The sequence below is a fragment of the Triturus cristatus genome, chromosome 5_2, assembly GCF_964204655.1.
Source record: "Triturus cristatus chromosome 5_2, aTriCri1.1, whole genome shotgun sequence".
NCBI classification, from domain to species: domain Eukaryota; kingdom Metazoa; phylum Chordata; class Amphibia; order Caudata; family Salamandridae; genus Triturus; species Triturus cristatus.
Genome location: NC_140588.1, coordinates 295,119,210 through 295,263,388, shown reverse-complemented (window position 1 = coordinate 295,263,388; position 144,179 = coordinate 295,119,210).

The following is a 144,179-nucleotide window of genomic DNA, read 5'->3' as shown; positions in this document are numbered from 1 at the left end:
AGATTTAGGAACTTTGTCAAGCGACACTATGCAGCTCCGCCCATGGTCCTGCAGCACCTTGCACAGGTGTGTGGCAACACGCGTAGGTGCACACACATGCATTCTGAGTCCGAGTGAATGCAAACATGTCCACTGTTGTACTGGCTTATGGAACCAATCCGCAAAACACACAAGATGATGGACGGAATGTTGCACATTGGCAAAACATTTACCCCCAGTCACAGATCTGGGTTTAATCCATCGTTATTTTTCTCACCACGCCACCCCAGCTCAGACATGGCCATATGCAAATCAATCTAGACCCTGTGCCTCATGGGAACAGTCCAGCCCGAACTGCCAAGCCATGTCTTCCCTGGACCGGAATCAAGCATCCTAGGACCGGTTTCGGGGTTTCACACCTCTTCAGCCAGGATAGCTTGACTCCAGTGGCGTAATGAGCACAGGACCCACGTCTGGGCATACCCTTCCCACATAGGGCGAACAGCAAAACACACAAGATGATGGACGGAATGTTGCACATTGGCAAAACATTCACCCCCAGTCACAGATCTGGGTTTAATCCATCGTTATTTTGCTCACCACGCCACCCCAGCTCAGACATGGCCATATGCAAATCAGTCTAGACCCTGTGCCTCATGGGAACAGTCCAGCCCAAACTGCCAAGCCATGTCTTCCCTGAACCAGAGTCAAGCAACCTAGGACCGGTTTCAGGGTTTCACCCCTCTTAGGGAGGACCTGGCTTGGCAGTTCGGGCTGGACTGTTCCCATGAGGCACAGGGTCAAGACTGATTTGCATATGGCTGGGTTCAAACTGGAACGGCATGGTGAGCAAAAAAACGATGGATTTAGGCCCAGATCTCTGTACTGGGGTGAATGTATGACATTGTTCTGCATTCTGTCCATCAACTGTTGTTTTTGCAGTTGTCATCCCGAGTGGGAAGGGCATGCCCAGACGTGTGTCCCGTGCTCTCCATGCCCCTGGAATCAAGCTATCCTGGCTGAAGAGGGGTGAAACCCCGAAACCGGTCCTAGGATGCTTGTTTCCAGTCCAGGGAGGACCTGGCTTGGCAGTTCGGGCTGGACTGTTCCCATGAGGCACAGGGTCAAGACTGATTTGCATATGGCTGGGTTCAAACTGGAACGGCATGGTGAGCAAAAAACGATGGATTTAGGCCCAGATCTTTGTACTGGGGTGAATGTATGACATTGTTCTGCATTCTGTCCATCAACTGTTGTTTTTGCATTATGGAACCAATCCTCCAGGATGCAACACAGTGTTGGGACCTGTGCTATGGGTGTCAATTAGTTGTGGCTGCAGGAAGGGAGTTACTCGTCCATGAATGCGAGCGCTGCTTCATATCCGATCAGTTCCAGAAGTACATCGTTCTCGAATTCAAGGAACACGAGGGAGAGCCAATCCATTGACTGGTCCGGACAGTTGTGCTCTGACCACGCAGTTTCACCAATCCGCAACACAGCCCAATAGGGGAGCGCCTCGATGTGGTCACTGCACACGATGACTTGTGCAATCTCCCATCAACTGCTGCCTGCACAGACAACACATATCAAGGCATCCCATGTCCGGGTGTCCTGGTTGCACTCCTGTTCGTGGACCAACAGGGGCACACACACAAGTCGTAATCCAGCTCAGCTACCGTTGTGTTGGATAGGCAGACCTCCATGGGCCACTCGAATGTGCATGATCTACAGTGAAACCATGGCTGGACGCATGTGACGTATTCCAGCCAGAAACTCAGACGGTAACTGATTTGCGAAACTGCCATTGGCAGAGCTCCCAACAGATGCAGCATTCATGCACGGTACAGTTCCACGTGACTGGGGTTGTGAATGTGCCTGGGGTAGCCTGCCATTGCGTTTGTTGGTCTCGTACCACCGGCACTCCTCAGGCAGTCTGGGGACGATATGCCACGGCTCAGAGTAATGAGTCATATGTGTGTTCAACGTTTGGACATATGGGTTGTCTTTTATGCTGATGTGTTGGGCACATGCCATGCAGGTGTGTCTCGAGCAAGAACGAGTGTGTGTGGGATGTGGACAAGTCGCTCTTGCATTAGCGCAGTTCGTGGTGTGGGAGTCGGCAGAGTCTGGTATGATATCTCACTCAGGGGGTGCCGGGCACATTGGAGACCAAGGTCGGAGGTTCGGATGTCCTTCCGCCTTGTGTATTCAGACAAAGGAGCTTTCATGCCTAATTTTGGTCTGGCTACTGCTTGCATTTCTGAGATGTGATATGGCCTTCGCACTGAAATTGTTGCAAGGCCTTAGATTTTGGGTACACCAATTGGAGACACACGCAACAGTTGGCGTGTATGTGCCAAGGGAACGATTGTCCTTACGCTCCTTGTTCAAGCTCTCTCTCTCTCTCTTTCCCTCTCTCTCTGTCCTTTGATGGGTGCCTGACACACCTTCTTATCTAGGATATTGTCTTATAGGCTGTCACTTGCAGATTGTCCAGGGATGACCCGCCATGACTCTAGGATATAGTTGTTTGGTGTGGAAATTTATTGTGATGTTTGTTTTGGACTATCAATGGTGGATGTGTGAGTCTGCTTTTTCTGTACTCACATGGATGTTAGTTGTTGTGATTCTGCGGCATTAGGCGAATGGTTTTGTGCATGTTTTGTGACGTTGATGTGCATTCTCTTGGTTCGGGGGAGGTGTGGGGTGCCCGGGTTGTGGCCCGGGGGGTAGTGCGGGGGTGGGTGGCGGTGGGTGTTGTTGCCCTCTCAGGGCTTCGGGATGCATGGTGTAGACTTCAAGCCATCTGTTGTTCTTCATGTGTGGCTGTGGTCTGGGCTCCCTTTTCTGGTGCAGGTTGTAGTCCGACTTTGCACCAGGTCAGAGCAGGTGTTAATTTCCTACTGCTAACGCGCCATATCGCTTGTTTTGTGTTCACATCGCCGATCTGGCTGGTCGTTGAGAATGTTGGGGTGTGGTATTGTCGCGGCTTTTTGCTCGGGAACGCCTACTCTGCATTTCATTAGCGATAGTTGCCGGGGTCATCCATGGCGATGTTTTTTGCGACTGCTATCGCAGGTCAACTGGCTATATGGGCTGTTAGCACCAGCTTGTGAATGGGGCGATAAATTTATCGCGACTTTGGGTGTGATAAAGTGCCGATAACTTGGCGATAGTTCCTTGAGAATATGCCCCTGTGTGTATTATTTCAGTTACGCTATTGTGTTTGAGTTACCAAGCATTTGTTGGGATTTGGGAGAGTGCTCTGGTAACCACGCAACAAGTAGTTAACGTCTTCGTTGTGCGCAGGTGTCCTTGGGTACAAGTTGAGGAAACTGTTTGTGCGCATGATTCAAGCGTTTCATTTAGTGTCTGCGTAAGGAGTATTAAGGGAAGGAATTCCTTTGGAGAATATCTCGTTTGGTCATGTCTATACCTGAGACACATTTCCTGGTTGAAGCGCAATACAAGATACGCGTCTGAGAGAAATATTCAGTGGAGTTTTGATGCGCATGACTTTTTTCGATCTGGGTTCCATAGGGGCGCATTCTTAGTTCTTTAGTGAGAATTTCGTATTCTGAGCGATTTGTAGTCAGGAATATATATAGGCTTGTTCGACACTGAGAATACCCTTTGACTTCCCAGTTAGATTTCTTATGAATTGACGAGTTTTAGCGGACAAAGTGTATTTTACTAATACGAACGCCATGTTTTAGGGTGAATAGTGCATTCATATTAAACCATACTTACCACAGCTGCATCTCTGCTGTTTGGACCCTTGGTACATATACACCCTGAAGAATGCCTGAAGAAAAAGAGAGCAGCCAGTTAAATGACAGGTTACAATTAAGCTAAGAACATAGCTTAAACAGAAGAGAGGCAATAGCTACTAAATAATTGGGTAAGCGATTACAAAGACAAAATTGTAAAGAATTAAGGTACTGTATAAAATTAAACAACTGTTATAATCAAGGTTTTATCCATGCAGTTCAACACCCTCAAACGATATGCAATAACCATTGAAGAGAACCAGAAGGAAGTGTAGCTGTCTCTTCTTGTCGCCTACTCCTTTGCCCCCATTGGTTTCTTCAGCCTAATTGCATTTAAAAGGCATTTGGCTGGGAAAGTGATTAGGGGAGTTGGGAATTAGCGTCACTCTGCTTCCGTGCAAGTCAATTTGGTACTGATCTGACAGAGTGAAGTGCCCATGTTGTTTTTTGCACCTGAGCAGAGGCTTAGATGTGAAAAGATTGGGAGAAGTATTAGAAGGAATACAAAAGGAAATAATAGCGGTCAGAGAAGAAAATAGTGAGTTAAGACAAGGTCTCCGAAACTTAAGAAGAGAAACCTCTGCATTAGCAATTAAGATGAATAGGTTAGTCACAGAACATAAACCTAAATTTCCTACATCCTCAGAAGAATTATTTAGTGACACAACAACTTCCCTGGCCAAGGTTGCCACCCAAGTAATTCACTCGTTGTCACCAGTAATTCCTTTGGCACCACCAGAAAGATTTGCTGGGGACCCCCAAAAGGAACAGATATTTTGGACACAATGTACTTTACATTTTATGTGTAGGCCTGCATTCTTTCCCGATGCACGATCACGAGTGGCGTTCATATTATCATACGTGAGTGGAGATCCAGCGGCATGGTCTATGCCTTTGGTTTCAAGAAAAATCGAATGCTTTATGACCCAGATTAGTTCAAGAAAGAGTTCCACAGGATTTTTGATCGTCGACGAGTTTCTCAAGCTACAGACAACAAATTGATTGAACTCAGACAAGGGAATCGAGAATTAATAGCATACCTGGCTCAATTTAATAAACTGGTAGTAGAAACTAACTGGCCAGAGGACAAACGTGCTGCAGTATTTTATCAGGGGCTAAGAGAGGAGTTAAAAGATGCTCTTGCTCAAGTACCTAATCGGCCAACTGAAATTTCGGCTCTTAACAATTTAGTGTTGGAAATTGACTTCCGACAAAATGAGAGAAAAGGAGAGAAGAGAAGAGAATTTCATCCTAGCATTCCACAATACGATCATGCAAAATCTGAAGTAGCTAGAGCAGTAGAAGGCCAGCATGGAACCAAGCCTATGCAGAATGGAACGATATGAGGTCCACTTTCAAAGGAGGAGAAGGAAAAAACGCATATTGAATAAGCAGTGTCTAAATTGTGGAGTAGGAGGACATTTTGTTTGAAATTGTCCTAAGGAGCCAAAGCAAGTGCAGAACGAATACTGGCAGCACCACCAGTAGGAGGAGTTGGACTGGTGGATGCAAGTTTGGATACAACTCCTAAGGACCATACATTGGCGAATACATTGCAGTCCTCCTTGCCTCACTTGATCATGCACATGACATTGAGGTTCAGCGAAACTTGCTTAAAAGGAATCACGGTGATGGCGGATTCAGGAGCCACTGGCAATTTTTGTGATTTACAGTTTGCCGAGAAGATTCTATACAGGCCCTTAAAAAAGAGAAAAGTGAAGCAGTCAGGGCAGTGGATGGCACCAATTTATCTTCAGGACCCATTGTGAGTCACACAGAGCCAGTGGAGTTGGAGTCTATGGATGGTCTTTGTGAGAGATTACAATTCAACTTGATTGATGCCCCGCAGTTTCAGTTAATTTTGGGATTGCCATGGCTCACTAAGCATAATCCCACTATCAATTGGAGTTCCAGAACTATAACCATGGATTCCTAATTTTGCAAGGAGAATTGCTATCAGAACTCAAAGCAGGCTAGAAGGTTAACCCCCACCACTCACCTTTGTGAAAGTGGAGCGATAGTTTGTGTAATACACACAGTTGAGTTGCCTAGAGAATATACAGAGTACAGTGATGTTTTCAGTGAGAAGAAAGCAGAAAAACGTCCTCCTCACAGGATGTATGACTGTAAAATTGAGTTGGAGCCGGGAGCCAATTTGCCTTTTATCCGCATTTATGACCTGACTGAGAAAGAGAATGCTCATTTAAATGACTACTTACAGAAATAATTAGAAAAGTGATTTATTCGGCCATCCCAATCTCCAGTCTCTTCACCACTTTTCTTTATCCCTACCAAGGCAGGCGAAATGAGAACTTGTATCGACTATAGAGCGATCAATCGAATCACAGTAAAGAATTGATACCCCTTGCTGTTAATATCAGTCCTCTAGGATCAAGTAAGGGTTCAAGAATCTATACAAAGTTGGATCTTCGAGGATCCTATCATCTTGTATGAATCCAGGAAGGAGACGAGTGGAGGACGGCATTCAGGCTCAAATTCGGGCTCTTTGAATAGCAAGTCAAGCCCTATGGTCTCTGCAACGCTTCGGCAGCCTTCCAACACTTTATCAATGATATCTTGAAGGACTATATTGACTAGTGTGCAATTGTGTACATAGATGACATCTTGATATATTCTGATAATGAGGTAGTACATGAGAAACATGTAAAAGGAGTCCTACTAAAATTAAGAGAAAACAGTCTCTTTGTGAAGCTGGAAAAATCCACCTTCGGAGTAACTTCAGTAGAGTTCCTGGGCTTTGTCTTGTCTCCTGAAGGAATAACAATTGTCAAACGCAAGGTGGATGCAGTAATTGAGAGGAAATCTCCGCAATCTGTCAAGGAAGTGCAAAGCTTCCTAGAATTTGCAAACTTCTATAGGAGGTTCATTCAAGAGTTCTCCAAGAAGCTGGTTCCATTTACAAAATTAGGGAGTTCCTTTTGCATGGACCAAAGAGGCAGAAGAAGCGTTTGTGCTTCTGAAGGAGGGTTTTACTACCGCATCTGTGTTGTTGCATCCTGACCTATCGGAGCCATTTTATGCGGAGACCGATGCCTCAAACCTAGCGTTGGGAGGAGTACTATCACAAAGGCATAAGAGAACAGGCCAGCTTCATCCAGTTGCCTTTCGTTCTCGGAAACTGACCCCAGTGGAGGTGAACTACACTAAAGCATAAAAAGCATTACTAGCCATTAAAGACGCCTTCAAGGAATGGAGGCACTATCTGCTTGGGGCAAAACATACCATTACAGTCTACACTGATCATCGAAATCCTAAATTTTTTAAATCAGCAAGAACATTAACCCCTCGTCAACTTCGATGGTCTTTGTACTTTGCCGATTATTAATTTGTGATCACTTATTGACCAGGAACAAGGAATGGCAAAGCAGACACTTTATCAAGAATTGGCACAGAAGATATCTCAGAAAAATTGGAGGATCAAAACATTATAGAAGAAGGAAGAGTTATTGGAGCGATTCTTAAAAGCACCTTGGAAAATTCAATACAGAAAGTCATGAGTGAAAGTGAAATGAAGGAATGGGCAACCCAGCTGTCCAACAGAGAAATTCGAGACAGTTTACCCTTTCAAGAGGGAGCCTTGTATCTACCCACTGTGGATCTGCAGAAGAAGGTGATGGAGGAATGTCATGATCATGTGTTGGCCAGACATAAGGGAATCCAAAAAACAGTTGAATTGATCAAATGAGGATTCTGGTGGCCAAATATGACTAACGACATTTATCAATATGTTGCTACTTGTGAAAATTGTGCCAGAGGGAAGGCTGAGAGACACACTCCTAAGGGGTTGCTACAACCACTACCGAATCCTCCCCATCCTTGGCCTACAGTAACTCTAGATGTGATAGTTGACTTGCCTTTAACCCAAGGTTACAATACTATAATGGTTTGTGTGGATGCATTCACAAAGATGGCACACTTTGTCCCCTTAAAAAGATTACCCACAGGTAAGGAGTTAGCACAAACATTTAGTCAAAACATAGTGCGCATACATGGAATTCCAAAGGTTAGAGTCTCTGACCGAGAGTAAGTTTTTATCACACTTCTGGAAGGCATTCACCAAAAATCTAAATATAGAAACCAGATATACCACTAGTTACCACCCAGAAACTGATGGCCAAACGGAAAGAGCGAACCAAGAGCTTGAACAATATTTGAGGTTAAATTTGTTAGATCAGGAAGGGGATTGGTCAGGTTATCTCTGGGCCTCTGAGTTTGGACATAATAATGCTAAGAACTCCTCCACAGGTTATTCCCCCTTTTTCTTAAGTTCAGGCAGACATCCCCATCTCTCTGTAAATATGCAAGAAGCAGAAGTTCCAGTTGTCACAGACTTGGTTGAGCACCTAACTAACATTCATAGGTCTGCGACAGAACATTTAGAGAAGGCAAAAAAAGATTAAAATCTTCTATGCTGATAAGAAAAGGCGTAAGGAACCAGAATTTCAGGTAGGGGAAAAGGTGTGGTTAAGTTAAAAAACATTGAGATTAAAAGGGAATAGCAAATTCCAAACAAGATTTATTGGGCCCTCTGAAATTGAGAAAAAATGAAGTATTGTAACTTATAGGTTGAAGCTAACTAAAACCTTAAGAATACATCCAAACCTTCAATGTTTCTTTGTTAAAAAAGGTAACTGAAGGATTCAGGAACAAGCTACCCCCACAGCCAATTCAGACTAAGGAGGGAGAAAAATTTGAGATAAAGCAAATCTTAGATTCCAAGGAGAAGAAAGGACAGTTGTACTACATGATTGATTGAAAGGGTTATGGACCTGACGAGAGGTCATGGGAGTTAGCTTCTGACGTTCATGCACCACGATTGGTGAAATCCTTTCATAAGAGGTATCCAAACAGACCAGGTTTGAAAGAGCCACCCTTGCGGTGGGGTACTGTCAGAACTCAGCCAACTGTCACTAAAGAGAGGTTGTCAGTTAATGTGGTCATGCATCAGGCATTACGCAGGGTGAGGAATGGAGTAGCTAGAGTGAGATGCAGCACCTGGAGGAGCCCTAAGTTGGCCACAAGAAGGACAGAAAAGGTCACAGGTTAGCACTCTAGCGTTTTGGGGCTTTGGAAGCCAGAGTTAGAACTTTGGCAGCTGAGCCAATACAATCGCCACACTTCACCTGAGAAACTTGGGGGTAACAGTAGTTTTTGAGATTTGGCTCGCTAGCTAGATAAGGTAGTGTTTCGTTGAGTTTGGTTGTTGCTTGTTTAGAATTGCGGCATGTTCTCGCCTTCGTAAAGTGAAGTACAGAATTCTGTGAATGTAGTATTTTGAGATTCAGAATTAGTTCAACTCAAGTTTATTCCATCTAAGAGTGGAGATTGTGTGCATTATTTGAGTTACGCTATTGCGTTTGAGTTACCAAGCATTTTTTGTGATTTGGGAGAGTGCTCTGGTAACCACGCAACAAGAAGTTAAAGTCGTCGTTGTGCGCAGGTGTCCTTGGGTACAAGTTGAGGAAACTGTTTGTGCGCATGATTCAAGCGTTTCATTTAGTGTCTGCGTAAGGAGTATTAAGGAAAGGAATTCCTTTGGAGAATATCTCGTTTGTGCATGTCTATACCTGAGACACATTTCCTGGTTGAAGCGCAATACAAGATACGCGAGAAATATTCGATCTGGGATCCATAGGCGCGCATTCTTAGTTCTTTATTGAGGACTTCGTATTCTGAGCGATTTGTAATTATGAATAGATATAGGCTTGTTCGCCACTGAGAATACCCCTTAGACTTCCCAGTTAGATTTCTTATGAATTGAGGTGTTTTAGTGGACAAAGTGTATTTTGCTAATACGAACCCCATGTTTTAGGATGAATAGTGCATTCATATTAAACCATACTTACCACAGCTGCATCTCTGCTGTTTGGACCCTTGGTACATATACACCCTGAAGAATACCTGAGGAAAAAGAGAGCATCCAGTTAAATGACAGGTTACAATTGAGCTAAGAACATAGCTTAAACAGAAGAGAAGCAATAGCTACTAAATAATTGGGTAAGCGATTACAAAGACAAAATTGTAAAGAATTAAGGTTCTGTATAAAATTAAACAACTGTTATAATCAAGGTTTTAACCATGCAGTTCAACACCCTCAGACGATATGGAATAACCATTGAGGAGAACCAGAAGGAAAGAGTAGCTGTCTCTTCTTGTCCCCTACCCCTTTCCCCCCATTGGTATCTTCAGCCTAATTGCATTTAAAAGGCGTTTGGCTGGGAAAGTGATTAGGAGAGTTGGGAATTAGCGTCACTCTACTTCCGTGCAAGTCAATTTGGTGCTGACCTGACACACCCCCATTAGATTTTGGTTTCTGGAGTTGTGATAAGGAAATAATAACTTTGTATTTTTCCAAGGAAATTTGGAAAGAAGAGAGTCTATTCTCTCAAATTAAATAGACAGGATAAGAATGGGAAGCATAGAGAAAAGGTAAAATAGAATAGGCGTGATCATCATTTTAATGGAATTCAGATGTCTCCACCAAGAGAGAAATAGCGGATTCCAAGAAGAAAGGAGTTTAACAATACGAGAGAAAGCTTCTACCATATTTAGTTTGAAAGAGGCTGAAATACTAAATACTTAATTTTGTATCTACTTCACAGAAATCCAGTAGATGAAAAAGAATGTTGGGCACAAAAATTGGTAAGAGGGAGAATTTCTGTTTTATCTAAGTTAATCTTATAGCCTGAAACAAGAGAAAATGTAGAGAATTCTTGTAATTAGGAGGACATAGAAACCTCGGGGCTGGAAATAAGAAGTAACATATAATCCGCATAGGCAGCAAGTTTCAAATGAGGATCACCATAAGGAAATCCAGAAATAGAATTGTTATTACGAATAGAAGATGAAAAGGCTTCAAGAGTTGGGATAAAGAGAAGAGGGGAGAGAAGACAGCCCCAGCGAACCCCACGTTTTAGAGGAAAGTAAGGAGACGTAGGGCCGTTAACTAATACCGAGACCATGCAGGGCAGAATAGAGCAAAGAAAGAGGGATTATTTTAGGACCAAAACAATGCCAATTAAGGGTCTTAAATAAAATGGGCCAATCCACCCTATCAAATGCTTTTTCTGCATCTATAAAAATTGCAGCCAAGGAGTAAGAAAGAGAGGGCACCTTATTTAGAACATTAAGAAATACCCGGGAGTTTTCTGAGGTCAGTCTGCCCTTACCAAAGCCACATTATTCTTTACCAATCAAGTGCGACATAGGGGTTCCAACCGTAGAGCAAGTAATTTAGCAAATACCTTATAGTTCACATTAACCAAGGAGATAGGGTGATAATTCTTATGAATCAAACAGATTGTGGCTTCTTGAAAGGTACCTTCTGCTTTACCAGAGACAAAAAAGGACTGAAAAAGTTGCAGAAATTTAGGAAGTAATAGGTTGGAAAAATGTAAATAAAATTCCTCTGTAAAACCATCTGGGCCTAGAGTTTTACCTATTTTGAATACTTTTAAGGCTTTAGATATTTCCTCAAGTGATGGATCAGACTCAAGCGCAGAAATGTTAAGGTGATCACTAGAGGGGGAAGGATTGTTATTGAGATAGGATTGAATAAAGGAAATAGTAGGAGGAGATTCTGGAGTATATACATCTTTGAATTCATCTAAGATGTCCTGATCCTTATACATAAGCTTCCCATCTAAAGAGTGTATGGAGTCAATTAATATTTGATCCTTCTGAGATTTGAGGTAATTAGCTAGAAGCTTACCAACTTTGTTACGACCACCATAGTAGTGAGCGCTACTATGGAGTAGTATAGATGCTGCGTTATCAGTAGTTACTTTATTAAAATCCAACCAACTTTGCGCGTTCCAGCTCTTGCATATTAGAATCAGAAGTGTAAAAATTGTGTTTCAAATATGAGCGAATGTAGAACTATGCTGTTGAAGAGATCACTTCTTCTTTTTAGAAATATAGTCTATAATAAAACCATAAGCTATGGCTTTAAAAGAGTCTCACAATAAATGAGGAGGGAGATTGGGGTCAGTGTTTAACAGAAAAAAGTCTTCAGCAAAAGAGATAAATGAAGAGGAGAAGAGCGGGTCCTGTAGAAGAGAATTGTTGACGCGCCATCAAGAGGACCTGGGTTGCGGAGGGAGCAAATCAAAATCATCAACAACTGGAGCATGATCAGAAATAACAATAGGTTCAATTGAAGAGATAAGATTTTGAGTTAAAGGTTTAGAAAGAAAGATGTAGTCTAATCGAGAAAGGGAGCCATGAGGTGGAGAGACAAAAGAAAAGTCAATAGCATCTGGATGACATAATCTCCATGTATCCATAAAGTGTGACTGAGACAAGGAATTAAGAAACTGTTTATGAGGAATAAAGCAAACTTGGGATTGACGATCAATAAAAGGATCAATGATCTGATTGCAATCACCTCCCAAAATAAAAAATGAAACCTTAAATTGAGTAAATCTTTTTGCAACAGTAGGCCAAAATGAATAGTCCAGTTGAGTTGGGCCATATACATTAAATGCAATTAAATAAATATTATTGATGAGCAATCTTGCTAACAACCACCTCCCCTCAGAATCAGTTTTTTGGGATAAAATGTTACATTTTATGACATAAAATAATTACTCCGTTTCTCTTGGTGCAAGTGGGGGAAACTAAAACGGAACCTACCCAACCCCTTTTCAACTTTAATGCTTCTGACTCCTTGAGATGAGTTTCTTGCAAAAAGACCAAATCTGGGTTATAGGAAGTGAGATGAGAAAAAAATCTATGTCTTTTGATAGGATTAATAAAACCTTAAACATCCCAAGAAACAACTCTGAATGTAAAAAAACAAAAATATACATAGTGCTACACGTTCAACAGCGAAACAGTGAGGAGAGTAAATAAGAAAAGAAGAAAATGGAAAAGAAAAATACTACAGGAATATCCTTAAAAGGGGAAGGAATAAAGGAATAGAATACACCAATAATACATATAGAACTATATGATCAACAGCGAAGTATCGAAGAGCATAGATAGGGGAAGAAGGAGGTGAAGCGGGGAAACATTGCAGTAATATCAGCAAATTAAAAAGAAGAAAAGAACTAGAGATGGAAAGGCAGGAGGGGAAGAAAAAGGACAACAAGAAAAGACAGTAAATGTCAGAACCTGACAACTGCAGTACGTACCTTCACAGGAAAACAGAAAAAATAAGGAGTGGTGACGAACATACGAAGACAGCTCATCCAACAGGGGACAACGCACAACATCGGGATGCCGTATTACACAAATAGGAACAGGAAGCGGGTGTACAGTGAATTCCAAGGAACCTGCAATAGCAATAAGGAATCAATATGATCAAAAAAAGCAGACAAGGACAACAATCTACAGAATAAGCAAAAAGAACTACAAGAGATAACAATTAACCCGTTAACCATGGCGCAAATTCCGCCGCGGTGCGGGAGTTTTAATGAGTGGGCGGGCCGCGTCGGCCAAGGCACGTGCACAGCACTAGCCAGGTAGGGCTCGCGATGGCCATTGGCCGACGCGCGCACCGAACGGGTTGAAGTCAGGTAATAGAGGAAGGACCACAATCTCCATCGAGGATGAAGAGTGAGAGTGAATGAATTTCCTGAGATCTGCGGGATCCTCAAATGAAGAAGTCTTGTTCTGAAAGGTAACCTTAAACAAACAAGGATGGAATAAGCCATAGCGAGCACCAAGAGTACAAAGCACAGGGCATAGATCCAGGATTTCCTTCCTTCGTTGAGCAGTAGACATAGAGACATCTTGAAATATGAACAGTCTTGTGCCAGACCAGAGAAGTTGTTTCTTGAGCTTGGCTGCATGTTAGACTTGTAATAGATCAGTGAATTTCAAAACTAAAAGAATTACTCCACGAGGTTTTGAAGGAGCAGATGAGGAAGAGAGGCGCTGACCCAGTCTGTGCGCATGTTGGATGTTTAATTTGTTCAACGTAGGAAGGTCTAGAAGCTGTGGGAGAAAGGTGGCAAAATAAGTAAAATGGTTGTCTCCTTCAAGGCCTTCAGGAAGGCCATATAAGAGAAGATTATTGCGTTGATTTCTATTTGTAAGGTCCTCAACTAACTTTTTAAGTAGCAAAACCTCTCTCTCCAAATATGTAATTTGGGCAGATGAATCCTGTACATCACTGATCAGTTGTTCCACCAAGGATAGACGAGAGTCCATGGACGACCATTTATTGTCCAGAGTCTGTAGACAAGTATTTGTCTCCTCAATAAAAGGTCTTAGAGCACGTATCTCTTCCAAAACGATATCCAAGGAAACAGGAGACATAGACTTGGGTGGAGAAGGAGGGTCCCGTTTGATCCTTTTATTCGTAGAAGATGGTAACTGTACTTTAGGCGCAGGAATAGGCGACACCGCAGGTCGAGAAGATAAAAGATACAGATTGAGCCATTTCGCCAGAGGGATATGAAAAATTAAGAAAGGTAACAGTATGGGCGAATTTATGATGTTACAACGCATACATTTACAACGCATGCCTTTACAAGGCAGATTTTACATCGCAACATCCTTTACAGCGCATTCTTTTACATCGCATGCCATTACATCGCATTTTCAGAAACTACCTTTACAACGCACTCCATTACATCGCAGTATACCTTTACAACGCATACCATTACAATGCATACCATTATATCGCATTTAAGGTAAGAGTTGGATAGTATAGGGTTAATAATTACTATTCTAACTCCAGTGAGTGCAACAGTAGGGTAAGTGTTGGATAGTGTAGTGGTAAAAATTACTATTCTATCTCCAGTGAGTGCAACAGTAGGGTAAGTGTTGGTTAGTGCAGGGGTAAAAATTACTATTCTAACTCCAGTGAGTGTAACAGTAGGATAAGTGTTGGATAGTTTAAGGGTACCATGCGTTGTAATGGTATGCATTGTAATAACTTGCGATGTATGCCTGCGTTGTAGTGACATGCGTTGTAATGACATGCGTTGTAGTGACATGCGATGTAAGGCTGCGTTGTAATGACATGCGATGTAAAGGATGTTGTGATGTAATGACTGCTATGTAAAGGTAGTGCGATGTAATGACTGTGTTGTAAAGGTTGTTTCCCGTATGGGCAGAGCTAGAGAGGGGTTCGCTCGTGGTGTGTCTCTTGATAGAGTGCAGTAATTTCTTGCTTCTGCCCATGAACCAAGACAGTAAAACCAAGAAAGGCTTGTGAGGTGAAAAACAATAATGAGCATTAAGCACTCAGCAGGCAGCAAAATCTCTCTAAACAGATGTTCCTCCCTCTGGAAAAGTACAGTTTATTTGGAAAGAATGAGAAGGAGACTCATATAAAATGTAAAAATAGGGCCCCTGACTAAGGCAAGCCAATTTCTGAGCAGAAATTCGTAGGAAACAAAAAAAAAACAAAATGGCGGACGCTACGCAGCCAATAAAGTTACCTGGTGAGAATAGGGTCCAGCAAGGAGCTTGTTGAAAAAAGGCAGCAGCTTCACTCGGTGTAGGTGTTCATTTTGTGGAAAACACCCTCTTCAAAGAAAAAACAGCACTGAAACCGCCGTAATTACTTCGGCGATGCCCGCGGCAGCATGGAGCCCCGGAGTGAGGTGGCCATCTTGGGTCACATCGCACACGCCTCCCATAGTTGGTATTTTTAACAGCTGTGTTTATATTCAATTTCTTTATAGATGTTTTGGAAATATGTGGCGCTTAAAATCTCTTGTGAAAGGATTGTAACAAAATCTAGTGTCCTGATGAAAAACACTCAGTCATGTGGCGTTGAAAAACATCTACAACTGACAGGAGAGACTTCTACTGTTTGGCTCAGAATTAAGTAAATTGATAGAATTACATATCAAATATGAAATAATAAGACTGTGAGAGTATTCACTTCAGCCTTATGTGTTTGCACTCCAGCATTCTGTATATTTAATGTGTATATAATTAATTAGTTACTACATGTAAAGAGATGCATTAAAACTGTCGTTGAATTTGGACAGCAACTTTTTAATTCTTAAACAAATAAAATAATTTCAGAATAAGTTAATGATGGAGATGCGCGAGCGCGCAAAACAAGATGGCCGCCCCCTGTTGAGCTACTCGTCGGAACAGCCCGTATTTGACGATTTTGTCACAAATTCCTGTCAGAAACGTGTTTTTAATAGTAGCAGCAGTGCTCTGAGGGTCTTGCCTATCGCTGTGGTGGTTTTTCTGGTCTGCTCAACATCGGAGGCTGTTTCTTCCTCCCTCCTGCTTCTGCTTCGATCTCTTCTTCAAGGTACTGCCAAGCTTTCCTGTCAGGGGGGCGGAGTATTGTTCAGAAAAGTGCCTGGCTTTGGCCTAGCCACTCCCGCAGTCTGTTTTAGCTGCTGCACCAGCCTTTTTTGAAGCATTGTTTCTTCAGGAGTCTCCTTTTCCTTCATATTGCATATATTTAAGTCTTTAATTTTTTATAATAGGAAAATGGTGAATAAAAATGTGCAAACACCTCATAATAAGAGGAAACAACATATTTCTCCTCCTCCGATAAAGTCTAAAATGGTGGAATCTAGTGAACCTTCCTTAACATTAATTCTTGAGGAGATTCAGGCATTGCATTCTAACACTGATACAATAGTGTCAGAGATTAAAAACCTGCACAAAGGTATGGCTAGTATGTCAATGAAGGTTTCAGATAATACAATCAAAATCCAAGAGAATAAAGTTAAAATTGATGCCTTTTCACCGCTTTAGTAAAAATATCTCCTATGTCTGCTCTCATTCTGGATTTGGAAAATCGTAACAGGCAATACAACTTACATATTTTTAATTTAACAGAGGATGTAGAAGGTTCTAATTGCAGATTATATTTGGAGAATTTGATACCTGGACATTTGAACATCAAATTTTGGGAGAAATTTGAAATAGATAAAGCACATAGGATTCTGTCTCATCGTAATCATACTAAGCCGAGACAAATGATTTTCAAGGTTTTAAGTCACCATCATTTGATCTTGATAAGGAAAGCAGCACGTGAAATTCCCTCCTTAATGGTAATAAAAAATTTGATCACTAGGACTTTCCTAAGGATGCTGGTAAGACTCGCAAGGAATTCACGGACATTCGTCCACGGTTAAAAAGTCTTGGATTCAAGTATGGTCTCTTTGATCCTTCAACAATGCGAATTTGGAAAGATAATTTTTCAAAATCCTTCCAGCGACCTGAAGACCTAAGAATATTCCTGGATCAACATTTACAGCATTCTATGGATACGCATGATTCTGCTACTGGAACATTATTATAATATGTGTTTCTGACTAATTTACTGTTTTTCTCCACACAGGGCGCCAATGGCTCGGTCATGCTTGCAAAGTGTGTGTGCGTTTCTAACTTGTTATTAATCTTTCATTGTTGTCTTTTTTATGTTTTTGTTTGTCATTTCTTTTTCCCTTTTTTTTCCTTCTACCCTTTTTTATAGCTACTATTTTTCTTCTTTTTCTTCATCAACTTTTTCTCCTCTTCATAATTCTTTCTTCTTTTCTACTTTACTATGGCTAATGTTCATAACGTTAAAATAATCTCCATAAATGTCAAGGGTTTATGACATCCTGTAAAACGTACAAATTTAGATTATTGTGGAAGCTGTAAGGCAGATATTTGCTTCATACAGGAAACACATATTGAAGACAAAGTTTTAGATTTTATGAAAAATAAGTGGGTTGATTCGGCAGGTAAAAATAATTGTGTGGCTATTCTTTTTGCAATAAGGCTACATTGTCAAATTTTAAGTAAATCCTCTAAGTCATAGCAAAAATTTTAATTCATGATACAGTTATATATTTACTTAATGTGTATGGTCCAACTGCTGATGATCCTAATTTTTGGTCCATTTTAACTACTGAAGTGCTCAAGTTGGGTAACGCTTCACTTATAGTTGTAGGGGATTTTAACCTCATATTTGATCCTTTATTAGATAGATCTTCTCTCACAAACTTTCGAACTCCTAAAGCATTTTTTACTTTTAAATCTTTTTTTAAAACTACAAAATTGGTGGATATCTGGCGATTGCATTTTCCGACAGAAAAAATGTTTACCTTTTTCTCTAACCCACATAACTCACACGCAAGACTTGATTATTTATTAATTTCTAGACAACTAATTAATTCAGTTGTTACTCCTACTGTTGGCAATATTGATATTTCGGATCATGCTTTCATTTCCTAGTTCCACAATTTAACTCAAATTTTAAAGCTCAATCCAGATGGCATATTAATACTAGTATTGTTCTCAATGAACAAAATAAACCAAAAATTTTAAATACACTTCAAGAATACTTCCAACTCAATCCAGAAGACTCGACATCTATGGTGAATAGATGGGATGCTTTCAATGCCTATATCAGGGGAGCCTCCATTTCTCTCATCACAAATTGATATTGTTAATTAATTTCTAAGTTATTATGCTGCCTTATATAATAAACCTAAATTTGATGATCCTTCTTTAATTGATTCTTTTTTATCTAAATGTGGTTTGCCTAAAGTTCCTCAATTAACTAAACATAAACTAGATTTGCCCATTACTGAAGAAGAAATTCTATTAGCCATTAAGGGCCAGAAGTAGGAAGCCAATTTGCGCCCGCAAACGCTGAAATTCGCTGAATTTCAGCGTTTGCAATCGCAAATTAGCAGTGTGCAATGTAGCACACAATGAGCCTCTCGCAAAATAAGGAATGGCATAATTTGCGATTCCCTATTTTGCGATTGCATTTAGGGAATCGCAAATTGTGATTCCTTAAATGCAATGCAAGTAGCACAAATGAAAGTGCAATTTAGCCTTAAGGATAAAGTTCATGGGCAATTTTTATTCCGTATTTTAATAGCATTTAATTTTGGTGATTTATTTATTCGTATGATTATGATATCTGCTCTTTACTCTACTCCTACTGCTCGTTTATTTATTAATGACTACATTTTGAATCATTTTTCTCTTTTTAAGAGGTACCAGACAAGGTTGTCCACTCTCCCCACTTTTATTTCTTCTTGTTATTGAACCTTTGCTTGTTTCCATCAGGAAATGTAATGATATTACTGGTATTAATAGTATTCAAGTTATTATTAAAACATTAGCATTATGCAGATGATGTACTTTTATTTATTAGCAATCCTGCCTCCTCATTCCCTCCTTTATTTGAGATTATTTCATCTTATTCCGAAATTTCTGGTTATACGTTAAGTACTAATAAAAAAGAATATTTTCCTTTAAATATTCATTGTACCCCAGATATGTTTCCCATGAAAGAAATAGTTTGGCAAAGAGATAAATTTAAATACCTTGGCATTTTGTTCTCTTCATCTATAAAAGCACCAATATAATTAAATTGTGAATCTATATTAAGGTACATTAAGGATAAAATATCGAAAAGGTCTTTGCTTCATCTTTCATGGTGGGGAAAAATGGACTCAATAAAAACTACAGCACCGAACTTCTTTTTATTCCCTAGCCATGATTCCTACTCAATTTCCTATGAAGTTTTACAAAGTTGTTGATCAACTCCTTTCTAAGTTACTTTGGAGCAAAAAATCACCTCGTATTGGTTATAAAAAACTAAAAATGCCTAAATGTAATGGAGGATTTGGTTTACCAGACTTTTTTAGTTATCATAAAGCATTTATATTAAAACAAAGCTCTCTTTGGTTTCATCATTCTCATCTGATTAATCCTCCTACATGGCTTTTTATAGAAAGAAGTTTGGTAGATCCGTTTCCATTGTCTACTCTGTTAACCATGTCCAATAAGTAAATATCTCTTCATAAGTCTGTTATTCTAAAGTCCGCTAAACTACTATTAAATGATCTTGACTTAATTTTCCAATCACTCATGTGCATCACTGAAGATATGTCATTATGGTATAATCCACGCCTGAAACATTCTAGAAATGTTAGATTTTGGCATTCATGGATTAAGGCTGGTATTTTTTGTCTCAAAGATATATACAACAATAATACTTTTATATATTTTGATGTTTTACAGACGAAATTTAATCTACCTTCTTCTGACTTCCTCAAATAGGAACTTTTGTGTAATTCTTTATTAGATTAATTTCCTCATAATATACCTTCAAATACTAAATCAGATTTATCAATTTATATACCAACTGTATCCATATTGTCTCATGGTGTTTCATTAATGTATAAGAAGATGATTGCATTTCAAGGTAACAACATTGATGTGATTTCAACATTTTGGAATAATGAACTTTAAACCTCTCTCTCTCAAGATACATGGCAAACAATTTGGCTTAATAATATTTCAGGGTGGTTACCTGTTTCACTTTATCAAACAAATCCCTATATTTTAAATCATTGCTTATGGTCTCCATTAAGATTATTTCAAGCTAAGCTTCTTCCGACTTCAAATTGTTGGCATTACAACTTACATACTGGTTCGTTAAAACATATGCTTTTTGATTGTCCTTCTATTTCTAAATGTTGGGCTGAAGCTTGGGTACTTAATATCCATGAGGATCTTTCATTTAAATTGTTAATTTGTAAATCTGTTGTTCTTTCTAAAAAATTATCTGACTTAGAAGGTAAGCTTTTTATCATCTGCTTTAAAATCCATTACAACATGTTGGAAAGATATTTCGTTATTATCTGTTCATGCTTGTTGGTCGTGGGTTATTTGTACTAGAAGAGGTGCCCATTTATCTTTGAATGGTATTACTCATAATTGTAACTCATCATTTATTTTGGAAACCTATTGATTATTATTTATCTTCTTAAAATATATTGTTCTCTACTTTTTTATTGATATTACAATTCACTTAAGTCTCTCTTTAATAGTAGCTCTACTTTAATGGTTATTAGTAACATATTTATACCTGTTTCTTCTCCCTCCCTTGTAATTTTAATTTTTATTAATATTAATACTATATTATATTGTACCTATTTAAATTTAATTGCTGTTCTTCGTTTCTATACTTTTTATAGTGCTCTTTTTTGTATTGTCACTGTTTATTATAAAATTTAATAAACTATTTTGAACAGAATAAATTCATGATTTTAGACTACTTGAATGGTATGTGCTTAAATGGTACCCAAATCAACAAAGGTATCCTGTCTCTGTATGCACAAATGTATTTAATTGGATGGATATGTATTAATTAAGAATGCCTTTGCATGGGAATTAGTATGTTCCCCATTGATGATAGTGAGTTACAATTGACACCATCACATAAACAGCTGGACACATGCTGCATTTAACAAGTGCAATGCTTAAGTTGGATGTTATTGTCAAAGGATCCCACCGACGAATCCCAAACCTATGCGGGAACAGTTTGCAAATTGCACACTTCAGGCAATTTTTTTACGTCCTGTTGCAACACTTATGGTACACTAGGGTTGCTTACTGGGTCCACTCGGGTGCTGGAGGCACCAGGGTTTATCATAGGAGAGAGATCTTGCGTCAATTTCCTTCCCTCTCAAAAGAAACATGACAAGATGAGGTGATAATTGTCTGCTGCCCCCATTTGCTCCAAGTGATCGAGTTCTTTATAAAACCCCATACATTAATAAATAAATAAATAAATCGGGCAGCCCGGCACTCTTTTGACATGTGGAGCATGTTGTTATGAGCTCAGGCGAGGCAGTGGAGACCAAGATCAAGAGAAAATCTCTGTTGCGATTATCATACAACAGACTACTATGCTGGAGAGACAGCAGGATTTAGAGAGTGGATGTCTTGTAGCTATAAGGCTAGACTACACACAGTGCAGAATGAAGTTGAATGTGTTCAGCTCCGTCTACAATTTAAATTTTAGCTGGGTGTCTGATTGACCTGTCCACCTATCCACAACTTTGTGATGCAAGCTAGCTTTTGGTACTAAAATGTCAGTAAACCTCTGACGTATTAGAAGCTCTGTGTTCTAGCACAGATAATCCACTGGACAAGGGGTTGAATTCATAGTTGCTGCTTTCCTGAGCAAAAGGTCTGTGAGAATCTGCCTCATACTAGAGGAGTCATCTCAAAACCTGAGTGCCCTTGCTGCTGTCCAACCAATCTAAAATGTCTGCTTTGTGCAAAGATCTGTGCCATTTGTTCACGACTCTGCTGGTAAAAAACCCTATGTGCGCTCCCAGAGGCCTGGGTGACAGGAAGCGCTCAAAAAACACTTTGCGAACCAATGTGGGTTGTCTGAGGGGTTCTGCCACCTATGACCTCTGCCCTGGACCTCGATGATGCTCAGTTCCCTCTGCTGGGACTGTCTGTGCCTGGGGGTATCTCCCCTGAGTCAGGATTACCCCTGGCCTTCAACGGAGGTACAAACAACATGCCACTGTCACTCATACTTGCTGCATCTGTTCAGAAAAAAGTAAGACTGCGTTGCATGCCTAAGACAGTCACACATTCTACACATAAGGTGCAGCACAGAATAACATGTCAGTTTTTACTGTGATTCTGGATACTGGTGCTCTGCAATAGGAGAGCAGTTGGCTGATTGAGATTTCTGCATTAGCCAGAGATCATGTTAGGTATAAAGCATTGCATTTTTCTGCAAATTATTATAGGTGTTAACAGTATGGGAGAGCCTATGTTTGAATCTTAAACACTGCAAAATCTTATTTTATTGAAGTGAGGTTTAACAGGGCCCATGTACAAAAGTTTCCAATTTACATGTTCACATTTAAACTTGACATCTCTTTAGACAAGTGAATTTTTGCATGCTTTGGTAGCATACTCAGAAAATGTTTTGCTTGAGCACATTTCTTCGTAAGCATTTTATCAAAACACTGAGCATTATGTTCAAGGATAAAGTACAATGAGCACACTGCCCCTGCGTATTGTTGTTGTCAGTTCTGAGGCAGTTCTGAGTCGGAAATGCAAACAATGAAAAGCTAAGGACCTCGGACACAGCGCTCACACTCTCTGCATTCGACGAAGCAACAGGGGATGATACTCATTCGCCAACCTCGGAGCAAAGTCCTGGAACAACCTCCCCAACACTTACGGACATCACCCTCCCTTCTGGAATTCAGGAAAGGACTCAAGACCTGGCTGTTCAACTGAGCCCCAATCAACAGCCTGGATACCCTCACTGGTGATTAACTGCGCTCTGTAAATCCATGATGATGATGATGGTGAGATACACAGAATGTGAAGCTTCAGGTCCATAATGGACTCAAATAGAGGGAGAGATAAAGCACAAAACATTGTGCTAAAACTTCCAAAGTATTTCATCCACAACTAACAACTACTCCACAGAAGAGGACCTGTATTCTCAAACCCCTCATTCACAGGGTCTATGACTATGATTCAGTCTTACTATCAACCAGTGTCTGTGATCTGTGACTAAGAAAGTGTTTAGAAGAGTCCACTTGCTTGAACACATATCTATTTCCCTGGAATTGCCCCTTTAGCCTCACACGAAAGGCTACAGACGCCACTTTGCCCTTCTGCACCACATCATATTTTACTTCATCTCTAAGAGAGATCTCTGCCTAACCAGAGACTAAGAACCCAAATCAAGGAAGAGCAGGAGGTGATTGTTCCTCATCACCACCACTTTCTTTTTTTATAGCAATGCTCAGGAATCTGTCTCTCATTTCCACTAACTAAAAGCACTGAATCCACAAACCTTTGGCAGCAACTTAAAAATGCCACTCACCATTTTATCCCACTAGTCCCAGCAGTTCGCTCAGCACCCTGGTCATCTCATCTCCATTAGCGGTGTCTCAGTATTAATTTTTGCAAGGAATACCAGTCCCTCTCCTGTCATCCAACATGGTGAAGCCCTCAATAGTGTTGGTCGTAAACGACAGATCTTGCTTAAGCCTTCAGCTATTTTTCGTTCAAGTGTTGAAGTCTGCACACTGATTTCTGCTGTTCCAGCTCTGTACCCTTCACTCTGCCCGACAGACCCCTGGTTTTGCCCTCCATGCAGGGGTGTAATACCAAATGATGCTCTCCCCACACCCCTCCTGCAGAATATGACAGCCGCAGTCCGTGCAGGTAACCACGTTGGGGCGGGCGGGGGGGAGTTGACAGAGTAGGATTTATTTATTTGATTTTCCCTATTCCTTCGTCTGTCGACTTCCCCCCTCGCGCACCGCACCGCCCCACCCCAGCCCACTGCCCCACCACACTTTCCTACACGGACCTCCGCTGGAATATGGTGTGGATCCCTGGACTCTCCCCGATCGCACAGATATCCATTGGCCTTGGCATTGCAGGGGCCTGCATTAGGGCCCAACCATGGACAATCAGAGAAATAGGGTACCTTTCGCTGGCCCTCTGTCTGCCATATGCACTCATTTTGTGAAACTTGTGGTTTGCTTTCTACAAACATTTCCAAGTTTCTTGGTACAGCACAGGGGACAGTTATTTGTCAAGATTGGTTTATTTGTTCTTATGATAGTTGTCTCTGTTGCTAGACATTTCACTTATGTTTGGTTGCTGCCGCAAAAAGATAAGCAACATGGCACAGCGGTTCCACTTCAGAAACAAGAATAATTAATGTTTTGACAACTGACATAAATCATTCTGTGCTGACTGTAGTCAATCAATACAAAAACGTTTTTAACATGTAAAAAATAGGCAACACACACACTAATTACCACTAAATCAATGTGTTAAAATGAAGTAAAAAAATATGCAGTATTTCCAGTCTCCGGCAGATGGGGGTAAAGATTTTTAATTATGCTGACGACATGCAGCAAATTTTTACCCTGGAGAACTCAACTGAATCCAAAGACTTTGTTAGGAACTCTATGATGTATGTCAAGAATTGGATGAACAATAACCAATTAAAATTAAACTCAGAACATACTGAGATAATCATACCCAGTAACAAACTCACACACTGGACACCCTCTTACTGGCTCCCTGAGTTGGGTGCAGCTCCACTTCCCAAACCAGTGATAAAGAGTCTGGGTTTCCATATTGACTCGGATCTTTCTATGAGGGCCCAAATTGGCTCAGTTACATTCACCTGCTTTGTTCAACTCCGCAAGCTGCGTAAGATTAGATGTTTCTTCAGCAAAGAGGCCAGTATCCAAATTGTGATTGTTCTCATTCTATCAAAAATTGATTATGGAAATGCGCTTTATCTTGGCCTTCCACAAAATCAGAAAAATCATCTACAGATGACCCAAAATCATGCAGCGAAAATCATCTATTTAAGGATAGACAATGCCATATTAGCTGCTCAAAGATCTCCACTGGCTTCCAGTGGGGCAGAGATCTATGTTTAAAACTGGATGCATTCTTTTCAGAGCATTTCAGGGAACTGGTCCTAGTTTCATTCCGTCACGAATCAGCAAGTATCTACCCCAGTGTACTTTGAGATCTATGCATCTGAATCTTTTGGCAGTGCCCAAATTCAGACGCAACCGCAATGGAGGGACTCGGTTCTCCTTTCTGGGTCCGAAGCTCTGGAACTCACTACCTATCTCCCTCAGGCTTGAGGTTGATCACGTGCGTTTCAGGAAACAGCTCAAGACATGGCTGTTCACCTTGGCTTATAACTAGATGTCTCCCTGTTTGATCTCTTTCTGTTCAGATTTTCAGCGCCAAGAGACGTGCGCTCCTATAAATACCCATGTAACATTAACATTAACATTAACAAATTCAACAGTGAATTAACAGCGTTACAATTCTGTTTCCTTCTGCTCTGGAAAGCAGGGTGACTTTACTGAGCTTTTAGCTTTTTCTCATTCCATCCCATTGCACGCATTCTGCCAGGTATGCAATGACATGGCTTAAGGGCTTGCTTCAAAACAAGAAACGTTGGGGGCCCCTATGCACCGTGGAGGAGTCAGGGGCCTCAATTACGAACCTGACTATATGGCCTTCACTATAGTTTTGTATGGTGGACATTCTCTTTGCGAGGCCAGTATGGAATACAATGTTGGAACAGAGAAGTGTTGCTTCTCCATGCACCAATGAGAGGTTCTCTAGGCCCTTATCACACATCCAACAATGCAGCTGGAAAAAGTAGTCCTAGCAAGACTTTCTCTCTGACATGCAGTGGTGGTTCCTCCGCTATGGCGGAGGAATGTTGCCCCACTGATTTCAAGCAGTGCTAGAAGCAAAAACAGAAAATGATAATAACTTTCAGTTATTATAATTTTATATTTCCTTTGCGGATGGACGGGGCGGCTCTGCTAATGGAGCAGGGCAGGGGAGGAGTGGTTTGCCCTCTCCTAAGTGTGCAATGACTGTTTGGTCGGCCCACTGGGGCTGCCCAAACCAGTAATTCGCACTTTCCCAATTCTCCATGCAGGCTGCATTACAGCCTGCATGTAGAATATGCCCAGCCATCCAGCCCCTGGCTGAGAGCTGTGTCACGGCGCTCAGACCAATCACAACGCTGCTTTGCAGAGTTGTGATTGGCTTAGGTGAGGGAGTCTGGCTGCCTGCTTCCTGTTCCTGAAGTCGGAGCAGGAGAGCAGGAGCAGAGACGCGGTACCCGGCAGGGGCAAGGTAAGTGTTTTAAAAGAAAAAAAGAATTATTGTGCTCCCTCCCGCAATTGCGACCCCCCGCGTGACCCACCCGCACCCACCCCCCACACCCGCGAGCCATGCCTGCCGCAACTGCTGACATGGCACTCGGTGAATGAGCAAGGCTATAAAATATTGCTTGCAAATGACAAAGTTTCTGTGTGGCCAATTCATCGACTCTACTGGACTTTACTCAGCACTTCAGCATGCAAGGTATTGACCCCACGGTCTGTATCCTGGTCAGGTGCTATCAAAAATAACAAAAGCAGGGAGTGGAGAGGTTTTTAGATAGAATCTACCACCTATTTCTACCAAGTATTTATAAACAATATGAGTCTACCCTATATTCGTTTCAAGTTTTATATTTTATATTATTCGTGATTCCAAAAAGTGAGTGTTGCTGATCCCGGAAATGTCAAGGAAAAGCACTAAGGGCCAGATGTATAAAAGGTTTTTACCCATTCTGTATCTATGGGAAAATATGTTCATACATATGGCTCTAAGTGTTTTTAAAAAATGCCACTCACACAGTAAGAATCCCATAGTGTCATGCTTCATCATAGGGGTCTTCCCGTCCCTCTACGGGACGGGGCGTGCTTCAACCTACGAATACGCGGGAGCACTTGGTTTTATGAAAATAGGCTATGTGTGGTGTGGGTAGTGAGAGTGGTAGGGTGTGTGGAAGATACAAAAATAGGGGCTTTAAAAATGTCCTGGCTAGTGGAAAAAACACATTTTATTCACTTCCCTAGCTGATAATATTAAAAAATTGATTTTGTAGGGGGGTGTGTGTTACGCCCTACTGGGTCGACATGTTTCGTAAGCAGTCCCCACTGCTTTACTCATCAGGACCTAATATGATCCCTACTACACTCAAAAACAATATATTTTATCTGTAATATGTCTATCTTCCAAAAAACAGACTGCAAAAATCGGCTAGTCTGTTTGTAGGAGGTAAAATTGGCCCCTTATAGTAAAAATAACCAATTTGGTATCTGAAATTAGAAAAACACAAAATAAACGACCTGTCTGGTTGTCTTTATAACACATCACCATAACGTGGAATAACGTTTGTATAGTAGAAATCTTGCATATATTTTTCTCATTGGGCACTTCACTGTTACCCTATCATTGCTTGCGAAAGTTCTACCTATTCTTAGGTGACTTTGTGATTGTTCCTTGAAACTTTATACACTTAAAGTAGACAAAACATTGCAAAACCACCACATGAATCGCATACACACATACATGAATTCTCACACTATGCGGTATTGCGGTATTAATGGTGACAGCCTTACACACATACATGAGTTCTCACACAATGCGGTATTGCGGTATTGTTGGTGACTGACACATCCTAAAATGCAGAAAATACGAGAAAAGACTGATCTTATATCATAATAAAAATATATATAATATTATAATTAGACGGCAATACATACACTATTTGGAATGGTGGTCAGGCCCCATGAGCTTGCACCGAGGGGAGGTTTCCTCAATTATAGTCAATGAAACAGGATATTCCCTCTCCTCTAAATACCTCCATGCTGCTCCGTGGGTTGCTGAGGGAGAGTTTTGAATTGGTATTTATCTGGTGCTTAATTGAAGAAAAACCGCAAGCCGGCTTGTGTGGATGCACTAGAGCGGAAGCTGAGGCTAAAATGGCCGCTTACTTTGTGCAATTTCGGAAGTGAGAAGAAGCTCAACTTCCTGTATCAGAGTACTCAATTTGAGATATCTATACAATGTACAGATAAACGGTGAAAAAATAGCGTCTTCTTTAATTCTAATAAAAAGGTGGTAATAATCGTTATCCTGTGACTGAGAGAAAATAGAAAACATGAAGGAGTTTATCTGTGTCAGTTGCGCGTTGGCGTGCCGGTTTTATTAAAAGACTAAATGGCCGCTCTAATTGTGCCGAAAGGTGTGCTCAGAAAGCCCTACTTATTGTACGTGACCCACCCGCACTCACCCCCCACACCCGCAAGCCATGCCTGCTGCAACTGCTGACAAATGACAAAGTTTCTGTGCGCCCAATTCATCAACTCTACTGGACTTTACTCAGCACTTCAGCATGTGAAGTATTGACCCCAAGGTCTGTATCCTGGTCAGAGTCAGGTGCTAGTCAGGTCACAGAACGGTGGATTTAACCTAGATCTCTTGAATGGGGAAATGTTTGATTTATTCAGCATTCTGTCCATCATTTGTTGCCGCAGCACAGTCAGGTCACAGTGACAGAGACAACCAATGGCCCCCATTGGAATTTGTTCAATCTCTGACGTCTGGGAATCAAAACATTATCTCCTCCTGTGAAACCCCACCTGCACAGTTTCTGTGGCAACATTTTTAAGCTAAGCTAGGCTGTCCCTGAAGGGGCTGAGATTCCAAAATCCAAAATTACCTCTTCCACTTTTCATGGGCACAGGGGCATAGCTTTAGGGGGTATTTGAGGCGTGACATCCCCCAAATAAATGCATTTTTGGCTTGGTAGTTGGGACTAGGGCCCTGAGACGGGTTTGCTATTTCTGTGATTTTTTTTTTTTAAAACAAGAATGAAAGACATAAAAGTGACCTTTGATGTAAATGGAGGAGAGAGTGACAGAATTATCCATCTGGTGGCTGAATTCCAAAATGTGAAACCAGATAACCCGGAATCAACATTGACTTCCCTGCTTGTCCACATTCTGTTATCCTAGGCAAATATTTTATTTCACAGGGCCTCCTTTTTCTTTATTATGACATATGAGAGCACTTTTACATACTTGAGTTCAGGATGTGCGCTGTACAAGCACTTCTTATGTTTGATTTACTAGGCTGTAATGTTGCTCCATCTATAATAAGAATCTAGGCCACTTTTAGGTTTACATGACAACTGACTTGCCTAGTAGTTTACTAATGGCATTGTCGTTAGGAGGCGAGTCATGAATGTTTCTAAAAATTCTCACTTTTATTAAATGTCCGTCTATGCAGTGATATAATCTGGTGTACTAAGGTGAAACACTTATGCATGTTAAAGAAATACACTTTGAATTTTGAAGATATTGTATATGACTCTTAGAGCGAAGACTGACCCATGGCTCGACTCTGGCTCCGCTTGCCCTATTACTTTGCTTGTGCATCCTCAGACTCAGACATAGTAAAGGGGGCTGTCAGTCACTTGATTAAATGATTTGTAAAAGGCAAGAATAGAATCATGGAGCTCTGCCACATGTACTGGTTTGACAACTCTAATATCAGGGCTTCTTGTAGCAGAGACGAAGAGGAGTGCACAGAGTGAGAATACATTCAAAATAAGAGAACATAGGGCAAGTACTCCGTACAGTCATGAGTTTCCAGGGAGAACTACCAGGCCCAGGTGGGACGGGCACGTGCATAGCTTCAATGGGGGGTTTTGGGGTGTGACACCCCTCAAATGCATTCTTGGTTGGTGGTTGGATCTGGGGCCCTTAGTCGGGTCTGCTATGTCTGTGTTAGCTTTTCTCATTATTCTCATTTCACTGAGGGGTTTTAACTTGTTCATTTTTTGAGTTGGGATCTTAATTATACATAGGGACCAGTTTGCCAAAAAAGTAGGAAATATGAAACCATAGATGTACTCCTTGAATGGGTGCAAATGTATTACTTTTTAGAACTCATAAACATTGGAAGTAGTAGGCACTTTTATGTTTTCAGGCATACAACTGGCAATCAAACAGCCAAAGGGTGAGGTGATGAATGTTTGCAAAAAGTCTAACCACTGGCTTGATATAGGGTTTGGCAGACGTACTAAAGGCAGACATGCTGGTGGAAGAATTTACATCTACATCCCTGCCTTTATTCTCTCCACCAAATTTAGAGACATCTGTTGGCCAGTGAACATCTCTAAACATTGCCAGCAATTACCGTCATGACAGTTCCTGTTAGTGTAGGAAATGTTTGACTGATGGCTCCATCAAACATGCAACTGGTCGTCAAACTTTTCCAAAGTTTTTATTTTTCAAAAACAAACTCCGAAAGTGGAAGTTTGTTATTGGGAAAAAAAATCTAATGACCCCCACACCAATTTTATTTTTATTTTTGGAACTTATATAGCACTCAGCTACCCAAAAAAGGTCTACCAGCGCTGGACATAGGCAGCAGATGGAAGCCTCGATGGGCAGCTAAGAACTCCATATAACAGAATCCAGACATGGCAGCTAAAAAAGCCATGTCTTCAGATTTTTACTAAAGGTAGGCAGGGAGAGACAACTCCTAGGAGAAACCAGGAGAGAATTCCAGACTTTCGGGCCCAGACGAAACCTGGGCGTTTTGAACAGTGAGAGGTTGGATGATCTAAACTGTCAGGTGGGCACATAGGGTTTCACTAGACCTTAAATGTATAAGGGGGCCAAACCATGTCTGGCCTGGAACATATAGAATAAAGTCTTGAATTAGATACTCTTATCAACCCTAAGCCAGTGCAGTTTGTGAAGCAGCAGAGAAGCTGAAACATGTCTAGGCAGACAGAAAAGTAGGCGGACAGCCGCGTTCTGAATGATCTGAAGATGACGGATTGAGGATTTGTGTGCCCCAGGTACAGTACATTGCCGTTTTCCAATCTGGCTATCACCAGTATCACTGTTCTCTGGATGGCCAGAGGAATTAGCCAGATCTTCTTCTTGAGCCACTTGAGAACAGAAAAACAGGTGACCGTGACCTTGGACACCTGAGACTTCAGGGAGAGGTTGTTGTCAATTATAAAGCAGAGATTCCTGACCTTAGTTGCCGGAGTTGGTAGCGGCCCCAGAGAATCCGGCCAATGATTGACTCCCCAAAGTTCAGGGTTGTTTACCAGAACCAGGACCTCAGCTTTATCACCATTAAGCTTCAGAGCATTTTTGTTCTTTCCGAGGCAAACATTCCTCAGACCCAGATGGAGTAAGGCGGTATTTTGATGCTGATCAGCTGATAATGAGAAGATGATCTGAGTATCATCAGCGTAGGAAAAGAGGGTGATCCCAAACTTCGCAATTACATCTGCCAAGGAGCAAACATAAATGTTGAAAAACATTGGGCTCAGATTAGATCCCTGAGGAACACCAGAGGCCAGAGCTAAAGTCTTAGATCTTATGTTGGCCGAGGAGACCTGGAAGGTGCGATCTTTTAAAAGGGAGGTCACCCACCTCAAGGCCAAACCTTCAATGCCCAAAGCCTCAAGTCAATCTGTCAGAATGGGATACGACACAGTGGCAAATACCGCACTTAAGTCAAGCAGGATGAGAGCGGCCGTACTGCCAGAGTCAAGCTGTTGCCTAAGACATTTTGTGACCCCAAGGAGAGCAGATTCGGTACTGTGACCAGCCCTAAAACCAGACTGTGACAGATGGAGCAACTTGTGGGTCACAACAAATTAAGAGAGTTGAGTATTGACATACCTTTCCAGAATCTTGGAGAAGACAGAAAGAAGGGAAATCGGATGAAAAAACAGGAAGGGTCCGGATCACCCCTTTTTAGCAAGGGAATGGCAAGAGCATGTTTCCAGTTCTGAGGTAGATAACCTTCACTCAGAGAAGTATTGAGGTGTTTAAGAATCAGCGTCTTCTAAAAGTCTGAGTGTAGCAGGAGGAAGAAGATCTAGTGGGTAGCGGACTTGATAGATCCAAGTAGCTTTTGCAATGTCGCAAAGTCCATAGAAGACCATGCCCTGATTTTGGAAGGTTCCTCAGGCTTATTAGCTGAGGGGTTAGCTTCTTGGTATCCATCTGCTGGGGTTGCAGAAGGCACCAGGCTCACTGATTTAGTAGCGCCAACGGCTAGTTGACGGTAAATTGACTCAACTTAGCTTCGAAAAAACATAGCTAACTCATCACCCTGATGTTGGTAAAGAGTACGTTTGTTTCCATGGTTTGGGGGTCATTTTTAATATTTGTACTGTAACTCACCACCAGTATATACCTGGCAGTGATGACTGTAAATAAAAACCCATCTGCTTGCCCTCTATAAATAAGGCATACTACCTCTGCCACTTACTCTATTGGTCATTGTAGGATGTTTTACAACAACAAAGTCAAATTTGAGATTCTCTGGACTCAAAATCGGGCATGCAGAACTTGAGCATCCTTGAGTCACCAATTTTAATGGCATACCCGTCCATCAAACTCTAAATCAGCCTCAGAGGCGCATCTAATGCAAATCAATATTGACCCTGCTCCTCATGGGAACAGTCCATCCTGAATCTGCGTTCACTGTTCTAGTTGGAAATTTGTGACTCACACCCTCTGAATCTCACTGACTAAACTATGCATGTTAGTGTCCCAGGGCTCTCCGTCAGTTGAGAGATGGAACAAGGGACTGTTGTGAGGATATGGACACACCTGCGGACATTGCTAAGGTAGCATAAGTTAGTATATGCTTGGCCGCCATTTTGCCGCTTTTTCTCACGTTACTACATGCCACATTTCTCGTCAACACTTTGCTTGCTCGCTTTCACATGAGAACTGTCTGCATTTCACATATTTAGTTGAACACTCTGCTCCTCGCCTGTACAGTGTGTTCAAGGTCGAAAAACAATGAGCTCTGTTGATTTGCTTTAGTCAGTCTCACGTTCCTAGCCATAACATAAAATACATCTGCAAACATTGGAATCTGGAATCTGGTGCCTTGCATGCATGTTAACACACTTGGAGTAATGCTTTCCAGGATAGAAAAGCTGTGCTTGTCTGGTGATGTAAATTCATGCATCTGAACTCGGAGGTATGGGATCCCCCTGACAAAGCCTGTAGGTCTTCTATAATTATAATAAACTAGCTTCTAGCACTGGGAGGGTGGCAATGCACTATAGTCCTGTTTCCACCATCATTATAATATGATTTCCCCTTTTGTTCTATATGGAATTGTAACAATGCTGATTTGTTTGAACTTATGCATATTGCTGCTAGTATTGGCTTGTGTACTGCATTATAGAGCACGTTAGTTAAAATAAACATTTTAAACTATTCATTGACTCTATTTACTCATGTTGTGGACAAGTACGAGAGTTTGAACGAAAGAGTGTTCTTGTTCCCACGTGTCCTTAGAGGGACAGAGTAGCATGTTCTAGGTTGTCTAATCAGTGGTAGTTTTGCTGTGGCATGGAGAACAAATGAGACACTATAGCTAGTCGGATTGGGGTTCTGGGCATCGAGGTGGGTATTTTGGTACACCACTACACACTGAGGTCCTGGTTTCCTGCGCATAGTTCTGTGTATGTGCAGAATCCCTGCAACAGGATTTTTGTTAGTTGAATGTAATACTCAAGTGTGAAGGACCTGTTTTGTGGGGACTTCAGTGACTAATGCTTCATGTCACTTACCCATGTAAAAGTGTTTTGTCTGTCCTAACAGGACCTCATGTGCCAAGCATGGGAATGGGTAACACATCTCTGATCCCGGTGATCATCTGGTCTTTCTTGGAACTATGTTGAGCTCTGGCTTTCCAGCCTTCTTTACTGAGGCTGCATTTGGTGCTGAGGGGTTTGTGACTTTGATAGTATGCCTTGTGTGACTGTTCTGCTTGGTTGATTTAGGTTTCTGCAAGTTTAAGAAAACCAGCAGTCTGTGTTTCAAGAGTACTGCCTTGAGATCATTTTAAATGGTTGCCACCTCATTTTTGACAAAGGAGGATTGTGTGGTCTCTTCACAGTCTGGTAGTCTGTGCCACGCTTGACTTCTAACTACAAGCTGCCTCATGTCTCACATGCACCCATCATATGCAGGGGCTGCTTGTGGCCTCTGCACATTGATTGTGATTCCTTGCAGCACATATTAAGGTTTTGCTTGCCTGGCGAAGAGACATTTTGTGTCTGATATGTGCATTGGCATAAATGGGAGCCATGCTAGTTGCTTCACAACCACTGTACTTTCTTCCCTTCAGTGTCATGTGTGTCAGTGCATGAGGGGAAGTTGAATACGCTACATGGTAGCCTGATGCGTTCCAAAGGTGAACTGGGCAGCACAGTAGTAGTTGCAAAACAATGCAGCTACATTGCATGCAAAGCAGAACTTGCCAAATGATGCAGTAGCATTGTCACCAATCTAAGGCTGCAGAACATAAGGTCTTTTGTCATTTGGTTTCATTTCTGGGTCTCTACGAGTTTTGCAAAGTTTGTGCCAGTGCTTGCAACATTAAGAGAACGGTTAATGGAAATTTGTCACATTGAATTGGAATTCAAGAAGAGAGGCATGGTAAAGCAGTATCACATTTCTATTGGGATGCATAGATGTAATTTCCGAGGGCGGCCCTTACTCAACTGCTCACTAGGAGAAAATGTATCATCTGTTTTGAAACTAGAACACATAGGGCCTCATGTAGGTGGGCTGGCATTTACCACTTCATAAATACCGAATCATACCGATTCGGTATTTATGAAGTGGTAAATGCAATGTAGGTAATGAGTCGGTAAATATTACCGATTCGGAAAAATTCGGTAATTACCGAATCGGTATTTACCGATTCGGTAATGAGGCATACCTTCCCATTGATGGGAAGGTATGCCTCATTACCGAATCGGTAAATACCGATTCGGTAATGGGGGAGCACATGCAAGGGTGGCAGGGTGTCACATTGACACCCTGTTGCACCCCTGATTCGGCCATGTGTGCACATGTGGTGCACATACATGCCCTAAGGGCATGTATGTCTGCCACATTGCACACTTAAACGTGCACAAAAATGCTTTTTTTCACCTATTCGTCATTTACCACCAACCTTTAGTTGGTGGTAAATAACGAATCCCCACACCCACCACACACTCCCCCTACATCTCATTTCATGATTCGGTATTTACCGAATCGGAAAATTTACCGATTCGGTAATTTTACCGATTCGGTAAATACCGAATCATGAAATACTCCCCCTACATCTCAAAAGCCAAAATACCGGTCGGTAACGGTATAATTACCGAAAATCAGCCGTTACCGACCGGTATTTGGCTTCCTACATGAGGCCCCTAGTGCTTAATTACGAGCCAAGTTGTCTACGAACCACCAGATTTGTGGGGGCACAGCAGCGGCGGTCCTCTGACTGCCCTGTTACGACTAGGGTGGTCAGACCACTATTGCTCCTCCACAGCCGCCAGGGAACCGCCATTCCCTGGCTGTGTTGCGGCGGTCAGGAGGTATCAACATACCAGGCGGAACCGCCGCGGTCCTGCCAAGCATATTAGGAGTTTCGTCACAGCCTTGGTTTTCATGGCAGTTCCTCCTCCATGAAACCCCTGGCAGAGAGGAAACAAAGGTGACCAGCGCCACACCGCCAAAGTCATAATCAATCCCTTAGCTTTGCAAATCATAAGTATTCTATTATTAAAGAAAGAAATGTTAACTTCTAGGAGGGCTGCAGGGACGGACTGGCCGTAGCAGGCATCAGGGCATTTTCCAGGGAGGCTGGAAGGGTGGGGGACGGTTTTGATGCAGTGGGGGGGGGGGGCGGTTTTGTTACTGGAGGCCGATTTTGCAGCAGTGCTGTAACATCAGCCTCCGGTGTTTCCAGCCTCCAAGGCAGGCAGTGGTTCCCCGGGGGCCAATCAGCCGTCCCCAACAACCCCCACATCCTCCCACAGGACTGGTCTGAGAAAATTGTCAGGGCTGCCTTCGGTTTCCAGAAACCGGCCCTGGAGGGCTGTTCATCCTTTCAAATTATCAGTAATCATTTCACGTGGCATACTGACCACATACTCTTGATCAACATTCTTACCAATGGTGGAGGGCAGAAAAACAGCTGTGTTCTTTCCATGCCTGGAACCCAGTAACATGTATACCAGCATACCATTTAAATGTGAATCATGTAACTGTTTAGGGAAAAATTGGGGCAGACTTCCTGTCCCATCCTCTTAATAAGGTGTCCAAGGTCAATAAAGAAAGTTGCAAGTGTATGAAAGGTGGAGTAGATGCTGCACAAGGAGGAACTGCTTGAGCATGTAATAGCAGATTTGTGGAAGCAAGAAGCAGAGAATGATTCTTTTCTATAAATAGTGATAAGGTATTTTGTGGGAGGCAAATGAGGGCAGTACTCCTTCCAATGTCCATGCAATATGGTATCTGGGATGTGGTAACAAAAAGGTGGACGGTCGAGGGGTAAAATTGTGTTACTCCCTTGTGCATAGGCTCAAAGGCAATAAATTGCCTTAGTCATCACCTGGTAGGGGACGTCATTGCCTCTCAATGGGCCTCATTTAAGGTTTGGCCAAGTGGAGGGAATGCTGTAAAACGAGTGGTCTTCCCATTTCGTGATAACCCTGGTTTCACTAGAAATCAGTGGTTACCGTGGTTACCGTCGGAAGAGCCTCATCTGGTTCTGCTGATTGTAAACCCTGACCCAGAAGTCTATCTTCCACAGGACCTCTAGGTCTTAGTGATGCTGTACTGCCCTTTTGTGAGACATGGTTGACATGGTGGACATGGTGGACACGAGTCGAAAAAATAGCGAATGGCTCCAAAGTGCAGGGAGAGAACTCCATACACATCGGACCGTTTGTTTTTGGTTTATTGAAAAAAACTCACATTGTGCAAGTTTGTGCCCTCCAAACAAAACGTTTTGCCAAGCAGGCATTTTAAACATAGTGTCTGGTCAGGAAATCTACAGTGCTGTGAGGTGTGCCTCTACAACAACACCTCTCATTCGACCAGAGTGCCTCACTGGTGAACTAGCCGACCAGTTACGTGAGTCTAAATTAGTCTCCCAATGTCTGTGCTAAGCTGAGTGAGTCCTACTATATTGTTTTTTACCCCAAGCTTAAGTAATTATCAGATTTACATGTAGCACCTACTTATTGATAGTTGTTGCCAGTAGCTAAACACTTCTCACACTGACCATTTTGCTCAACAAACCTTAACTATTACTTTTGCATTCAGGTACATAGCATTTTACAAATTTCCTGAATTTCACGTGTGGTGCGTTCATACACTAATGGCCTTTCAGCTAACTACGTCACATGCAGGGATTCTTAATTTGATATCTGTAACAGTAAATCCATCTTGAAAGCAAAGATCAGCAAGGGGTTCTGTGCTCTCCATATGAAGCCAAGGAGCAACTAGGGTTAGAGGAAGATGGAAAGGGACCAGCCGCGGCCCGTGGAGGTAAGAGCGGTGGGGTGGATTTCAATGAGGGGAAATTAAAAAATGTATATTCCCTCGCCATGGCCTGTTGAAATACCCCCCTCAGCCGGCCCTACTGCTCTTACCTGCACGGGCCACGGCTGAAAGGGACCATATGGTACCAAAGACTCTCCTCAAGGGAAAGATATCTATTCGTTGTCACAAATGGTCTTAACAAAAGAACAGGTTCTGGCAACCTCAGTCACCCAGTATGGCAACAGCAATAAAAGAGGTAGCCCAGGAGTTGCAGGGGATTGGTAGAAGTAGAGATGAAACTCAAGGTCCTGAAGAGTCCGGAGAGGCTAGTGACCGAAGGTGAGACTCAATCTGCTAACTATAAAGTATTGGCAGGTGAATGTGGGAAATACTGGATTGATGGGAAGGGATGATTAAAGACAGGAATTTCGTACTTAAAGAAGTGATTATCTTCCTGAATGACATTATAATTATATTGTTCAGTGGCCCTAACTTCCATGAAACTCTAGGTCACTGATTAAATGGGGGTTGATATCATCCAAGCCTGGCACATAGACCAATAAGGTATCATTTTCAACGGCGGTGGATTGGGGATACTTCCTACTGGCTTAGTGGGGTGAATAAGGAAACACACTGCAGCACAGCAAAGGACACACTAGACCATCTACAATATTCCCATTCATTTTATTATCTCTGAACACAAAAAGCTTAAACTCACCAGACAAAGGTCAACAGGTGTTGAACTAAATTCTAAAGCGTGGCCTAAACACCATCTTCCTTCAAGAACCCCAGCTCGTGCATCAACACCAATTTCAAATAAGACACAAATTCTACCCCAAAAGTTCTGGGGCGCTGCCGATTAATTGACAGCAAGAGCAGCTATCCTCTGTAAAAAGGATGTGGATGGGGAAATACCTAAACACAGGAGAGATAAAGAGGGGTGCTACATTGGGTTAAAATTCCTTAATCTTTGCACTCCAAAATAAAGCTCAAGAATCCTTCCTTATGAGATACTATTCAAGCTACTGAGAGAAATAGAGGGCGAATTGGTGGCTGTGGAGATACTAACAAGGCCCAGGACACCAAGTTGGACTGAACCCGCAAGTCGTGTTCGAGGAAAGTGGCTATGTCAGGAAAATAGAGAGTTCTCAGATATGGGGGTGGCAGAGTCATAGTGAATTTTCCACCTCAGAGAAAGAAAGAGTATTCCTTCTATTCCCATGCCCATACCACATATTCACACATTGACTATGTAGTCATAGAGCACCCTTTGATTTGCTCCACCCTCAGAGTGGACATCTTTGACATATCAGTGTCAGATGATGCCCACATTGAAATGATTTGCGAAGAAAAGAAGGGACCTCAGACCCTGCCATCCAGAAATTGCAAGCATAAATTAGTGATCCATAAAGCCATGTTAGATGAATTCTTAAAGATTAACATGCCTCCATATTCAACACCAGATATAATTTGGGGTGCCTTTATTGCAGCAATACGAGGAATGGCCATTAGCATAGAAACAGACCTATCAAGGGAGGAACTGATAATACATAGCAACCTCAGAACCAAACTTAAGACCTAAGATCCTTTGGACAACTGAACCTCATGCTAAAGACTTGTTATTGCTTGGGTATGATCACTGGTCAGTTTAGGGTTCACAGAACCAAGAATTCTCTGGGGGGTGGCAAATAGACAATACTATTAAGGGAGCTCAGAGAGTCCCAAGAGGAACGCATAATAGTGTCTAGAACTCAAAGAAAGCTCTAAAAACTATGCACTAGGCAAAACACCCGGGATTGGACAGCTTCTTTGTATCCTTCTACAAGGCATTTTCTTACACTTTGTCACGCCTCCTGCAACCCTTTTTAAGACTTTCACACACTCCTTGGGCTTATTTCCTGCCATGTATGAAGCAGATATAACCATAAACCTCGAATCAGGGAAAAGCCTAAACAATTGTGCCTCCTACAGTCCTATTGCACTCTTAAATTCACATGCAAAAATATATGTAAAAGTATGAACCAGAAGACTGGAGTACCTCGTGCTGAGACTGACAGACCTAGACCAAGTAGGCTTCATTAAGTGAAGGTAATGGAGTGATAACAATAGGTGATTGGGCCATCGTTTGAAGAAGGCCAGCAGAAAGAGGATCTAAGCCTTCAAAGGCAGAGAAAACATTTGATCGGGTAATCTAGGAGTTTCTTGAAGCCATCCTGGAAACAATAGAGATAGGAAAAAGAATGACAAGCTGGATCCTGACAGGGTATGGGTCCCAAAAGCAACCATCAAAGTGACTGATCAGAGGTCCTCTAGTTTTGCTGTCCAGAAAGGCATGAGGCAGGGCTGCCTACTATCCCACTGTTCTATTTTTATTAGTGGTGGAACCACTGACCATAAAGATTAGAGCTCACAAGGACATCAAGGGCACCTCTTTTGCAGTAGGGGAATTAAAGCTCAGCCTTTTTGCAGATGAGATCTTACTGTCCCTGAATGATTTTGATGCTCCCTTCCAGAAGTCCTGGAGAAGTTTGTACAACTTGAGAGAATCTCAGGTTTCAGAGCTAATAGAGAAAAATCAATTATCCTAAACTTGTCTAGATGTAAACATCTGTGTCAGAAATTTAATCTTTGGCAAGGCAGCTTCAGAATTTCATCCTTCTGACTCTGATGAGATAAGAATCCTTAACTGTTGATGATGATAGCAGCGGGTGTCACTTACGTTTTGCGATGTTATTGTATAATGCAGATCTGACATTGATATGACCTTGTAACGCTTTACATTGGTTTGATATCTCCTTTCACATGGATTGTCTTTACAGTAAACCACCACCGTGTAATGTATTGTAGGTTGTTTTATGTATTACTGGAGAGCATAGTTATTGTGGTTCAAAGTAGATTTGGTATGGTTCCCATTATAGTTTTGGATAATATACAAACATTGAAATCAATTTGAAAAAATATGATTGGGGCAATGGGGACACTGCAAATGTGACTGTGAGTATGCACAGCTTTGCACAGGTGTGTGCATCAGTGTTGTCATTTGCAAATGGCATCTCACAGTTTGTGTTCCTTTGTTCATATCTCTGTCATTTATTTCTGGTTGCAGCCCAGCTCATGCCAGGGTATCTGTTCCAGAAGTATTGACATTTAGAAACACAAATTGTCATAGGTCTAACTTGGATTTTGAGTTATAAGCCAGACCATTTGGCTTTGGGAAAGGTGCTGCACACACTGAATTATATTTCCGCAGTGGCCTGGCAGCAGGAATAGTTGAAATCTAAGGCACACTGAATCATATCAGGGTCCCATGGCTGAAAGAATTAACCAAAAATGATTGTGAAGTATTTTTGTGTACAATGCATGTAGTAGATAAATAACTGAATGCGACAAAAAGTGTGATGATTGAGTGTGCTATTCAGATTTAAAGTTGCCCAGTACTTAATTTGTAAAAAAGGAAGTGCCAGGGCCCTCATCAGAAGGCCATTGCAGCTTGCACAACCCATTGCCCCTGCCAGCGCTGCCAATGACAGTACCAACACAACTGCAAACCATTACAGTCCTACAAGCATTACAGTTCAGACAATTCCAGGTACCCCAACACTATAAGGATGGCTTGTGCATCAGGTATTGGTCCTTTCTCATGTTTATTGAATTAATAAACAGCTGTTGGTGTGCTCATTTCTAAATGAGACGGACATCGCCACCATGTGGCAGGCTGTCATAAGTGCCGGTGTTAACAATTAGGTGCCGTGCCGAGCACCGGAAACCACTGGCTCAAATTAAGCACTGAAGTTGCCCCTCAGCCATTGCAGTGGAATAACTTCCTGGGAGGTGATATGATACACCAAATAGGCAGTAACATGAGGCGAGAGATGTATTCTCCCCAAGGCTGACTGAAGATGTGATTGACGTTGTCTCAAAACCATGGCTAAATGGGCTTAACTAAACAAGCCAATGGTTGAAAGGGACTAACTAGGATCCCACTCTTTGTATATTGCAAACAAGCCAGGTCTAAAAGAAGGTTTCAGAATTATAATCAATCATACTGTTGTTTGTAAAGAAAACATTTGGAAAGTGATTAATCAATTAATAACTGTTTCTCAACTCAGTCGAAGAGAGAAAATTATGCAGCATAAGAGGGCAATGCTTAATAAACAATGTCCATTTCATCACCATAGTACTTTGCGTTGAATATTTTTTTGTGAAAGCTATGATCTTTGAAACAATACCCAAACAGGAATCCAGGTATGACCAATATCTTAAAAATTCTGCTCAGAAACATTAGCTGTAGGTGCAGCCGAGAAGACATGTTAAATCAACTTTTGCAAACCAGTATCAGGATATTAAGCAGCACATGGTCATGTGCACTTACACAAGGACAATGCATGTGTTTGGTAGTTAAAGAAACCTACAGCAAAGCTTGAATGCGGTCCAGGGGCGAGTACACCCAATCCAGGCTTTCCACATCAGGGCCTGTGCAGACGAGTGTGAGTCAAGACAACGGATGTGATCACCCAGTGAAGAATTCCAGCATGCTTGGAGGCCTATTGATGAGGCTGTCTGCGCCGCTCTTGCACCATGTAACGTGGTGCAAGAGCGATGCAAACCTTAAGACAAATTTTGAAGCCACGCAATGCCACTTTCTGTGGCTCTGAGTGGCTCCAAAAATCTGGAGTGACATAACGCAGCACAAATTGATGCGCTGCGTTACTCCCCTAGGAAGGTGTTCCATAGGTGTTGCATGGGTGTTCCCACGCAACTCCCATGGATTTTGATGCATCCCCAGATTTTCAACAACTTGTATGTAAACCAGGGGATGCGCCAAAAGCTTACACATTCCAGGGGAGGCATAGCGAGGAGAAATATTTCCATTTCTACTAGTTTCTTCCTCTTTCTATGCATAGAACGAGGAATATGTCTCCCAGGATTGTTTTTGTGTAGGAAGGTGCCCCTTCCTGCACACAAAGGGGCTTATTTACAAGCCCCTTGCGCCACTTTTGCGTCACTTTTCCCATGTTAAAAATGACGCAAAAGTGGCGCAATGGGCTTGTAAATCTGCCCAAAAATATCTTGCATGTAACAAAGGCACCTTGGCACTATGGTAATGCATTAACACCACATATTTGAAATCTAGGGGCCTATTTATAATATAGTCATACAGTGCAACGAAGCAAGTCACTTTGCTGCTCTGCACTGCATGACAGGGAAAGGGCAAGAATGCACCGTATTTAAGGCAATATGAAGAATTCAGCACACATAGAAAGAGGAAGTAACAGGGAGAAATAAAGAAATTTCTCCTTCTTACGCCTCTTCTGGGAAGGCTTATTTCTGTTGGTGCATTCCCATGTTTACCAGTTCTGGTAAATCTGGGAATACGTCAAAAACCATGGGAGTTGCTTGGGAACACCCATACAACACCCATGGAACTCCTCCCTTGTGCAGAGTAAGGCAACACAGCGATTTGCGCGGCTTTGCCTTACTCCAGATTTATGGAGCCACACAGGGCCACACAAAGTGGCCTTTGCGTGGCTTTATAAATCTAACTTAAGGTTTGCGCCACTCTTGTACCTTGTTGTGTGGTGCAAGAGCGACGCAAACCACCTTGTAAAAAGAGCCTCTAGTGATTGTCAAACAAAAAGATCCCTTCAGAAAATTAGCAGCCTGGACAGTAAGACCCATTATGCTTTATACTATGTCAAATGTTTATCTCGACTGGAAGCAGCCATATTTTCTTTAATTCCTAAAGAGGCATAGAGAAGCCATATTTTTGGGGACAGGATCACTTACTATTCTAACTCAAGTCTTTGAAGATTTAGGGAAATTGTCGTAGTCTCAGCAATCATGAAGAGTAAAAAATACAGGCAACTGCATACCAAATAATGGATTTAAGAACATTGCATTACATCTAGATTCAAAACAAAGGAGTCTTGGTCAAGAGTGTTGGGGTTAAATGTTTTGCATTCATGCTTGACAGTCTTGTGTTCTGAGGTTTTAATTGTTCTCATGCACCCATCCCAGATATATACAAAAGCTTCATCTTCTACCTGTGAGCCACTTGTGGGCCAACCATCCTCACCAAACCAAAAAACAGCATTCAAGTTATTATATTTAGAATCAGCTGGTGGAATATTCAGAAATCTACAAACAATTGCAACAAGCTCTCGTCAAGCAGGGGCACCACACTTTGCAATCCAGATGACGCAAGAAATCATCATTCTTTGCACTTTCAGGGAGGTTGGGTCTCCCATTTGGATATCTCAGGGGTTCTTCCTCTGCATTTACATTCATTTACCATTGCCTCATTTTCAGCTGATACTTGCTGAGCCACACCTCATCGTTTGGGGACAAAATCAACAAGTCTGCTATTTAGATTCTGTTCCTTAGGTCTAACTCTCAGGTCTACAAGGATTTTCTCAGGAATGTTATTAATATGTCAGTCTGTGGAAGCTGGCATTTCATTAATCACTGTTTACCAGTTTCCCCAAAGTCCTGAACGCTCCCACATCATATAGTAAAATTCTTCCTCAGGAGCCTTACATCTAGGACAGATGTCAGAAAGACTTGGGTACATGCTAAGGAGGCATTTAAGTGTGAGGTAAGGGCAATGTAAATAATTCTACTGAATTAATTTAAATCTAGAATTCTTCAAAACCAAAGCATGGTGATTAAGGAAAACCTTCCATTCTGCAACGGTCAGTTCTCTGCCAAGGTTCATGTTCCATTTTATCCTCATTTCCACTATGTTGTTACCCGTCATGCCTTGAACTGCCAGGCATTGCATACAGCATTCTGTATATGAGCAAGATATTCGATCAACAAATCTGAGGCACCCAGAAGCAAAGAAGCAAAGAATTACAATAGTATAACTGACTGAGAATAGCAGTTTTAACAATCAAAGGTCTGTGTTCAGCTGGAAGAAAAGATAGAAGCTTTCAAAGTACTTTAAGTAATGAAATACAGGTAGATGCTAGCATAGTCACATGAGCCGTCAAAGATAGATCGCTTTCAATAAAAAAAACAAGGTTCTTGACCTCTGTAGAGGCAGCCTGTGGGAAATTGGAATGAGGAGGCCAAAAGACTAACCTGTGGGATCTTTTAGCAGCACAGAACCTCTATTTTATCCTCATTAAATTTGAGGGAATTCAGTGCCCACTGTCACATGGTACAGGTATTTTTGGAATCCCCAAATTACAACTTGGGTATTGACTGAGTAATTCATGAACAATACCCCCAGATGGCAACTTACATTGACAAAGTAACTTTGTCAATGGCCTAAAGTAAATATTGAATACAGTGGGCCTCAATGCAGACCCCCGGGGTACCCCCTGTTTCGTGCATCGGAATTCCAAATAATATGGTGGAAGATGGATTGGCTGAGCTCTATTGTCCAAATTGGACACACATCATCACAGAGCTTTATCCTTTATACCAATTTCAGATAGTCTCAAAATCAGTATCTCAGGGGAGACCGTATCAAACATAGCTGATACATCTAATATTACAAGAGCCACAAAGTTCCCCTTGTCGACTGCAATACTCCGGTCATCCAGTATGGAGACCAATGTGGCCTCCATACAATATATAGAGTGGAAACACAACTGGGCTAGATCCAGCAACTCATTACTCCCAAGATGGCATGCTAAAATATAGTGCAGATGCTTCCCTAAGATTTTCACTAGAAATGGAAGCAGTGAAATGGCCGATAGTTGCTGAGATTAGGATTCGCTTTCAGTGTTTTTGGAAGTAGCATCACACATGCTTTTTTTAAATCGTGGGAAACGACCCCTGAAGACAAAGTGGCATTACAAACGTGACTTCTGATAGAGTGCCAACCTATAAAGGCCACTCTTTAGACGGCATCACGTCACAGGGAGAGCCCTATATAATAGATAGTGAAACTTCACATAAAACTCCAGTCAGAGATCTGACCAAAGTGTCCAAAGGAAACTGCCCTTCTCTAAATTCCTTCTTCATTAATGACCAGAGAGTCATCATCCCCCATAGCCATATCATGTTCGCTGTAATTGTAAGGGGAAGATTCTTCCACCCCATTCACGGAAGATGACAGGCCTAATATGATGTTAGTGATTTTATTCTCAAAGTAAACCGCCACGTCATCACAAACAGCTTTGTTGCAAAGGTGGCACTTTATGGGTTTGCTAAAGAATGAGTGATAGCAAAGTTTTTTAGGATGGATTTGATGCTGAGAGAATTTCATTCCAATAATAGCTAGCTTTAGCAGCCCTAATATGCTTTTTATAGGGCAGTAAAGCTCCATTAAGTTCCACCTTAGCTAGAGAAGCATAATTCGATCTCCCATGCTTCTCCACTTTTTGCATTTGATCTTAGCTTTTCTTAAGTCCTCGTTATACCAAGCAGTGGACGACTGATTTTGTGAATGGGATAACTTCATCAGCAATGCCTTGTCCCTTACATTGGCTGTCTACCTACCATAGGACACCACCATATTGTCTACAGACTTATTTGAGGTAAACTGAGGAAGGGATTCCTTTAGCTGACAGTTTACCTTGTCCACATCTTGTGCCCCCAAGGGCATGTTAAGATAGCAGGTTGTTTCCCAGAGCCCCAATGCCTTCTGCGATTACCCGTCCTAATAACAAAATAGATCAAAAAGGGATTGGACCAGGCCAGAGCACAATTGATCCTCTAGCCACTAACTCCTCTGGGCCAAAGATCAAATCCAGAGTGTGATCAGCGCTATGCGTGGGGCCATTGGTGTATTGTATTAACCAAAGAACCTCCACAGAATGGAACAAATCTGATACCTGAAAGTTCTTGGCTGACTCTACCCATAAATTGAAATACCCAAGAACCATGAGGGTAGAGTGGGACAATACCAGAGGTACCAAAAACTCTAAAAATTCAACTGTGAAATGCACAGACAGACCTGGTGGTATGAAGAAGAGCATTCCCGTTAAGGAAAGACATTCTGAGACCTGCATCGAGAACCCCAAAATATCAGCCTCTGTGAGATCTAACATTTGAAGGCCCCAACTCTCCTTGAAACGGATTGCTAGTCCCTCTCAACCACCAACTGGCTGCAGGAGATAAATGCTCATATCTTCCATCTCATCAGTCTTTACTAGACAAATCACCCCATCATGCATAAACCATCCCAGAATTAGGAAGTAAACAAAATGGGAATGCCAGTGCAGATGCATGTAAAGTATCCACATACTCAGTAGAGGTGTTAGACCATTATATGAGAGGTATCACATCATATGGAACACCGGTTCTTTGGAAAGTAATGCAAGGCGGCTGCCTCGGGTGATACCTATTAGCCTGAAAAGGGACTGTAATAAGGTAGCAAGACTAGCACTATTGCTAGAGGATTGACAGAAACAAGCCTGTTCAACTAGGCCCCCCAAAGTCTTGGACAGACCTTGCAGGACAACTATGTGGTACCATTAACGGATACCAATGAGTGATAGCTCTCTTACCTGATAGTGAGGATTTTCTGAGCTTGAGATTAGTTCTATGTAAACCAAAATGGCAAGTAGTATTAAAGAGAGTTAAATTTTAGTTAAAGTGAAATATCACTTTTTTTTTTTGAAACCTTTATTACAGAATGCAATAGATATACAAATATGGGCCTACAACCTTCAGGCCGGCAGCTAGCAAACAGTGGGATCACAAAACACAGTTATAAAACACAAGCGACAAGTGGTAAAGGTCCCAGAAGTCGAAGGAAGCGTTTGCGGCCACACCGTCCAGACCCCCCAAATGGTGGTTCCATTTTTTAATGAAAAACTACAAACAAACCCACAAGCCAGCAAAAGTCTAAGCAACATTATGTGCTCCCCTCGGGAGGACCCCACCAATCCACAGGAAGAGGGGGGGGGACGGCCCGGGACAGAAACAAAGTGGGCACGATGACACAGAATCAAGGTAACAAGCAGACTAGGGAGACTGGGCCGCTGCCAAGTCAGGCGTCAGTGGCGGGGTACAAATCCCGCCACGATAGGAGTTCCAGGGGCCCCACACTTTCACCCATTTCCCAGGCTTACCTCTCGCCACATACACTACCTTTTCCCGAAACATACACCAATCCATGTTGTCCTTCCATACCAAAACCGTTGGTGACCTCTGGGAGCCCCACAATTGTGCTATGTCACGCTTGGCCACCATATATCCCAGTGTCACCCACCACGTTTGCGGCACCGTGTAATCAGTCGGTTCCCACACATTCAACAGACATCTCCTAGCCTCGGGAAACAGCGTCACATGCGTGACCGCTTGCAACACCGCATGTACACCACGCCAGAATCGCGCCACCTCCGGACATTCCCACAAAGTATGGAAGAAGGTCCCTAGCAAACCACACCCACGCTTACACATCCCATCCACGGCATATCCCATACGCATCAGACCCGGCCCCGTAACGTAGACCCTGTGGAGTATTTTGAGCTGGACGAAACGAAGGCGGGCCCGTATGGCCACCTCTTTCGGGGAGGCCACCGCAGATACCCAGTCCTCGTCATCCAGCTCCAATCCATCGGCAACCCATGCCTCACGAAGGCCAGTCAGCAGTCCCGAGCGATCGTTGATGAGCTTTTTATAAATCAAGGAGGTAGTGCCATCCGGTACATGCCCGTCTAGCACTCTATCTTCCAGAGGGGAGCACTCCGGGATGGACGCCACATCCGGGAATACAGAACACAGCGCGTGACGAACCTGTATATACCGGAAGTACTCCCTGTCCTGCAACTGGAATTCCATCTGCAGCACATCAAACGTTTTAAATCCCCCCCTCGTCCAGAGATCGCCCACCCTGCTGATGCCAATCGTGTCCCACTTCTCAAAGCCTTTCGTAGTCCACAAGCAGCCCAATCGCTCAGATGCATACAATGGCGTCGCCCGGGTCAACCGATCCTTCCACCCCATCGCCAAGTTTGCCGCGTGCCACACCCGTACCGCGACCCGTGTAGGGCCCGTCAAACGTGCGTCGAGCGATCTAGAGTAGAGCGCACGATTGTAGTCGCCACCCGGCAACAACAATTTGTCCATTTCAAAAGCCGGGTTAAGGGCGGGCCCATAAAGCCCGTGGTTTATCGCAGCCAGCTGGGAGGCCCAGTAATACCGTTTGATGTCTGGGAGGGCGACCCCCCCGTCATACCACGGGAGCGTCAGCTTCACGAGGGCGATACGCGGCCTCCCATCCCAAAACAGTTGGCGCTGCAGACCCTCCACCTCCCGAAAGTAGCGAGCCGGGACGACGTCCATAGTGTTTTGTAGAGCGTATAAGAAACGCGGCAACGACATCATCTTAAACAGCGCCGCACGGCCGAGTGGCGAGAGCGGCAAGCGCCTCCAACGCGCCACATCCTCCTTCAGGCGCTGGAGGGGGGGGAGTAGGTTCTGTTTATATCGGGCCGCAGAGTCCAGGGTAATAAAGATACCCAGATACTTAAATCCCTGCGGAGCAACCTGGATAGGACAACCCCGCGGAAGGATAGGAGCCTCCCCTGAGAGGACATATACACAGGATTTAGCCCAGTTGATGACTAGGCCAGAGTTGCGGCCAAATGAACACAATACATCCACTAACACAATCAACGATTCACGCGGGGAAGCAAGGTATAAAAGAATATCGTCCGCGTAAAGGGAGACGCGATCCTCATACTCAGGAGTCCATCGGAGACCACGAATCGAAGGGTGCCACCGCAGCCACTCCGCCAGGGGCTCCAAGGCGAGCGCAAAGAGGAGCGGCGACAGCGGGCAGCCCTGTCGCGTGCCCCTGCCCAATTCAAAAGGAGCCGATACTCTACCATTCACCACCACCTGCGCCAGCGGTCCGGAATACAACAATTTCACCCAGCCAATAAATCCCGGGCCAAACCCAAACTTCGCCAGCGTCGCCCAGATATACGGCCACTCGAGCGTGTCGAACGCCATAGTGGCGTCCAAGGACGCCAAAATGGCTGGCTCACGTATGAACAGGACCCTCGCGAGCACCCCATGCAGACGCCGCAGGTTAAGCGCGGTGTTGCGATGAGGGATAAAGCCGGACTGGTCCTGGTGGATCAGATCGCACACCACGCTGACCAGCCGATTAGCCAGCACCTTGGCCAGAATTTTCGGGTCCGCATTCAACAGCGAAATGGGCCTGTAAGACGTGACCCGATCCCGCGGCCTCCCCTCCTTGTGAATAACCACAATAGTGGCAAGACGCTGGTCCAGCGGGAGGGAACCCGCCAAACGGGCCGCGAGGAACATATCACGGAGATGCGGAGCCAGTGTATCCGGCCGCAATTTGTACAATTCGATGGGAAGGCCATTAGGACCCATGGCCTTGCCAGAGGCGACCGAACGTATGGCGAGGGCAATCTCCTCAGATGTCGGAGCCGCGTCCATCAACAATTTATCCTCCTCCGAAAGGGAAGGCAGCGCAATATCTTTAAGCAGGTCGTGGGAATCCTCTTCCGAGCGGGAAGATACCGGGGAATACACCCCGCGGAAATACTCAGCGAAGCAATCAACAATTTCCTTCGGCTCAGTGACACACACACCATCCAGTCTCTCAACCGACGGGACAACTCGACTCGCTCTCTCCTTTTTATCCAGCCACGCAATCAGTTTTCCAGCCTTATCACCCACATCATAAAGTCGCCCCTGTTGCTCCCTACTCAGGCCCCTGGCCGCCTCTGTGACTAGGGCCTTGTAGTCCGCTTGTTTGAGTCTGAGAGCATGCAGTTGGTCGTCTGTGACACCACAATCCAGATCACCCTCCAACTCAGTTATCTCAGATTCGATAAGGGTCACCTCCTCCCGCTCGCGCCTCCGGGAATGGGAAATGAGGGACAGGGCCTCCCCCCGGATTACCGTCTTGAACGCCTCACACAGAGAAACAGCAGACGACACAGATCCCACATTATCTCCAAAATATTGCTCAAGGGATTTAACCAAATCTGCGCGAATTGTGGGGTTACGCAGGTACCAGGGGTTGATCGGGACCACCCTCCCCTCCCTCCTCGGGACAATATCGAAGTGCAACAAGAGCGGGGAGTGGTCTGAAATACCCCGAGCTAGATGCCGTACCTCCCCAACCCTCCCCGCCTGTGCTGCTGGCATCAGAACATAGTCAAGCCTCGAAAGACTGCCATGAGCCCCCGAATGAAAGGTGTATTGTACCTGCGTAGGGTGTTTCAGCCGCCAACAATCCACCAGTCCCAGGGTATCCAAGAGGCCAGACAACCAAGCTTGGGCGCGGGGGAGATCCCTGGGTGGGTGACGATCCTCAGTTCCGGAAATTACAGCGTTAAAATCCCCCCAACCACTAGAGTCCCCTCCGGCAGTCCAAGAAGAAGGCGCCCCAAATCAGCGAAAGTAGTCGTCTGCAACCCCGGCGGGACATAAACAGAAACCAAAACAATCACTTTACCCTCCAATCTACCCACTAGAGCCGCATACCGTCCCCTATCATCATGGAGCACCTCATCAACCTCCGACGGGAGCGAGGTTTTAACCATAATGCCCACACCCCTCGAACCAGAGGTGAAGCCCGAATGAGCTACAAGGCGATAGCCCCGCCTGTTCATGGCACGGAAGGAATTGCCAATAAGGTGTGTTTCCTGCAGAAATACAATATCAGGTGAAATCTGTTTTAAGAACTGCAGGACCACCCCCCGTTTTATCCTGTCCCCCAGTCCATTAACATTCCAGGACAGAAGTCTCAGTCCCCTACCCCCCATCACAGCCAAAACTGATCAGTCTCCCCCCAGAGAGCACTTTAGATATAGCACAACAATACTTCTGCCTTGTGGTACAAATAAACAATACCCAACCCCAACCCAACATCCCAAACAAAGCTCCCCCCTCCCTGCACCCCTGCATGAGCCCAGACAGCCCCCCCAACTTGCAGTGTGCCTGTCGCCCCTGTGTGAACTAAACTACAAAGACCCCCTAGAGGAGGAAAGAGAACCCCCTCGAGACACAGCACAACCTCCAATGGAGGGGGAACGAGACACAACAGTCAAGAAACCCTGAGCTTGGCCGAAAAGTGGCATCATCAGGAATGAGTCCCAGTGTCAATACCTCATACCCGGTCCGGTGGGCACTCTGCCCCCGCTGCCCCCATCCCATCCCAATCATGTCCCCCAGACAAAGTGTCCAACCAGTCCCCGGCCGTCTCAGGACGGTCAAAAAAGTGAGTGCGACCATCAGACTCCACACGCAGCCTGGCCGGGAAAAGCATTGCGTATTTTAAGTTCATATCTCGAAGCCGCCGCTTGACGCCCATGAAACTCAGTCTCTGCTTCTGGACCGCCTGCGTGAAATCAGGATAAAAGTTCACCTCCATGTTCTCCAGCTTAAGCGGCCCCCGCAGTCTGGAAGCTTGTAAAATCGCATCCCTGTCCCGAAAGTTGAAGATGCGGGCAATAAGAGGCCGCGGGGGAGCTCCCACCTTCGGCTTGCCGCCAGGAACTCTATGGGCCCTCTCCACCGCAAAGAATTTACTCAGTCCTCGAGGCTGGAGATGAGTAGAAATCAGATCCTCCACAAAGAGATCCGCCGCCGAATCCTCCAGTCCCACAGGCACTCCGATAATGCGAACGTTATTCCTCCGGGCCCTGCTCTCGGAGTCCTCCAGTCGCCGATCCGTGAGCGCACTGGCCTGCCGGAGCCGGCGTACCTCCATCTGGAGAGCCGCCACCTCAGTCGTGAGGCCCGACGCGGTATGGGCCAAAGAGTCAACCCGGTCATTTGTCTTGGATAGATCTGCTCTAACAAGGTTGACATCGATGAGGACCGCGTCGAGTTTGTGCGCCAGGGTGTCGAATTGTTGACCCACCGAGGTCTTCATCTCAGCTATGGCGCCCATGACGTCCTGCAAAGTCAGATCCGTCGGCAAATCCGGGGCATCCGGAGGGCACTCGGAAGACTTATGCGACCCGCCGGGAGAACCTTTTGGTAGGGTGTAGCGATCCATAATGTTGACTTGAAGTGCGGCGCCACGCCGGGTCGATTTGGCCTTCAGCCGATCTCCATCCTGCTTCGTGGCCATCGTCTTGTATCTCGCACCCCCACGAGTCATGCAGCGGAGAGCGAGCAATCGAGGCCGAGGACCCCGGAGGTCACCTCAGGAAGGCGGAGCAGGTCCCCGCAGGCAGGCAGGATCCCCCAGCGAGGCAACCACCACACAAAGAAGCGCCGTGATCCCACTCGCGATGACGGCAAGGGGACTCAAAAGCGAAAGTGAAAGTGTGGGGTACGCGACTCGCCAGGCTCGTCCCGCCGTTGTTATTCACTTCTCCACTGGATCACCCCCAAACTCAAGTCCGGGGTCAGGAGAGGAGCAGGCCACAAACTTCAGTCGATGCTCATCACGGCACCCGGGGTCCGATTCAAAAACGGAAAACGGGTACCACCTCGGCTCAGGTTCACCGACACAGTCCCCTCAACCGATTCAGGATGAAGACAGGATAAACGTAGGAGGTTGCGGAGGTCCTCGGGAGCCTCGCACCTACGCGGCCATCTTGGTTGCGCGCTAGGCTCCTCCTCGTTATTGCAGCTTTTTAATACAGATATCAAAACAGTTAATCATTCTACTGTGAGCGACTGATTGATCTGTTGTTGCCACACTGGAGAAAGAAAATACAGGAAAGTGGCCTTTTTCTTTACACCATCCTGTGACCTGATTGATTGATTCCAAAGGATTGCCAGCATAGATGTGCTGATAAGCTGCTTCTTTTCTTATATCTGTAGAATAAAGAGGCCGTTTATAGGTCTTGGCAACAGATGTATGTAGATCTATTGTTTCCAATTCACAGGATATACTTAGAGTGGCCTTTGCATCAGTACCTTGTGCATGACTGGATGGCTTTGTTGTCTATCTCAGTTGCCTGCTCTTGATTTGATGCTTTCTTTGTTCTACTAGTGTTAGTGCTGCCCATGGCATTTCAGTCTCACAGTGTTCTGGTTGGATGAGTTGTATTCTTCCATTGCATACTTAAGACTTTTTAAAATAGATTTTTGGCCCTCCTTGTGAGTGTAAGTGCTTATTTGTCTCTCCTCCTTCTTTTATTTAGGAATAGCTAAGCCCTTTAAAGCCAAGAACTATTGGCTTTGCAGTGCTTGTACAAATAGTATTGCCTATCTAAAGCCATATCAGCTATATCCTCAAGTTAACAATGCAATCCTGTTATCGTATGAGATTTAGTAATTATGCGGTGCTATTCAGTAGTGCTGTCAGTATCTCATTCAGAATGCAGATGAAAGCATATTTATGGGTTACTGAAAGAAAATTAAAAAAAAACATGAAGTAAACATCATAGCAAAAGAATGAGCTGATTTTTGAATAACAGAAGAAAAAAATGAAGAGTATCTGATACAAGTCAATGTATTTGGAGGATGGGAAAGAGCTTTGAACACAAAACATACTACTACTTCACTTTCAAACATCTGTTGTTGAGTGGAGAACAGAAAGGAACATCCTCCATCACCATTCACACCTGTACTTAATCTGTTCCAGTGAATGTAGTCTTTAATGTGAGCTGGTGGTCTCAGGTGCAGAAAAGCAGTACTCGTTTTTGGAGTCCAGCAATTATTTTTCCTCAACAAACTTTGATTTGAACAAAATGGGAAACGGCCTTTACAACGCAGACTGACCCATGTGTGCCGTTTCTCCGCAAGTGTAACAGCGCTAGCCTGAACTAAGCATCTGTCTTAACCATGCATATGCGTGGTTAAGACAGATAGCGGTTTAGTGTTTGGATGGGCGGGGAGAGGTACAGGAAGCTCTGGACGCGGACAGGTAAGTGGGGCTGGGGCCGTGTTTGAGGGGGTAGTTTGTAGGGGTAAGGGTCGGTTTTAGGGCTCAGGGCGGGGGGGTTGGAATAGTTTTTTGAAGGGGGCAGGCTTTTAGGGCTCAGGGTGGGGGGAGGGTCAGGGTAGTTTTAAGGGCTACGGCCGGCTTTGGAAGGGGGGGGAGTTTTTAGGGGAGATGGTCAGTTGTAGGGCTCAGGGGAAAGGATCAGGGTAGTTTTTTTAAAGGGGGCAGGGTTTTAGGCTTCAGGGCTGAGAAAGGAGTAGGGGTAGTTTTAAGGGCAGAGCTGGGGTACGTTTTAAGGCAGAGGGCTGGGGTCCGGGTAGTTTTTGGTAGGGGGCAGGGTTTTAGGCATCAGGGCGGGAGAAGGGGTAGTTTTAAGGGCAGGACGGGGATACATTTTAGGGCTCAGGACGGGGCTGGGGTCCGGGTCATTTTTGGTAGGGGCAGGGTTTTAGTGCTCAGGGCAGAGGGAGGGGAGCGGGTTCGGATTTAGAGCTCACGGCGGTGGGGCAAGGTAGGGAAAGGATTTTAGGGCTTAGGGCGGGGAGAGGACATCTGTCTAGTGGTAATTTACCACGCATATCCCTTTAGCTCACATGCTTTTACAACAAAATCCGTTGTAAAGGCATACATGGTAAAGGCATGCCTTGTAAATGAATGTAGTTAAGACGCATTTGTTCTTGCAAACAGGCTTGTAGAGGCACCTGTGGTTCAGCTATGCATGCTTCTGTCATACGACTGGGAAAAACACAAAAGTATAAAGTGGAGGAAGAGACAGGGGGGAAAGCAGGGATGAGAAGGAACCTGCAACAATGAGCTAGACAGACTATCTGTTGTTAGAATAAAGAGGTATGAGGTGGAATGAAGACTATGCCGCCTTTGTATCCAGCACCCTGACCCTTCGATAACATCAGCTGCTGGCTTCTGAATAAAATGTTGGGCCCCGGCACTTAGACTTTTTCAAATTAGGCACCAGGTGGTTTTAGGAAGTGGGCACTTGCACTCAATTTTATTGGTCTGCTTTTTCAACATTAAACTTGTATCCACAGCAAGAGAGCAAAATGCTAGGTTGGCTTGGTTCAAACTACAGAAATATCATATACAGACATACACATCCTAACATTTGTTAGGCTTATCTGTCTTTGACCCTGTGCATTCCATCACTTAATTAGAAATAGCATGAAACGTATACATGCAGAAATTGGATAAAAAAAGAAAGAGAAAGATAGTAAACAGCGACATAGGGAGAAAAAGGAATGAAAAAGAACCTGCAAGGGAGATAAAGAGACCGGAAGCGGAACCCCAGCATTCGGCAGTACCAGCAAAGGGCTTTTAAGAAAATTCTTAGGTCCATGCACTTTATTTATTGATTTTTTTCTTCTTTTTTACAAATTAAGCACTGGTTACAGACAGAAATACAGAAATCACAGTTCTTCCAGAAACTGTTGTTGAACCTTCAAGACCTCAAGGATAGGGGTTGCAATGGGTGGAAGTTAGTTAATACTAAGCCTGGGCGGAGTTCGCGGATTTCCTCAGAACTCTGCGAAGTGCAAAAAAACACTCCGCCGTGCTACGAGGAGCTCCGCGAGTAGTCGAGTGCATTAGATAAATGCCGTTTGTGGTGATTTTTAGTGCCAGGTGCTTGTCTGAACTGTGCAATCATCGAGAATGGCACCATGTACAGCACAAGCAGGCGCTGGTTCTTTTCTACTGCTCAAGTAGATTTTTACTCTAGCGGCAGCTTTCTCAACGCGAACAGACGCTATCTCAATGACAGCGGTTCCGAGCATACGCGACCACTCGCAATGAGAAATCTGACCGCCCGCGTTGAGAAATCTTACCAGGAGGTTGATTTTCCGCGCTCACGCTTGCCAACTTGATGTTGACGATCGCAAATGAGAAAAAACCTTGCCGGGAGGTGGATTTTCCTCGCTCGTGCTCGCCCACATGACGTTGACTAACGCAATGCGAAACGAAGTTTATTGGAACCTCGCGAGCTCTGCATAACGCTGTGTGCGGAAAACTCTGCAAACTCCGTGAGGGGAGCGGAGTTCACCGCCCAGACTTAGTTATTACAGCTGGAGGAAAATCCTACGTAAAACATGAGGAAACACCACGAGTCAGAAAAATTGGGTCTAAACACGTGTACATGAACCGTTACCTTTAAATGCAGGAAACCTAGGCCCGCCCCTGAAATTTAAATCTGTGTTTTCAACTTTAACCACTTGGAGGTAATTTTTATCCTTGGCGGTAAAATGCATGGAAATATGTGCTCCTCTTGGTCTATTCTTTACCTCTGTCATCAATTACTCAGACAGTATTTACCACAAACATTGGGGCATATTTAAAAGCCCCTATCGTCACCACAACGTCACTTTTACCAACGTTGTGTTGGCGATAGGGGCTTAATGCTGCCTTGTAAATAAGGCCCCATTTTACGTCATGGTTAGTGTGAATGGAGTGGGCAGTGGGTGTTTCATTGGGCGTTCCACCGCAACACCCATTGATTTTGATGCTGCCCCCTATGTACAAGGGTGGTGTATATAGGAGGCAGTGCCAAAATTAAGACCAGGGAAAACCTGGTCTTAAGTGGGCGAAACGAGGAGAAATGCATTATTTCTCCTCATTTTTGCTTTTTCCATGCGTGCCGCCTTGTGCAGCACACATAGAAAAAGAAAAATGCCATGGATTGTTTATGTACAGGAAGGTGTCCCTTCCTGTACATAAACAATCCTTTAAAAAAATGCCATTTTGTGACTTTCATGTGTGCTGCACGAAGCAGCACACAACAGTGACAAAATGGCATTTTAGAATTGTTTACATGCAGGAAGGGACAATTTTCTACACATAAACAATCCTCCCCTGCACGCAGACACCCTTGTATTTTGGTGCAAGGGTGCCTGCATTAGCGCTAAGTTTCTAAACTTAGCGCCATCGCAGGGGGAAACGCAAGGCTGCACCACATTCTTGTAAATATGGGGCATCCTTGCGTTTCAGAAGTGGCGGAGAGAGGCATTAAGCCAGGAAGGTTAAAGCCTCTCTCTGCCACTTCCTTGTACATATTCCCCATTATATCCATAGAGTTAATGCCTGATTCCAAGGCAGCCTGGCAGTTGCCGCTGCCGTAATACTAGAGTGGGGAGCGGGGGTAGGATGGGTGATTAGGGGGAATAATACTTTTTTTAAAAATGTATCTAACGATGTGGCCACTCCTCCCAGCATGCACAGGGGCACAAGCTCCTAACCCAGTTCTGGCACTGCTCTCAAAAGAATGAGAACAGCACCAGGATTGGTCTGAGCGACGTGGATTGCCACTCAGACAGTGCCTGGGACACTATGACGTTTCTCCAACCCGGCTGTGCAACAAAGCTGGGTTGGTGAAACCTAAGTGAGTATGTCCGTTTGGCCGGCCAAACAGACATGCGCACTTGCAGTGCACCTACAACTTCTCCTGCTATGCCCGGCCCCTCCCCTCCCTACACTGGTGGCATCGGCTCAGTCAGTCAGCGGTCATTTTATTTTTTGCTTGACCCCTGACTGACTGACCAGTAGGGTGACGCTTCCCTGCCATTACAGAAGAGCCACCCCTGCAGCCTGGTGAGAACCAGGCCAGCTGAATATCAGCTGTCAGGCAATTTACTGCTGGTGTAAATTGTTATGAAACAATGGCCCATGTGTTTAATGACCTGCTGCCATGCTCCACCTGGGTCTCTTCACTTCACCACCTTCCTATATGCTGTCAGTTCATAATTTTTGTGCAAATGCCCGCATAACGGTGAAGGAGGTTTGTACATTCTATTGGGTTGCTGAACAGTTTCTTTGTATATTTATGAAACAGTTATAAAAAGGGTACACTGCAATGGAAATGGCGGTTGTTTGTATTGAAATGCACAGTACTGCAATAATAGGGCGAGGAGATCACGCAAGGCCTTATGGGCTAGCTTCCGGTATCTGTCCAGTATGAGGTCAAAGGTTAGAACTCCCACAGGAGAGCCTCAGTCTTTTATCCCTTCGAGTTCGGTGAGAACATTTGAATTGGGTAATACAAACAGCCTAAATTTGGATTGTGCTGATTGGCTATTGTACAGATCACATCTGGAACTAGTACATCTGGTCAGAACCCGTTCAGGGGGCACAGAGCAAGCAAGGGATACTAGGTCATAGCCCTAGTGTTTTGGGCCTTTCACCACTGATGTCCTGCAGCCTGACCTACTATGCTAATGCAAACTGGGAGCAAAGTACACCTTTCTACATTTAGGGGCCTATTTATCAAAACATCACGCAGCGCAGCAAGTCACTATGCTGCACTGCGTGACAGGGAAAGGGCAGGAATGCACAATATTTAACGTAATACGGCACATTCCTGTATTTTTCCAGTGCTGGTGTACAGTGTGCTGCCTAGAGCTAACGCAGACACCCTTGCACTGTGGTGCAAAGGTGCCTCCGTCGTAGGCCGGATTGTTTTTATGCAGGATGGGACCCCCTTCCTCCACAAAAACAATCCCCTGAAGCATTTTCCTCTTTCTGTGTGTGCTGCAGAATGCAGCACACATAGAAAGAGGAAAAAACAAACATATTTCTCCTCATCACAGCTCAAATGGGGAAGCGTGGCAGTTTTGGCACATTCCCAGGTCTACCTCTTATGGTAAATCTGGGAATGCATCAAAAACCATGGGTGTTGTGTGGGAACACCCACTCACACCCCATGACGCCTCCCTGAGGTAGAGTAAAGCAATGCAGTGATTTGCTCTGCGTTGCGTTTTTTCAGATTTATCAAGCCACTCAGGACCATGCAAGGTGGCCTGGCGTGGCTTGATAAATTGCATTTAGTAGTTGCGTGGTGCAAGTGCGATGCAACTACTTGAAAATATGGCCCTCTACTTTCAGGGCAGTGGGGGTGAGCAGTCAAATGCTTCTCAGAGATGTAATGTAGGGATAGAGACTCACAATTCAAGTCAAACAACAGCTACAATAAGTACTGTTATGCCCAGTGCATTTCTTTGCAAAAAGATGAGTGCTTTAGTCATACATTAAAACATAATCCTACACAGAGGAAAGGTTAATCAGCTAGATGGGTGCCATGGCGTTCCAAACACAGCAATATTCAAGCATAAATCTGGCACAGCTGTGAGCTCACTTTAATACGGTCCAAGTAGCTTCCCTGGTTCTTTGACTTCTAAGGCAGTCCACTTATATCTCCTACTATGCTTCTTTAGGCTGATTCAGTCCCACCCTCCATTCCCGGAGTTTGAGCAGAGGGAGGGACAGTCAACTCTCAGATCCGTGTTTTTCATTGCTTGACGGATCAGGAGCTTGGACCACACATTAGCACAGCAGCTGGTAAATGGAACATGGGTGGACAGTGTTGCTTGCAATAGTATGAGCTTGCAGCCCCGCCTCATCTGACTCTCTGTATTGGTTTTTAATATAGTGGCTTTTAGTATGAGTGGCACAGACCTGACAGTACTACAGGGTCTTTCACTGACAAGAATTCTCCCACGGGGCAGTCTTGAGATTTAATTGCAAGGTTTGAGGTCACAGCAGAGTCAGTACAGGTTCTCCAGCTTCTGGCAATGACAGGTACATCCAGGTTGCACTGGCTGACATATATTGGGGTTGTAGAATTATTTGGTCCACTTGCCTTGTTTTGGAAACTCGAAGGAAGTCTTGCAGACCCTCTCTGAACACCCGGGCGCAGGTTGTTCTCCGCAGTTCAGTCAGCATCTTCTGAGCTGGCCCACACTCCAAGCACAATGTTTGAACTTCTCCTCCTCTGCACTCTCTCCCCGTATGGTCATGCACTCCTTCCCCTGTCTTAGCAAGTAAAGCCATTGGCAGGCCCACAGCTCTCCAGCAAAATGTGCAGACTATAAGTGATGTCCATCCACTCACCTCTGGGAGACTGGCTATCAAAGATAGCAGCCCTGGGTCACAGCAGTTCTTTGAGTACCGTGTAGAGCACTTCCTCCTCCGGCTAAGTGAATAAGTTTGAACTCCAATCAAGTGGGACAGTTTGGGTTCCATTTCCCACTGTCAAAACCCAGGAGCTAGTTTTGAGTGGTTAGTTTTCATAGTTCATATTTCTTTCTGCAGAGCTCACACAGTCTTTGTTAAAAGAGGTGATGGCTCTCACAACAGGCCTGCTGAAGCTGGCTCCAACGTAAGAACCCAAAACATGAACACAATGAAGAGCGAAGACCCTGCACCTAGCTGACATTAACCTTGTTGAGTAATACCCAACAGAGATGCAAAGGGGGCAGGTCCAGCCTAGAAGATCCCATCACCTTAATAACAGAATCTGCTGACCCACCTCCCCATCCCAACTATCATTCCAAATGGCAGAACTCAGTAGGATGTAATTATTAGACCCTTGCTTATAGGTCACAGCCTATTAGTAAGGCTTTCCTGTCTCCATCCTCTTGCATATTTCTGTCTGAGGCTCCATCTTCTAGCTCACAAATGTAAGCAATACACTTCTACTGTCTGGTATGGCTGGACCACAAACTCCAACTTGTGCCATATGTTAAAAGTGGTATCCAAAATGGACCCCACTTCACAAACAATATAGGGGGCTGCTACCAGTTACCTGTCGTACAACTCCCACATAACATGCACACAGGGATTTCAGTGCAGGGCCTGGGCATGCCATTCAATCAAAACTATACTTGAGTTGGAGTTTTCTTTAATTAGAAATATAATTGATTAATACAATGAGTTCCTTGCAATTGAAACAAAAAAGCTGTGATGCCTAGAATGTATTTGTATGGCCTAAAGCTAACTAGGCCTTGACTTCATTTTATATTGTATTATTATTATTATTATTATTAAATTATTATATTATTATATTATTATATTATATTATGCGTCATGTGTTTTCACTTATCATTGACACTACATGCAGCAAAATGTGCACTGTTTATTTTGTAATGACGTTCTTTCTTGAAAAACTCTCTGGACGAAGCCTGTAGGTACCTTCAAAGGCACTTCCTGCTCACACACTGCACTGCATTCATTCAGGAGACTTTTTTTATTTTTCATGTAATTAGTTTGTTCTGACAACTTCGCATGGCATTAGGTCAGAAGGGGTGAATCAATATTCATGTAGATAACGTTAGGATGGTAGGGTTATATGACATTTTATAATGCTGAAATGTGTGTTATTAACATGTCAATACGTTTGCTAGCACCATGCTGGCATTACAATTTCCATCATTTTATATGGTGAAACTGAATATATAAACCAATGAATGTAGCAGGGAGGGAGAGAGACTTTTGAGTTGCTGCCAGATTCTCTGTCGATTTGCTGCACTTTTGGAAATTAGTCTATTTTTCATATTTTGCTCATAATCACATTTATTCTGAATTCTGAGAACCTACATGGCAATTCATTTCTATGTTTTTTGATTTATTAAGACTGCTGCTGCATTTTTATTCTCTCTGTAATGCACCTGAATATTTTTATTAAACCTTCATGCGTTTTACATTTTTTTTAACGCGATTCTTGATAACATTGTTCATAGCTCCATTTTGAAAATGTTGTTTTGAATCTTGTTGTTAGGGACACATTGGCTCATCTATTCTTGAGGACAACACTGTCCATGACCCCGCGTCTGGGCACTATTACTGTTATGATTAGCATGCAGACTATCTGAGAGATAGTGCCCACACATGCATGGTGTATGTGGACACCACACTTATTCCTGAACATAAAACAGCTCTTCTCAGTCCTATCATTGATAAAAATTGTATGCTTCTGCCACCCCTTAATGTATATACTCACCTATAATACCATGCAGGGGACTTTACAGTCTCAACAGTCCTTGAACACTTTTGGTTGGTCATTGGTAGCTTCACACGTCTAGGTGTAGCACTGGAGAGCAGGTCCATTGGTTTTCCAAGTAGATTTCACACAGTTGCTCATTTCTGTTTCTTGACAAGATTTTGGAAAGTGTGCTTGCTCATTAGGTATTGGTATAGTGCAAGAAGAGCCAGAGAGGTGCAAAAGAAAGATGCATGTTTACATCATATTAGTGTAATAACAATGTGGACAATAAATGTGATGGTGACATGAGCAGAACCTATGCAAACTTTTAAAGTCACATATTTACAGCACATCTTTACAGCAAAGTGTAACATCAATATTAGAGCCCCAGGCATGGTATATATACAAGGCATAAATATCAATATTTTAACAAGTTAGAGAGGAAAAAAGTAAACCTTTTGAAGAAAATAACCAGCCCATCCAAATGGTGTTCTCCTTAGAGTCATATGTTAGACTATCTGTGTGTAGGAGTCACATGAAAAGTTGATTTTACTCATGTAACTGTGCAGTCCTTTGAGGATCGCACAGCAAACAGCCAGCCATTTACTGAAGCAGTTCCCATTCAAGGAATATTGATGTTGTCAATGAAGCACACTCTGCCAACTGAATTACCTCTAAGCATCTGAATAAAAGGTTTTATTTTTATCTAAATAAATGTTATTCATTTCATGGAAATGAAAAATGGTTGAGAGGATTTGAGCCTTTAGGCTGCAGTTCAGCTCACTGAGCTGTCTTACCAGTTGATAAACTCTTAAGATGAGAGGCAATGTTTATCTAGTGAGGCAATGCCATATAAATAAATATCACCACATGCTGCTCACAGCGTGCCTTCTTTGGATATCCAAGGATGGAAATTATGATACAAATAGGAAAAAAAATTAAACTCTTTGATAAACACTGGTCGAAATGCACTTCCAATTCCTGAGGGGCCTTCGCGTCAAGCCTGCAATACTGAGGATTCCTGTTCATCTTGAATCGATGAGGGCTCCACTTTAGCACATAATGCTGAGGACAGAGAGTTTAAACAGAGGGCCCGATTCACAGAACTAACTTAAGACAAAATCCTAAACTTACTACCATTTTCGTATTCACAGAAGGCACTTACTCATTTTGGTATTCACAGAAGACACTTACTCACTTCGGTATTCACAGAAGGCATTTAGGAGTCCTAAAGTTAGGACTCCTAAATGCCTTCTGTGAATACCGAAAGTCTTAAAATTAGGATTTTTCTCAGTTTAGGAGTCCTAAAGTTAGGACTCCTAACTTTACTACTACTAAACTGAGAAAAAGCCTTATTTTAAGGCTTTCGGTATTCACAGAAGGCATTTAGGACTCCTAAAGTTAGGAGTCCTAACTTTACTACTACTAAATTGAGAAAAATCCTAATTTTAAGACTTTCGGAATTCACAGAAGGCATTTAGGAGTCCTAAAGTTAGGAGTACTAACTATACTACTACTAAACTGAGAAAAATCCTAATTTTAAGACTTTCGGTATTCACAGAAGGCATTTAGGAGTCCTAAAGTTAGGACTCCTAACTTCTGTGAATACCGAAATGAGTAAGTGCCTTCTGTGAATACCAAAATGAGTACGTGCCTTCTGTGAATACTAAAATGGTAGTAAGTTTAGGATTTTGTCTTAAGTTAGTTCTGTGAATCGGGCCCAGAGAGGCTGGGGTAATGAATCATCGCACCTAACACTTTAATGGAGTAAAATTAGCAATAAATCAGAACGGTGCACAGACCCAGAAGACCAGCCCTCTTCATCTCCCTCACAGGAAAATGTATTTTTTTCCTACACAATTTGCACATTTTCAATGGTCCAGCACAGCAATTTAACATTCAATAGATGCAGTTCAAAATAATTTACCTCAATTATTTAACATAATGCACAAACTCTATTGGACTTACTCACAAGAGATTTCTTTACTCATATACTTCTTCTTTGATTTTTTAAAAAAATTCTCTTCTTTAGTTCAAGTGTAGCCAGTGTAGCCAACACGTTTCGTCTCAAGGACTTCTTTAGGGCTACACAAACATGTATAAAATACATTTTTTTAATAAACTATTCATCAAATGTTATCTTTACAAATTCAAAAGAATTATAGAAAGAAAAGGGAAAGTGACAAAAGAACAAGAAAACAATATATCCGCCATTGCAAGTATAAAAAACATACATTTAGTGACCCAACGTGATAAAGCACATTTAAATGTAGCTGTAATTGATTTGTGATTAGACCAATCTCAGTTTGTTATAAGTTTATCACTGTTTCACTGTACATTAGAAGAATTCCCCAAATCAATCAGTATAGGACTCAAATTAATATGTATTCTATTTGTGAGGCCACTCTACAAGATATTATTGCAAACCCCACTGATCATTTCTGCACGACAATATGGTTTAAATATTTAGAAGCATAATTAAAAGTTGGCAACTGTCATTTATTGTGCTGTAGGTGACTTGCAAATAGAATGTGAAATTCTGGGTTTTGCAACTTTAAGGTTGCGCTCATGCGCTAGAAATTGATTTGAGCGTAGTCGGGGATGTATCAGATTCTCACCATTCTGTTCAAAGTAAACTGAGTGTGAATATCATGAAAACCGAGAGACAGACCTTCAGTATACAGCTTGAGACTCACTGTGGGTCTGGCGTGGTGGTCATATCTATTGATCTTCGATAAAAGCTAATGATGATTTTCATTCCGGCAATGTCACTTAGTTTTTTCAAAGAGGGAGACGCAATACATGACGCTCCTCATTGAATACTGTGAAAACTATTTTCAGGCAGTTTAACATGGAGGCTGTTTTGGCTTGTTTCTGATGGAAACTGAAACATGGTCTAACGCACGTCTTGACTGCCACTACACATAACATCTTACATTGTATATTATGAATTTTGATCCCATTCAGTAAAAGGTGTCTTCTATGGGCTCCCTCAACTGAGATTTAATTGGAGGCATGTCATTGTTGTTTGTCATCTGAGAATAGAAATGTATTCACTCCAGGTTAATAGCGTTTGATCCAACATTTGTGGAATTACAAGCAATTTCAGTTGGTTTTGGATAATTCATTTTTCATATATATAGAGCATGGCCCTGAAACTTGGGTAGCAGCTTGATATAACTATCAGATGTTGGGGGGCTGTGTGCGCAGAACATCTCCTTGGTTTAATTAATTTTTAAAAATGAATTAAGCCAGAAGCTATAATGTACTGTAACATGTTTTGTAGTTGCACACATTTTTGAAAAACAAAATAAGACACAATGAAGTTGTATATGCCATGAATGATGTGGACATATTATTTAATTCTAAAAGCCTTCATATATTGCGACTAGGATCTACATAACGACAGTCATTATGGAAACAAATCACTACCAGGATTTGTGATTATGATGCACAAAGTGACAACTGTGATTGGAGATATCTAGTCCTGGGACTCTGTACACAGAGTGGCACATTCATTATTGGGTACTTTCCCAATAGAGGTACGATTATTGCTCGCCTTTGTATTAGGTTGCTCTAATTTAAAAATTCTATGTTGCTTTTCTATATTTTTTAATTTTTGCTAAAACGTCTTAAATTAATGATTCACTATTCCATCTTATTCAGGATAACCTCCACTTGAAGGTATGGCATATCATACCTTGTGATGACATAATATATAAGTTTGGGCTGAACTTGACATAAGATAAATGGTAACCCCATATGGAGAGTATTAATCATTAAGCCCTTGATTGGCAATAATATCTTGTAGAGTGGCCTCATGAAGAGAATATATATTAATTTGAGCTCAATACTGATTGGTTTAGGGAATTCTTCTAATGCACAGTGAAAAACTTATAACAAACTGAGATAGGACTAATCACCAATCAATTATACAGTTACATCTAAATGTGTTTATCACTAACTGTGTGTTTTTTATATTTGCAATGGTGGATATGTTGTTTAGTTGTTCTTTTGTCACTTTTCTTTCGATAATTCTTGTGAATTTGTAAAGATAACATTTGATTATAGTTTATTTTAAATTGTATTTGATACATTTTTTTAGGCCTGGAAAAGTCCTTGGCTACACTTGAACTAAAGAAGAGAATTAAAAACAAATGTAAAGAAGAATATGAATAAAGAAATCTCTTCTGGGTAAAGCCAATGGAGTCTGTGTATTATGTTAAATAATTGACATAATGCTGAGGGATTCCTTTGTGCTCAGTGGACCTGAACCAAGCTAGTCCAGGTGGTCAGTCTTTGGCCTAAAAAGACCAATACTTGAACAAAGAATGTGCCCGAGGGCATGGTCAAAATACTGCATACTTTACACAAGCAGAGGGATTACTTCCCCACTGCAACATTCTGTGTCCTGTTCAGGAGAACAGACAAGATTCCCGCAACTGTGCTAGCTTCCTTGTAGCTGTGACACGACTGAAAGAAAAATGCACGTTGTCACTTACCCAGAAGGTTTAGGGATATAAGCGGCCATCTTTGAATTATCAAGTTTTCACCTTACTTCCAATGTTGCACATCTGTGTCATGGAAGACTTGAACCGAGAGAGAATCTGTGGCTGTCTCCCTTGGAGGTATTAGAGCTATACATTAAGGACAGAAAAGAACACCTGCTGCTGCATCCTGAAATAGAGAAGAGGGAAACCACCTGGCGGGTACAGCCCCTACATCAATTCCGTCTTGTTGATGCTCTTCTACCATTAGGGCCTTTAAGACATTAACTCTGCCAATAATGGACACATGCGTCTAGTACCTATATGTCCACTCTTGCTCTTCTCCCCACTTGGCGTCGTACAGCAGTATGTGTGTTGCAGCCTGACTTGATTTTCCAACATACCAATATCCTCTGTGCAAACAAGAGCCCTACATTTGCAAAGCTATTGGTGAAGTGAGAGAAGAGAAGTGATGGAGCCGTCTACTCCTGATCTTCTTTCCACTCAGCATCAAAGAGCAGCATGTGTGCTGTGGCCCAACTAGCAATCGTAAAACCCGACCTGAACTGCAGTCTTCCGACAACCTGTAAAATCCCCATGTACTGCACATCTCCTCCAGCAATCACACTCCAGCAATCCGGCCTTTGTAAGCTGAAGCCCCAACTTGCACTCAGATTCCCACAGCTGCCTGCTGTCAAATTTTTAAGCACCCTGATCAAGAATCATAGAAGATCTCAGGTATTCCTGAGTGTGCGTGTGCAATTTTGCTATAATCATGCATATTGGACTCAAGCAAGTCCTACTAAGGTGAACTGTGAGGCATTCTGAGACTGACGATCACCTGCACAGAAAAACTGAGTAAGAAGTGAATGTAGGCCCTACAGATATGCAAGATATCTTTAGTTAAATCTAAACCTAGTAACATTCCATCATTGACACCCATGTTCAGGCTCTAGTGATACAGTATCAATAAGAGCCTTAACCACTGAAATGATTATGTGTAAGACTGCTTATTTACTGAGCATAATGCTTTATTAAAAATGAAAGTCATATATTTTTCAGAAAGAACAACACTGTTTGGGCAATATATTTATTGTGAGTGATACATGTGCTAGCTGAACTAAGTGTACTTCCCCACACCAACATCATTAAGTCTTGAATATTCAACGCTGCTACCGCCTGGAAGTTAAAGAAATACTTGGCAATTCAGTGAGCTCTCAGTGATATCTGGTTCCTGTATTTCCAAGGGCAGAGTGACTAATTGGCCATGAGTAATACAGAGCCAAGAGAACTGGTCTGAGCGCATGGTTGTATGTATTTATAAAAAAAATCAATCTATCTGTCCGTCCATCTATCTATATATCACTTTAGCAGTGATAGCACCAGAGTATTTTTTTATTTTTTGGGGGAGTTTTACATAACGCGAACTAGACCCGAGACATCGGGTATCAGAACGCTTTATATAGTGCCAGTTTCGTTACAGAAGGACACATTCATTTTTGTTAGGCACGGGGAGAATAAGTGATTTGCCCATAATCACAGGATGTTTAGCGTCATTGCCGGAACTCGAACCCAGTTCCCCAGCTTCAAGGTAGACCGCTCTAGCCGTAAGGCTACATCCTCTCCCTAAGAGTAGTTATAGTGATAGACTTTACATAGGTATGGCATTTTTTGTTGTTTTCTTATTAACGTTGATGCCGAATGATGAATCAGCACAAAACTTGACAAAACAAAAAGTTCATCCACTTTGGCTCTTTCTTGGAAAAAGTTGCACTGATTTGTCAAATGAGGACCAAGTAAGGAGAGGTATAAAGACATTGATTTCCCATTTTAATTCCCATAATAAAGTTTGCTCTCAAATAAACACATGAGCTGAATTACACCAAATTTGTCAGGATGTCATAACTTTACTTAGAAAGAGTGCTTTTTGTTATTATGTTCAGTTGTTTTTGAGATATTATTTAAAAAGGTGCTCGGTGGGCATGATGGGGTTATCCACCAGAAACTGTTAAGGCTATCTGGACCGTTGGTGTCCAGATATGCTCTGAATGCTCAATTTAAAAGAGATTGGCTATTCCTAATTGGCAGGCCACAACATTAACAATATGTTGTGGCAGCCATTACTGGACTGAAGGTCATGGTCCCTGCATCCTGAAAATGAACTGAAAAAAGACATGTGGCAGGGTGAGCACAGCCTGACCCCAGTGGCATGTGTGATTAGTTGGTAACAACATGTTGTGACAGCCATTACAGGATTCGTGGACACGGTCCCCATTGTAATGCATTGTAGCACTGTTTGTGAGAGTAGCAAAAAGGAAACATGAAGAGTGATAACAGATATTATTTACTACATAAATCATTTGTTTATAGTACCATTCTATTTTTAGAAATTGTGGTGTGTTCTAAGGCCGTTTTACCCTGTGAAAAATAATGATCCTCTGCTGGGATTTGATGAACCATGTTGCAGAGAAAACAGTTTCCTCTAATGACCTTCTCATAGAAGTTATAAATGGGGCTACAGAAGTGAAAATGAGAAAAAATTGTTATAAGTTCATGCTATCTTCCTCAGCCATGTGAAAGCAAAGTCTGATATTCTGAGTAAAATATTTACTTTCAACAGCAGTAATAGCCCATGAGTTGATTCCCCACTGTTCTACTGCAGGTTCACCACGGCGTTCTAATGAAGAATTGGAGCTGTAAAATTCTGTATTGATGACCAAAGTATGCCACACCTAGACCTCATCTTGATGAAATCAAGGCTACAAAATTGAAAGTATTTCCTTTAAAAATGAATGAACTGCGGTGGTTCATATAGACAGAGAAATTATTATTAGCGCCATTGAAAGCTGCTAAAATGAGGACACATTTTTCATAAATTCTCAAATACCTTCCTCATCAGTGTCAGAAATAAAGTCTGCTATGCTGAGTGAAACATGGAGGGCATGGAGGGGATGATTTAGCTGAAAGAGGGTGATAAAATGTACGTTTTTCCAAACACCAGCAACAGTCTATCACTTGACCGCCCCGTGTTCTGCAGCTTCACCACAGTATTCTTATGAACAAGAGTGCTAGCATTCTGTATCTATGATAAAAGTGTGGCACACCTGAATGTCACCTTGATGAAATCAAAGCTGTAAAACAGAACATATTTTATACAGAGGATACTGCAGTAAATGAAGAAACAAGGGGTTTCTTTTTGTCATAGATATTATGGTAAAAGCTCTAGAAAGTTAAAACCAGGACACATTTTCTCTGAGTTCTATAATATCTTCCTCATCCTTGTCAGTAAAACATTGAGACAAGCAGAGAGAAACATGTACTTTCTACACCAGCAGCAGTCTCGCAAATACCTCCCAGCTTCACCACAGAGCTCTAAAGAACGACTAGAGAACAATTAGAGCACTAAGATTTTGCATCCAAGACAAAAGTGAGGCACTCCTGAACATCATTTAGTCAAAAGAGGAGCTGTTGAATTAAAGTCTTTCCTGATGAGCAGGCTAAAATATATAAGCATTGAGGGGCATATTAACAAGGTGGCGATAAAAAATTATCGCCGCTTTTGCGGCGGTTTACGGCCGAAAAGCAGCGATAATTTTATCGCTATATCAGCAAGGTCACGCTATCGCGTGAATCCTTGCCTTAGCGCCCTTTCCCGTAACGCCCACCTTTGCATCTCTAATGAGATGCAAAGTGGACGTTCCAGCTCAAAATAACTGGAGAAATGTCACTAACCGACATTTCTCCAATTATCAATGGTCATGCTAACAAGCTTTGTATGCAGTGGCTGGGAACCTGCAGGGGGACACACACACAGAATAGGGAGAAGGCCCAGTTGCCAACCCCTGCTGCCTACAGGCAGAGGCTGTGCACGGTAGGGGTTGGCAGCTCGCTTAGGGTTAGGTGCCGGATCTGGCCTTGAGGCCAAGTCCTGCAGTCAACCCTTACTGCTTACAGCCTAAGGCCTTGCACAGTAGGTGTTGGATAGTCGAGGGGGGGTTGAGCGTTGGGCCAATTTAGAATATCATCAGAAATTCAGTGGAAAAAAAACAATTTAAAAGTGACATTATTGTTAAGTGGTGAAATGAAACAAGAGGGAATGTTTTAAAAAAACATATGTAATATTTTACATGGAATTCAATTTCAAACCAACCTGTTCATCCCATTGTAGGGACGACAAGATATGGGTAACTTTGGGTGTGTTTAGCGATTAGTGCATAATTTTAAAGTTAGGCATATGCACATAGCACTTACTGTGGCGTAGCTAAGGGGGGTCTGCCCCGGGACGCCCGTCTCGGGGTGGTAACAGCCCACCCATGCTCTCCCCTGCTCCTCAATGCATTTGCTGCAAGGGGGCAGCAAACAGACAAAATACTTGCCAGCACCCCCCCACACCCGCTCTTCACTGTGCCCCCATGGGGCGGCAAATGCAGAGACCGCCATGGGTGCCCATAGGGCTAGCTGCGCCACTGAGCACTTAAATTTGTGGATTTATTTACTGGATAGTCAGAAGTACAAATACATTACCCTTTATAACATGCAGTCTCGCTGCAACACACATTCTCAAAGGCATTGCTCCCCTGATTTTCTCCATTACATTCGGTTAAATCTGGTAAATTTCACAGTCATTTTTTGCCTCATCTTCCTTGTCATCATTCTATGTGTACACATTTCTGGCTAGATAGTTACACTTGGCTCTGCATAAATGAAATGGGAGGCAAGCAAGCGACTGGTACATAGACAGGTGAGAAGTTTCAGAGAGCGGGAGGGTACAGTAAGGTGTGTTTCTGCATTGTGTTGCCCCAGCCAAAGGAGTCTAGAAAGGTGTTTCCTTAAAATGCCTATATGTATGTATACATGTGAACAGGTTGGTTTGAAATTGATTTCCATGTAAAAGATTGTTGCAAGATAAAATACAATCTAGATACAAGCACAAAAATAAATTGTCAAGGACAATGCTTGTTCAAATTTCTTCTGTTACTATTTGGCTGGTATGTGCCAATCACCTTGCACTTTTAGCTGTTTTGTATTCCCCCATTTCATAAAGTTTAATAGATAATTCAGTATTTGTTGTCATCAGGAGGACACATTTTTGCTGAAAGTGGTTAATAAATGTTTAGTTTTTCCAAACAGGGATCCACTAAATATGTCTTGTTTGGGGCAGCAGAAAGCCTTAACATGACCCTGCTGAACAGGGTAGGTTGCATTTCTTAGTTGGTTTTGCTGTTGTGTTACAACCATTTCTTCATCTATTTACCATTGTGTGGGAAGCTTTAAGATCGGCAGTAGGTTTTTGAAAAATTTTTAAATCTAAATTTGGGTCCTTGTAAGAAATTTTACCTGTCTTCCAGGAGAAACAGAACTGGAAACTCACTTTTATGAACAGGCGTGACACAGAGATTTATCCAATTATTGTTTCAGGCGTTTTTCTCTTTTTATAACTGGTGATGGTTAAATTGACAGGAAAGATTTTAGATTTGCTAAGAATTCAATGTTTTAAGCAGGACAATTTAGGTGTGCTTCAGATTGGAAAGATGACAGCCAGTGAAGTGCCGTTGATTGCTGCTTTTTGGATAGTATGACGCTGGTTATATAAATGAATAATTTGAAAGGGCTCAATGACTTAGGAATTCGGACGATATCAGAGGGGAGCATTATGCTCAGACACTAGGTGTTTGGGGTGGCCCTCAACGAAGATTGGGGTTGTTCATGGACTAACACAGTGCAAATATACAGACAAGTACAGAGAGCAGTCAAGGGAGCAGTTAATTAGTCATACATATATGTGGTAAACATGGAAATGAGATGGTAATCAAGCTATGCTAAAATGCAATAAAAAAGATATGAAAAAATAGATAATACAACTGATTCATACATTGGTAATGGAATGATTCCAATACTTTGTGCTTTGGTTCTGACCTGGCAAAATGATAAGATGTCCCTCGTCATTGTTCCTAATGACATGAGTATATCAGAACTAGTGTCATTCTAGATGCCATTGGTAACCCTAGCTCTGTTCCATCTCTTATTCAGAACCCCAATTCCACAGCTACCCCTGTATTAACTCCTAGAATGTTACCTTTTTCACCAAAAATAGGAGGGTCACTTGTGACCTGATGGTTAAGGTGTTAGACTCCCAGTATGAAGGTCAAGGATTCAGTCCTGGCGTCTCAATGGCCATGTGTCTATTTCATTACAAAGTGTTTCAAGGTTCAATAAAAAAAGGAAAAGGTGATTTGTTTCTCTGATTCAAAGAGTGACATGCAGAGTGCCTCAGTCTCCTGCCAGGGCAAGTTTGTAGGTGCAGTGCATCCACTTCCTAAGATTTTAGAACTGAAGACGCCGAGAAGGTTATTTATTGAGCATACTGTCTTGTCTAATTGGGCTCCATGAGCTTCTTGTTTTGCTGATGGCCCTCCTCCTTTTCACAAAAGAGAATGGGAAGATATTTTCCCTACAACGGACAACAAAGGAGAACGTTTTCTCGAGCCACCATCCAATTTTTTTCTCTTCTGTTAACTGGCTGCAAAATAGCTGTTTTTTCAATTTTAGTAAGCAATTTCCGAGAGTCCCTCGGTACTAGACTAGGTTTTTTCCATAGACGTTCCTCTCATTTGTTTGGAGGGTTTTCTCCAGCGCCAATTAATCAATCAATCAGAGATCATATAGAATATAGGAAATTTTTGTTCCGTTGGAGCCATGGAAAAGCGTTCACACCATCCCCAGGGATCTGTAACCAAGTGTGACCAATGTGGAAGCAGAAATACCAAAAAAGAACAAAAAAGAACAATCACCTCAAAATAAATGTGTTTGGTCATCTCAGTGGATAGTGAAGCTTGACCTCAAAGATTCTTTCCTTGCTGTTCCCATTTGTAAGGAACACAAGAGGCTGCATCAAGGTTTACTAGTTTAAGTCTCACCTCTATGATTCTGTTTTCTGCTACATGTTATTTAACAAAGTTTCTCTGTAGGATCTAAATAGGAAATTTTACAACTTCCACAGTCCAAGATGGCTCATTAAAATAATTATGAATGATGTCAATCTCTCATAAATCTCTCAGGCAAATGGTCAGACTGACTAGGCTTTTGGAATTGTCTATCTATGCTGCATTTCCATGGTCACTTCATTATCATGCACACTGATGTCTTAAGATCAGACATTTACTGAAAGGTCTCTCAGTAGAGACAAACTGGAAGACATGTGGAAGAACCATTTAGTTGTTTGGAATGGTCATCCCGTCTTCACCGGATCCCCAGATCCAGTCTAAATCTAGTCTGTGCAGTTAGAGTTTTAGGAGTGTTCAGTAGTCAACTGGTGGGAATGGTCGGTAAAGGAATTGTCGGGACATATATATTGTTTAGATCGTCTGTAGGCTCCTTTGCCATTCAGTTCCACCAAGGACAAGGCACATTTTACTGTATTTTTGCACATCAACACATTTTCTGAGGTCCATTACATAAATTGTCTGAGAGGAGCCAGGTCTAAACCCCTCTTAGATTAGGAGAGGCATTTTTGGGGGTTCTGTTCCCATCCAAACATTTCGGTTAGGGAAGAATTTCTTCCTGGCATTCACATAGTGACAGTTTGCCACTCATGGTACCATCATGACAGGCTACTTCAGCCTGTAGTTTTTCAAAGTTTTTTTGGTATTCACAAGCTATGAGTCAATAGCAAGTTTATGACTGCACAAACTCAACAGTCGGGGCGGAGAACTCCACATATAAAAAGATTGCCATGCCTATCTTTTTATGTGCAAAGTTCTCTGCTCTGACTGTGGAGTCCCTGCATTTCTCTTGTTCTCTTGTTTGAACTCACCATTCCCCACACAGTATCCTCTTGCCCTAGCCATAGATATGTTCTTGCAAGATTTGTCATGATCTCAGGGTACCTGGCGTAGATTCTTAGACTAAAGGTCTTGGTGGTTCCAATGTACCCTGCTGGATTCCCAGGCCTGATTCTCATCTCTCCTCAAAAAGGCCATAGTTATTCCTGTATTACTTCCACTTCATCTTCACCTTCTCTAAGATCCCCACTGCAAGAGTCTGATCCAACAGCTTTCAACCTTTCTGGTATTCTAGGTCACTGACCTGACTGTCAGTTTTAGCAGAGAGCCTCAAACTTTCCAAAGGCCTGGCTACTATTAAGATTTACAAGAAAGCTTGGCAAGCCTGTGACTGGTTGATGTACAGAAAGGATTCAAATTCGTTTGAGCAAATATCCCTCCAATTCTGAATTGCCTAGCCCAATTGGCATCTCAGGACATGTGTTTCAGGACTGTTAGTGGCCACAGATCACCTAGTCTTTGTTTTTAAGGTCAAACTCATAGAGAACATTATTTAGTCTGTTGCTGGTGGATATCACACAATCCACCGTCTCAACTCTGTTATTCTTTAACATGTGATGGTAAATTAACTCTGCAACTGTTCTAAACATAACCTGAAAATGACTCCCCATAACTGCAAAAATAACCTCACTAATTCACTTGGCTTCCTTTTTAAAGAGTTTTGAGTGATAGGGCTCCAGTAGGTTCTACAAGACATGGTTCTCCTTCATGGGTGTTCTTTTCTGACACATGAAGAATGTCTCCACTAGTGTTGAGTATCATTATATTCCTTCACACTCAAAGTTGTGTGTAGTGTGGCCATAAAGAATATGAAATAGACTACTGATTTAAGAATGTCTTCTCCTCATTTGTTTTAATCTTTCTAAAATCCATGCTCCAGTATCTTCTCCTACTTTAGCCAGACGGGCTATGGCTATGTCTTCAGCTGAAAAGATGCAAAACCTTTTGCGGCTTATTTCACTACAAGGGACATGCTCTCCATAGACTTTTTAACTGAAATAAGGACATTCTTGGAACTACTGATTGGTCCGGAAAATGACCATTCAGGGGGTGTGATTGCAAACTAGTGGCTCATGCCTAATTGGTAGTAATGAATATGCTTTAAACAAGCACAATATGAGTCTCTGGTCTTGTAATAAAAGGCAGATTGTCCTAGCTGGAATAGTGAAGACTGTTCATGAATTTATTAGACACAGAGAGGTGAATATTATCTCTCCACTGTCTATGTTTTGTTAGATGTCTTGTTTCCCTCTCAATGATTTTCCAATAATACGAATGGTTTTGATTCTTTCTTTCAGCCTCAATTTTTCTTTCAGCCCCAATTACTACAACTCCTGGTTCTTCCTAAGGCTTCATCTTAACAAAAGCATCCAGGCTGCTATATATTCCTGAGGAGTTGTTTGGAAATTTGAAAGAAGTTGTTCTATTGATTCTGTTTGGTTTCTTGGGATGATGTTTTTCCATTTCATTCACAGAGTTTATTTTGTTTCACCATCTAGAAAAGAGGCTGTTGCTTACTGGTGACTTCTATGTGTACCCTAAGCTCATGAGCAATTGGTGGTTTCACTTTCCCTTCACCTGTAGTTTGTGACCCAGGGTTTGCTGCAAGTGTAGTTTGCTGTGATTAGTGGCTACTAAAATAAAAGTAGCAAGTTATGAAAGGATAATATTCTCCCACATGCCTTTGTCTTTACTTACAAAAAACAGGAATTTCCTTCACTATTCTAGCTAGGAAAATCTGCATTGGGCTACCGAAGAGTTGGATACTCAATTTTGTGGTTTGTTTTATGTGAATATGCAGTTTGAGTTGCATAACGCTTTCAGAACACCCCTAGATTTGTTTTCAAATCTCTTTTTTTATCTTTTATTTATTAAAACTTTTTCTGCAATGTGGAATTACAATGTTATCAATCAGCAAGGCAACATCTATTTGAGACAGAAAAAAACAAGTGAAACAAAGAAGAACACAACTAATACAGAGCACTTCTCAAAGAGAAGAAATAAATATCACATCTAGTCCACTTTCCATGGTATTTGTCTGGAATTAAAAAACTGCTTGCATTTGTTACTTATCACTTCTACAGTCCCGTATTCCGGGAAATAGCCATAGATGGTCCAGTGAGGGATAAACTTTGTTCTCAACCAGGCCCCCTCCATTTAAGGCGTTTCTGCAGTTAATGACATGTGTGCAGTCTGTATGAACATATAGCATTGCTCCCAGGTAAGTACTATACACCTAGCCCTTCAAGGGGTATCATCATATCCCCCATAATCATCCGGAAAAAAAACTGTTGGGAATGACCCAAAAGGGAGATATTTGTGCATACATTTTAGTTTGCTTCTATCAGATGTGCCAACAAGTAGTCCCTCAGTGGTTGCCATCTGTTTTTTGTCGGGTGGCTGTACTGTGGTATACATGTCATTTGTGGTGTCGCAGTGGATTAGATCACGTATACAGGCCTTCAGTGTTGGAATCTGAGTTCCTCCCCAATGTAGTGAGACCTGTCTTTTGGCAATAATTAAGGCAATAAAATGAAAATGACTGGGAGATATCAAACAAAAGGATCGAATCTATTGACCTGATGGAAGCAATGTCCTTCAATGTTACTATCTCCCCCACTCTCTCTATTGAGTTAATGTTGGTCTATAGACCTCCTGGCTCCAAACCCACTGAGCTATGGAAAATATGTGATCTGATTGCTGACCTCTCATTGAAATACGTAAACTTCATAGTCCTAGGTGACATATGGACAATAAGCAATGTCCCTTGGCCTACCAACTAGATGACACAATGAAAGGATTGAACCTCAATCAAATGATCTCTATGCCTACACACGTGGCAGGTCACATACTGGACCTCAGCTTTACCAATATCTCAACCTTAACAACAGATGATCCCATCCCTCTCACATGGTCGGATCACAGTCTTATTCCAGCTAATCTAACCTCCACCATAAACCATAGCTACAGGGAAACTAAGCACGAAGGGGCATATTAACAAGGGCCGGCGATAAATATCGCAAAGCACGCTTAGCGCTTGCATATTTATCGCCGGCTATCTCTGAAATTTATCGCCCGGTTAGTGCGTTATTAACAACACGCATCACCGAGGCGATAACAATTCCAGAGATAGTGTGGATGTCGCGGTTTTCCATGGTGGAAAATGGCAATATCCTAGATGATAGGGCCTGTGGTCTTAGCCACAGAATCCACCCCCCATGTTAAGTATGCCTTAGTCAGGAATTTAACAGACGTTAAATTCCTGCGTTAAGGCATACTTAACGCGATTAAAAAAATTGCTACCCTTCCTTGTTAATATCGCGAAGCTGCCTTTGCGATATTTTCCCAGGTTGGTTTCACTGCCACGCCTACTTTGCATCTAATTAGCAATGCAAAGTTAGGTGTGCTGGAAACGGGCGCTAAGTCAGCAAGACACGCGACAGCGTGTCTTTGCTGATAAGGCGATGAAATTATCGCCGCTTTTTGCCCAAAAACGGACGCAAAAGCGGCGATAATTTCATATCGCCGCCTTGTTAATATGCCCCGAAGTCAGAAGAAATTGGAGGAAAGTTGCCCCCGAAGCTATGGGCCGGGCATTACAGAATACTTCCTTGTTATTTACCAGAGAGCCTAACAGAAACGCTGCAATTTTTAACCACTGGGTCACCTCTGCCCTAGACAAAATAGCTCCTATGAAAGTCATGAAACTGGCCAGGAACAAACCCTCGGCCCCATGGTTTATGCCGGAACTACAAGCAGCAAAAAGCCGCTGCAATAAGCTTGAGCGGAGCTGGCGAAAAACCTACAGCACAGAGATGAAAAATACTTACAGGAAAACAATAAAACAATTCCACAGGCTAAAACGCAATTCCATAAAGGATCATATTGCCAATCAAATCAAATTATCAGACAACGGGGGAGGAGCCTAGCGCGCAACCAAGATGGCCGCGTAGGTGCGAGGCTCCCGGGGACCTCCGCAACCTCCTACGACTATCCTGAATTAATCCTGCCTCGGATGAGGGGAATGTGTTGGTGAGCCTGAGCTGAGGTGGCACCCGTTTCCCGTTGTCAAATCAGACCTCGGACACCGGAGTAAGCACCGTTTGAAGTCTGCGGCCTTCTCCTCGCCAGACCCCGGATTTGCGCTGAGGGGTGACCCAGTGACAAAGTGAACAACAGCGGCGGGACGGGCCTGGCGAGTCGCGTACCCCGCACTTTCGCTTTCGCTTTCGCACCCCCTTGCCGTCTCTGCAGGGTTGGGTCGCGGGGCTCTTTGTGCTGGTGTGGTCTCGCTGGGAGACTCGGCCTGCCCGCCGGCTGTGACCCATCCCGCCGATCTGGGGTGCCCCCCCCGGAGCTTGTGGCCCTGATTGCTTGCCCTTCACGACGTGGCTGGTGCGACCGGGGGACTGGTGGCCATGGCCACGAAACAAGATGGAGATCGGGCAAAGACCAAGTCGACCCGGCGTGGCACCACCCCTCAGGCCAACAGTATGGACCGCTACACCCTCCAGAAGGGATCTCCCGGCGGACCGCACAAATCCCCTGAGGGCCCTCCTGATGCCCCGGACCTCCCCACAGATCTGACTCTGCGGGATGTCATGGGCGCCATCGCCGAGATGAAGGCCTCGGTGGGCCAGCGGTTCGACACACTGGCACAGAAGATCGACTCGGTCCTCGTGGATGTTGGCCTGGTGAGGGCCGATCTTTCCAAGACCAATGACCGAGTTGATTCTTTGGCCCACACCGCATCGGGCCTTACCACTGAGGTGGCGGTACTACAGGCAGAGGTGCGCCGGCTTGGTCAGGCGACCGCGCTTATGGATCGGCGCCTGAAGGACTCCGAGAGTCGGGCCCGGAGGAACAACATCCGCATCATTGGGGTGCTTGAGGGACGGGAGGAAGCGGCGGCGGACCTGTTTGTGGAGGACCTGATCGCTACCCATCTCCAGCCACGGGGGCTGAGTAAATTCTTCGCTGTGGAGCGGGCCCACAGGGTTCCCGGGGGAAGGCCGAAGGTCGGGGCCCCTCCGCGGCCTCTCATTGCCCGGATCTTCAACTTTCGGGACAGAGACGCTATCCTGCAAGCATCCAGACTGCATGGGCCGGTTAAGCTTGACAATATGGAGGTGAATTTTTACCCCGATTTCACCCCAGCGGTCCAGAAGCAGAGACTGAGCTTCCAAGGCGTCAAGCGCCGTCTTCGGGACCTGAACCTTAAATACGCTATGCTCTTCCACAGACAGGCTGGACACTCTGTCTGTGGATCGTGATCCAGGGGGGGGGGGCGGCGGGGGGAGACGGCACTCTGGATCGGGATTGAGGGGGTGATATTGGACTTCGCTCTGGACAAAACTGATGCCACTCTCGCTTAAGCGTCTGTTTGTATAATTTCCCCTCCTATGGAGGTTGTGTGGGGTCTACTGGGTGTTCTCCTTCCTCCTCTAGGGGGTTTAGCTAGACTTTACTATATATATGGGGCGACAGGCACACTGCACGTTGGGGGGGCTGTTCGGGCTCATGCAGGGGTGCAGGGAGGGGGGAGTTTTGTTGGGATGGGTGGGCAGGGATGGGGGGGTGTTGTTCGTTTTTACCACAAGGCAAAATTATCATTGTACTAGCTCAATAGTGCTCTCGGGGGGACAAATGGTGGCTTCTGTTTATGATGGGGGGGTAGGGAATTAACTCTGTTGTCCTGGAACGTGAATGGACTGGGGGACAGGATAAAACGAGGGGTAGTCCTGCAGTTCTTGAAGCGAATTTCGCCCGATGTAGTTTTTCTGCAGGAGACACACCTCATTGGCAATTCCTTCTGCGCCATGAATCGGCGTGGCTATCGCCTGGTAGCCCATTCGGGCTTCACGTCTGGCTCAAGGGGTGTGGGCATCATGGTTAAGAACTCGCTCCCGTTGGAGATTGATGAGGTGCTCCATGACGACAGGGGACGTTACGCGGTCTTGGTGGGAAGGATGGAGGGCAAAGTGGTTGTATTTGTGTCAGTGTACGTCCCGCCGGGGCTGCAGTCGACTACCTTTGCGGACCTGGGGCGCCTCCTCCTTGGCCTTCCGGGGGGGATTCTGGTGGTGGGGGGGGATTTTAATGCGGTGGTTTCCGGGACTGTGGATCGTCACCCCCCTAGGGACCTCCCCCGGGCCCAAACGTGGCTTTCTGGTCTATTGGACACTTTGGGGTTGGTGGATTGCTGGCGTTTAAAACATCCCACGCAGCTACAGTATACCTTCCATTCGGGGGCCCATGGTAGTCTCTCACGACTAGATTATGTCCTGGTCCCGGCGGCCTATGTTGGGAGGGTGGGAGAGGTGCGCCATTTGGCACGGGGTATCTCGGACCATTCCCCGCTCCTGTTACACCTGGATCTTTTTCCGAGGGGTGAGGGTAGGGTGGTCCCGATCAATCCCTGGTACCTGCGTGACCCCACCATTCGCGCTGAATTGATTAAATCCCTCCAGCGCTATTTTGACGAGAATGAGGGGGTCCGTGCCTTCGGCTGTCTCACTGTGGGAGGCATTCAAGACAGTACTACGAGGAGAGGCCCTGCCCCTTATTTCCCACACCCGGAGGCGCGAGCGGGAGGAGGTGACCCGGGTGGAAGCTGAGATAGCCGAGTTGGAGGGTAATCTAGAATGTGGGGTGACGGATGCCGTATTACATGTTCTCCAACTCAAGCAAGCGGCCTATAGGGCCCTCGTCACGGAGGCGGCCAGGGGCCTCAGTAGAGAGCAACAGGGGAGACTGTATGATGTGGGTGATAAGGCTGGTAAATTGATTGCGTGGCTGGACAAAAAGGAGAGAGCGAGTCGTGTAGTCCCGCTGATTGAGAAAACGGACGGTGTGTGTGTTACTGAGCCGGAAGAAATTGTCTCCTGCTTCGCGGATTATTTCCGTGGGGTGTATTCCCCGGTGTCTTCCCGCTCTGAAGAGGATTCCCGTGCCCTGCTCAGGGATATCGCGCTGCCTTCCCTTTCGGAGGAGGACAAAGTGTCGTTGGACGCCGCTCCAACCTCCGACGAAATCGCCCTCGCCATACGTTCGGTCGCTTCCGGCAAGGCCATGGGTCCTAATGGTCTCCCCATCGAGTTGTACAAGTTGCGACCGGATACGCTGGCACCACATCTCCGATCGATGTTCCTGGAAGCTCACTCGGTGGGCTCCCTCCCGCTGGACCAGCGTCTGGCTACAATCGTGGTTATCCACAAGGAGGGGAGACCTCGGGACCGGGTTACATCCTATCGGCCCATTTCGCTACTGAACGCGGAGCCCAAAATTCTCGCCAAGGTCCTGGCCAATCGGCTGGTCGGCGTGGTGGGCGAACTGGTTCACCAGGATCAGTCCGGCTTTATTCCCCAGCGTAACACGGCCCTTAACTTGCGGCGTTTGCATGGGGTACTCGCACGTGTTCAGTACATACGTGAGCCGGCCGTTTTGGCGTCCTTGGACGCCACTATGGCGTTTGACACGCTTGAGTGGCCATACATCTGGGCGATGCTTGCGAAGTTTGGCTTTGGCGCAGGGTTCATCAGTTGGGTCAAATTGCTGTATTCGGGCCCATTGGCGCAGGTGGTGGTGAACGGTAGAGTATCGGCTCCGTTCGAGTTGGGCCGGGGCACGCGGCAGGGCTGCCCCTTATCGCCGCTCCTTTTTGCGCTTGCCTTGGAGCCCCTGGCGGAGTGGCTGCGGTGGGAGCCTTCCATCCGTGGTCTCCGTTGGACCCCCGAGTATGAGGACCGCGTATCCCTATACGCTGATGACATCCTCCTGTACCTAGCTTCCCCACGTAAATCACTGATAGTACTGGTTGATGTTTTACATTCATTTGGTCGTAACTCCGGCCTTGTCATCAACTGGGCTAAATCGTGCGTGTATGTTCTCTCTGGGGAGGCTCCTATTCTCCCGCGGGGCTGTCCGATCCAGATCGCCCCGCAGGGATTTCGGTACCTGGGTGTCTTCATTACTCTGGACCCGGAGGCCCGGTATGAACGGAACTTGCTTCCCCCCCTCCAGCGCCTGAAGGTAGACGTCGCGCGCTGGCAGCGCCTGCCGCTTTCGCGGCTCGGCCGGGCGGCATTGTTTAAGATGATGTCTCTGCCGCGTTTCCTGTACGCTTTGCAGAATACCATGGACCTCGTCCCAGCGCACTACTTCCGTGAGGTGGAGAGTTTGCAGCGCCGCCTGTTCTGGGACGGGAGGCCGCGTATCGCCCTGGCGAAGCTGACGCTCCCATGGTATGACGGAGGGATCGCCCTCCCGGATATCAAACGGTACTATTGGGCATCCCAGCTGGCTGCGATTAATCACGGCCTGTACGGGCCCGCCTTAAACCCGGCATTCGAAATGGATAAGATGCTACTCCCGGGTGGGGACTATAATCGAGCGCTCTACTCCGGCGCGCCCGACGCTCGGCTGACCGGCCCCACGCGTGTCATGGTGCGTGTGTGGCACGCGGCCAATGTGGCGATGGGGTGGAAGGACCGTCTGACCCGGGCAACACCACTATACGCGTCCGAGCGGTTGGGCTCCCTGTGGACCTCGAAGGGCTTCGAGAAGTGGGACATGATAGGCATCAGTAAAGTGGGGGATCTCTGGACGAGGGGAGGATTCAAACCGTTCGAGACGCTGCAGACGGAATTCCAGTTGCATGATAGGGAGTACTTTCGGTATTTGCAGATCCGTCATGCACTGGGCTCCGTCTTCCCGGACGTTGCATCCATCCCGGAGTATTCCCCCCTGGAGGATAGAGTGCTGGATGGACACGTTCCGGACAGCACGATCTCACTGATCTACAAAAAACTGATCAATGACCGCTCAGGATTGCTGACTGCCCTTCGCGAGGCTTGGGTTGCCGATGGACTGGAGCTGGACGACGAGGACTGGACCTCTGCGGTGGCCTCCCCGAAAGAGGTGGCCATACCGGCCCGCCTTCGCTTCGTCCAGCTTAAGATACTCCACAGAGTCTACATGACGGGGCCAAGGCTCCTGCGTATGGGCTATGCTGTGGACGGGTTGTGTAAGCGTGGGTGTGGTGCTTTGGGGACCTTTCTGCATATACTGTGGGAATGCCCGGAGGTGGAGCAATTCTGGCGTGGTGTGCATGAGGTCCTGCGTGTGGTTACGCATGTGGTGCTGCTACCCAAAGCGAGGAGATGCCTGTTGAATGTGTGGGAACCTACCGACTACTCGGCGCCACAGACGTGGTGGGTGACTCTGGGATATATGGTGGCCAAGCGTGATATTGCTCAACTGTGGGGATCCCAGAGGTCCCCGACTGTCTCGGCCTGGAAGGAACATATGGACTGGTGCATGTTTCGGGAAAAGGTGGTGTATGTGGCGAGAGGTAAGCCTGGGACATGGGTGAAAGTATGGGGCCCCTGGAACGCCTACCGCGGGGGGATTTGTGCTCCGCCGTTATTGCCCGATCCGTCGCCTGCCCCATCCCCCTAGCCGATCCATCTTCCTTCGCTCCGGGCATTGAGTTTACCCAGCCCTAGTCCTGATCTCTTCCCCTTATTGATACTCCCATGGACTGGTAGGGTCCCCCTTCTAGGGGAGCACATGCTGCTATTTCTGACTGTGGATTGCCTTGTGGGTTTGTTTTTTCTGGTTGTTCTTTCAGTTTAAAATGAAACCGTGTAGTGTGGTCCGGATGGTGTGGCTATCAACGCTGTTAACTCCTGTGCTTCTTCCTCAGCCGCAATGCACGCTCTACAATGTGTATCATATGCTCCTTTTGTTTACTAGCGGCCGGCCGGAAGGTTGTAGGCCCATCTTTGTATATTTTTATGTGTTTTGTAATAAACGGTTTCAAAAAAATAAAAAAAATAAAAAAATAAATTATCAGACAACTCCACTAAAGAAGTTTTGTTAATTGTCCAAAAGTTCATGAAACCAGGGACGATGAAAAGCAATATAACCCCTTCTGCCAATCTCTGTGAAGATCTCTCGATCTTCGTTCAAGAAAAGATCCAAGACATTACGTATCATTCACCGAGACTGAACCTCCTAACATACCTTCCTTCCCCCCTACAAATACCTGGTCGTAATTTAGCCCTTTCAACTCTGATACCTCCCTCACGCAGTTGGAAAAAACGAAATCCGGATCTCCTATGGATCCCTGCCCGGCTAGGTTCTTTAAACTACTCGCCCCACTGCTCAACCCCTCATTAAACCTGCTATGGAATGCATCCCTCAAATCAGGCATCTACCCATCCATCTGGAAAACTGCACTTGTTCAACCTATCCTCAAGAAGGAGGATGCAGATCCAGCTGTACTAAAGAACTTCTGACCCATCTCCCTTCTACCAGCACCATCCAAGATCCTTGAGAAAGAAGTACAGAAACAGCTATCCAATTTCCTAGAGTCTAACAAACTACTCCTTGACTCTCAGTCCGGATTTAGATCTGGATTTCGCACTGATACAGCACTGCTTGAGGTAGCTGTAGCAGTCCGGGAGACCTTGGATAAAGGAAGTTGTGCAATGCTGGTGCTGTTGGACCTGTTGGCGACATTTGATACGGTGTCTCATAAGATCCTCCTAGGCAGGCTCAGGCAGTTGAGAGTGACAGGAACCATCTTAGCCTGGTTCAGCTCATTTCTTGAGGGCTGGTCCCAGAGAATACGGTTGCACCCTCACGTCTCATCCCCTCGCCCCTTGGTCTGTGGAGTACCTCAAGGCTCGGCCCTCAGCCCGACCCTTTTTAATATTTACCTTGCCCCCCTGGTTCCACTCGTAGAGCAACACGGCGTAAGTGTAATCTCATACGCTGATGACACCCAGCTTGTGTTCCCTTTCAAAGATCATTCTGAGGCTGCATTCACAAATTTCAAGCAGTGTCTCATGGATATTTCAGCCTGGATGACTAAGAACTGTTCACGGCTAACTACAGATAAAACGGAGGTACTATCTTTTAATCAGCCTTCCCCTCCACAATCCAAACTATGGCGGCCTCTACAACTTAATCCTCCCCCTCTTCCTGTCTCATCTGCCAGGAACCCTGGTTTTTAATTCGACAACACTCTCATGACCCAGACAGAACATGTGTCCTCATCCTGCTTCTGGAAAATGTGGGCATTACGGAGATTCCTCCATCTCCTACCGATGGACTGCAGGATAACAATAGTCCACACACTTATCACATCGCAGCTAGACTATGCCAACAGCTTGTATCTGGGTTTGCCAGCCTACCTGTTCAGGAAACTGCAAAGTATACAGAATGCAGCCGCTAGGCTTATCAGAAATGTCCCGCTAAGGCATCACATTTCCACGCACTTATGTAGTCTACACTGGCTGACCATAAAAAAAAGAACAGAATTCAAGGCACTGACTCTTGCCTACAGAGCAATCAACGAAGTGGGCCCTCACTATCTACGGAAAAGACTCCGTAAATCCCATCAGACAAGGAACCTAAGATTGAATAATCTTGAACTCCTCGTCACTCCCCGCTTTGCTAAAGCCAGACTAGGAGGACGGTCCTTCCCCGTCAGAACCACGACCATGTGGAATTTCTTTCCTAACACATCAGAAAGGCCAACTCAGAATTTACCTTCCGGAAGTCCTTGAAGACTTGGCTCTTTAGTCTCCCTTAGTACCCTGTGGCACTCTACATACTCACCCCTCCCCTTCCTGTCTCCGCTGCTAGCGCCGGGACTCCCCCGTTGGGGGTAGCTGTGCGCTCTACAAGCTACGAATAATAATAATAATAATGGCAGAAAATCTCCTCACTCCCGCCTGCAGTGACTGGACGTATCCCATAAGGGCCATCAGTGGTGCAGGCTGTATGGTGTGTTCTATCATTAAAGATATTTGGTGGAAAACCTCCCCCCAGTATGCCAATATGGCCTCATAATTTCAAGCCAATTGTGTGAAGTCCGCCTGATCCATGGCACATCTAGCACAGGTGTGTGACTTGGTTTGTCTATTTTGGCTAGCAGGTACGGTATAAAGTATGCTCTGTGTGAGTATTTAAAGTGCAGCAGCTTGTGCCAATGATTATTTGACACATAGCGTGTTTTTTTCAGAGCAGTATAGCCATGTCTGGTCCGGCAGGGTATATCCTAAATCTTTCTCCCAGGCCACCGCGCTTACAACCCGGCCAATGGCTGGAGCATTAGAGATATATGGTCCAGTTGTGATACGAGACGTGCTCCATCTGTTGCTGTGATGATTAATGTGAGCGGCGGGAAATCCGCTGGTTCTTGTGATGTGGATAGGAGTACCTTGTTTATTACACTGCGTACCCTATGTAGAATACATTTGTCCATGTATGTTGCAACCCTGTTTGTTGTTATATCGACCACGGTGCGCAACTGCGCATCCATAAAAAAGTCACTCATTGTCTGCAGCCCGTATTGGGTCAATGTGCGCTTAGTAAGCGTTTTGGTCGTTGGGGACAGCCAAGAGTTGTCCAAGACCGGTACATGCGGATAATATAGGTACTCTGGGGCAGATTTATGTTGCACTTGCGCCACTTTTGCGCCGCCGTTGCGTCACTTTTGTGACGCAGCAGCGGAGAAAATCCTGCGCCATGGTGCGGGGTATTTACAACGTGACGCATCTGGGAGATGCATCACGTTGTAAAGCCCTGCGCCACATGTAGGCGTTCCAGGGCAGGTGGGGGCGTTCCGGCGCAGGAACGCCTCCTAAAAGTGGCTGAGTGAAATCTACAAGATTTCACTCAGTCACTTTTGAGCCCATGCTGCGTCAAAACCCTGCGCCTGCTTGAAGCAGGCGTAAGGATTGACGCAGCATTGTGCAAATAGGGCCCCCCAGAGCCTTGCTGGAGCTGCGTCGCGCTTGCGACGCAACTCCAGCAATGCGCCACTTTTAGGCACAGATGCATGACGCATCTGTGCCGTTTTTGCCCCATGGTGCGCCGCATTATAAATGCGGCGCATTCATGATGGCGGAGCTGGGGCGCAAAATAACTGGCGCATCCCTGCTGATATGCAGGGATGCGCCAGTTATTATAAATCTGCCCCACAGAATATAGCTATCTTTGCAATTTGGACCAGGCCCAATACGTGGATGGCAAGGTTTGAATCTCAGCTAGATTCCTAGGCAGCCCCCGTGGCAATAGAGCAGAAAACAAATATGAGCGAGCCTGGGAGCACTCCGGTTTCAAATATTGCAGTCTGGCATCCAGATAGTACCAATGGTATGTAAAGTGTATTTGTGCTATCAAATAATATAGATAAAAATCTGTGACCCTAAATCCCCCACGCTGGTACAGCATAACTAATGTTCTCCATCCTATATGTGGCTGCCTACCAGCCCATACAAGTCAAATGAGTAGCCCTTGCAATGCTTCGAAATATTTTATTGTAAGGGCAATGGGAATACTAAGAAAAAGGTATTAAAAATGTTGGTGATCCTGCCAGCTATTAAGAGTGGTAGTTTTCTCCATCACTCAATTGCGTTGGGAGTTTATCTTTCGCTGGACCGTAATTGAGGCAGATCACCTCTGGAGCACGGCAGTGTAGGAAAATGCCTAGATACTTCGGAGGATCAGTTCACCAGCGTAGCAGAAAATCTATATTAAATTGAGTGGTAGCCGGTGTAAGCAGAAAGACCTCTGACTTACTCCAGTTATGGTTAGACCAGAGAATACTCCAAAGCACACCACCTCTAACAGCAGAGGAGGCAGGTTATAGGCTGGCTCCCTAATAAACAACATCACATTGTGTGCATAGAGAGAGGCCACTAGTGGCCCCCGATGAAATCACAGTTCGCGTTGTAGTTGCCTCTCCTGGATATATCGTGCAAGGGGATCCATCGCGAGAATAAATAGCAGAGGTAATAATGGGCATCCCTGCCGGGTGCTGCATATAAGACTGAATTGTGTGGGTATTCTCCCATTCACTTTAAGGCGGGCCACTGGGTTAGTATATAGTAGCTGAATTAAGCTGGAAAAACCCATAGGGATTCCCAGATTCCCTAAAACCGTATGTAGAAAGGACCATTCCAATTAATCAAATGCCTTTTCGGCGTCCAGTAAAATCGCTGCTGCCGGGAGCGTTGGAGCCAATTGGTTAATAACCGTAAACAATGCGCTTAAGTTCACCGATGTGGATTGGTTAGGGACAAATCCCGCTTTGAATGGGCATAATATTTTATCTATCAATAATGATAAACGGATGGCCAGAAACTTGGCCAAGATCTTGCAGTCTTGGTTTAATAAAGATAAGGGCCTATATGATGTGTAGTTTTGAGATGCCTTTCCTGGCTTAAGTAAGAGAGTAATTATTGCTTCCCTCTTAGTGGGGTGGAGAGATCCCCCCTCTAAAGCCTCTGCATATACCTCACGTAGCCGAGGAGCCAATAGGGTCTTGTAGGCTTTGTAAAAATTGCCCGTCAATCCGTCCGAGCCTGGGGCTCGGCTACCGGCTAGTCCATCTATAGCTTGCGTTATTTCGTCCTCGTCAATGGGTGCAGCTAAGAATTGGAGCTGCCCATCATCTATCCAAACCATTGCCACCTCTTATAGGTAACATGTAAGGGCCTCCTTCATCGGCATGTCACACAAAGTGTAAAGATTGATAGAAGAGTGAAATGCTGAATTAATCTCATCACCTTTCAGCAGTGTTGTACCATCCTCTAGTTCGAAGTTTTGTGATATATGTGGATTGATGTTGGGGGTGGGGCAATCTGGCCAGTCTCCTTCCAGGTCAATCGCCCTCACCATATGCCCGTGCCCTAGTGTACCTGCCCATATAGTTTACCTCCCGTGCTGCTAGTTCCTGGAATTCCGTCAGGAGTGCCGGTCGTTCGTGTGATGCAGGAGGGGGATCTGCTATCCGTATGTTTCTGTCCATCTCCTGGAGTTCCCCCCCACTGTCTCGAGCTCCCAACGTATGGTCCACAACACTCCTGCCTGTTTAGCGATACACACCCCTCTAATGTAGGCCTTGAACTCCTCCCATTGTGTTGCCTGTCGCTCTACTGTTCCTGTGTTTAACTGAAAGTATTCAATTGTAGCTTCCTTGAACTCACTTCGAAAGACCTAATCTAAAAGTGCCTCTGAGGGGAATCGCCAGGAAGCATGGGGGCGTGCAACATTGGGCATGGTTAATGTCAAGAGTACTGGTGAGTAATCTGATAATGTACGTGGCTGATAGTCGACTGCGGTGACAGGGAGGAGGAGGTAGGGCGAGAGATACAAATGGTCTATTCTTGACCACGAGCCATGAGGGGCTGAATAAACTGAATAGTCCCTCACCGAAGAGTGGTGAGACTTCCAGGGGTTCTTAAGAAGAAAGGACTGCAGAAGAGAGGTGAGTGTCTGCACCGCGTGTAGTGGAGTGGTTTGCCCCGCACTCGTTGTGTCCATTGTGGGATCCAGGGTGAGGTTGAAGTCGCACCCCATTAGTATGTTCTCAATATCTAATCATGCGATATGCATGGCTATACTAGGGAAGACTTCAGTAGAGTTCCCATTCGGGCATATATATTTATCAATAGGATTTGTTAATTTCCTATTGTGCCCTCCACCAGGACATACCGCCCCTCCTCGTCAGCCACCACCTCCAGGACTCGGAAAGGGAGTGCGTTATGGACCAGAATGCATACTCCTCGAGAGTAAGTACTATAGTTGGCAAATAATTGATTGTCACCCCCTGTTGCTGCAAATCAATGTGCGGGGAGGGGTGCATAGTGTGTCTTTTCCAGAAAAGCCACCTGTATGACATGCCTGGCCAGATATGCTAGAACCTGGCACCCCTTTCAGGGGTTAGATAGCCCTCTGACATTCCACATTAGGCATTTCAGTTGTAATCTCTCTTGTTTCGTGCCTGGTGGGGACATTTATGTGAAACGTGTTCCATGGACATCTACGGGGCTGTGTGATATGTTTATGACCCTTCAGCCATATTATTGTTGCTCTGTGTAGTAATATTCAAAAACATTAAATTTTTAAATAACCAGAAACAACACCCCCCTTCCCCCACACACACACACATCGGATGCATATAAACCAGCACCCGGTGAATCCCTTCAGACTTCCTTAAATGGAAACTTCAATTCAAAACGGTAGGAAAATTGCTAGGGGTAGGCAACACTCTTGGAAGCCCACCAGTTAGAACAATGTGAATGTAAGAGTTTGGTACCGCCATATAAAGGTAGCATTAACAGGTTTCGTCAATTTCCACCACTCATTTCTACTGAGTCCTCAGACCTCGGGTGCCCATCTATGTCCAGCTGGACCAGTCATTACAATCCAATTCGGCATAGGTAGTTGGCTAAGTTACTGTCTATTAGCACCCCGATTCCAATTTGGATCCCGTTTCCTCTTCTTCGTCATTTGCTCGGAGCTTCTTCTTGATTTGGAATTGTTTCCAGAATTTGATAGCCTCTTCTGGTGATTCAAAAATCTGTGCCTTTTCGTTCACTTAAAAACATAGTCGTGCCAGGTACAACATGGCATAGCGCACGTTAACCTTCTGCAAAGTTCGTTTAATGTTCCCAAATTTCCAGCAAGCCTCTTGCACCATCAGTGTAAAGTCTGGGAATAGCGCCAGTTCAGAGCCTTGATATGTTACTGTCCCTCGTTCTCGAGCGAGCCGGAGCACCACATCCCGATCATGATAGTTAAGGAGTCACGCTATTATTAATCTTGGAGATGCCCCTGGTGCCGGGCGTGGCCCAAGCATTCTATGCACTCTCTCCACTGCGAATCTCCCGGAAAAAGCTTCTCTGCCAAATAGGTCTACCAGGATCTTCTCGACAAAGCTGGCCATGGGGCCAGTGTTCGTGGATGCGGCCACTCCTGCAATTTGTATGTTATTGCAGCGTGAGCATGCCTCCAAATCTTCAGCCTTGGAGGCCACCATTTTTAGCAATCGTTCAGCTCACTCTAATCTCTTGGTACTGGAAGGCTGCGAATTCTCTAGGTTCAATACTCATTGCTCCACTTCATCTAAATGGGCCCCATGCTGCTCGATTCGTCCATGCATGTATTCTAGCCGGGATGAGAGAATGTCCAGGCGCGCATCAATGGCCTTAAATCCGGCCCGCAACTCCGCCATGATGGCGGTTGCACCATCCAGCTGAGAGGCCTCTGCTCCCGGAGGTCTCTCCACCTCTTCTCGCCTGGGGGTCTTCGTGGCATCAAATGATAGCTTCCACTGTTTTGAAACAGTGTGCCCCATTGCTAGGTGAGGTAGCATGTAATAACGTTGGTATAGGGAGTACTTCTTGCATCGCAATGCCCGCAGCTGAGCCCAGGCTTAGAGCACTAAATCCCCTACCAGGGGGCCATGAAGGCCAAGTAGCTAGCTTGGCTCGTGGTTTCGCAGTGGTGTCCGCTAATGATTATTTATGTGGCCCTATCTGCTCACTCCTCAACTCGTATCCAAAGGGCAGGACAAAGCAGCAATGCCCCACAAATGCTGTTTGTGGGCTAAATATGGTCAGTTTTTTACCCCCTCTCGTCAAGACCTCCTAGGGGGTAGACATTGGGGCCAGCTACAGTACGTTATTTGAGCCTGGCATGGGCTCCATGCATTGCCCCGCCTCCCAACGCTCCTGATGTCAGTGGCTCCCCTGCCCTTTGTACTCACAAACATTCACTGCTGCGGACCTTCACCGAGCATATCGTGAGCGTTCTTGAACTAGTAGAGACGTATGCGAGGGCTAGACAATCGCTGTAGGTTCCAGTGGTCTGCGGGCACCACGGAGTCAGAGGCCTGTATCGCTGCAGCTCCGCGCGCCTGAGGCCCCACCCTCAGGCTCACCCGAGACCCCTGTCGTCGGGGGGCCTCCGAGGGCCGCGTCAGACCTCAGGTAGCGCGAGCCTCGGCAGTGTCACCATCCTGTTCGTGGCTCGATCTACGCCCTCATCAGTGAAGCATCCGCGCCTCTGCATTCACTGCCAGGAGAGGCGGTGGAGTGGGGGGCAGCCGAAGATGTTAAAGGCGGCACCGGAACTTCATAGTCAGGCAGCCATCTTGGTCACTGGCTCGGCCATGCCCCCTGTTTTCAAATCTCTAACAGGCTTTTTAATTGCATTTTAAATTTCCAAAGGGAGTCCAAGATGGTTGTGCCTTTCTGGAGCTTTTGATCGAGCTTCCACTTTTGGAGACAACTTCTTGGGTCTCAAATGTCTCCACTCTGGCGCCCAGCTGGAGGTTGTTGGCATGCCGTGCAGGGCCTTGGTTCTGGTATCAGCAGTGAGCAGAAAGCCTGCTGTGGCCTGCACCTCCCCCTTGCAGGCCTCTTGTTGGGTGTCACGCAGTGCTGATGGGCTGAAGGTGGCGCCTCTGGTAAGATTATTCTGCTTAATCAGGGTGAAGTTCAAGGAGCATTGGAGATTCCTGTGACCCAAGAAGAGAGGTGTGGAAGAGAATACCCTAAGCTGCATGTTGTAAGTGGAAATGCAATTAGACCTGTGAGGCCCAGGGGTGAGGAAGGCTGGCCCAGGGAGGCTGAACATTTACCTCAGGCTTGTGGCATCTGCTACTGATTCCTTGGAGTGCTGGATCTTTTAATAGATTTCAGAGGAGACCTTGCTCTGCATTGCTCTCATTTGGAATGGGCTGCAGGTCCTTCCAAGCTTCAGCTGCAAATACCCACACCTGAGACTTGTGCTAGGAAGGCCCCACTGTTGTGCTTCTGGCTCCATTTTAGCAACCTCTTTGCAAGGGGAAAGATGATTGTTTGCATCTTGCTGTGCCACAACTGAAGGATTATAGAATGGCTCTGATGCTGGACACTTTAAGGAGATTAAAATGCCCCAGTGTGAGAAAACCCTTTTGCAATTGGTTAATGCCATCCATTCAAATTACGGAAAAGAGGTTGAGCACAAAAAATTGACGGCCTAACTAGCACAGGTTTGAAAGTTAAGCACCAACAAAAGAGAGCTGCAAACTAACTGACATTTTTGTAGGGGCAAATGGTAAAGAACACTGCTGAGCTACAGACATGTGAGTCCTTTAGAGTGAATGCTACAGTTGCCTAAATAATTTGGCTGACAAGATCAAGATGTTGGGCAAAATGTGTTGGGCACTCACCTTCAGGTGCTGGGTGTCCTCCAGAGATATCCACATATCTTTCCCCTGAGGGCCTTGTCGAAGTGCTGGCTGGTGTGTTGGGTTTGCAGAGGACTGCTGCTTGCAGAGTAATCGTGAAGGTTTTTATACTAATCCCCAGAACTGTAAAACCTGTGGAGTTTGCAGGAGGCCCTGTGATGATGTGTTGAGATAAGATCTAGGGGTGGGCGGAATTTGCGAAATCGACTTTCGCAAATTATCGCGAAAATGTTAAAAATTTTCGCAAACACACGGAAATATCGCGAAGATGCGGAAGTTTTTTCCCCGCATGTTCGCGAGATTTTCTGCATGGTTGCGGCTCGCCAACTTACCCATGTGGTTGCTCGCGGGCGCGGCCATCGTGATGTGACGTGATCGCGCGACGCATGACGTCACTGCGGGCGCGAACTGTCGCGAGACAGCGCAAATGGCTAAAAGCAATACAACATCTCATGGAGAACGCGACCGGATCAAGAAAACTTGTCGGCGAACGCAGGGATTCAGGTAAGGTGATCGCGCGCGCGAAAATGTATTATTTTACAGCGCGAGCAAGAAACAAATTATCGCCAAGCTGCGGAATGCGGAAATTTTGACATTTTCGCGCTATCCGCGGAATGCGAAAATGTCAAATTATCGCAATTTCCGCGAACGGAACGAAATTTTAGCCCAGGCCTAATAAGATCCTGCACAACACTATGCAAAAAAGAAGTGTGAATCGGGGGGGAGAGGGGGCATCTGTTATTTCTCCCTGACTTACATTCCAGCCCCTTTGCTTGGAATAGGCCCTTGATAGCTTTTAGAGGACTACTAGCAATGGGCTTGACAACATCTGTGGGTTTCCCCGTCTGCCTTAGAGTGAAGTACAATGAAAAGGTATTTGTGTTAATACAAGTGGAATCTGCACAGGCATTTCTGAAGAATTTAAACATTGATCTGGGTTGGTTAACAAGTGATGCCTGAGGGCTTTCTACTCATCTCTAAGGGACGGACAGAATTTGTCTTCTGTCTATCCAGTAGATGTGGGCCTGGGTTTCATTTCAGTGGTGTTCAGAGGTGGGACAACATTTTTTTTTTAATTTGTCTTTATTGAATTTAAACATGAAAATAAAACGGCTTACACACATTTGCAGGACAATCTTAGCATCATTCACCGTAGATTGCAGTTTATAAAGCATTTGATTTTAAATTCAAAACGAGCTAGAGTGAAACAGTAACAAAAAACCAAAGGAAATATTTACTAAGGACTCGCATTGTCCTTGCATGACGCAAGTTGTTGCAAGGCAATGCAAGTCCTTGAATGGGATTTACAAAGCCACCCAAGGAGCGATTTGTGCTGCCGTACGTGACTTTGTAAAGAGATGCAATGTAAAGCAGTGGCTATGCAGCGTTGCGTTACATTTAGTTGTGGTAGGCGTTCCATGGGTGGAGAATGGGCGTTCCCATGCATTCACTTATGGAATTTGACTCAATCCCAGATTTACTAAACTTAGCACATTTTAGGTTGTGCCAAAATGGTGTGCCAACCAAAGAGAGGCATAACAAGGAGAAATATCTTTATTTTCCCTCATTACTTTCTCTTTCTATGCGTGATGCATTCTGCACCATGCATAGAAAGAGGACATTTTCTCTCAAGATTGTTTTTGTGGAGGAAGGTATCCTTTCCTGCACAAAAACAATCCTGTCTGTAATGCAGGCACCCTTGCAGTAAGGTGCAATGGTGCTTGCCTTGGCATAAGGCAGCACACAGTCTGCCAGCGCTAGGAAAGAACAGAAATACACCAGATTCAACGCAACACAGCAAGTTGCCTTGCTGCGTTATGTGATTCATAAGTAAATCTGCCCCTCAGTTCCTAGTTAGTAGGCAAGCCCCACACCCTCACCCCATCCATCCAATATCCACCTCATTTTAATGGAAGAAGCACAAGAAATCAGAATTGTGCTATCCCCATCTAAAAAGTCTCCAACAATCAAATGCTTAATCAACCATTAGAAGTTTTGTGTGACGTTTTGCTATCTGTTATCGCTCAATTATTTTGCTTGCTTTCTCTCCACTAACCCTTGCTCCCTCCTGGTTCCAGGTGAATTTTTGTGCTCTGGAAAGATCCTATTTTCACTTCAATTAGTTTTCTTTGGAAGATCTTGTGTGTTCTAGACTGGACAGTCACTTTGTGCAGATGAGAGTTGGACTGTAGAGTCGATCACTGATTGCCAACACTGTCTGGGCATTTCCTTCATTAGATCTGAACAATAATAATTCCAAACACGATTGTGTTCAAGGTTCTGGATCCTTTTGTTTGTATTTACGTTTTTAGAGAGAAAAATCAATTTATAATGTTTTGACCTATGTTGCTGGATGCCAAATCTAAGGGCCTGATTTAGAACTTGGCAGACGGGTTACTCTGTCACAATGAAGACGGATATCCCATTGATCGAAATATAAATCCCATAGGTTATAATGTGAATTATATTTCGGCAGACGGTATATCCGTCACCTTTGTGGTGGAGTAACCCGTCCGCCAAGATCAAGATCAGGCCTAGAGTCTTCTTCATTTTGGAGAGCACTGGTCTTGTTCAGTTTTTCCAGGCTAGAGATTATAGTTTGAAAGGATTATCATATATTGGGAGCCAGGGATTTCTCAGTCTTTTGCTTTGCCTTGGTGATGGCTGACTCTATGTAGGTCGCCTATCATGATTGGTATGGCAGGGTGGTCTGATGAATAATGCTTTAAAACGTGAATGAAGAAAATAATCCAATGAGCTCATCCTGAGTTCACTGGATTTACTGGTTGGTTATTTTTCCCAAGGGAACACAGATACTGAACAGTCATGTCACTGAGATGGGTCCAGGATTTTGTTCCCTTTCAATAGTGGTGTCTGGTATGCACATATCAACATGTATGTGTATCTTGTTGGGCAGGGCTACGATTGGGGACACGGTCCATTGCTTAATTTGTAAAAGAATGATGAATGCTGGTGCACTCCGAAGCCCGCTGCCTGTGCTATTAAATGTCGGCAAGCACACAACCAAAATGTGAAATGTTCAATCCATCGCTGGCCTCTTTAATCCACTACCAGCCCCCCAACCCACCCTCTCTATCTCACTCTTGCAGGTTGATCCTTTCTCCCTAATTTCTGTCTTTTGCTTCCTCCTTCTTTCCTCTTTGTGTGTTTTTCCCTCTCTTACTCTCGAAAAATGTCTGATCAGGAAAAATATGTGCTGCTCCCTAAAATTGAGTGCAGGTGGCACCCACTGCCAGCCACAAGCTCAAATTAAGCACTAAGGATACCCACAAGAATGGACCAGTGACCTATTTGATTAAAGCTTTATCGAGTGCGCTCTGAATCTCCTCTTGGCAAAGCAGATGCATTGCCATCTGATCATGATTCTTAGACCCGGAGTGAAGAATTTCATTAAAGTGTAGAGTTTTTTCTACGCAGGATCCAGTGTTAGGACAACACACTGTACATCACTGCGAGCAATACCATGATCTGAGCACTTACAGAGGAGACACAGGGCTGGCACTTCTGGCAGAAGCGCATGTACCATGGACGTCATTTAGGAGTCGCGGGGGTCGCCGCTGCGACCCCTGGCTTGCCCCTTGCTACCCCTGGCTCTGCTTTTGCGACCCCTGACTTCAGAGGTGGCAAAATCAGTGCCTGGAACACAGGGCCAGCTCTTCCTAATGGGCACTGGTTGGAGCTCCACTTGCCTGGTTTCTGTCCATTTTTTTACTATACAAATATTGAATAATATTATTCACTATTAGTGAAATAAACAATGGAATACGTTATCTGGAATATGACCCTATCTGGAAGCTATGGTAAGTTCGAAAAATGCTATTAAATGTATTTTGCATGCATGCTTGCAGGTGAGAGCCTGTTTATGTGCGCAAGAGTGTGTGAATGTGTCAGTATGTGCAAGCATGCGTGTGTGAGGCAAAGTAAAGGTCAAATGGCGTGCAATGTCACTTCTGCTACCCCTGGCATTTTGGTGAATTGACATCCATGACATGTGCATCATCTTGCAGAGATGTCATGCCGTAGGTTCCAGTCTCCGAGGACCACACATTTTTGGGAGGCTTTGGGGTTCTGTGTATTATACTTAAGGCTCCCAGTTTTATGGTATTTATTTTTTTGACATTTCCGTCTGTATCCATATTTATTTCTTGCTAATTTTATCTGTATTTATCGATACTTATTTGGGGTTTTGTGAAAAAAATGAAGCTGAAACTGTTATATTTCCACTTTTTTTAAAACCTATAAATGAGCACTCATACTTGAACGCCTGCCGGGTTTCAGTTATATGAACACCGGCAGAAGATAAATCAATGCACTTATATGAAGATATGCATATTTCAGTATCAACCATGTGCATATCTACTGCTGTTTAAGCCTCTTTACTAAACTTCATTTCTGTTTTTAACCCCTTTACCTATCAATCCACACACTTATTGGCCTGGCAGTCAAGGTAGAGAGTAATTAGAATCACTCAAAAAGCAACCCAATTTCTGTATTTATCCACATTTAAAAATAAATACAGACAAGGAGATAAACGGTTTTCTGTCTGTCTTTATCTGTAAAAATCTGTAAAAATGGAAAACAGGGAGCCTTAATTATACTATAGCTCTGCTGCGTACAACCTGGAACCAAAAACTATAACACGTTATAAAATTGTGCATACAAAGCAGGGGATATGTGCTGGCCTTTTGCCAGACATCATTAAAAAACATATTTGCTCAGTCACTTTAGGGATGATAGCAAGAACTCATACCACATCTTGGGCCGAATCACATAAACTAAGGTTTGGAAGAGTCAATTTAAGACATTGGCTCTACAAAGTTTTGGGCCGAGTGGTGTCTTAATTACACCATTATTTCACCACCTTAAGCAGTCAATCAATCAATCAATCAATCAGGGGTTTATATAGCGTGCTACTCACCTGTGAGGGTCTAAAGGCAAATGGGGGGCGGGATGGCTCCGGATCAGTCGAAGAGCCAGGTCTTGAGGTCCTTCCTGAATGTGTGCAGGGTCGGGGAGCATCTGATGTTCACGGGGAGCTCATTCCATGTCTTGGCTGCGATGTAGGAGAAGGCTCTTCCTCCGGTTTTGTTTCTGCGGATGCGGGGGACCTCTGCCAGGGCGAGGTCGGCGGAGCGGAGGTTTCTCTTGGGTGCGTGGAAGGAAACTCTCTTGTTGAGGTATTTGGGTCCGATGTTATTGAGGGCTTTGTAGGCGTGGGTGAGGAGTTTGAAAGTGACTCTCTTCTCGACGGGGAGCCAGTGGAGGCCTCGTAGGTGTTGGGTCATGTGCTTGTGCCATGGAGTCCCCGAGGTGGTAATTGATTGTTTTTCACAGGAACTTTAAAGTATTGTGCTGCTTTGGGCTGGAAACACACCAGCATGTGTTGGTCCCTCTAAAGTAATTGTATAGTCCAACAGAGCACAATACAATAACAAAACACGAAGAGAAACAACAACACAACCCATCGAAAACACAACTGGGCACTGCGCAACAAAACGGTCAAAACCGAATGCAAATTAACAAATTAGCACACAAAAAATAAATTAAAATTATGCAGAACAATAACCAAACGGTGTAAATAACAACAAAACATATCTCTCCAACCCATCAAAATGCAACACAAGAAATGTGCATAAAAATTCTTGGCACGCTTTACCACCTCCATAAAGATGCTTTCATTCCACGGTTGTAAATGCACCAAGTCCTCGTCGAGAACATAAAATAGCGCCAGTCAAAACTGTTTTGTGGGCTAGTCCAGTACAACCCTGGCTGTTGGTCCTTTGCTCCCTACATCTAGGACAATAAAACCTCTGCAATAATTTAGAAACACTTATCGACTCATAAAAACGGGTTTAAACGGTAATCCATTCTTCCTCGCCCCTTCGTCCCCGCCCCCAATAAATCGAGAGATTTACTCGCCGGTGACACAGTTTCAATGTCATGTTTTTTCAAGCACTCGAATTCATTTTATATTTAACGTTGCTAGAAAACCTTCAACTCATTGAACTCTTTTTATTTATGTTTTTTCTCAAAAATCAAAGAAACATTTTTTTAATCTTTTGTATTAAAATTAAGAGATTGATTGACACATAAATAGTTCTTTACTGCCAGCGTGAGCTGCGTGTCTTTGTTATTTATGCAACACTGCCCCCATGCGTCCAGTACTATATTCGACGCACAGTTTGTGAGGAGGGTGCTTGATTTCGATTGTGATTGCTGAGCATCGGAACAAACCGTAGAATCATTCACACCGCATATGTGTTTTTTTGTAACCTACAGTAAATCCACATCTCCCACCAACGGCCGACAAGAAAACCTTTTTTTTTTTGCCAAGGAATGAAACACACCTGTGCCAATAACGTGTAAAATTCCTATTAAAACGAGACGTTCTCATAATAGCTGTGGCATCAGTGGCGTCTTAAGAATGATTTTTAGGGAGGGCCCAGGAGGGACCGGCCACAGATAAAAATGGTGAGCCCACCTACGGTGGGCAATCATGAAGCTACTGAGCATGTGTGTAATAAATATAATAAATAAATAAACATTTTAAGTAGACTGTGGATTAAACATTATTGTAGTCTGTGGAAGGTAGTGATGTTCAGAGTGTCTCACTAACTGATTTTCTCTGCATCGCTCTCTTCTGCAGGTTCTCAGTTAGATACTGATGTTCTGTTCAAGAAACGGCGTAGAAAATGATCGCCGCTTTAGCGGCAGAAAACTGCCGCCAGAGCGGCGATAATGGGCTTGATAATATGCCGCAGAGAATTCCCATAGAAGCCCATGTTCTGGTGTCAACATGGGCTTCTATTGGAATTCTCTAGTGCATATTATCAAGCCCATTATCGCCGCTTTAGCGGCAGCTTTCTGCCGATAAAGCGGCGATCATTTTACCGCTGTGCTTGATAATATGCCCCCATATCTTTCCAAAGCACTCCATCTGCATATCTCACACCTCATCCCTTTCCTCTTCACCCTTCTCTTTTCACTCTCCCCTGCATGTACTTCCTTGCATGTCCGGCTTTAGGGCAATGCGGCCGGTGTGGCTGCACTGGGCGCTGACCTGGAAAGGGGGTGGGGTGGGGTGGGGGGGTAGGGACTGACCTCAGCGGGGCGCTGTGTTTAATAATAACATATGATTTAAAAACACCTGCTACAGTGTTCCTTGGGCGTCCAGCTTTCATGCAGCATCTTGTGATTAATGTTCCTGCTAGAGAGAGAGATTGGAGTTTTGTCTAGTGGCAGTTTTGACTCACCATAAAGTAGCGCAGAGGGTTAATATGCCTGCTTCAAAGAACAGATCTGAATTTTATGTGGATAGCTGAGTGGATTATTTACCAGCACTTTAAAACAAATGAAATGTAAATGAAAGAGTGGCTATGGAGAGCTGAGGGGCACTTATGCTGGGTGGTAGTGAGGGAATCTGAGGAGGAGGTCAAATGGGGGGGTGCCAAGAAAGATTGTCGCACTGGGCGTCGCCAGCGCTAAAGTCAGTCCTGCTTCCTTGCATCTCCTTTACTTCACCAATTCCAACACACACTACACACCCACTCACATGTATGCACTGCATTTTCTTTACTTTCAACCTGTCAATATCTTGGCAGCTGTGTGCCTCGTTTTCACACTTTCACATAGAATCACAATTACATTTGGCATACCTGGCGATTACTCTGCACTCTGTAGAGAAGCCAAGGATTGGATGAGCATATATTCTGATCCCCTTTATGACCCGCTGACAGGCACTGGGAAAAATTTGCACTACTTTTGGCTTGAAGGTAGTGCAAATTTGGTGCCTATTAGAAACACCCACCCACAACTTGATCTCACACCAATACATGAAGGCGGCTCGTTTCACAGTATGCACTATACATGAGTAATACGTTGCATGAAAAAATTATAGAAACACACCATCCTGGGAAAAGCACGTACCCTTAAAGAACGCTAGGAGTAAGTAAAACATGAAATGTAACAAGAATAACATAACTGTTCCCAGGTTGTGATGGCAGTGTCTATGTTTGCTGGCTGCAGGCGGTGTTGGGGCACAAGGAGGGAGCCAGGACAGTCACAAATGGTGCATCTGCCAAACCTGCTCCCCTCCCCCAGCGGTGCCAATAAGTGTAATAAATAAAAATGTGTGTTTTATGGAAAGACTTATGTACAACTTGCAGACGGCACATCATACACGTGGCGAAAACACAGAGGCCTTCACATCATGTGGCATAAAGACTGCTGCCGCATTTAGTCAGGGAGCGGGCATACCCATTCCCATGGTGATCTGCTACCCAGATCTGCCGAGTAGTAGATCTGGGGTAATTACCCCCCTATGCCACCTAGGAGCAGAACTACTGTTGTCCCATTTACTTATCGTTGAGTCATGGCCATGCCCATGCTCTGCACCCCCCCCCCTACATTTAAAAGAAATCCCTAGCATCTAGTGGTCTTTCTGCCCCCTGGGAGCGAGATCGGGATAATTACTGCATCTGCCCCCCAGGGGGGCAGTAAGACTTTCGCCCCATTTAGTTGGGATGGGTGATGGCCGTGCCCATGCTGGGCAGCCCCATCCCAATATTAAAAAAATTAACCCCTGGCATCTACTGGGGTTTCTGCTCCCCGGGAGAGATATCGGGACAATTACCCCCATCTGCCCCTCAGGGAGACAGAAATACTGTTGCCCCATTTAGTTGTGATTGGGGCATAGCCATGACCATGGTGGGCAGCCCCCTTCCCCATATTATTTTTATTTATGAACTTTCCCTGGCTTCTGGTGGGCCATCCGCCCTCCCCATGGGGGGGGGGGTTAGATTGAGGGTATTTGCCCTATCTACCCACCAGGGAGGGCAGAAAGACTGAAATAATATATTTGCCCAGGGGTGGCCTAAGCCCTTGCCCAAGAGGCCACGCCTCCTATCCCTGGTGTCTAGCGGGTGGATCCCTGCTTGAGGATCGCTCTCATGCCGCGATCCACAAGTAGGGATCCACTGGGCAGAGGTACCATTGAAAAGGGATGATTCACCCCTTTCCAATGGTACCTCTTCCAAAGTAATCAGTGCTCAGTGGACTGATTCAGTGAAAGTAAAAAGAGACCATCGCCTCATTTTACTTTGACCTTTACTGCAATGACGTAAGCGCGCCTTGATCGTCACTGCCGTAAAAAAAAGCATATGGGCTGGTCAGGAACCTTCTCCCGAGCAGCCCAAGGATAAAATAAAATAAAGTACTCCCTCTGGTATAGAACACCAGAGGGGCCTTTAAATACCTCCCCAGTGTGGGCCAATGGCCAATACCTGCACTGGGGAGGTAGCGCGGCTTTCGGCCAAACAAGAGGTTAATATCATAGACCAAATATCGAGGGACAAAACATCAAAAGGTAAATGTCAGAAAATGCCTCTTTTTAGGTCGAGGACTACCGTTCTGCCGAAGGCAGAACCGGAAGTCGGAAGATTTAATGTTTTCTAGAGTGGCTATTTAGCCCGCCTCTCTTTTTGCTTCTCCTCCATTGGCTGGCTTCCTAAACGGAGGCCAGCCATTGGAGGAGAGAGCCGTCCCTCCAAATAGGCTCCGTCTTTTTCAGATTCGGGGGCGTGTTTCTTGCTGTTCTTTCCACTTTTTAGCCACGCCCTTTTAGAACAGCAGGAACACGCCCCCGAATCCGAAAAAGTTTCGGAGCTTCCATCCGCCATTTTTTTGCTGTCGTCTGGCCGCGCCAGAGCGAAGCGATTATCGGTGTCAGGGCTCGCGCAGCGTCACATTTAAGTACAGCCAGCTTGTAAAAATAACTAGCTTGGCAGGATCGGGTTAGGTACGTATGACTACCAGCGCAGGCGCCTCTCTGCTCCCGAGGGGCTTCTAGGCACATAGAGCCTCTGTGTACCCCAATGCGTAGTTACTGCTGAGAATCCAGCAGCGCTCCTCTGAAGTTCACCAGGGCTGCCTCGGCCTGCCAGGGGTGGAGAGGGCCCGCGTCACACCGTGGCTTCGCGGGTTTCACAAGACGCGAGTGAGGAACAGTCTGTGTGACCTGAACTGGATGAGAACGCTCAGACCCCAACGGATCAGGGGAGTACAGGGCTCTTCAGCTCTGTGTGTGACCCTGGGCACACGGAGAGCTGTGCGTGTTTGTGCCTGTGAGTTTGTGGTCTGTGTGTGTGAAAGTGTGAGGTTGTGCGTGCACAGATTCCTGCCGGTGTGTGATGCATACGTGATTGCTTGCACCCATCTCTTTGAGTGGTCGTCCATCTCCCTGCCTGTCGATGTGTGTCTGCTTGTGTGTTGTTTGACTGTGTGTGCTGCTTAAGAGAGAGCGCGATAGTGTGTGCGTGTCCATGTGTGTGTGTGGCACTTGGCCCTTTCTCCAAGACGGCGCTTGACTGTGTGTGACCCTGGGCACACGGAGAGAGAGCCCTGTAGCAAGGAGAACGGGGGTCTGTGCAGCCTTAAGTACTCTGTCCTACATTACCTTTCAAACGACGTGCATGTTCATCTGACGTCACTAGCGTTGGGCGCGAGTGTGTGTGCCTGCACTGTGTGTGCTTCTGTGGCCAGCTCTCACCGATATCAAAACGCTGCCAGCACTTCCTCGCACCCCTCAAACCCTGCTGTCGGCAGACAACAATCTTTCACAAAAGGCAGTTTCCAAACGGACACATTATCATGTGCACTTTTAAAGAATGGAAATAGATGAAGTCACTTTTAACGAAATATGTCGACAAGCATTCCGAATTAACAATGCATGTATTCTATTACAAAATAAATGGCAGGTCACAAAACGTGTGCTATCAGACAATTGTGGCCTAATCCTCACTGGCAGGATAAACTTTATTTTTAGCGCTTAGATTCATGCTTCATTGCTTAAGCACTGTAAATAACCGGTGATGCTTTTACAGTTTTGTTGGTACTCAATTTCCCAACCTCCGGCCTGGAAGAGAAGTGCTTGCACCTTAACTCCAAACTCCGTGCCTCGTTTGGGTGAGGGCCGCCCTTATTTTCCCATTTAAAGCACCGCCTGTATGGGTGAGGATTTGTGTATTTTGAGCTGTGCGTGTTTGTGCCTGTGAGTTTGTGGTCTGTGTGTGTGAAAGTGTGAGGTTGTGCGTGCACAGATTCCTGACGGTGTGTGATGCATACGTCATTGCTTGCACCCATCTCTTTGAGTGGTCGTCCATCTCCCTGCCTGTCGATGTGTGTCTGCTTGTGTGTTGTTTGACTGTGTGTGCTGCTTAAGAGAGAGCGCGATAGTGTGTGCGTGTCCATGTGTGTGTGTGTGGCACTTGGCCCTTTCTCCAAGACGGCGCTTGACTGTGTGTGACCCTGGGCACACGGAGAGAGAGCCCTGTAGCAAGGAGAACGGGGGTCTGTGCAGCCTTAAGTACTCTGTCCTACATTACCTTTCAAACGACGTGCGTGTTCATCTGACGTCACTAGCGTTGGGCGCGAGTGTGTGTGCCTGCACTGTGTGTGCTTCTGTGGCCAGCTCTCACCGATATCAAAACGCTGCCAGCACTTCCTCGCACCCCTCAAACCCTGCTGTCGGCAGACAACAATCTTTCACAAAAGGCAGTTTCCAAACGGACACATTATCATGTGCACTTTTAAAGAATGGAAATAGATGAAGTCACTTTTAACGAAATATGTCGACAAGCATTCCGAATTAACAATGCATGTATTCTATTACAAAATAAATGGCAGGTCACAAAACGTGTGATATCAGACAATTGTGGCCTAATCCTCACTGGCAGGATAAACTTTATTTTTAGCGCTTAGATTCATGCTTCATTGCTTAAGCACTGTAAATAACCGATGATGCTTTTACAGTTTTTTTGGTACTCAATTTCCCAACCTCCGGCCTGGAAGAGAAGTGCTTGCACCTTAACTCCAAACTCCGTGCCTCGTTTGGGTGAGGGCCGCCCTTATTTTCCCATTTAAAGCACCGCCTGTGTGGGTGAGGATTTGTGTATTTTGAGCTGTGCGTGTTTGTGCCTGTGAGTTTGTGGTCTGTGTGTGTGAAAGTGTGAGGTTGTGCGTGCACAGATTCCTGCCGGTGTGTGATGCATACGTGATTGCTTGCACCCATCTCTTTGAGTGGTCGTCCATCTCCCTGCCTGTCGATGTGTGTCTGCTTGTGTGTTGTTTGACTGTGTGTGCTGCTTAAGAGAGAGCGCGATAGTGTGTGCGTGTCCATGTGTGTGTGTGGCACTTGGCCCTTTCTCCAAGACGGTGCTTGAAGTGCACAACCCGCGTCATGTCTCCTTTGTCCTGCCCCCCGATGCCCACACCGGCCTCAGTACATTCCATCTCTGCCTCTTCCGAGACATGGGCACAGCTGTCACCAGACTCACTAGAAGGAAGGTCTTGCTGTAATAGAGGCGTGGGTGTCCTCGCTGAGGGTTCACGTCACTGAAAGGGGGAGGAGCAAGTTGGAAGAACCCAAAGCTGGGTGCTTTAGAAATGTGTTGATAGAAAATCCCACCCAGGGAGCCGGAGAGCGAAGATCTGAAGCCTTTGACAGGGCTATGTTTTAAAGTTTGTTATTAGTCAAGATCTATTGGTTTTACGAAAATTATATGCAAAATATTCTTACTTATGAGCAGTGGTAAAGTATGGGAACTGTGATGCTGCGTGCAATGGGGGCGGGGTCAGTGAGCGTGGCGGCAGGATCCACGGTGTGGTTTTTAGGTCGAGGGACCATCCGGTCTGCCGAAGGCAGAACCGGAAGTCCGGAGATCTTATGTTTCTGAAAGTGGCTCATTAGCCCGCCTCTCTTTTTGGCTCTCCTCCATTGGCTGGCTTCCTAAACGGAGGCCAGCCATTGGAGGAGAGAGTCGTCCCTCCAAATAGGCTCCGTCTTTTTCAGATTCGGGGGCGTGTTCCGTGCTGTTCTTTCCACTTTTTAGCCACGCCCTTTTTCGAACAGCAGGAACACGCCCCCGAATCCGAAAAAATTTCGAAGCTTCCATCCGCCAATTATTTGCTGTCGTCTGGCCGTGAGGATCCATCTGTCCGGCGCCGTGTTGTTGTGCTGGTGGCGGCGCTGCTGGGGCAGGCTCCAGTTCGACGAGCAGGGATCCGCACCGTGCTTTGGACGCCTTTCCCCCTTGTGCCTCCGGAGCTGGCATTTCCCCGGACTCGCAGTGATCCCGCCGGAGAGATGGTGTTGGTTACAGACTCCCACGCTGGCTCCTGCGTGGTGTAAGCTATATCTAATGTTAACATGTTTTTCATATAGCGTTCCATACTGCTTTATTACCGTTTGAGCACTGTAAATAATGGAGTGCTATTACCCAATGCATTTGTTCTCCCATTTACCAAACTAAGACTGATGGGTGGTCCTTGATGTGGCTGGAACTTGTGACCCAAAGAAACTCGTGTTTTAGCAGCGAACTTAACCCAGTGTGCCATCCACGTTATGTTGGCAGCGTGTCAGTTTCGAGCGAGTAAATCAATGTAGTTTTAAAAATAACTTACACCGATATCTTCTTTTCCAAGATTGCCCTTAAGTTTAATTGGAGTGCGGACATTTAAACTTTCAGAACCGTTGTGTCATTTATCAGGCTTGTATTTTCGATTCATATTGCTCTAAAACCTAAATCAATGGTATTCAAGAGCTCAGCTATCATACTGACGTATGCCATTCCAGCTCCTCTCTGCTGACCACATTTCTTTTACTTTTTATTATTTTCGTTTATGATACTTCAGTTTTAGCGAAAATCCAATCGTAGGCCATTGCTCGACTTTTCTCCTCTCTTGCAAATGGATACCAGCTCTTGCAGGTCTGTACATTTCAGAATTTTTAGGTGTCCTTCTAAATTTGAACAATCCTCTCCACCTGGCTCGAAATGTGCTTACTGTATGTCATCTATTTACTTCTGTGCCAGGCTTTTCGGAGTGTGCAGGGCTGTCCCGCTGCTTGAACTCACTGTGTTACTTCTTTCTAAAAACTCCTTACTTGTTGCTTTTAATACCAATCCTCTCCACCTGGCTCGAAATGTGAAGCTTAAAGTGTCAGAAACACAAAGTATCCAAGGTTCATGCCTGCTGCCTTAAACTGCTCCAGTGTGAATGTGCAAACTTACCTTGCACAAACACTTCACACGAAAACAAGCAAAAGTTATACTCCCACCGGAGCCAAGTTCAGCAGCGTGTGTGCTCCTCATCACGGGATCAGAACTCTGCAACATCTCACTAACTCACTTTCACTGTCTCTTTCACTACCTCTCTCTATCTCACTACATCACAACACCACTCTGCTTACATCTCACTACCTCACAACATCCCTCTCCCTCACTACATCACTGTTTCACTACCTCACTCGTTCTCACTACATAACTCTCTCTACCTCACTACTCTACTCTATCTTACTACCTCACAACTTCTCTCTCTCAAAACATCACTACCTCACTCTCTAGCTCACAACCTCACAACTTCACTCTCTAGCTCACTACCTCACTCTTTCTATCTCACTAACTCACTTTCACTCTCTCTTTCACTACCTCTCTCTATCTCACTACATCACAACATCACTCTATGCTTATATATCACTACCTCACAACATCCCTCTCCCTCACTACCTCACTCTCTCACTACCTCACTCTCTCACTACCTCACTCTCTCACTACCTCACTCTCTCACTACCTCACTCTCTATCTACCTCACTCTCTTTCTCACTACCTCACTCTCTATCTACCTCACTCTCTCTCACTACCTCACTCTCTATTTAAATACCTCACTCTCTCTCTCTCTATCTCACTACCTCACTCTCTCTCTGCTAATGCAATAGGTATCACATATGCAAAAAAAAAGCTAATGCCAATAGAAATGACAATGCCATTTAGTTAGGGATACAAAAAAAATAAACAAATAATGAGCAATACCAATAGCTCTCCCTATAATATTGCCGAGACCATTGCATTGTAAATGCTTGTTTCATGTTCACCCCCATATTGTCCCCAGTTTTTGGACTGATGCCGTCAACAAGCCCCAGTGCATGCGCTCTGAACCCTAAAAAATGGTAGAATCAGTTAAAAATCCTAATTGGCGCATTTAACATACCTATTAGTCACTAATATTTGGTAGTCTATGTACCCCTAACCTATAGATCTAGTGGACTGCAGCATATATTGTACCATCACTAAAGTGGCAATGCAAAGCAGGACTTCAGGCCTGCCCTTGCAGCCTGAGTGTACAGTTTTAAAACTACAAATTCGACCTGACAACAAAAAATAAAAAATTGTTAGGCCTAAACCTTCCTTTTAGTTCTAAGTCACGCCTAAAGTAGGCCCTAAATGTTCCTAATGCAGGGTACATGGTCTTTAAAAAGTACGACAGGTGTACTTAAGTTTTACATTTCCTGGCAGTGGGAAATCTCCAAAGTCATTTTTCACTGTTACAAGGCTGACTCTCCCACAGAAAAGCAATGGGTTACATTATAACACCTTATAATTCATACTTCAGTTTGGGAATATATAGGGCAATGGTTCAAGGACTCTTAATAGTAATTAAAATTCAATCTAATGTTCAAGTCTGATTTTAAATTACTATTTTAAAAATACCACTTTCAGAAATATGGTATTTTCCTGTCTAAACCTTCTAGAAGCCTTTTTCAGAGTTCAAGAAGAGCTGTTACCTGGTAGTCTGCTGGTCTCCTACCAGGAAGTGTGTAGGGCTCCCAGGAAATGGAACACGAGGCCATGTCAGGGTGAAGGTGTTACCTCCTCTGGAAAAGGATGGCCTTGGGGATATGCCCACCAACTTCACAAGCTTCTAAGGGGCATCCCTCGTCACAGGCAGATGTAACTCACACCTAGGCCTGCCCCTGCCATTATCCCAGTATCCAGAGCAGAGCCAATCACAGTGGAGGGAAAATCTGTTCCAAAAATGGGTTGTAGAGGGAGTTCCTCATTTCCATGAACACACCTCAGGGCTGTGCCCAGAGCTTTGACTAGCAGATGAACGATTCTTCCAGGATGGATTTTGGGGGAGCATGGCACTGTGGAGTAGTGTAGGGATAACCCCCCGGAAATTATGCCAAAGTGGGGAGGGTGCACCTTGGAACTTTTTGTTATTGGCAGGGAGTTTCTCTCACCCACTTTCTAGTGCTAGGCATAACAGTGACACCCATGGGCACCGTCTTTAGAACATTGCTGGACCTGAGGAAGACTGACAAATGACAGCATCTGCTGAACCCTGAAGACTTCAGAAAGAGGACTGCACCTACTGCATCCTATGGAGAGAAACTCCAAGGGCTTATCTCAAAAATTTCCAGTCTGGACATTTAAAAACCTTTTCTGAACTTTTCGAAAAAATAAACAGATGCTATCACCAGACTGCCGCCAAAGTGGCTGATGAAAAATTGTCAGTTCGACTCAACTTGCAGGTTTGCGCTGCTAAAAGGATCCTGAATTCCAGAAAAGATTCTAAGTCTGTATGATGAGGATTTCACCAGGACGAACACTTAGAAGCACCCTGACAACAACAATGCGTTTCTGACCCGCACTTCATACTTCACCCGCTCAGAGTTTCCTGCCGTGGGAGTAGAGAGCCTTGAAATTCCCGCTTCCACCAAGGTTCTGTGCTTCAGCCGGCCACCATCAACGAGTCTCTCTCCGGATACAGCTTGCATCTTGACCCACAGACGACCCCATTGACGAAGACTTTTCTCCAGAAAAATGACTAAGTCAGAAGGTAAACTTACCAACGGGACAAACCTGGCCCCTGTATCTGACATGCGCTCGATCGTGGTCAGCCTTAACTCTGGCGAGCATGACCAGATAGCCATGGTTGAAACTGTGTTTTTAGGTGCTAGAGACACATAAATGTTTGAAAAATCATATCTCTGTTTCCCTTCATCCGATTTTTGATGTTTTGGTGTCTATCTGCTCATTAAAATGTTCTCTATTTGTATAATTTGGAGTTGGGTTTCTATTATGTTGTGTTTCCTACTTTTCAACTGCTTTGGTATGAATACATTGCTTTACATATTTCTTCTAAGTTAAGCTTGTCTGCTGTGTGATACAGATACCAGGGGTTGAGCTCAGGTTTAAATTATTGAGACCTTACTGGACCTGGTAACAAATAGTGCTATTATTACTTGAAGAGGACTACCATCCACTTCAAATAATAATCAGCTTTCTCACAGTAAGTATGTATAGAGTTTCGGGGGGCAGAGCTTGCTCGAGACCAAGATGGCCGCTTCAGCCTTGAGCTCCGTATCGCCGACATATAATCCTTAAATTATCCGACAGCCCTCTGAAAATTATCTACTCCCTGGCGGAAATTTAAATACCGGACCTCACCCGCGACATGGGGAACTGCTCCTGAGCTCTTTCACCCCCTCCGATCTGGAGGTATCGTCGCTGGCAACAGATGCGTCGCTGGGCCTGAAATCCCCAGCCTTCGGCACCGCAGAAGGCGGAGTGACGTCAGCGTGCGTGCCGCGAGCTGTTGAAAGCCACAGCCGGCACACGCGATCTCCAACACCTGGCTCCCGCCGATACGGGCATCTGATTTCTGGGACTGCAGTGATGCTGGAGAGGTCACCAGGCCTTGGTGATTGAATCGCGGTGGGACTGCGGTGGCTTGCAATCCTGAGCCAGGTGCCGGCGTGGCTATCCCAGTCCTGTGAACGGATGTTGGAGCAGAGCTGGATGCGATCGTGTGGCAGGAGCAGCATACAGCTTTTGGGTCTGGGAGCTACCGGTGAGAGGGTTCTGGGACAGTGCGGCGGCGGCCGGCGGCGGGAAGCACGGGGAGCGTCCGATAAGTCTGGGGCATCGCCATATTGCTGAATAGTGCCAGACTCGGGACTTCCAGAGTCAGCGGAGGCCACGTTAGAGTCGGCAGCATTTGGGGCCCGCTACTGAACAGTGCAGAGAGCAGCGAGCAGTATTGAGCGGGCAGTCACCCCGAGGAGCCGCTCATACTCAGTGATCCCGAGACTCCGGGTGCGCCACAAGAGATTACCAAACAGGCAGCATTTTGAGGACTCGGAGCAGAGGCCCACACTCGGAAAAAGTCTCTGGACGCAGAGAAACTAGACCTGGCCTGGTGCACCACGACGCAGAAACTGAACCACACTGAGTAGTAGGCGCAGAGAGTGGCCCAGGAGAAGCAACGCAGTGAGGAGCTAGGTGGAGCAGCTGGAGACACAGTCACCCGGCCAGGCGTGTGCTAGCCCTTACGTTACCTAGCGGCCAGTGAAGATAAAATTGGCAACAGAGGTGGTTTCTGGACGCTAGGCCAATCGCGTTAACCAACTCTAAGGCGTGTCTTCCCTGCCTGCTGTTGACTGCTGCACTGGAAACGAAAGAAGTGCACAGCCTCTGTCTGGCCTACACCAGATAATAACCCAGAGGTGGCAGAAATGCGGTCCCTCACAGTACCCCCTCACCCAGAGGAGATAATGGGCCGCACGGACAGATCGCAACCGAAGCTCACGTTCGATCAGAAATGCTCTAAATTACACAATGCCACGACAGAAGAAGCCCCTAGGACGCCAACCTCTGCGGAAGGTGACCCAGACATCCGGAGTATGCTCTTATCGATGGAAAAGAGCTTGCAGAATGGCATCAACTCCCTTGACACAAAAATGGACGTCCTCTCTTACCGGATGGACAGAATGGCGCAACGACTGGCTAAGCACCCGGAGAGGTTAGATATGTGCGAGCGGAGACTCACGGAGGTAGAAGAAGCGCACACTACACTGGACTTGGATCACAAACAACTCGGGAGGATCATACGAGTCCTGCAAGACAAGACAGAGGACTAGGAGGCTCGCTCGAGACACTGCAACCTAAGAATCACTGGCCTTCCGGAGTCTACTCCAACTGGAAATATGGAACACTTTGTGGAGAAACTACTGGTAAATCTTCTAGGGGAAAGCAACTCCTCCAATATGTTTGTGGTGGAGAGAACGCCTCGCTCCCTGGGTTGTCGACAATCGCCGGGTGCCCCACCGCGTCCAATCATAGCAAAACTGCTCAACTACCGGGACAGAGATACCGCTTTGCGAATCGCGAGGGAGAAACAAGAATTAGTATTCGAGGGCTCGACGATCTTGCTCTTCCTGGATTTCACCCCTCGTGTGCAGGAAGCTCGCAGACAATTTGTACCCATGAAAAAGCAACTGCGTGATCTGGGCCTGGATTACGCCATTTTGTACCCTGCTAAACTACGGGTGAACAAGCCAGAACCAGCCTACACGAAGGGATGAAAGACGTCGCCGATTGGATGAAGAACAGCCGCCTGAAACTGAACTCAGACAAGACGGAAGTCCTCATCCTGGGACCATCACCCTCCGCCTGGGACGACTCCTGGTGGCCCCCAGCCCTAGGCACCGCTCCCAAACCAACAGACCCCGCACGCAACCTGGGCTTCATCCTGGACTCCTCCCTCTTGATGACCAGACAAGTCAACGCCGTCTCCTCATCATGCTTTCACACCACACGCATGCTTCGCAAGATCTTCCGATGGATCCCAACCGAAACCAGGAAGACGGTCACCCAGGCCCTCGTCACCAGCCGACTGGACTACGGAAACACCCTCTACGCCGGAACCACAGCCAAGCTACAGAAAAGACTCCAACGCATCCAGAACGCCTCCGCCCGACTCATCCTGGCCATCCCCCGACGCAGCCACATCTCCGGCCACCTGAGGGACCTGCACTGGCTCCCCGTCAACAAGAGGATCACTTTCAGGCTCCTCACCCACGCACACAAGTCTCTCCACGACCTGGGCCCGAAGTACCTCAATGACCGCCTGACCTTCTACACGCCCACCCGCCAGCTACGGTCTACCAGCCTCGCCCTTGCCGCCATACCACGCATCCGAAAAGCAACCGCCGGAGGCAGATCCTTCTCCTACCTGGCGGCCAAGACATGGAACTCCCTCCCCATCCACCTTCGGCTGACCCAGGACCATCTCGCCTTCAGGAGACAACTCAAGACCTGGCTGTTCGAGCAGTAGCAGACCCCCTCCCCCAAGCGCCTTGAGACCCTCCCGGGTGAGTAGCGCGCTATACAAGTGAGATGATTGATTGAAGGTCGCTCCCATATCATCACAGATCCGAAGGTATTACAGAAGGCACTAAAAGGTTAGACCAAAGAACAACGCCAGAGTCCGGAACGACTTCTGCCAGACGAGGCAACGGGAGGATCCCTGGAGGAGCAGGACTGAGAATGCCTCACTCACTTTTAGCTGATAAGTATCGCGAGCGCCTGACGGGCAGGACGGGGGGTGGTAATGGGGGTACCTAACTAAAGGAATGTTGATTTCATGCCTGGTATGCAACGGGTGTTCTGTCCTGGATGTACTATTTGGGGTGTGCCGAGACCACACACAATGCATAGGCGGGATTGACACTTACGGGCTGATATTTGTACTCGGCTGCTATGCAGAAGAAAGTGATCAATAGCGCAACTCAGACTGGAGCTAGATATAGGCGGGCTATCTAGGTCAAACAGACTGTGGTAGGGGCATCCCTTCTGCTTGCAGAGTAATGGCCAGGGCATCAAGATAGACCATGTAACAAGGCTCCAGTCCACTTAGACCAGGAGCGTTTAAAGGTGGGGGCTGTGCGACCACAAGTCAGCGAGCGGAGGCTGAGCTGAGAGATCATCTACAATTGACTGTTTATTGCTCACAGAGCGACCTCCGCCCATGAGAGACTTACACTAGAACTATAACCACACAGAGGGGGGGTGGTAGGGAGGGGCGGAAGGTTTATTTGGGGGATGCTGCGCATCTGACATGTGGGTGGTCTGCTGTGGGAGGGGGGTGGGGGACGCAGTGTGGAAGTTTTGTTGTTTTTGATGTCAATGAGGTTTGTTAAGTTTTTGTATAGTGCGCATAATACACGCAAGCTACATATGTCAGGACGTACTACCAGACTTGAAAAGAAGGATGGCAATACTTAGCAGGGCTACTACACCGAAGGCAATAGACTCCCTCCGTGCGCTGTCGTGGAACATTAGAGGGCTTAATGACTATCGCAAATTACGTAAAGTATTGAATTATCTAACATGGCATAATATCGATGTGACTTTACTCCAGCAGACTCATCTTCCTCTACATAGTGCGATGCTACTTAGTAGGGAACTGTTGGGTAATGTCAATGCCTCAGGTTTCACTACACATGCCCGTGTGGTAATGACCTGGGTTAACCCTAGATCTGACTACACAATTGAACTGCTGACGGCGGACAGTGAGGGCCGTTTTGTGATCTCCAGATGCCGGGTAGGGGATTAGACCTGCTTTTGTGAATGTCTATGGTCCGAACTATGACTGCCCGTAGTTCTTTGCTTCACTAGCAAACACGATTCATTGAAGTGCGAATGCACAAATACTCTGTGGTGGAGACTTTAATCTGATTAGAAACCCCAAATTGGATGGATCCAGAGGCCTGATGAGGAGACCGGTGGTGGCTGCTAAAACACTAGAAAGCGTTATGATTGGTAAGGACCTCAGAGACGTATGGAGAGAGCTGCACCTGAATAAGGGAGGTCTCACACATTATTCCGCATACTATGATTTACACACATGCATAGACTACTGGTTGGCCTCGACGTCACTCATGGGCCAGATTCGAACCTGTCAGATACTACCACGAATACTGTATGATCACTCACCACTTTTGCTGGTACTAGCCACACCCAAGCGCACAATACCACCATTCACATGGCGCTTTCCACCTTACTCATTGCTTGACCCCCTCTTTAAGGAGGAGCTGGCAGACGCAATAGACACATTTTTTGCCACTGGCTCAGTAGAGAGTTTCCAAACAGTATGGGAGGCTTTTAATGTATACATCCGAGGGGTAGCCATGGCCAAGCACTCGGGGGTCCTGCGTTCTATACGTCAGAGGTTGGCGGCCCTGGAACAACAGTTGGGGGCACTAGAGGCACGTCAGTCGACCGGGGAGAGCGAAGAAGTTACAGGCGCAATGAAGGACCTACTAACTGAATATCAGGATGCGGCAGATAGCGAAGTGAAGCCCATGAGCAAGTATGCCACAGCGCGGGCCTATGGGGAGGGAGATAGGCCAGGATCAGTACTCGCACATATTTTGAAAACCAAACGCAGTAAAACCCTGATTTCTGAAATCCGATCTGAAGAGGGCGAAATGCTGACCAAAGAGGCAGATATAGCGAACAGGTATAAAAGATATTATTCAGAACTATATGCTTCCCGCTCTTTCGACATGGATGATGAAATCCTAGACTATTTAGAACATATCAAATTGCCTTTCCTATCCGATAACTATAAAGAGTTCCTGATGCAACCCATCTAAAAAGACGAAATAGTGGAGGCACTAGCAGGTATGAGGGCAACTAGTGCTCCGGGCACGGACGACCTCACTGTGGGCTTTTACAAGGCCTTTATTGAACAGTTACTTCCCCATATCTCTACGTTATTCGACGATCTATGTGTAATGGGCAAGATGCCACAAACTATGAAGGAAGCAATGATAGTGGCCATCCCCAAACCAGAAAAGCCCCCTGAGGAATGCGGCTCTTATCGGCCGCTCTCGCTGTTGAATGTGGACACCAAGTTGTTTGCCAAGGTTCTGGCCAACCGCTTGACACTCCTGACCTCGGAGCTGGTAGCTCCGGAACAGGGAGGGTTTATACCGGATAGGAACCTCACTTACAACCTACGAACAGTATTTGGAACCATACAACACGTCAAACAAGACACCAGGGCTAGTGCAGTCTTCTTAGATATGGGGAAGGCCTTTGATTCAGTGGAGTGGCCCTTAATGCAGCAAGTGCTGACTAGGATGGGACTTGGCTCGGTCTTCCTACATCTAGTAACAGACCCCATAGCTATCTCCAGGGGAACTAGGCAGGGATGTCCCTTGTCGCCAACGTTATACGCCTTAGTTTCCGAACCGTTGGCATGTGCGCTTAGAGAATATCACGAACATAGAGGTGTCCATTTTCCCACTTACGAAATTGTGGTGTCTATGTACCCGGATGACACGCTGTTCTACGTGAGAGACCCTGAAAACAACCTCTCCCCGGTCCTTAGAGAGGTGTTACATTTCGGAGCACTGTCTGGCCTGAAAGTCAACTGGACAAAACCTATAGTCCTCCCGCTCACTCCGAGCACGACACGATTTGAGATGGATTACCCCCTCAATGGTCCATAGACTCGATCCGGTAGCTTGGGATTAGACTGCACACAGACTTGGACATTGTGTTCTTAGAGAATTATGGCACCGCAGTAGCTAAATTGGAAGACGACATTGAAACATGGATCAAGCTGCCACTGTCTTTAATAGGCAGGGTCTCCGTTATGAAAATGGTGATACTACCTAGATTCCTGTTCTTATTTGCGAATATTCCCATAGTGCTGCCACGCTCCTTTTTTGTCCGAGTTAATAAGTCACTGGTACGATTGGCATGGGCGGGCAAACAGGCGCGTGTACAATGGCGGATACTCACTTTGCCATATCATTTAGGGGGGCTGGGTGCACCAGACCTTGAGTTATATTATAGTGCGGCGCATGCTCACAGTTGGATTCATGGAGCGGCGGACGTACCGTTTCTCCGCATGGTAAGGCTCTTTACAGATCCTCTCCTCCTCCCAGCTACGATCTTTGCACCAGTAGATCGTAGAACGGGGTTTCTGGATTCTATCAATTTGACGTGGCACGCTTGGCATAGCCTGCTACAGCAGCAAGTGGGGGCTCTGCTATACTCCTCTGAGATGCTGATTGAATGGATGGTCTGGTTGGCCCCCTGTAGAGATGAAGGGGTCATACGAGCGTTGCACACGTTAAACATTATCAAAGCAGGGGACTTGGTTTCAGGCGGAGCTGCGAAGTCATGGGACGAGGCCACGGACGCTGCAGAGACGTACATCTTACTGCAACGCTTCAGTTCCACCGAGTACGCAGGGCGCTACATCAACAGTTGGGGGACGATCTGAATGAACCCCCAGAGGTGAAAGAACTGTCGTACATTATAAAAACTAAGTCACCCCGAAAGATAGTTTCCAATATTTATAAGCAGGCAATGTCATGCAGAGCAAACCAGTATACCAAGGCCAGGCTGGCCTGGCAAAGACATTTGGAAATGACAATTGATGACGATATGTGGTATTACAGTTGCGCTAACACGAGACGCATCTCATTACACGGCAGGCATAGACTTATACACTTCAAATACATCAATAGAGTATACTATACACCGGAAAGGTTGCACAGATATGGGCTGAGGGAGGACGCAACCTGTGAAAGGTGTCACTCTCCGACAGCAGATTTTATTTACTTAGCGTGGAAATGCCCGGGGGTATATAACTATTGGGAAAAGGTGTTTAGTGAGTTAAGCACCATAGTTGACACAGTGATTACCCCAGATCCAGTAGTGGCGCTGTTGGGATACTCTAAATCACTGCCCAAAGCAATACGCAGATTGGTGGACATGGGGCTCCTACTGGCAAAACGAAGAGTAGAAATGTGCTGGATGCGGGGCCCCCTCCCCACGACAAAACAATGGTTGCATCATGTGCTATAATGCTGCACGCAATCGGAAACCTTCTGTGAACTGCTTCCTGCCCGGAGCAGGTCGAAGAATTTTTGGGGGCTGTACACTACATATCTGCTTAATAAGGGGAACGATCCGTCTAATGAGACAGTGAGGGAGATGGGAGACAACGCTCCCCCCCCGCTCTGTCAATGGCAGTTTATGGTACACAAAGCACGGACACACATATACTTAAAGGAATAGGGGAGATCTCAGACTCATGAACTGCTGAGATGGCCCAGGTGGGAGAATCGATATTCTTGGAGACATCTAGCAGGAGGGAGAATGTATTTCCTGATAACGGGTACAGGGCAAATGCAGAAAGTAGGCGTCCCTGACTGTAGCACACTATGTTGAAAAATTCTTTATTTGTTTGTTTGATTTTTATAAATGTTTATGATTGCTGATACACAAATCATAAAATGCTGAGTGATATGCGCGGTTATCCTGAACGTGTGACGCTGCCTTCCCAATGGGATACTGGCTACAAAGCTGTGTAAATATCCTCCTAACATTGTGCCGACGGCCTCAAGGTTGAAGGCGTACGGCTGTGTATTTCAGTCACAACCTCTTTCAATAAAACTGCTTATAAAAAAAAAAATGTATGTATAGAGTTTCTATACGTAACTCCACATATATCTATCATGATGATATATATATTTTCAAGGTACGTAGATGTGCAATTAAGAATAGTAAGTTCATGCCTCCTCCATATGCACTTATTATTCAATATTTTGTACATCGATATTTGGTTCACAATATTATGATACCACGATGTTCCTATGCTTAATATTTTGTGGTACAATGATACTAGACGGTAAAGAACAAATGCAAATTTGATATATTTGTCTGTTCTTATTCAAGCAAGTACAGTGACATAAACCACGTGCATTTTAAGGTGAACCAACATTCACTTAAGTAGGTAACTTAGAATAAATAAATATTTTGTTCAACTTGTGTGAAAACAGTTCACAGACTATGGACTTTAGGCCTGATTCAGAGTTGGTGGACGGGATTATTCAGTCAAAAACATGCTGTTCACCATATTACAAGTGCATTATATTCAATGGCACTTGCAATACGGTGTATGGGATATCCGTTACTTTTGTGACGGAGTCTCCCATCAGCCAAACTCTAAATTGGGGCCTTTATTTGGAGTTGGGTGGATGAGCAACAGCCACCACAAATTGGCATCTGTACCAACGCTCTATTTAGCATGTAATTGGCCTCTATGCCCTCTACAAGGGTAGAAAGGGAAATTCGCCACATTTTTGGCTGATGTCCTGCATACGCCCAACCCTTGACAAGGTTCTCTATGGGTTATAAGTTAGTTAATTATGTGGCATTTAGGTTAAAGCTCACTGAATGTTGCTAAGCATAGAGTTTATCTCATAGTGTTAAGCCTGGGTTCTTTCCATTGTACAAAACTCCTTCTGTACCAACCATTTTGGAGGCTGAGGGCCAAATATATCATTATATGACACAGCGCAACACAGCAAGACAACTTGCTGTGCTCTGCCAAATGGAGAAGGCAGGAATGCGCTATATTTATCAACATGATGCATTTCTGCTCTCTCACTGCTTTGTCCTCTTTCTAGGTGTGCTGCAAAATGCAACACACTTAGGGCCTGGTTACGACTTTGGAGCCCGGCTGCATGCCTCCACCCCACTCTTGCACCACCCAAGCCGACCGCCTGCCGGATTACAAGTTGTAATTCGGGCAGGCGGTCCTGTCCACGGTGCTTCCTTTCCAATGGCTCATAGGGGAGTCTTTGGAAAGGCAGCGCTGTGGGTCAGCCACAGCGTGTTCCAGCACAGCATGAACTGTAAAGTAGTTGTAATACGGTGGTCAGACCACAGGTGCGGCAGTCACTGACCTCCACCGCGAGTTTGGCAGTCCTTTGGGCTGCCAAATTTGTAATTAGGTCCTTAGAAAGAGGAAACAGCGAGGAGAAATAAAGATATTTCTCCTCATTCCACCTCTATTTTTTGAAACATTCCCAGGTTCACTTCTCTTGGTAAATCTGGGAATACAGCAAAAGTCATGGGTGGATGCATGGGAACTCCCACTCTCCACGCATGTATCCCCTTCCCGCCGCAGAGTAATGCAAGGCAGCGACTTGTGCTTCCTTGCTTTACTTCAGATTTACCAAGCCACGCAGGGCTACACAAGGTAGCTTTGCGTGGCTTGGTAAATCTGACTTAAGGATTGCGTTGACCGTGCGTCGCCCTGCCTGATGCAAAGGGAACACAATCCTTTCATACATCTGGGTCTTAGTATAAAGTAACAAAGTAATCATATAGGTTGCTCCTTTACATTTTTCTTTGTTTCATAACTGTTGGAAATGACACAAGCCTTTTTCAGTGATTATGCGCCAGCTAGTGCATACTTCTTTATATATGTTTGCTCATCTGAGAAAAAGGACTAAGACAGAAACTGAAGAAAGTGTATGTAATTGCAGTCCATCAGTACCTTGGTGATTGTGGTGCAGGACAAGGGGCAAATGTTGAAAACTGCAGGGCATATTTATCATTGTTTAGCATCGCCCTTCCACCACGCAAGGGGGAGCAAGGGCGATGCAACAACAAAGTCAGATTTATCAAGCCACGCAAGGCCACTTTGCATGTTCCTGCATGGCTTGCAAAATGCAAATCACTGTCTTGCGTTACTCTGTCCCAGGGAGGCTGCCCATGGGTGGAACATGCGTGTTCCCACGCATCCACACATGGATATTGGTGCATTCCCAGATTTACCATTAGTGGTAGACCTGGGAATAGCCTCAAAATGCTATGCCTCCACAGGGGAGGTGTAACGAGGCGAAATATCTTCATTTCCCCTAGTATTTTCCCCTTTCTATGTGTACTGCATTCTGCAGCATACATAGAAATAAGAAATGCCTCTCAGGATTGTTTTTGTGCACAAAGGTGTCCCTTCCTGCACAAAAACAATCCTGATTAAAATGCAGGCACCCATGCACCATCGTGCAGGGTGCCTGTGTTGGTGCTAGTCAGTCAAAAGTGTGCCAACACATGGAAAGGACAGGAATGCACCGTATGACGTTAAATATGATGGATTCCTGCCCTTTCACGTGGCGCAGTGCAGCAAGGCGGCTTGCTGCGTTGCGTGAAAGTTAGCTAAATATACCCTGTTTTTGTTACAGTAATGTTATAATAATATTTTAATGATAGGGTTGCAGCAAGGTGAAAAATAGTACCTAACATGGAAAACAAATATTACTATAAAGACATTTATATACTTAAAGCAATCACAAATAATAGCTGGAAATTGTGTATTTTGACTTTTAATGCATGCTTTGTGTCAAAATTAGGAAAAACGAGATCCTTACACGATAAATAATTTTCCTGGCTAAATGTTGTTTGCAATGTATTTTCTAGCCTTCCTTATGATGAAGCCTCTCCTGCCCTTCCTTGTCTTGAAGCAGAAGAAGCATTCCGACAGGACAAGATAAACAAGAACCTCCGAATTTCTTTTCGCTGTTTCACTTTGCTGCTGATGGGGCTGACATTCGAGATATGCAAGGGAGAGGCTATGGCCTAACCCAGAGCTGCTGACCTTGGAGCTTGGGAACCAGTTTCGAGTCTCAGCGTTAGCTCAACATCCTGTGATTCTAGGCAAATCACTTAGGGGCATATTATCAAGCACGGCGTTAAAATTATCGCTGCTTTAGCGGCAGAAAGCGGCGATAATGGGCTTGATAATATGCCGCAGAGAATTCCAATAGAAGCCCATGTTGACACCAGAACATGGACTTCTATGGGAATTCACAAGGGCATATTATCAAGCCCATTATCGCCGCTTCAGCGGCAGTTTTCTGCCGATAGAGCGGCGATAATTTTAACGCCATTTCTTGATAATATGCCCCTTAATCTCTCTGTGCCTAACATAAATGAATGTGTCGTATAATGGAACTGGTGCTCATGTAAAGCGCTCCAATACCTTCCAGTCGAGTTCACGCTATATAAAATTTCCAAACAAAAATCAAGGGCATCTTAATGATTTTTTGGGCCTAGTTGCAAAATGATTACATCTGAACCTCCCTAACGCAACAAATATTGACATTGTGTGTGAGTTCCCCCATCTCTCTAACTCTCTACCACTGTGTGATATCCATGCATCTGCACTGATATTCCAATTCAATTATTCCCACAATAGCTAAGCCTAACCTAATCATGACAAAGACTTCATAAGTATTCCCACCATAGCTAAGCCTAACACTAGGTTTAGGTGAGCTTCTTCAGAAGCCTGAAGAATTCGAAAAGATCCTTTGCAGCATATTGTCAAGTTGGAAACAGACACAACAGCTGCTAGGATCCCCAGCTTCTTCAATCTGAGCAGCTGTGCTCACATTTCCCTCAGCCTCTTTGCTGTGCCAAAGACTAGGTCCGGAAAAATGGAAAATTACTATCCTAATGTAGTGGTTATACTTGCCTTTTCTCAGATCTCAGCCAGTATCTCCTCTTTGATTAGGAAATCCTCAATAGCATAGGGGCATATTTACAAGGGCTTTATCTCCGCTTTTTTGGCCAAAAAAGCAGAGATAAAACCAGCGCCCTATTTACAACAGGGTGCTAACATGCATAATCGCATGTTAGCACCCTTTTTCCCAACGCCTCCCTTTGCATCTCCAATGAGATGCAAAGTGGACATGGACTACCCTGCAAATATCGCTGATGTTTACATCGCGATATTTACAAGGCAGCCCACATGATTTTAGCAGACGTCTCTAACATAGGGGTGGATTATGCTGATACGACCCTGTGGGTCGTATCAGCAAGGTTATCGCCGTTTTGCATGGAACATCGCTGGAAAACCAGCAATGTTCCCTGCAAAAGGGCGATAACCTCACTATCTCTGGAATTTTTATCGCCCAGGAGTAACGCGTTGTTAATAACGCGCTACCAGTGCGATAAATTCCAGAGATAGCCTGCGATAATATTATTATCGCTAAGCACGGCCAGCGATAATTATCGCTGGCCGTTGATAATATGCACTACAGTGATAGTCCTAGGCTACCCATGTTTGTGTCATAAAAAGGGGGGAGCAGCCTGGCCCCCAAACTGAGGGGGCTATTTACTAGATAATGATGCAGCACCGTGCTGCAAGCCATCTTGCTGCACCGAGCTGTGACAGAGCGCCACGTTATTTTGAAATTTGTAGGGGTGCATCATATTCACTGTTAGTCCGCACCCACGTATTATTTGAAGTAGTTTAGGTGTGACATAGAAATTGTATTATTAGTATCGTGTAACATAGGTGTGATTAGAAATGTAACCATGCTTTTCATGAAGAATAATGTCGTAGATCATTGCAAATGTACTTTTGCAAATGCATAATGTTGATTTTATGTAATGCAACGTGTTCGTTAAACGTGTGCTATGTTAACGTTACACATGCAGTTGCTTATTTACGTTTAAAAGAATAATGAACTAATGCTTAACGTGTGATTTAGTAATGTGTTTAACAGTGTAAAGGCCTGATCGAATATACGTTTAAAGAGAAAGGCCTGTTCATTTTTTTTATGTTAGCTAACGTTGTTGGCCGAAAATGATTTCCCTTGGTAAAGGCTTTTGGGTTTCGAGATGATGGAAAATCTTAGAGAAGAGAAAAGTTTTTCGTTCCCATGTTTCTGTTGCAGGTGCAAGGACATGTAGCTCGTTAGAGAGACTAGGTCTTTGTTTTAGGAGTTAGAATGGTACGAGAAGCCAACAGGGGAGTACATTGGAATTTGCGGATGATACTTTCAGCGAAGAAGGTGCCTGGGACCCAAGGTCAAGCTAACCGTCGTTGGATGGAGTACAAGTCTCACTGGAAAAGTACTGGGAGAAGACCTGGCTGAAGAGGTGTGCCGAAGGGCGTGTTCTACGTTTTTGGGATTTTGTATTAGGGACAGTGCCCCGAGGGTGGAACAGTTGATCTTAGAACGAGCTCTGACTAAGTGAATGTACTTCTAAGGAAGTCTTCACTTCTGACACCTTTTACTCTCTTGCCTGGGAGGGAAATGTTAAGTAGGGATGTCACCTTAGAGCTAGAGTAGGGATAGACTAACTGTTTTCTTTGTAGGCTAATGATTCCTAATGTAGACATTGGCTTAACCATTGCTTTTCTTATGCTATTAGAGTTGGTTATTCATTTTGTCTTGAGCCGTATGAGACTCTTACGTAAACTTGCATTTGTTTTGGTGCCCATTTATCTTCTCCACCTTGTGCTGAGGTGTCTGTATGTGCACTTATTTTTGGTTGTAATAAAATCCTACAAATTTTAGATTCGGAGTCAGTGGTCCTTCCTAAATGAGATTTGATACTGGTGATTATGTATTAAGAATTGAGTTTTCTCCCCTCTACACTATTTAGCAGATAAAAAGATCCTGGTGACCTGAGAGGATTCTTGGAGAGAACCAGGTAGCCAAGAATCCGGTCCTATCAGCTGCATCATTAGGAGAGTGCAGGGATGCGCCACATTTACACCAATGCATCCCTGTGCTTTCCACTGTCCTGGCACACAATAGGCTGCCGAGCGCCAACGCAGACAACCTTGCACCATGGTGCAAGGGTGCCTGCGTTGCAGGGATGATTCTTTTTGTGCAGGAAGGGGCACCTTCCTCCACAAAAACAATCATTGATTGCGTATTCCTCCTTCTATGTGTGATGCAAAATGCAAACTGTAGCACACATAGAAAAGGAAAAAAATGAGGAGAAATAAAGGGATGTTTCCTTGTTGCGCTACTTTTATGCCTTCTCTGGGGAGGCGTTAGAATCCGACTCATTCCCAGATTTACAAAACCTTGTAAATCTGGGAAGGCGTCAGAATCCATGGGTGTTGCGCAGGCACACCCACAGGAACATCCTTGGAACGCCCCTTTCATGCAGAGTTATGTGTAAAATGGGGCCATATTTACAAGGCAATGAAACGCCATGCAGGGTGGCTTTGCGTGGCCTTCTAAATATGGGCCAGCCCACTGCGCCATCAGAGCGTCATAAAAAGTGATGCTCCAGCGGTGCAAGGGGCTTTTAAATGTGCCCCTTAGATGGTAAGACTCTGCCCAGCAGTCAAATCCCACAAATATCCTGCCTTAAATATTCAGGCTGACATACATCCAGACACAGAGACATGAGAGCAGATGGCTGGCAGCTGACTGAGCGATGGCAGCAGCAGATTGAAACCTGAGTGTGAAAGAACTGAATAAGCTCAGGCTGTACCTGCCAGAGGCGGGCTGGGTGCGCCTAAATGTGCTTACCTGACTCACTGGCTACACATAGATCCATCAATGAATGAGTTCAGGGGGAGTGGCACAGTGTTGTCAAGTCCTTTCTGAAATAATTCACTGGACATGGCACATGAATGTAACGGGTTTCTTTTTGGCATTATTTTATGGCCGTTGGATCGGAGATTTGTGTAGTGCTTGCTCCATCCTTTCTCCCTCTTTCCTGCCTCTAACCTCCCATTGCTACTCCCCTTGCTACTCCACTTCCTGTTCCTGCCAGCCCTTTTCCTATATCTAATCTTCCTCTGGGCTGCAGGGTCCTAGTACTCTGTTAGTTACTGTGTATTGTTGTTATTGTTATTGTTATATGAATTTATTACGCGCACGGCTACTCGTGAGTGTCCCGGCGCCAGACCAGCAGGGTGCAGCAGTGGGCTTCAAATAAATAAAGGAGTTTTCAGTGTATGTAAACATTACATCTCCCCCTCTTTGCAAATGTTAAGTGAACAGACAACCTTACAGTTCTTCAGTGAGCCGAGTGGTTCGCTGTAACGGGCGGATTGGGTCTGGTTCCGTCAGTTTCTTCAGACTCTTTTATTGCTGTGTGATTCTTTACTTGATTCGTCCGCATCATGTTCTGACTCTGCCGCCTGATCTTCGACTGTCGGATACCTTTTCTTGAAATGAGACACATTTCGTTTGATTCTTTTATTGGCAGAGGGTGCTGTGACCATGGTCCCTTTGTGGCTGATTACTTTCAAGAGTTGGCTGTTGGCAAGTATGGCTCCATGGTTAGAGCGGCAGACCCTGATGCAGAGGTCTAGCCTGGGACCAGGGTTCAATTCCCCGCCTCGGCGGGTCTTGGGCTCAAAAATTCCATGGACCTGATAATTCTCGCCTCGGTGCTGTCAAGGTCCCCTCCCAAGGCTTACCTTCTTTTTGAGGGGGTGTTCCTGCAGAGACGACTAGAACCACCACCCCGTTTCCCACCGTGCCCTAGTCGGGGTAGAGCACCGCTTAGGACAAGGGGGTACCCGGGGTAGAAGCCAGAGAGGCGTGAGTCCGGATGACGTTGGACCAAGCTGTGAGGGAAAGAAGGGAACACGGTTACGTTCCTGTACGTTCCTTCTCTACCCCCCTCCGTGTCGTGCCCACCTACTAGCCACTGGGTTACCTGGTGTTCTGATGTGGGATCCTCCTGAATGTCCGGCTTCCAATTCGCAGGTCCGGGACCACAGTGGCCGCAAAATGTTGTGTAGCTCACTAATGGTATCGACCCAAAACAAGGAAACAAAACCAGCGCTCCGGCGCAAATAATAAAGGTCCCTGGCGTACCTGTCCGGTACTCTCCTGTTTCAGGGAACGTGTGTGGCAAAAATCAATGGAACAAAACCAGCGCTCCTGCGCAAATAATAAAGGTCCCTGGCGTACCTAACCGGTACTCTCCTGTTTCAGGGAACGTGTGTGGCAAAAATCAAGGGAACAAAACCAGCGCTCCTGCGCAAATAATAAAGGTCCCTGGCGTACCTAACCGGTACTCTCCTGTTTCAGGGAACGTGTGTGGCAAAAATCAAGGGAACAAAACCAGCGCTCCTGCGCAAATAATAAAAGATCCCTGGCGTAAATAATAACTGCAGGATGAGTCTCCCGCTCCACTGCACACTCCCCGGTCTGCAGTGGGATGACTTAACATAGGTGTAGTGAGATGGCGGAGACAGACGTCCATCTACCTTTGGTGCGCCCTCTGATAAGGCTGTACCTGGTCCTCTCGAAGTCCGCGGCAGCGTCCTTCTTCGGCGGTGTTTCTGGAGCTCGGAATCGGCGTCTTCTCCTTCAGCGGTTGAGACCAGAATTCGAAGCGCTGAGCAGCCGGAGTTCCCGGCTGTTATGCGCGACCAACCGGAAGTGAGGATTTCGACCTTCCGTTGTGGTCCCGCAACACTAGACCGCTAACCTCTCCTCCACGGAGCGGGCGGATCGCGGAATCATGACAGGTGCCTATTCCAATCATGGAGTCCAACTCTGGGCAATAGCTTGCTTAATCTCCACAATGGCCCCCACAACGCTAAGGATGCCTGGCCTCAACCTTGGGGGTGCCCAGGAGTGGCCGCCTCACAGGGAAAGCCAGGATGGGTTCCACAGCGGTATTCGTACAAGCGCCTTGAGACCCTTGCGGGTGAGTAGTGTGCTATACAAGTATCAAATTTTTACATTTACCATAGTACCGGCTGTCTGTCTTCATCTTTTGTTCTTGTCGGACAAGCACCCAGTTCCCTTTTTGATTGATGGCGGTCTTGTTTTCCACCGAGCGTCCATGTATTTTTTTAATCTTAGCTACCTTGGTCCTGCCTTACCTCCGCTAAAGTTTCATGATCACACTGCTGAGAGCCTGTGTGTCTCGTAGTGTCCATGGTGGGGATTCTTGTACACAGTGTCCTAACCAACACTTTGCAATACATGTCTTGAAGCACACTCTAGGAGTCAGGTGTATGGTTGCAATGCAATGTCATTACAATGTGATGTCCTCCAGGGGCTGCATTTATAATTGCAGATTGATGGTTGAAAATGTATAAAAACACACACACAGCTTTTTCTCATTAGAAATGCTTTATTGGTTTCCCATAATGATGACAATGATTACTGCTCCCAGTATATATGTTTTATTAGCTTTAATACGTGCATTCATGTAGGATTATTCTTTTTGGCAATTGCATTTAAGTACAAGATGATGATCTTAACACGTGGTTTGTTGATCTTGAACCTTGACAAAACCAACAGACTCACTTGATATGTTTGTGTAACCCCTTTAGGGGGTCAAATGTGATTATGCAATGTCATATATGGTATTTTCCATCTGCCAATGTACATATTAGTAAATTATTGCATAGTATTTAGTAGTATGTGTGTGTGTGTGCAATACATGTACTTCTCTTTCTCTAATGAAAAAGTACTGAATGGACAATCAGTTGTTGAGTGTTATTATTGCATGTCAGTGAATGGTGATTACTAGCCCACACAACCTCCCCTGAGCAGGCCTTGGACTCCTTTGCCTCGCTACCCTGAGAGAGTTTAGCACTACAATGGGGTGCTTGGTTACTTGTAAGGACAAATGTGGACCTATTACTTGTGCAGCCCACACAACTAATAACCCAAGTTCATTCAATTAATATTTGTCTCCTGTGATGATTCTTATCTTTTTAATAATCCTTCATGATTTGTTATTTGAATTTTGTCTGGTGTGGATTTTCCAATCTGGGCTTTCTGGGTTTCCTTGTGAAATTTGTGTTTGTGTCTAGGGCTCATGTCCTTTGGGACTCACATAAAGTCCTGATCCACAATCATCTCTTCTAATGCTAAAAATCCTGACAACAGTCCATCACAGCCTTCGGGCTGGCGGCGTCTGCGGAATAGACAATATTCCTTCCACTCTGGGACCCACAATAAACTCTCTTGAATAGACAATTAAAGGCCATACGGATAATTGACCATTTCCCCCATGAGCTGTAATATCCTGCTAGAGGGTTTCAGGCCCCCTGAGCTGGAGGCTGGATACCTGGATCCTGCAGGAAAAAGCAGTGATGGACAAAATAGGTGAAGCCACTGAAAACTACTTTACTGTAAACAAAGATTCTGTTCAGTTAACAATCCCTCTCTGGGAGGCCTATAATGCTATAGTCAGAGTTGAGGCAATTTTCTATGCATCTGACTTAAGAAAAAGCGATAGGCAGATGCCAAGCAGACGGAGTCTGACATCCATGAACTTGAAAGTCAGTACCTGCAAACAAATGAGAAGGAAATTGGTCATCACCTGGGCCTTAACCCCTTAACTGCTTAGGCTCCTCCCCACTCACCCCCGGAAGTACTAAGCCCTTTTTGGCTATTTGGGGTAGTTTGCACTTAGGCCTCCATAACTTCCCCCCCATAAGGTATCCACGCCATTTTTTTTTCTTTTTTCCCTACATCCTCGGGATTCTAAAGGTACCCAGGGTTTGTGGATTCCCCTAGAGGGGACCGAGAAAATAGCCAAAATATATATTTTGAGTGTTTTGAGAAAAATAGGATAAAATTGCTTCACAAAAAATAGGTTTTTTTTCCCTTCAAATTGCATCAATGAAACTGGTATGAAATCCATGGGTGATCCAGGAAAGCTATAGATTTCTGAAAAGTAGCCAAAATTCTGAATTCAGCAAAAGGTCATATATGTAGATCCTTGAAGGATTTTTTTATTTTTTACAAGAAACTAACTGCTGACATAAAGTTATATTGACAATGATTAGGAAACAACTGCAATTTGTGATAAAGTTGTCATGATTTTCAACTTACAAAATCACTATATCATTACATCCGTTAGACCCTTCCAGTTGTGGGGATATATAGGGTTTGTAGGTTGTCCAAGAACCCGGAGTACCCAGAGACAACAACTGAACTGCACCATACAAGGGTTTTTCATTATGTACTGAGTATAGAGCAATTCATATTGTTAAATGTGTAAAATGAAAAACAGGTATCAAATAAAGCTATGTATTTCTGAAATGGGCACTAGATGTTGAGTTTAGAAGCAGTGGTTATTTGTACCTCTCTGAATTTGTGGGTACCAATACTAGCATGTGATTCAGATGCTATTTCTCAAAATGTCTTCCGTTTCTACAAACTGGCTTCCATTTGAAGGCACAAATGTACAGAAAATCAATCTGGAAATCAAAAATGTTCTACTACGCTATGTTCCCACATAACATCTGATGAAAATGGCATCTTACTTGTGTGAGTAGATCTGATGTCTCCGACAAGAAAGGGCTCAAAATGCAACATGGACACATCACATTTTTTAACTCAAATCAGACCCTTTGTAATGTTGGTAGCTCTGGAATTTGGGCCTTAGCTCAACCGGAACCTAAGAAAGCTTAGCAAACCTGCACATTTGTAAAAATTAGATTCCTACGGGATTCCAGGTTGGGGTGACGTGCGTGGTTCTCAGCAAGTTTCATTATGTCTAAGTCTTTGCAAACCTCCAACTTTGGCTAAAAACTAATTTTCCTCACATTTCTGTGAGGAAAGCAACTGGAATCTATGGGGAGCTACACATTTCCTAACACCCAGCATTCCCCAAAGCTATCTAATAATAAGTATTGGCATAGCCAATAGGTCTCGCCTTTGGGACCTTATAAGTGTTTATTTATCCAGCACAATATCCTTGGCTAAACCCTTAGAAGGTCCCAAAGGCGAGACCTTTGGCTGTGCCAATATTTGCTGGGCAAGATTGGGAAATCCCAATGAAGCAAGGCAGCAGAATCAGCAATACAGGGCAGCAGAGGCTTAGCACAGAGCGGGTCTAGTGCTAACCTAGAAGAAGTGGGCAGTTCACAGCTACAATATCTACAAAGCGACAGAGAAGGATCTCATTTTGATGTAGCACTTCAACTTGCTGGAGTGGAATGCCTGCTTAATTTGACAATCCTTCCAAGTACGGCAGCAACCAGTTCCCATTCATAGCAGGTTTTTCCATAAATGTAAAGCCCCAGCTAAAGGGTACATGCAGTTTTGCAACATTTGGGAAAGAGTGGGAGAGTTGCTCCGTAGTCCAGGCTTCTCATGTTCCAAGCATGTTTTGGTAGTATGTGTCAAAACACAGAATTAATACTGTAAGAGTTTCTCTTGGGGATTCTATGAAAATATAAAAAAAATTTAACAAAATAAAGAGTTTCTTTAGGGGAAACATTTGTGTATCCTACTTCCTGGAAAAGAATGAAGATGTTGTTGCGGTGGTTTGGCCATGTCATTTTCCTTGAGGGGAATCTAGCCTCAGGTTTGAGTCTGTTTGTTGCACAAAAAAGTTCATCATCATGTAGGGCTAATCCTAAATGTAGTTGCACCACAGGTGATTGAGATCTACTCACATTTCCTCCAGTGTTTGCAATCCGTATTCGGTTCACAATCATTTTAGGGGTTCCAATATTGACAGCTCCTTTTTCACACAAAACCTTTTTCTAAAAAATTTTTTTTTTTAAAGTGGTCCTTATTAGCACTAGTGACTGGAGGGCGGACAGGGGTTAAAGGCATCTCCCCTGGGAGCAACCAAGATGCAGGTAAAATACTATAAATAAGTTGCCACCAGCTCAAATCAGGGACAAGAGAGTAAAAGGAGGCTGCCAGCCATATCGGAAGAGGCGAGCAAGTTTAAGATTATTCATATAAGGAGCAACAATGTTGAAGTTCAATGATTCCTTAGATCAATCATTTGCCTTCCGAAGCAAGCATGGCCGGCATGCTGGACGCTGATAAGATTCAGTGTGCAGGGCAGCTCCCCCTGCTGCTTCTGCAAAGCCTCTGTTGAAAACCATGTTTGCTGAGCCGCTGATAATATTTACCATACTCAGCAGTGTGGGACAGAAGTATTGACTTCACCAATGTTTGTTGTTAAGTGGCTGTAAGAAAATCTTGCAAGAGGAATACATTTTAGTCCATGGCCTGGACATCAGATAGAAATCTGCAATCCTTGAGTATGCCAAGTGAGTTTTGATATTTCCAGGTAAGAGAAGAAATGAGGGAAAGCAAAGACTATGCAAGAGTGGGAATCAGCCATTGTTCTTCAATTTCTCAACTTATTACACTCTAGGTCATGGTACCCGAAGAATTGAGCTTTCTGCCGCACAAACTGTGAACATGTGTTAAATGCATTATAATTTTGAGAGGTTGATCAGAATCAATCAGAATCGATCAAAAGCACAGTTGGCCAGTTACAAAAAATATATCATACCTAAGCATTAGCCTTTGGTATAATAGGAACCCTCGATAGTTTTTAAGAAATGAGCTTGTAGAAATTCCGCGCACTGATACTTTGTGTTCTATTTGATATTATGACATGCCTGAGATTTAGTTTTGAATAAACGTATGCGTTGCCACAGCAGCTGAAGGAGGCCAGTCCTAAATCAGAGTTCACTAAAAAAACGTACGAGACATCTTCCAAAACACATTTCAAGGACATCACCCTCGGAATCTGTTTCAGATTAAGCTTGAGGAAATTGGAATCAGAGGAAAGACATAAGTGGGTTGTTCTCGCATGTGGTTAGTATAAGGCTTTCAGACTACAAATTAGTTAAACGCACCTGTAAGTGACTGTGCCTTGGCTCAAAGTCACCAGAGGTATCTACACAGTGCACGAGTCTCAAATGGTAACGACTGTAGTCTGCCGACGCCTTTGATGGGAACTTCAAAGTACGTTCAGGATCAGATACTGAGCGGTAATTAGTTCACAGTTTTTACTTGCGATTAGAAAACAAGCAAGAGCATGAATAGAGAGAGAACTGCTCATTATCAAGTCATGCTGCAGCACGAAAAGGGATTGTCTGCCTCCCTACCTTCTGTCTGTGGTCTAGGACTCCATCTTCCTTATGACAATACCCCGACAGCACAACCAACTAGCCAAATAAAAGAAAGTGCATCGCAATTCTAAACAAGCGGTCTTCACTGTCTTCACTTTTCAAGCACTCGCTCTCGTGCTTGTGGTGGCATCCACCTTGCGGGAGCGAGCAACGGCCATATGTTTGTAATTAACGTGGCCGCACCGCTGCTCGCTCCCGCAAGGTGGCAGCCGCCACAAGCACGAGTGCTGTGCTTGAAAAGTGAAGACCGATGGCTAAAGGCCCTCCTAGAGCAGCGTATGCGCGCTGCCTAGGTGAGCCCTAAAAATGGTACCTCAGTTGTGTGGGAAGGCCTGGCACCCGTAACTTTAAAGGGCCCAAAACTCAACATGGACGCATCATATTTTTCCACTGTAAACTGACCATTTTAATGCAATGTGGGTAACTGGGGCTTTTGGGCCCTAGCTCAGTCACACCTAGGAAAATCTGTCTGACCTGCAAATCTCCACCTAGGAGAATCTAGAGTAGGTTGACTTTGCATGGCTTTCACCAGCTTTTCTTACCCAGAAGCCCTCGCAAACCGCAAAATTTGACTAAAAAAGCACATTTTCCTCACATTTCTATGATTAAAAGTTTTGGAATCTGCCACCCCTCAAGCCTCTCAATAAAAATGGTACCTCACTTGTATGGGTAGGCATTCTGTCCGTGACAGGAAAAGATCCAAAACTCAAATAAACACATCAGATTTTTCTACTGAAAACTGTCCTTTTTTTGCAATATGGGTAACTGTGGATTTTAATCCGTAGCTCTGCTAGCACCTAGGAAAACCTAGCACACTGATACATTATTGAAAACTAGACACCTAGGGCAATCCATGGTGGGGTGTCTTGCATGAATCTCAAGGTTTTCTTACCCAGAAACCGTTGCAAACCTCATACTTTGACTAAAAGCATGCACATTCCTCACATTTCAGTGAGGAAAACTTCTGGAATCCATTAGGGGCACAAATTTCCTATCACCCAGCATTAGTCTAAGTCTCCCTATTAAATTGGTACCTCACTTGTATTGGTAGGTCTAGTGCCCGTGACATGAAAAGGCCCAAAACACAATATAGGCACATCACATTTTTCCATTGACAACTGACCTTTTTCTTGTAATGTGGTTACCTGGGGATTTTGGGCCCTAGCTCAGCTGGCACCTAGGGAAACCTAGCAAACCTGCACATTTTTTAAAACTAGACACCTAGGAGAATTCAGGTAGGGCAAAGGACTCAAATCACATTTTCCACTGAAAACTGATCCCTTTTTGGCAATGTGGGTAGCTGTGGATGTTGGTCTCTATCTCAGCTGGTACCTAGGGAAGTCTAGCAAACCTATACATTTTGAAACCAAGACACCTAGGGGAATCAAGGGTGTGTGATTTGGATTGGCTCTCACCAGATTTTCATTCCGAGAAGCCTTTGCACACCTCAAACCTTGACTAAAAAAACACATTTTCCTCACATTGCTATGAGGACTACTTTTGGAAACTATGGGGAGCCACAAATGTTCTACCACAAAGCATTCCCCAATGTCACCCGATAAAAATTGTACCTTCCTTATGTCGATAAGAATAGCGTCTCAGACAGGAAAGGGCCAAAAATGAAACATGACCACAGCACATTGGTCCACTGAAAACGGATCCTTTTTTTGCAATGGGGGTAGCTGTGTACTTTGGGCTGTAGCTCAGGAGACACATTGTGAAACATAGCAAATCTGCACATTTCTGAAAACTAGACACCCAGGGGAATCCAGGGTGGGGTGACTTGCTTGGTTTTCACCAGGTTTTCTTACGCGTTAGTCTTTGCAAACCTCAAACATTGACTAAAAACACACATTTTCCTCACATGTCAGTTAGGAAAACTTCTGGAGTCTGTGAGGAGCATAAATTTCCTATTACCATGAATTCCTCTAAGTCTCCCAATAAAAATGGTACCTCACTTGTATGGGTAGGCCAAGTGCCTGTGACAGAAAAGGGCCCTAAATGCAACATAGACACATTTTTCTACTGAAAACTGACCCTTCCTTTACAATGTGTGTAGCTGTGAATTTGGGGCTCTAACAAGGGAAACCTAGCAAAACTATACATTTTTTAAAACTAGACACCTGTGGGAATTCAAGTTTGGGTGGCATGTGTTGCCCTCACTAGGTTTTCTCACCCAGAAGCCTCTGAAAACTCAAACTTTGACTAACAACACACATTTTCCTCACATGTCTGTGAGGAAAACATCTGGGATCCTTGGGGAGCCACAAATTTTCTACCACCCAGTTTCTGATAAAAATGGCTCTCACCAAGTTTTCTTACCCAGAAGTCTTTCCAAACCGAAAATGTTGACTAAAACACACATTTTCCTCACATTTCTGTGAGGAAAACATCTTGACTCAGTTGAGAGCCACATATTTTCTACCAATCAGTATCCAACAAGACTCCTGAGAAAAATGGAAGCTCACTTGTGTTGGTAGGCCTGGTGCTCGCGACAGGAAAGGGCCCAAAACGCAACTTAGACACATAACATTTCCTTTGAAAACAGATCTTTTTTGCAACTTTGGTAGCTATGGATTTTGGTCCCTAGCTCAGCTGGCCCCAAAGGATACCTAGCAAACCTATGTATTTAGGAAAATAAGACACCCAGGGAAATGTAAGGTGTGGTGACTTGCATGGCTGTCATCAGGGTTTTGTACCCAGAAGCTTTTGCAAACCTCAAACTTTGACTAAAAGCACACCTTTTGCTCACATTTCAAAGATTAAAACTTCTGGAATCTGTGGGGAGCACACAATTCCTATAATCCAGCACTCCCCTGAGTCTCTTGATAAAACTTGTACCTCACTCGTATCGATAAACCTAGAGCCCGCAACAGGAAAGGGCTCAAAATGGAACTTAGACCCATTACGTTTCCATTGAAAACTGATCCTTTTTTTGCAATGTGGGTAGCTGGGGTGACTTGTGTTGTCCTCCCCAGGTTTTCTTACCCTTGCAAACCTCAAACTTTGTCTAAAAACACACATTTTTCTTACATTTCTGTGAGGAAATCGTCTGGGATCTGTTGAAAGTCAGACATTTCCTACTACCCTGCATTCCCCCTCAACTCTCAATGAAAATGGTTTCTCACTTGTGTGGGTAGGTCTAGTGTCCGCAGCAGTAGAGGGACCAAAATGCAACATAGACACATCACTGAATACTGAACTGTTTTTTGCTATGTGGGTAGCTGTGGATTTTGGACCCTATTTCAGGCGACACCTAGGCAATCCAGCGTGGGATGACTTACATGGCTCTCACCAGGTTTTCTTACCCAGAAGGCTTTCCAAACCTCAAACTTTGACAAAAAACACACATTTTCCTCACATTTCTGTGAGGAACACATATGGAATCTATGGGGAGCCACAAATGTCCTTCCACTGAGCATTTTACCAAGTCTCCTGATAAAAATAGTAGCCCAGTTGTGTGGGTAAGCCTGGTACCCTCGCCAAGAAAGGACCCAAAACACAACTAAGACACATCACATGTTTTTATTGAAAACTGATCCTTTTCTTGCAATGTGGGCGGTGGCGGCTCCTCAGCTTTTGCGGAGTAGCGTCTCCCCACTTATTTCCCGCAGTGCGAGAAGCAAATACATAAAATGGTAATAACTTTTAGTTCTCAGGATATTGGGAGGCGGTCTGGTGCTGAACCTATTTTATCTCCGAAAACTCATTTGTGAGGATGTTCAGAAATCCACATTATAATGGAAGGTTTGGTGCCTGTATCAGAACTTTCTGACTCATGGCGGACCTTGACAAAATGAATTTTTGACCATCAGGATCTGTTTTCTATGTCTTCAAACTTTCATTCCAAACCTGTTACTTTGCTTTCATGGTAAGCAGTCAATGTGTTGTTAAACTGATCAACATGCTTTGGCAAGTGCCCTGATCGTATCTGACAGTTCATTCATTTTATTATTCAAGATTTCCAAGTATAGAACATTTATCAATTTTACCAATTTGATCTCTATCACACCCTTATCCCGTTTTATAATCATAAGCATGTTTTTTAAACCACTCATCTTAGGACATTTGTTGATGCCCAGGGGTAGTGTAAGTGATTTAAGGATGTGGCTTCTGTCCACTTCTTTCAAAAGTTTTTTGTAATTTCCATATCATAAATCGACTACTCAAGCTCACTGTTTGCTCTTGAGTATGTAGATTGATGCAGAGTCCAATATCTTGACTCCTTTTCAAGGACATAAGTGGTGTAATTCATAGGCCCGAGGATTATCCTTTTTTAATCTGAAATCCAATCTCTCTAACAGCCCGTGTCAACACCACTTTAGCTTTTATCTCTCTATGTCAGGAAGTCCATATATCAAAACTGAGCGGGATGTTTATAAAGGAAGACTTCTCCTGAGCTTAGTTTACCTGGATATTCATTCCCATCCTGAGAGAAATCCTCTTCTCCTTCTTTTACTCTCTCCTTTTCTATACATAGTGCATTCTTCTTATTTCTGTTGAAAGTGGGGTGTTTCTCCATTGTTTGCAGACCCATCTTTATGCCTTTTGTGTTTAGATCCCAGAATGCATGTTGCCCAACATTGTGGATCAAAAGCACTCTCTGAAAGAAAGTGGGTATGATCATCCCCTTCTATTATGATATTTTAGGCTCCAGGTCAAAATTCATTGTGGCAGATGGGAACATTGTCATTCGCTCTTTTGCTGTTTGCTCAAGGGTTGGAAAGGCCAGGTTGGTTTTATCATTTAGGGGTGACTTAGGGCTTGTTCCCACTATTTCTGACCTAACTGACATTTGAGCCAGTGAGCTTTCTATGACAGGTTATTAGTGTTGATGCCCAAGCCCAGCCTCTGATCTTGGTTGAGTAATTCTGCACCACCTGATTTATGGTCTCAATCAATTCAATTCTATTTAAAGTAAACTTTATTCGGTTTCAGAAGTATAAAACCATAAAAGTTTACAGGACATCAGAATTACATACAACATCATGATTTCATAAAATATCAACACAGTTTGTCATTATTAAAATAAATTACACAACAGCCCATGGTAATCTGTAAAATAAAGGTGCAAAGTGCAGACACAGATAATCTCCGCCTTTGATCAAAGCTCTCCAATAAACTAACCCACGAAAATATGTGTGTCTTAAAAAGGAATCTTAAACCCTAACTCTTAAAAGCTTTTAGTCACCGCGGATTTCAAATAACCAACGACGAAGAAAATACATTCTTCCTTCAGCAGTTGTAGGTACAGGAGAGCTGGACGAGCCTGCTTAAAATTCATCTTCTTTAAAATCGGGACAAAAAAAAGTTCCGGGGGACCTCATAGAATTTACAGAATAACATAAAGTGTAGCAAGTCCTGTGGAGACTCTCCGTCGCAGCCACAGGGTGCTAACAACTGGCCTCTACTGCTCCCCCTAGGAATGGCAAGCAGGAGGTGAAAAAGATCCAGGCAAAACCTGGTCAATAAAAACAGCTCGTAAACAGATAAAATCCCCAGAAGATAAGGCTCAGCTAGTGATGTTGTCTTTAGCATTAAAAATTTACCGATGCTAGATTTACGCAGTTCCAGCTTTTCCCTTTCCAATTTCCTTAAACCGCTAAAGGACTCCCTTATTATCCCCACATCCTTTTTGATTATTAGTTCAGGGTTGGTATATAGATCGACAGGTCCTAACTTTTCAAAACTGCTCTTGATGTATCTAAGCCACGGTATGCGGGGCGCACAGTCGAGGGTCATACACTCTTTTAGAATCAACTGGCTCAGCAATAGTTCCTCGTTCAACCAGATATTTAGCCTGAACATTATATGGCGAAGTGCCAGGGTGTCACTTAAATAGGGCACCCCCAGTTCCGCGTGTACCACCAAGTTAGACATTCCACGGGGAACACCCAGTAGGTGCTTCAGAAAGGTGTTCTCGACCACCTGTAAAGCATCAGTGGAGGCATGCCCCCATATTTCGCTCCCATAAGAGGCAAAAGCTACACTCTTAGCTTGGTAGATCTTCAACAAGGCAGCAATAGGTCTTTTTCCTAACTTAGAAGCAAAGTTAAAAATGGCCGCATTCACCCGCACCAAATCCCCCTTCTTTCTTTGTTTGAGTGGCCCCCATTTAATTAGATCATCCAGTATGACCCCCAAATATGAAAAGACATCTGTGCGGGGTACCTTGGCAGGACCTACCCTGAATTGAAAGCATTTTTTCGGGCGTGTCCCCACTTGCATTACATAGGATTTTGAGTTGTTAATAGATAAGTCACTTTCTGACATAAAGTCGAAAAAGGCGTCAAGCAGGGTTTGAAGCCCCCTGGCAGTCCTTGATATGAGAACTGCGTCATCTGCATAGAGAAATACAGGGAGACCTCGTCGCCCTGCATGTGGATAATCTACCCCTGTTGATAAGAGGGCTTTGTCTAGATCATTAATATAGAGGTTAAACAAAAAGGGGGCCAAAATACAACCTTGGCGTACACCTCTTTTTAAATCAAAATTCCGTGACACATGGAGGTCCTGCGAGAATCTAACGTTGGCCTTGGATGACCGGTGAAGATCTTCCAAGAAATGGACGATGTTGCTGTCAACCCCAATATCCTTCACGGACCGCCACAGTTTTGCCCTATTCACGCGGTCAAACGTGGAAGGCAGGTCCATGAAGGCTAAATAAATGGTACCAGAACGTGCAACCGTGTATTTATCAAGTATCATGATATGTTAAGGCATTGGGCCACGGTTGAACGACCTGGGCGGAACCTGTACTGTATGTCTGAATGTATATCATGTTCCTCCGCCCAGGTGGTCAGTCTGTCAAGTAATACGCGGCCCACCACCTTAACCACCGAGTCCAACAGAGAGATCGGCCTGTAACAGTGTATACTGTCAAGATCACCCTTTTTAAAATCCGGCACTATAGTGAAGGTAGCCCAGGACTCAGGGCATCCTTTCCTTGCCACCTCATTAATTACAGCAACAAGGACCGGTGCCCAAAAGGATGGGTCAGATTTAAAAAGGTCCGGAGGGATGCCATCAGGTCTCGGCGCTTTGTTACTTGTTAACCCGGCGATGCCCCCCTCAACCTCCCCAATCCAAAGGTTAGTACAGGGTCATCTGCCTCTCGACCTGACTGACTGGTTTGCTCAGGCGGGCTTTCAAACATGGTTTTGAAGTAGAGTACATATCCATCCTCAGTAATGTGTGCACCCAATTCGCCACCTTCGTCGTGCTCTAAAAGCGGTCTGTTAACGATGCTCCAGAACCTAGAGCTGTTCCTCAGGGTACTTGCCTCAGTCAACCCCCTCCATGCTTCCTCCTTCAGGACAGATTTGCGTTTTGCCAATTTCAATTTATAATCTTTACGGCACGCTCTAACCAAGATCTGATTTCTAGGGCTCCCATCAAGGGCTTTCCGCAGCTTTCTTGCTGCCAGCGAACAGGACGAGTCAAACCATCTAGGGGTCGGTATGACTGTTCTGCGCGCCGGAGCACATAAAAGTTCTCCTACTCTAGTGGAGATAATATTAAAGGCGCTAATAACCTCCCCCGGGAATGTGCACGACAAGGTACACAGGGCTAATTCACTGGCACAGGATTCTTTTACTGATTTATAAAAAACATCTGGGGAAATCTGTGTCGACCTTAGCCGTCTTCTACGATCTGTTTGCCTTATCAACCCTTTTCGCTCAATGCCTTTTTTGTTTATCAATAAGGATCCACAAATTTTAACACAGAGAGGATTGTGGTCACTATAGACACTTTCCTGTACAGTGAAACCCTGAAAAAAAGATTGTAAGGAGGATGAGATTAAAATAAAATCTATAAATGTGCCACTACCTCTTCCTTTAAAAGAAGGGACGGGTGCCTTGCTAAACGGATCAGTTAATAACATAAGGTACATTAGGTCAAAATCGTGTAGGAGGTTATTCAAAACGTCTCCCTGAGCAGAGTGTTCAAAATGAATCCCCCTCACCCGTGGGCAGCCTAGGTCAGCTGAACTTCTAATCCTTGGGTCTCCACAGGGGTGTATGTTGAAATCCCCAGTGATCATTAGATTTTGTAGTTCAGCAGTGCAGTGTTGCCTTATTAAAGACCCCAACAGTGTTATATTACACCCACCAGAGGGACATGATGTAGAGTTATAAAAATTAATGAGAATCATTTTATTAGCCCTCCTTCTTAAGACCAGAGACTGTAAACATGGGCTGGTCGAGGGAAAAACCTGTATCTGGCATTCTACCGCCAGAGAGATATAAATAACGAGACCGCCCTTTGGTCTACCAGCAGTAGAAGGGGAGGCTGGAACATTAAAAGACTTATAACCCTCCAAAAATAAACTGCAATCCGCCAACCATGTTTCCTGCAGGAAGATCACACAGAATTGTTTCACAAATGCCATCCATATATGATCAGAGAACTTATTAGCCAGACCTGCAATATTCCAAGTTATTACATTGTTGTCATGTACACGTAAGCCCCCCTTGCTTTGCACTGGGGAATCCTGCTGGGTTAACAATATCTCTGGATCTGTTGGTGGAGAACTAGTAAGTCAATCACAAGCCTCCATCATCGCCAGTAGAGTAAACCTGTTAGACAGCTCCAAGGGTGGGGGACCAAAATTCTGTCGACATATAGGCATCTGATTTAGATAAGCTGTGGGTGGGGGCAGATTCGAATAGACATTCCTAACAGATGGAATTCTTTGTGACAGACCATCAAATGGGACCACATTGTTAGTGTTCATATGGGTGTACCCTGGTAAATCTGGTTTATAAAAATATCCAAGCGTTAAAGCCACGATGGTCGACTTAAAACCAGAGGTATCAGAATGTGAGTCCATAAACAAAATCCTTTCTGCTATAAGCGGTCTGTTAAAATTTACAATAACACAGTCCCCCATACATGATTTACGGGAACTACCTATCCAGCTAACTCTTCGCACCATATTAATGTTTTTCTCCACCCTTAATCCCAGTGTTGTGTTGTGTTGTGCGATAACCGGTGTAGAACTTTGTTCGTTAGCTGGAAAAAAAAAACCTTTATACCCTGTGAGAGAGTTGGCACATTCCCCAGTACCACTACATAGGGGGTAGATTCTGCTGGCAGATGGATAACTGGTGGACGCTGCAAATGGACCCCCTGAGTCCGACTGCCTATTAATTGGTTCTCTTCTAGAACCCGAGCCTGTGTGGGCAATATTTCCCTGTTATGGTTTTGGCTTTGGCTTTCACCTTGTGTATATATTACCTGGCTTACAGTTACTTTCCCCCCCAGTGACTGTGTCTAGAGCTGTGGCTGTAACTGTGACTGTGACTGTCCCCTGGTGTTTTTCGGCTGGCTGGCCAGGGAGAGGGGCTCCAATAAAGTACTTTGTCCTGATTGGGCAGTTATCCTTCCCGATGATGAGGGTGAAAAACAGCATTTAAGGTTAAATAAACCTTTTTCAATCACTGTCAGACGATAGATTATCGGGCCCAATTTAGTCAAGTTCGTCATCGTTTCCCGGAAGGATTCCAGTGCACCCGTCAGATGCGATCTAGGCGATATTTGGAGGGATGCTGTGGTATTTGGAAGCAGGTTAGGTTTTGATCTCTTAGCTTTACACCCTATCACTTGGGATTTCCTTTTGGTGCCCGCGCCTATCCCTGAACCGCCCATTTCAGCCAAGAATAAATTCACTTGCCTAGTTGCTTTTGGTGTTTCCGGTTGCTTGCTGGAGGTGATCGCCATATTCCCTTAACTTAAGGATGTTTCATTACCCCCCTTATTACTTATAATAACAGCAGGGGAGAGCAGCAGGGGTGGGGGGTGGACTGGTGGTTGGCTAGAAGACACACTCCTGGGTGACCTCCTGCAACCCAATGTTAATAGACAGGCTTGAAAGTTCTTCTCCACCACTAATCAGAGACACATGTGTGTCAGCATGCATGGGATGAGAAGCAATGATAGGTGACCTAGAAAGACGTCCATGGTGGTCACTGCTGTAGAAGTACCAGTCATAGCCCTTCCAGGTGTTAGTGTAGCCTTGCACCTAACCATAGTCACTGTAGTAAAGGGATAATTTCGAAATTACTGGTTTAGAGCGTTTCCGTTTCAGATTGCAAGAGATAACTCCAATGTTGCACCACAGTTTATACGAAAGTTGGCTAAATTAGGTGTATCAAGATACCTTACTAGAATGTCCATGGGGCACAAAACGAACGCTCTATGCACAGGTTTCCATACAGTCCGCGTAAATAGTACCTGCACTGATATATGCAATATACATCCGGACTCCATCCTAGCTTCTCCAAAGCCGCTGATGGTACCTCAGAGGGCCACGACTGGAGCAGGACAGAGACAGGACTCTACAATAAATCAGACAGCTGGGCTCTATTTGAGGGGATTTTCCAATAGGGGACCAAGAGAATAGGCCAAGCCCAGCCTCATCTGGTCTCAGACGGGTGAAGACTGGCGTGACGTGTGAGCGTGACGTGTGTGGCGTGTGCTCCGCTCTGAGACTCCTGGGGCCTGTAGTTCATCTCCCCCTCCCACAAAAGTGATGCGGTGATGCGGCGAACAGCAGGGCAACAGTCAGGGCAAAAACATCAAAGTTATTGGCCTCAAATGTGGCTGCTCTTGCCTCCTCAGCTGTCTCTTGCTTCATCACTTTGCCTTCCATTTGTCTCTGCCATCTCGTATGCGCTTCCGGGTATAGCCATTGAGTCACTTGTGGGTCTCCTATCCTTCTCCTTCTGCGTTCCCACAAATTCCAGATTTTCAAGGAATGCATCAGATTGATTATTTCTTTGATTTTCTGAAGTTGTTCTCTTCCTAGGACCCCCAAGGACAGTAGTGATCGATTTTATTGTAATGCCCCAGCCACAGCCCCTTCCTTCATTTATTGAGGGTTCCTATTTTCCGCTATGCATCTCGCCCCTTATATTGGACCACAGAGCACAAATGGTTAGTAGTGCTAAATGTTACAATTGGTTGTGCAATGCTTTGATATACAACCTCAAGTATGGGCAAAAATGCATATAAATTGCTATGAAATGGCTGTCCTGTAGAGCAGTAGTGAGCCTTACCAGAAACAAATTATCAGTGGGCCCAGGTACACAATTTTATCCAGACAGTCAAACTGTTCCACAGTCAAGAACAGATCAAACTGTGTCCTTGATTGTGTTCTTAATTTATTGAATTCAGCATTTTTCTGTCACTATATCAGCTGTGTGGGAGCAACATGAAATTAGGGACAGTATACTCACCCCTTTGCAATGAACACTTTCTTCCCCGTAACCAAATCACACTTTGTTTTTGTTTTATTGCTACAATTGTCTTACTGCACTGACCACTCTTTAAAAAATGCAGTTTACTGTGATTCATTCTGGATGTAGGCTCCTCAAGTTCCAAAATGTGATCACTCTTCTACACCACTCTTGGCGTTGTGAGTCCTGGGAGTCCACTCTCAGTTAATGTGGCATCCTCCCCACTTTGCTCCCTGCTCCTCTTACCATCCGCCTGGCCAAATATTACCAACATTGGTTGTATGACAGAGGCACGCATGGTTGAACCACACGTGCCTCTCCAACACTGTCCCAACGACGAATGAGTCTAAACCACACATTACTTTACCTCGCATGCCTTTACTACGCAATTTTGGGGTAAAGGAATGATTGGTAAAGGGATAGCATGGTAAAAATGACCACTACCCAATTCCCCCCTCCCCACCCTAAGCCCTAAATTCCTATCCCCCTACCCGTCCATCCACACTGAGACCTAAAACCTACCCCACCCTTAAAACTACCCTGTCTCCTCCCCCTCCCGACGGCCTAAAACGCTGGTCTACCCAAACCTACTCCGAACCCAGTCCCCCTGCCTTGAGCGCTA